Source organism: Actinia tenebrosa, unplaced genomic scaffold, assembly GCF_029948245.1.
Source record: "Actinia tenebrosa isolate PJP-AT-01 unplaced genomic scaffold, QUT_ActTen_1.0 PGA_scaffold6__47_contigs__length_16458017, whole genome shotgun sequence".
Lineage (NCBI taxonomy): Eukaryota > Metazoa > Cnidaria > Anthozoa > Actiniaria > Actiniidae > Actinia > Actinia tenebrosa.
Window position 1 is genome coordinate 5,486,351 of NW_028292583.1, and position 129,304 is coordinate 5,615,654.

Here is a 129,304-nt window from a genome sequence, read left to right on the forward strand (position 1 = left end):
AAAGGAATAGGAAACGCGCGCGCGTGTGTGATTGATTAGAGTTGCGGCGTAATTTATCCTTGACCAAAAATGGGCATGACAGACAGACAGTATTTTTCTGTGACAGACAGACAGTATTTTTCTGTATACTGCCTTAAAAAGGCATGGAATCTCAAGAAGGTACTGCTCTAAAACAAACAGAAGTTGGTTCTAAAGACCACCTCACCTGACTTATTAGAAAAATACCATTACGAATGGCTTCCTACAGCTACGTACATGCGGTGACATTTCACCAACTACACAGCGTTAGGTCACTAAGCACTCAATCAGGATCAGAATACCCCTTTGGTGCCTCGACATTGATCCAGGACACAAGAAATGAATGCAATGTTGTTTCGTTTTTGTTTTTTTACCAGGTTGCTGAAGTAATAGCGTCATTTCTCCTACGATACAAACTTACAGAAGCCAAGGGGAATTTTGAAAGGTATCGGTCTCTCTTCCCCTCTTAATTCATCTCTTCCCAGTTTTTCTTCTTATCTCTCTCTTTCTCTCTTGATAGAGGTATGACCAATAACCGCTAAAACAATGCGTACGATATTGCTCAATTGCCGACGTTGCTATCGTTCTCTCCAGCTCAATCAAGCTGCTGCGGTTTTATTCAAAAATAGGGCGTGGACGCGGTATCATACGCGATTCGAGTTAGTTGGTCCTCTCTCGTGCTTCAAGAGTTTTCTCCGGTTTCTCTGGATTTTAAATAAGTTGTCTTTCCTACTAGTTTATACAGTATTTCATTACAGTGGCAGAACTTTGCAATTGTTTTATTTCATTTCAATGACCCTGCGACGCCCCCTCTCCTATAAAACTAAAATTAAAGGTCCTTCGTTCAAGATAAATTATGGGCCAAATTTTCTAAAGTTTTTTCCTATTTTTAAAACTTTATTAAACCTTGTGTTTTGTAGGCATTTCCCCGCATGCTGAGAGGTGAAATAGTGGCATTTTAACTGAAAGATCTAGAGCTTCATTATATCAAGCAAAGGTTACATTAACCTCACGTAACAATCTTCGATATGTCGTAAACAGTATACTTAGTTTCTTTCTTTGTATGTATACGAAAAATATTACAAAGTATTTTAAAGTTGTATCTATTTATACACCTAATTCAAAAAACCTTGTCATCGCCAAAGGCGATAGGCAATAGGTGAAAAGCGATAGGATATATGTCATTCCAAGATCCAAGAATAGCTGGAATGACTTGTGTTTCTTCTTCTTCTTCTCGTCAAGAGTATGGACCTTAGTGTTGAGACTGATTCGATGTTCTTTGTATTCAACAAAACCATTTCCATGTCGGAATGAACTATCGCCAATCGCCTTTGGTGATGACAACGTTTTTTGAATTAGGTGTATATCTATGCAAACGTTAGAAGAGAAGCTTGGTCGTTATTCGAATCATTTCTACCCAGTTATTTTACGTCAAACGTGTAAAAGAAGGGAAATAAAGATCAAGAAAAGTCTTTGTTGTCGTAATGTGGTGGACATTATTTGTAAGTGATTTTAGTCTTGCAAGAGACATAATCCAACGCGCGCAAATCGAATGAACCTTAAGCTCCGCCCGCACCTCGGATGTTTTTGAAGACGGATTCTCATTTTCTTTGCGGATTGACCTTCCGTCCACATGGATTTGGTGAATAAGCTACTTGAAAAGGGCAACTTTTCGATAACGGATCATAACTTGTGGAAGGACGAAAAAGATTCGAAAACGTTGCAAAAAAATATTTTTTCAAAAATATTTGGATACGTGTGGACAGGGCCAGCATAGCCAGAGAATAGCAAGAGGTACCCACATCTGTGAAAATAGATGGAAGCTCAAGAGATGAACGATAAAATAGAGCTCTCTTCTACTGGGCATGATTCTTTTGTTGAAGAATGAACGCCTAACGTAATCCTCCCCCTAAATCAGATGTAAAAATTTAAGAATCTGCTTTTTTGAAGCGCGATTACGCGGAGCAGTTTTCTCTGCAACTTGTCTCGCAACGAGAGTAGTGTTCACATTGTGCAACGGAGACGCAATCGTTGCCGAAAGTAGAAACGAGTTCTACTTTTGGCAACGATTACTGCAACTTGTCTCGCAACATTTTTTCAAATTGCGCTGTAGGTTAAACGCTGCAATGCTCCATGCATTTTGTGTCTGTTTGCAAGACAAGTTGCAGAGAAAATTGCTCCGTGTAGTCGCGCATTTAAAGAGCGTAGTGGACAAACCAATTGGGGGAGGTGTACCTCCCCTTACATTGATTTTCTCCACCACCAGGAGCTGAGTGGTTCGAAGCCAGATTATTTACTATCAATCTTATAAGACGATATTCTCTTCCAAACAGCAAGAGAAGCTTCCTACCCTCTCATCTCCCTCCTTCTCCCTTGTAATTGCAACCAAATTAGGGATCACAAAAATTTATAGTAAGTTTGTATTTACTGAATAAGTTAGTTTAAACTTTCGGTATTAATTTGGATCCACGACAAGCCAAGCAAATAGTACCCGAACATTTTTTCAATACTGAATATTACACTTGGGACTCATGATCAGGTTTTGCTAGCAGTCCTTTTAGTTCTTGAACTATCAAAGAAAAAGTAATGTAGGATTTGAAATCATACCGTCAAAACATCAGTGATTCAATTTTACATTCTCTTATGTACTTGTATCCAAGATTTTACATGGCGTAGGTTGTGTTGACCTTCGTATCAAGGACTGTTCTTAACGATGACTGACAGTTGGTCCTTTTTAGTGGCACTTACTGCAGGTTGACATACTTCGCTTCCTAAAGCTGCAGTCGCTCCGTACCTTGCTTCGTGTAGCTCATTCTCAGCCAGCTCAAGAATTGGTATAGCTTCTTGGTCGTTCTTGTATCGATTCGTGCAGTTACCGAAGAATTGAGCAACGCGAGCCTTTTGGTTGCCAATCTTCTGACGCGAACCCCTGTGTAAGTCTTGAAAGAAGATTTTGAGTCTCCCTGGTGACATTCTTGGGCTGCTTGGCGAACTTGGCGAAGACGGCGGCGTTTGAGGAGTCTTTGGAGTTTTAGGCGACGTCATGTTGAAGTTCTCGAGAATCAGCAGAGAAAGAAATAGTTCGACATCAAAAAACTCGTGGGCTGAGTAGCAGCAGTAAGGGGGACTCGCGATCGATGCCGTATATTTGCGGGTTTAACCCGCGGAATTAAGCACGCGGGTACAGCAGATTTACGGGATTTCCCGCGGTGTGTCCTTACTGCTGCTAGTTGTCGAACCGCAAACGGAGGTTAAAATATTTGTTGGATATACGATGCACGAATGTAAAAGTTCGTTAACGACTTTTGCATAATTTGTCTAAGACCTAAAGTTATCGTACCCAAGCCAGAACCCTTTTGGTGTTGTGGTAAAAAAATGCAGATAGAAGATGACACGTCAGCACAGTGTTACGAGTGTGGTAAGAATATTCGTAATGCCGTACCAAATGCTACCAGAGAGCAGTATTACGCCAATGGAGGTCGTAAGAAAACGCCATATAAGAGATTAAAATACTTCAGGGACTGGATGAGTCATATCCAAGGTTTACATCCGATATATTTAAGCGACGAAGTAAGGAAAAAAATCATAGACCACTTAGAAGAGTCAACCCCGCAAAGTCTACGAAAGACATTGAAAAAATTAAAACTAGGGAAATATTACAAAGCTATTCCCTATCTTTTGTCTGAAATTACCGGTAGGCGTATTCCTCATGTCCCAGATATGCAAAGGGCCGAGTGGATGTTTTGTCGGCTGGATAAGGATATTCCTTATTACCCTGACGTAATTTACGAAATATTTTACAAAATAGACCCCAACCACCCCCTATTAGAATGGATTCCGAGAAGATGAAATGTGCAGTCGAAATCCCCCTACGTTCTTTTCAAAGCAGATGTCTACTGAGCGAGTTTTCTTTGGAGCTCCTCTTTTGCCTCCTGGTAGATCTTTTTGCGAGATTCCTCGGAAAGATCTTTCACGATGGTTTTTTTATTACCCGACTTTAATTCGCCGTATTTCTTTTCCTCCGCGAGGATCAAAGAGAACTCCGTGTCGTCTATGCGGCGGTCCTGCAGAGCCTGAGACACCAAGTCGGCAATGGTGTTAGCCTTTGCTCTTGCCAGGGCTATATGAGTGTCGTGCTTGGATATCTTACCGGACAATTGCTTTATAATGCCTGTCGTAACAGCGGAAACAATGCCGCAGACAGCTCCAACGCTGGCTAAAGGAACGCCAACGACTATTCCAGGTCCAGTAAGCGAAGTAGCAACGCCAGTGCCTGTTAACGCCACGGACATGGAGCCGGAAGTTATCGCAATCTTATGTAGTATGCTTCGGGCTCTGGCGTACTTTTTCCTGACCTCTTCGTAGTGTTTCGCTTGCCCTTCCAAGTAAGCCAAGATTAAGTTCGCTTTATTCAAGCGGAAGTTCTCGGCGTTTAATTCTGTAGGACCTATGGTGGGAACATCTGGGTACAACTGAGGTGCTGAAGGTATAACATCCATTATATATACTAATGTACGACGCTTTTGGGAATGATATTGAGGAGCAGCCACATCACGACAACCGGGATTATGCCAACTGGAGGGCCTTTAGGAAGATGTTTCCGCATGCAGACCCTAGTAAGTTCGAAAGAAGACCCGATGGGATTTACTTCAACGGCGAAAGAATGTACAGCAATGCGGACTTGGAGCCAAAGGCGACCGTTAAGCATAAAGAAAGGCAGCCTAATTTTCCAGAGAATTTATTACCGGCAACGGAGGATTACCCATTTTACGATAACAAAGGCGGCGCAAATGACTTTGCTAAGATGGTTACCTCCTTAGAAATCCCCGTGGGTTCTACGACTTTCAAAATAAAAGTCAGAGACATCTTTAGAGAAACTGCCATGAAACATACCTCAGGGAAAGAATCCAGAGAATGGTTATCAGGTCCCAACATGCGGTATTGGCCGCAGCAGTTAAACTTTGCTGTCTGGGCTGCTACTAAAGGATGCGGTATAGCCGCGGACATGTTCCATATTCCTTTCCTGCGATTTCATGTTGCTTTTACTATTCGTAGGATATTGTTTGAGTTAGGAGCACCGCTTCCTAGTGACACTATCTTTAAGCCGAAGGATAACAAATATGACAAAGTCGCATGGGAGCGATTAAGGAATGAGTTTAAGCTTACCAACCCTGATTTTCGCAACAAAGAGGGTGCCGCCCATGGTTTAGGAGAGACTTACACCTATGCTTCGTATGTTGGCGCCAGCATAGAAACTCCGGGTATGGGGTATCCTAGCAGATGGGAATTCTCCGACTTAGGGGGTAAAGCGTCAAAAGGTGACTTGATTTACTTCATAGAAAGCAAAGAGAAATATCCTTGGGCGCCTTTCTTTGCCGCAAAGGGCATTGGACTGAAAAACCTAGCAAGGATTAACCGCAGCATTGAAGCCTTTGTTTACTGCATTCTAGGGGCCCAGGTTAGCACTCGCAGCCCCATCGTAGATGCCTCCGGTGCGTCGCAGGAAACGCAACAAGTATTCCTTGTCCTCTTCGAAAGCGCTGTTATCGAGAATGAGATTTCTAAGTCAGTTCAAAGATATCAACTTGCGGTGCAGCAATCAAAGGTTAGACTGGATTATGCCTTGAGTCCTGGTTGTTGGTTAATGCCAAGTAATTTGGTCATCAACGCCGATTCCGTCGTGGGTTACAACAACAAACTTCGACGAGCTACTAAGGATATGAAGTTTGGGGTGAATGACGTGAACTCTGACACTCTTAGGAACATTCCCCATTTCGTGGAGAAGCCAAAGAAGGAGCACGTAGAAAAACCATCAAAGAAGGCGCATGTAGAAAAGCCACCAAAGAAACCAGCAAAGAAGGTTACCGAGGAATATGACCATAACTTACTAAAAGCCGGCCTAGCAGCTGCAAGCATTGGTTTGAGCTATTATATATGGCGATGAACAACCCCTACGTAGCTGGAGTGGATTGTGTCTATACGACTTACACAGGCGAGAAAAAATATACCCAGGCATCTTGGGTTGATGTCACGGGCATGTCCGTGAATTTGAACTACTCAGGAAAGAAGTTAATCCTTTGTAGTATTTGCATTGGTACGAGCAGCCATGCCAACGTCGGCTTTAGGTTCCTGGATGAGAATGGCGTACTGCAGCCTATGCGCGCGAAGACAAACAACAGGGAGCCTGTACATTTCTCCGTAGAACCGCCGACGAATAGCGCTGAGAATCTTACGACTTGGACTTTTCATATGGTTACCGACTGTCATGGAAAGGTAAAGCTACAAATACGCGTAGACGATACGGGGAGCGTTTGCGTAAATAGCATACATGACCAAAGAGATCGGCCTTATAACCATTTAACCATCAGCACTCTTACGGTGCTTAGCCTTTAAATATATGAATCCACATTGGAAGGAAACCCATTACGTTTATCACTTGAAGGATGAAACTTACGATGATCGCGCCTGGTGCGACGTCGGAATGTGGGTTGAAGTTGGTGGTCTTGCATTGATTATTTGTAGCATTAACGCTGTCCAAGCGTATGCCTGTATTATAGGATTTAGGCTGATTGACGAGAATAATGAACCTTTAACGCCCCTTAGAACGTTAACTAATGTTCGGAGGCCTACTCATTTTACGGTGCAACCATATCCATTTAGCGGCGAGTCGTTTCACGCGGTCACGTTTCAAATGGTGGTTAATTGTAAGTATGCTAAGTTACAGATTTACCCCGACGGTAAAGGTAGTAATGGTGTGGCCTACGTAAATAGCATAGACGGGCGCGCCAATAACCCTAATGATGCTTACAATCATAGAACCATTAGCACCATGACTGCCATACCGCTAGTTCCGCATTATCAAGGCGGCGCGAATACTATCTTTACTTATCCCAAGTCGAGAACACCTCGGGCGACCGACGACGATAAGCCCCCAGTAATACACGAGGATAAGATTAACCCTTCATCTTCTTCAGGAGTACCACTCCAATAGCGACGACCAAGATCCAAATGTTGTTACCCACGAACTTCAACAGTTCGCCGCCGGCCCTAAGTGCCAAGGAAACAACCGAACCCAGCAGCCCAGGAAGACCGGCTGCCATCTTTTTTCCCAAGTCCGTCAGCCCATTGCCTAATTTCTTTACGCCCGCGCCCGTAGCCTTAAGCGTGCTAAGGATGACTCCTACTACGCTCGAAATAGCGACCGCAAATGCCAGCGGAACGCCATATTTCAAAAGGGCTCTTTTTATCTTTTCCTTGGTGGTAAGCCCCAGCTCCTTTTCCTTACCTTCTATTTGCGTTTGTAATTCCGCCAGTCTTTCCTGAAGGGTTTCTATTTCCTTTTGGGCTGCCTCCCTTTCTTCTTCAGGGCGAGTTTGATCTTCGATTATTACTCGCTGTCGATCTATTTCGTACTCCAAGTCTTCGACGGCCTGTCGAAGTTGCCGTATTTGTTCCTCCGCCACTGCCTTGTCCACCATCAATTGCCTTTCTCTGTCAACAGACTCCATTAATTCTTGTCCTAAGCGCTGTAGTTCCGTGTCTTTTCCCGCCGCTTCATTCAAAGCAGCCCTTAGCTGATTCCTTGCGTCGCTTTTTTCGTCCAACGCCTTAGAAAGTCTATTCCTAAAGTCTACGATTTCGTTGGCATGGCTTTTAGTAGTTAGTTCATTTTGTTTAATGAATTCGTCTTCCAATTCTTCTATGCGCTCATGTAATGCTTGGTTTTCCTCTTGGACGGCTTCGAAGCGACTGACGATACCGCCTTCTTTCTTGGTTACGTAGTCGAGTTGTCGCGTAAGGTCATCGATGGTCACGTTATTTTCCTGTATTTCCTTCTTAAGTGCTTCCTTTTCAGCAGTCTCGTCGCTCCCCAATTGGCTAAGTCTTTCTTGACGCTCCTCTTGCAGTCTGATTGCGGATCTGAGGGCATCTTCGCTACCCGGCAGTGAAAGGCGACTAACAAAGGCCTCCCTGGCAACTTCTGTATCCCTTTGAGTCGAAGTGCTTAGCATCGTCAAGTTGGGCGCTCCCAGCGCATTTGTGACTCCTTTTGGAAGCTGGTTATTAAGCAGGCTGGAATTCTTCCTTTGATACAGGTTGTGCCATTTTTCCCTACCCGATTCTCTAACTTGAACCTGCCCTTTGTCTCCTATTTGGATGTCTAAGAGAGCCAGGTTTATGTTTGGGTATCGCTCTCTTAGGTCCTCGATGAGGTCCGCCATTAAGTCCGACCGCACGCCAAGGGATTCCATTTGTAAGTATTCTGGAATGGGCGTGTGGGGGTTCTTAGACTTGAATTTATCTCTCAAAGAACGCATAGCATCGCGGGCCCTGCTGCCATACTTACTCCTTAATTTCTCAAAAAGGCCTCGGGGGTCTACGTTGTCATTAGGAAGTAAAGACTCATATTCTTCATCGTTAATGTCGACTTGGCCTTCTTCGGTAAGGGGGTCAAAATCCGTTCCTTCTACTTCCATTATATATGATAAGCTCAAAGTTAAATCCCAACGTATTACCTAAGCAGGTTGGCGGACTGAAAGCAGAACGCACCTTTCATCGGGTCACATTCACGCCATCCAGCGCAAAGCCTGGAGAAACGCTGTATGTGGGCGTTCCCCGCCTAACGGATGACCTAGTGTTGGTTCCTGGCACCCTGGCGTTAAGGTTTGACCTAGCAATACAACCAAGCACCAAGGACAAGCGCTATACCGTCAATAACGTGGGTAGGAACCTCGTCTCTAAGATGAGAATCAAGTTTGCCGGGGAATCCCTCTTAGACTTAAATAGGTACGACCTGTACACCACGTATAAGGATCTGTGGCTAACAGCCTTTGACCGTGCACAAAAGATAGAGCAGGGAATAGGAAGCGTTATCCTTCGTAAGCTTCGCAGCGATACTAACCCCGCGCCTACGGACTCCAGTGGAGCAACCGCAGTAGCAGACGCAACAAGGGTAAAGACCGCCTATGGTAGCAAGTACGTTATCCCTTTGGATTTCGAAGTAATTACGAACCATGGCGTGTATTACCCCAGACAGTTATCCGAGTTACAGTTTGAAGTAACCTTGGCGGACACTACGAACGTCATTGGAGGCATGGACAGCGCAATTAGCGGGGCTGTTGATCCCTATTCTATCACCAACTTAGAGCTACAGTACGAAACCGTGTACAGCGAAGAGCTGGCCCGTAGCGCTGGCATGGAATACAGCTCCGGGAAGGCATTCTTATACGACCACGTAGTGATGTATAAGACGTTCAGCTTCCTGGATAAGACGGATGAGGTTATTAACCAAAGTATTAACCTCCCCCGAAGAAGTCTCACGGGGCTGATGTTGGTGTTTGCCAAACCCTACGAGGCTGGTAAGCGCGACTCCGAGGCCTTTCACAACCCCAACATTACTAACGTGGGGGTCAACATAAACGGCGTTCCAAACAAGGTTTACTCCCAGGGAATAAAGCCCGCAGACGTGTACAGGGAGGCAATGCGCAAGTTTGGCGACCAAATTAGCCCCGCAGAATTCTTTAATGATAAATATGCGCTGTGGATTGACATGCGCACCATTAACGACGAAGACCTACATGGTCAAGGCCTCCGTCTAGTAAATACGCAGGATGGCATAACATTGGAAATCAAACGCACCAAGAATGCCTCCGCGGGCGACGGTGATAAAATAAACTGCTACGTCTTCGTCGTGTCTGACGCGCAACTGAGCGTAGAAATGAATCAGCTAAAGAGCGTTGCCTACTAGGCTCGCGTTCCTTGAGCCAAGCGAAAGGATAAAAAATATCCCTTACGTATAATATGCTTCGCGTATTTGAAAACAACGAAACCAAACTGCAATGCATAGTGCAAGGCGAAACTTTGTACTTCAAAGCAAAGGAGGTGGCTTTGGCGTTGGGCTATGAGCGCCCTAGAGATGCGATTAGAGCACATGTATCTGAGAAATACCAGAAAAAATGGGTTGATCTACAAGGGGCTGCGAATCACCGCTCCTTTACTACGCAACCAAATGCCGTGTTTATATCCGAACTTGGTTTGTACGAACTGATATTTAGCTCCAAACTACCCAAAGCTGTGGAGTTTCGTGATTGGGTCTTTGAGGAAGTCCTGCCCACGTTAAGAAAGACAGGTAAGTATGCAATAGAAAGGCGGTTTGGCGGCCCAAACAAGTTAGTATTCAAGATAGAAAACGAAGCTGACCTGCATGCGAAGGTAGTCGACTACATACGTAGGTTTTACCCGGAGTTCATCATAGCGCCGGGTCTTGGCGAACTTCAAGATTCAGACAGCAAGCGAATAACCTGCTGGCGAAAAGGCTACCAAGCCGGTCAACCCGACCTTTTAATCCTAAATGCGCATAAGAAATACCGCGGGTTGTGCATTGAGTTAAAGACCCCAAAGGGAAACGGCGTATTGTCCGCAAAGCAATCCAAAAAAATTGCGCAGCTTGACGTAAATGGTTACCTAACTATGGTTAGCAACGATTACGACGTCATCTGTCGTGCCCTCATGGATTACGCGGACGGCATACGTATCCCTTGTAAAGACTGCATAAAGCGATTTAAATCTTACGACACTTTAAAAACGCACTTAAAAATATTTCATAGATATAATGAAGCTCAACTTGATTCATTGGCGTGATCTGACGCACGGCAAAGCATACGAAATAAAAAACTACGTCGTCTTCGAAGACATCAACCGTTTACGGTTGGTCCTCAAAGACTCCGAGGGCACAGAATATTCCCTTTGGGCGCCGGATTGCGTGCGGTACGTCATCCAAGGCGAGGAATTCACCCACCTGCGCAGCTATGGTAAGGTAAATGGCCGATGGAAGTTTGACATTGAAAGAAGAGTCACTCCATCTCCTCTTTGTAGTTAAGCGCCCGCTGCTCCGCGGAGCACCAATGCCCCACAAAGGATCCTTCGGAGAATACCCTGTCGCAATGAAGGCAGGTGTATTTTTTACGCGGTGCAGGAGTGGGCGTAATGCAGTCGGCAGGTAGTTCGCAAGTAATACAGTCCATATATTGAAAGGGTAATTAGAATGCCTCCCAGAAAGGCAGCTGCGTAGGCTAGCATATATCCTACAACCTTCCTTAAAAGGGGTTCCTATTATTCTTGTTGTTTTGTTAAATGTTGATGATACTTAACAAACAACAAGAAAAATAAGATTAGGATTTGAGACTCTTTGCGCAAACCCTGCTTTACTATTAAAGGCCCCAAGAAATGCTATTGCGTATCATATATTTCAAAAGTGTCTCAGAATGTTGACAATAAGGTTAAATCTTTGTTAAGACACCCCGGAAACTATTTCAAAAGTGTCTCAGAATGTTGACAATAAGGTTAAATCTTTGTTAAGACACCCCGGAAACTATTTCAAAAGTGTCTCAGAATGTTGACAATAAGGTTAAATCTTTGTTAAGGCAGTTGAAGATATGTTCCTCTTCTCTAACACGACCACAACGATCGCACTCCTGCCTCCAATACTCCCTTTTAGTCCACGGAACGCCTTCGGCGCGTTCAAAAGAGGGGAAAGTACGGACTATCTTCTTATGGTAATCTATGCGATTCCTTAAGTAATCCTCTTTATGCGGGCAGCGACACATCAAATCCGCACATTGGTAGCAATCCACGCCTTCCAAGTCGTAAGCGCGGGAGAGAAATCGATAATTCACTTCATGCGTTCTCCGGTGCGTCTGTAAACGTTGACGACTACTAAGTATCTTATTACAGAAACTACACTGTCTGGTTCGATTACAGACGCCCCTTTTCAGATGCTGCTGCATTTCAAAGGGGTTGTGGAATTCCTTATTACAGTCCTTACAAAGCCCACAAATGCGTTTATCCTGATGTCGTTGCATCTTTTGAACGGTGCTGAATTCCTTACCGCAATCCTTACAAACCTTACTAATTGGCTTCTTTGTGCAAACTCCATGCCGAACATGGTATTGCAGTCTTTGTTTGGTGCTGAACACCTTTTTACACATCAAACAGTCCATATATACTTAACAGTATCTTAGCCTCCATTTAACATCCTTAACAAAGATTTAACCTTATTGTCAACATTCTGAGACACTTTTTAAATAGTTTCCACATATACTTAACAAAGATTTAACCTTATTGTCAACATTCTGAGGCATTTTTTGGAATAGCTTATGGGCGACTTAACAAAGATTTAACCTTATTGTCAACATTCTAAGACACCTTTTAAATAGTTTCCAGGCATCCTTAACAATGTTAACATTCTACAGGGGATATCGCATGAAGTCTTTAACGGACTCCTTAGCCCACGTTGCCATCGTCAAAAGCGCACCAAACCTTTCCGCGCGCTTCAGACCACACATTTCATCGTACAATTCCTGCACGCGCTCTTTTAACCGGTCTATCTCCTCCCTTTGCATTTCTATGGTGTCTCTTTTATCTTTTGCGTCGGCGACAATTCTTCTTACTGCGTCCACTGGGTCCATCGTATATATAATGGATCCGAACCATATTCCCTGCAATGCTCTGATAGTAGGACCCACCGGCTGCGGAAAGACCCAATTTGTCGTGGAGCAGCTATTAGGACCCTTTAGATACCGCTTCGACTACATAGTGCTACTTTGTCCCACCTACGTGAATAACCGCACCTGGTCGGGCATAGGAGTGAAAGATGACGACTTCTTTGTGGATATCTTAGACCCTAACGAGTTATCCAGCCATTTGAAGTTCTGGCACAAGCAATTCCCTAAAGATACGCAAACCTTGCTCATACTGGATGACATCGCCTGCGGGGACGACGTAAAAAGACGCACCTCCGAGCTCGTTAAACTCGCCTTCAGCGGTAGGCATGACAATATCAGCGTTTGGTTGCTTTCCCAGCAGCTTACCAGTGTCTCTAAACCCTTCAGGGAAAACATAGGCTCTCTCGTAGTATTTTATACTCCGAGCAAGTCAGACCTGGAAACCATCTTAAGCGACTACGGCGGTGAGATATCCAAGGAACAGTTACACGAATACATGCGGCATTTAAAAACGCACCAACATTCCAAGATGATCTTCTCTTTGAGGTTTCCCTACACGGTTGGAATCTATGATTCCTAATGTATATGGACATTGAGCAGCTCTTAGATGAAGTCCCCACGCAGTTAGACGAAAGTAACCTCAAGGAACAACTTAACATCCTTGTGTCTTCTGGGAAGTGTAAAGAAATGATAGGCAAGGAACTTACCCATGAGCAGGTTAATAAGTTGTCAGAAGAGGAGGTTAAGAAGTTCCATAAGAGGTACGAGGCTGCCCTTGCAAGTAAGACCACGGACGCCGTAGCAGACTCCGCTATCCGACTTGCGACTAAATTGCTTGGACTTGCGCTGCCCATAGACGACGTGGAGCAACTACGGAAGGACATAAGCGAGGACTATGTCATATCCCAAGAACTTAAGATAACCTGCGGGTGGTTGTCTTTGAAGTGCGGTAAGTTAATGGCAGTCGCCTCTGCGGCACTTCACGTAGCTCAGCATGTCGACTTGAAGGAACTTGCGGACACCTTTGGGGCCTCTTGGAAGGACTTCAAAAAGGACAGAGAAGTCGAAAAGGTCTTCCAGGCGGCACTTGCTGAGGTACCTGATCAAGTCGCCTCAAGTACTTAGTCAAGTCGTCCTTAAGTACTTAGTCAGTCGCCCCAAGTACTTACTTAAGTCGTTGTCAAGTACTTAGTCAAGTCGTCCTTAAGTCGTTGTCAAGTCGTCCTTAAGTCATTGTCAAGTACTTATCAAGTCCTTCAAGTCCTTAGATATAAATGAGTGAACCAGAGTCGAAGGTAGAGCAGCCCGAGCAAAAGATTACCAAGGTTAAATCTCCGGGCAGAGTTGCCGCGGGAAAGAAGCTCGCGGAGATGAACAGGAAGAACAAAGCCAAAAAAGAAGAAAAGGTGGAAGAGAAAGAAGAAGAATCCTTTTGGAATCCTGGGTACGTCATTGGCGCGTTAGGAGTTGCTATAGCAGCAGGCAGCCTCTACTTACAATGGCGGGCTACGAAAAAGGTAGAACCGCCAACATATCACGCGCCCGTGCAGGAACCGGCTGTTAGAAAAAGTAAGATCCCTGAAATGGAGTAGATTTATCACCCGTGGCGACCTAGATTTTCCTTCTCGCTCTGTAATATAATGTCAACCGCGTTATTGAAAACTGTTGAAGAAGCAGCTATCATTACTTCCATCGTTGCGGGTATTGGTTGGGTAGGTAAGAAAGTGCTCAAAGAAGACTTTACTGAAGACCCAAGCAAGAGCTTCGCTAATTTTGCTAAAATGACCGCTGCCGTAGGCGGGGCTATCATGGCAAAGAATTACCTACAGAAGGAAAAGTACATTCCTCAGTAAGCGTAGCTTACTTCTAGAAGGGGACTTGTCCCCTGTAATATAAATGGCTAGCGTGGTCGCAGGTGGAGTTATTGCAGCTTTAGCATTCACTGGAGCTAATTATGGTGGTCAGTATTTGGATAGATTAGTCAGAGGCGACAAAAGCGGAGATTTAGCCGCCGAAAGGAAGAGACACGACTTAGCGTTGGAGAAATATCAGCGGGACGTGGCAGCTTGGAATGAAAAAAGACAAGCTTACAGGGATTGGTTGGACAAGAACTACCAAGACAAAATGCAGGCGGATAAGAACTTCGAAAATACAGACTACGCCTTTAAACTTTATGCGCAAGCACACCCCGCGGCATTGACGGGGTTAAGAAAGCCTCAGTTCAAGAATTACTACCAGCCTTCTAAGAAACAAAAAGATAGTGAGTTGGTCTTCGTGGGAGTCGCAGGGCTGGCGGGAGGCGTAGCTTTGGCGTATCTGCTCTAACGAAGGGAACTGTGTTTCCTGAAATATATGATCGTCTTTTTGGAAAGCGACAAGAATAACTTTACCACTTATCTGAATCCCCCCATCAAAGCCCATAAGGTTCGGCTGGTTAGTTGTTCTTTGTACAATTCTTGGTATAATCTAGTCAATGGTATGGTCACCGTGCATAAGGGGTCTAACAATTACCAAGGCGTAATGCTGCCCGATGGACATTACACGCCAATCACCCTTGCTAAGGAGCTCGCCAAGCGCGGTTATACTCTCACCACGGGATTGCCGCACGAAATGACCCTCAAACATAATCTTCCTAACAATTTCTCGGTAACCCTAGGAAAAGCTGATGCATTAGGATCTTTACTAGGTGTCTCAGGCAAGACAATTACCAACACAGCCATACCTGTGAAATGGAAAGTCGCATCCTCTTACGAAGTCTATTGCGACTTGGTCCATAGTTACAACAATGGAGAAAAGTCTTCTCTTATGTCCAAGTTTCTGCCCAAAGGTAATCCATTTGACCCAGTAGAATACACCCCCATTTCTTTGAGCTATGACTTGTCTAATTTGGTAGAAAACATAAACATCACCATTAAAGTGGACGGAAAGACGGTGGATTTCAACGGACGTAAGATCAATCTTGTCCTATCCTTCGCTTGAATCAAATTCATATAATGGGCCGCGTAGAGGACAAACTCAAAAGGATTTACTATGGACCCGAAGGCTATTGGAAAGGAGCGTCAGCTATCAAGAAACTCGCGACCGCGGCCAGGGTATCAGAAGAAACGGCTAAGAACTGGTTAAAAAAACAAACCCTCTGGCAGGTTTATCTTCCCGTGCCGAAGTACATTCCCAGGCCCAGCTTTACCGTAAATACCCCTAATGAAGTTCATCAGGCGGATTTGCTTTTCTTACCGCACGATAAGGTGAGAAAAAAGACCTATAGGTACGCTTTGACCGTAGTTGATATCGCAAGCAGATACAAGGACGCCGAACCCATAACCAGCAAGGATTCTGGGGAAGTCGCAGAAGCCCTAGGTAGGATTTATAAGCGCGTCTTGAAATGGCCCAAGCTGCTGCAAGTGGATGCGGGGACAGAGTTCATGGGCGTGGTTACCAAAACCCTGAAAGACCACGACACCAAGATTAGGAGAGCCGAAGCAGAGTACCACAGGGGTCAGAGCATCGTCGAAAGATTCAATAAGACCTTGGCTGAGCGTCTCTTTGGGTACCAGTATTGGAAAGAGCTGGAAGATCCGTCCAAACGCAACAGGGAATGGACTCAGCGGCTCCCCCAGGTCGTCGCGGCTTTGAACAACGAGGCGGCCAGGGCTACGGGAATGAAACCCAGGGATGCCATAAAAAAGAAACACGTGGAACACAAGTCCTACGTCAGAAGTTCGAGGGCGGTCGGACTGAAGGAAAAAAAGCTACCCCGCGACATAGTGGTCAGATACCTCTATCAGCCGGGGGAACTCGAAGGTGGCAGTAAGAGAGCCACGGATCCTAACTGGTCTTTGGAAACGTATGAGATTTCGAAGTCCGTCACCAAGGAAGGGCAACCCGTGTTGTATTACCTAAATGGCCCAAGTCGTGGATTTGTCAAGGAAGAGCTGCTCATAGTCCCCAAAGACTCAGAGTAGTGCAGCTCCACGCGCCCGATTACACTCTAGGCATGTCAGTCTTACGTTGCCTCTGCAATGCCCGCGTTTATTATTTATGCGATCCACGGAGAACTGCTGATCATCATTCGGGTCAAACCTCCATAGTAGAGGTATGTTACATTTGGCACACCTTGCCCCTTTCTTATAGACGTCGTCCACGCATAGGTCGAACTTTATCCCCGCATAGCGGGGATCTTTGCTCTTTTCTTCGTCGTGCCGCTTGTAGCGAAGGAGTTTCTTAGCAATGTTCTCTTTGGCTACGTCCTCTGGGGTGCGGTCGTAACGCAATTGCGGACCCCAGGCTCTCTTTAACTGTTTGGCATACTCCACACGGCTTACGGCGGTGTAAATAAGGTTGCTCCAACACAGCCGCTGGTCTATGACCCATAAGGTTTCTTTTATGGTAAGTCCCTGCGCGCTATGGACTGTCATACAATACCCCAAGCGCCAGTCTGGATGGGAGGTTATTTTTTCCACCTTTTCTATGGGCACCCAGGCTTTATCGTGAGTTACGGCATTCTGCAGTTGGATGTCGGTGCCTGGCACCCATACGTCTCTTTTTTGCATTCGGGTGTCGTGGGGTTTATAGCAGACGGGCACGGGATATGTAGGGAATCGCTCGCGGTGTATATTCAGCAGGTCTTTCTGTATGCGTGATTGTGCTGCGCGCTTGCTGCTCAACACCAAATCCTTTGGATGCCACGCGTGAAGGAATTCCTCGTATTTCTTTGCTCGTACACGTTTGCGAAGTATCTTGTTTTGTTCCGCGTCACTGAGGCCCCGAAGTTCCGCCTTTAGGTTTCTTACTTGATCCTTACTGCGGTAGTCGGTGTTAATTTCTTCTGCATAGTCGACCATTTCTTTCAACCATTCGTGGGGCATCTCTCCGCAAATAGGCGGTGGCTGGCAGGGGTCGCCGGCGAATATCACTTGACATTTCCCGCGTAGGAAGTCTACGAACTCCTGCAGGATTTCTAATGGCACGGTGCATATCTCATCCCATAGTATTACCGGCGGTATGTCGTGGCTTGCTTCCGGCACCCACTTTTGACCATTCCAGCGGAAGAAGCTGTGGTACGTCTGCGCATCGTAACCCATCTCCGTTAATTCTCGCTCCAGACGATGCGTTGGTGTTAACACCTTTATCTTTGGAAATAGTTTCAAGACACGCGTAGTTTTACCACTGCCACCGGTTCCGTAGAGGTAAGAGAAGCGTTTGTAAGATATTGGATTGGCAACCGACGGTAAAGGCTCCACAGTGGGCGTTATTGAACCATGTGTGTGTTCCCCGTGGTATTCTACGCGTTCTCTCCAGGCCTTTATTTCTTCGTCTTTGACGCGCCATTGACCGCTCTCTGCAAGTTCGTCCTCTGTATAGAATTCCTGCATCTTTTCTAACACTTCTGGCTTTACATACAAAGAATCCGTGGCTACGCGTGGGATATCCTCTTTGTCAAACCGCAACAGCATTGACAATAGATTAATGTGCGCATATGCTAACATGCTGGCCCGAAGATGGTAATATTGCGGGCGATGATCTTGGTAATAACACAGCGCATTCCATTGCCGTTCCCCTTGGCCTTCTATGAAATAATTCCACTTCTCTACGGACACCATGGTTCCTTGCTCATGCGCGCGTTTTATTAAGAAGCTCAACTCACCGTCGTCTGTTATCAAACGCCGTTGCATGTGTTTTTCTCCTTCCTTAGCGCCCTGTGTGAACTTTCCTATGACAACCCGCGCTGTGGGGTTGTGCTCTGGGAGCCATTGTGTGAAGGCGCTATGGCAAAGTATGGCTTCATGCGCTGTGTATGTGAGGAGTTTAAGCTCTTCGAGAAACTTCAGCAGGGGCACAGGGATCCATTCTTTCTCCTGTAGATGTTTCCCGTACCACGCGTAAATTATTGGATGTAAGTCTTCTGCTAACTCCCATGTGGTTAGTCTGACGAATCCTGTTGCTGGTGCGTCGTATTTACAGTCTAACGCGACACGAAAGAATTGTGAGTCGGGATGCCCGTATCTATCGTAATACTCCTTACAATCCCCAAGGCCTTTAAAACTGGCAGGGTAGCAATGTTTCATATCCAGGGATACGTATTGATCTTCGTCGTACTCCATGTTCCACAGACCTCCATGGCCGTGTTCTACACAGGCTTTGGCTATGTCTCCAAATTCTTTTGGGGTGGGTTTCCAGCCGTTTCTTTTCTTTGCGGCCAGGAAGTCCAAACTGCGGGAGCTAAGGACCTCATCTGAAAAGTCCTCACCAAGGGTTTCGCAGGCGCTTTGGATGCGCTGGTGTTCGCTCTCGGGCCGGTAAAGAGTGCCGTCTTGCGTCATGAATTGATTTCCTTCCGAATCCATTAGCCATATGGAATTCTCGTGGATCAAATCTATGAGTGGTGACCCCTTGTAGACCTTTGTCTCCTTCTTTCTTGGAAACCTAAGTTCTCTCCATGCGTGCGCGTTGTGTTGATAGATAACAATAGGCGCTCCCCGGCCTCCATACTTTTTCGTCCCTTCGTAAATGAAACCGTCGGTGATGTCCTTCACGTGTATGCGGCGTTCTAAGGCAGTTTCTAACTTTTTGATGTTTTCGATGGAGCCTCCAGTTTTACGTGTAGAATGCTCCCATTCCCTGATGGCTTCTCTTCTTTTTGGCGTAAGCTTACCGCCCCTAGAGGAATCTTCGAAAAACTCCCTAACCAGCTTCCCGACACAGTTACCAGGATGTCGCATTGGTCGCAACTTCTTAACATCCGGCTTCTTAATCTCGTATGCACCGTAAATGACCACGGTAACCGGGTAAGCGACCTCGTAGAAGAGCATGTCTATTCCCTCAAGTGCTCCCGGTCGTGTGTGCTTATTCAAAACGAACAGGTTCTGCTTACCAGACGCTCTGATAGGATTACGACCCTTTTCTATTATCCACTCACCGTCTAAGTACTTTACGAATGTCAACTCCAAACGGTAGTCACCGGCCGGCATTCTGTTGATTATCTTTTCAGCCATTTTGTGATTCATAGTTTTGTCTGTCTTTCCCTCCATAAATGTAGCGAAGACAAAGTCAGCGTCTGAGTTATCCATCACCTGATTTCCGAGCCTGCGCACAGTTTTGTTTTGAATGTCGTTGATGGTGGCCATGTATATCTAAGGAATATTTTAACCTCCGTTTGCGGTTCGACAACTAGCAGCAGTAAGGACACACCGCGGGAAATCCCGTAAATCTGCTGTACCCGCGTGCTTAATTCCGCGGGTTAAACCCGCAAATATACGGCATCGATCGCGAGTCCCCCTTACTGCTGCTTGAGTGATACTCGGACTGAAAGGTTCTAGCAGCTCGTTTTGGTGTGAGACATATTCACGTGCGTTCGACATGACTGCCTCTGATCTCACTTCTCAAGGCCCATCACGCGTGCGTGTACTATCGCTTTCAAACCGCGACAGAAGCGTGGGGAAGTAAGAATTTTTACGCCGAAGACCATCGTCTTAGAAAATGCAACTTTAAGTGACAGTCGAGTTTCGGAAAAGATGATCAGAAACTGAAATTTAAATCGGAACACGAGTTTTCGTAACCGTCACGCCCGTCGATCTCTGCCACACGGAAACTCAGTGCGCTAGTGTTTAAATGATCTGGAAATTTTGGCAAAGTACTTGTGAAGCACTGGCAATAAGGTTGAGAAAAAGAAAAATCAGAGCCATAATAAGTATTTATCGTAGGTCGATGCAATCAATTTATTTTTTTTAAGGAGGATAAAGGGTCATTTATAAAAGTCATGTACCGTTACATACATTTAAAATTTCGTTCTAAATTTTAATACATTTTTTTCAATCACACCCAACAGCAAAATTCTTATTTTCCCATAAGCTACCATGTTCTTATTCAGTACAACAAAATGAAAAACGTCTATCATGTTGTAGCTAACAAACACTGGCTATCCTACAAGAGGATGTTTTCCTTCCCTTCCATAAAAACAGAAGACAAAAAAGGCCACTTAAAGCATAATTGAAATATATTTTGATATAAGATAATAGGCAGATAGAGGTCTAGTAATGAGTATTGAAGAAACAGAAAATGCGCGCATGTACTTTGTGCAGTTATAAAGCACGCGAGGGTTGGCAGAACACGAGAGAAGTGTAGCGGAGTGCTTCTCGACACTTCTTGAGTGTTCTGCCAATCCCCAAGTGCTTTACGACTGCACACAGCACAGCAAGCAGATTTTCTATTTCCTTTTATAAAATACGAATTACAATAACCGTTGTTTTAGATAGGAATGACACAACTGAAAGTGCGCGAACGTGCTGGGTGCTCTTATAAGGCACGCGCTTCCAACCAATCAGAACGGGAGATTAATAACAGTTATATTATAATGTCATGCATTGATACTAGATGGCGTCCTTCCATTCAATAAAGCTGGGCATTATCGATTCATAGTTATTCATCCAATGAATGCAAGTGCTCAACATTCAAAGAGTATCCAACTATGTATACTTTGCTAAAGAGAATGATTGCAATAAACAAGTATGCTACTATAGAGTGCAAGAAGATATAACTAGCTAAAAACTAGTGTGAGCTGCGTCGGTGTTTCTAATGAAACAGTAATGATAAAAAGGTAAATTATACACCGTGAAAGGATGAAAAAATTTACTGACGTTTCGGACGCTAGTCCTTCGTCGAAGTATAGAGTGCAAACAATTTATCCGTGAAACACTAATTACTAAATTGTTCAAAATAGTGCTAGTTAAACAAAAGAAAAGACAACAGAATTAGGATAAAATAGAGTATAGTAAGTTAGTATTACTAATATTTCACGGATATAGAGTACAAACACTATAAGTGTGTAACATAAATACCACTAAATACTGCTAAATTATGCTAATCCTATAGTTTTCTATTGTTTAATTAGCACTATTTACTACTAAATAATGCAAAGTGTTGCACACTTTTAGTGTTTGTACTCTATTGTTTGCACTCTACTAACTATACTATTATAAGATTCAGTGTACTTCACACTTTTTGTTTATTCTAAGCTTTCTAATGTCATTTTTGTTCATGTTTCATTTCCTTGAGTAGCATTTCTTTGTTTTCTAGAAATGCCTTTCAAAAAGTTAAGGAAGTTTAATGAATGTTTATTGGAACCCAGGAAGTGTTATCATATGTATGTATTGTAATCATCCTACATTATTAATGCCAAGGTTAGTCTCCAAGCAGCATATTTTATGTCGGTCACCGGCGTTGAGACTCTTGATTATTTTAATTATTCCTAATGATGTGATAGATGAGCTATGTTGATCCAAAGGTTACAACAAGAGGTTCTTTGTGTTCAACATGGAATCCTGACAAGGCAACCTCGGCTCCTTTGGACGCAGATATTACCTGGAAAAATAAAACGAAATAAGCCAATGACCAGGTATCATTCTCTTCAGAAGATACAGGTCTTGCATGATCACATGATGGTGGCCGTATTGGGTACTGTAGCAGGATGAATATGACAAGCTAATATGAGAAAAAATTCAATTTCCCTGAGTAATTTAGGGATTCTATAGTTGTGCTATAGATCTAACATGTGCTGATAAGTCAGATATGCAAAACATCTATTCTTTGACTTGATCGGACCGAGTTGATCATTATCTTCTGTAGTCAGTATTATTGGTAAACAAAAGTACAGTAATTAATACTCAAGGCATTGATGTGATATAAAATGGGGAAAAACGTATTACTGTATATGTTTACCTGCCAACATGGGCAGAAAACCCAGGTTTTACTAGTACATAAAATTGTGAGAGGATGTTGATACACATTACTGCAACATGAGCATAAATATTTAAACTAACTACTTAAACTCAATTTAGAAATCAGTTATTTTGCCTCAGCTATTTCCATCAACAACAACAACAAAAATTCCTGGTTGCCTACAAATCAAAATATTTTTACTAGTCTTGAGCATCAAGTAATATTGTTTGATATTTACCATATTTATGTCTGCTACAGAAACTGGGTCAGCCGAAAGAACAGCATTTGGAACACTGACACCTTGAGGAAACGGCTTTCCCCTTGGAATGCTACTTGTATTAACATTAGACAACTTTGATCTGAAATGAGAGTTGGAAATAAAGCATAATTATTATAAAGAAATCCTTCACTCACAATGCTTTGGCCGGTCACAAAAGAAAAGAAATATTGTTAGCCCGGGGAGGTACGGAGTAAGCCAGGAGTCAGCCGGAGACCCTAAAAGGTATGCGAGGTCTCATTTTCTACCCTAAAAGGTCTCTTTTCAAGAGAGTCCTCCCCAGGAAAGGTAGTGAGAGTGTTCACCTCTTACTAAATCAGTCCAGGTTTAATTGACCTATTTCACTTTCTATTGTCACATGAAAACAATCTTTTGGTTTTGGTTATAATGCTAAGAATCATGGCTATGGATGGAGAATGTGGGGTAAGATTAGTCCAAATTCTTATTTTTCTTCACCATTCTTCCCCCCCCTTATGAACAAATTGTAATGTCATAGTGAAATAGGGAAATTCTGAGCCAATATATGTGGAACCACAACCACAACCCATTATCAGTAGGTTGCAATTTCCTCTAGATTGCTTTCTCAATCTACTGTATCCAGTTGGAATTTAGGATCATTGTTGATTCTACGGGTAAGAAAACTGGGGAAGTTGGAGTAATATACATATATGTGAGCTTAGAGTGCAACAATGTACAGCGTACACATAGAGTTTTCGTATCACTGTGAAAAGCTCTTAGCACGAACACGGACGTGACATAGCAAGTGATAAGCCAGACCAATCACATTGCTCGAGAATTTACTCTCAATCCAATCAAATACCCAGAATACACCATAAATATGGCACAGACACGGTCACACCAAGGTCATGGTACTGTCAGACCAATCAATTTGCACTAAAAAAATCAGCCAATTAAAATCCTAAAAAACATCACGGTCAAGGCACGGCACACTTACAGCACTGAGCTTTTCAAAGCCATGAGAAAATTGCTCTAATAAAATTGAGACAAGCTTACAAATATAATCTCGATCTTTCCATATATTCTGTCCGTTCTAAACTGTGAGGTTCTGTTGATGAAACATCTATCACTTTGCTGCAAGTAAAGATGAAAAACAGTATTAAACATGAGAGCATCATGAATCATTACCATTTGATAATAATAATTTATTATTTATATAGTGCAAAATACATATAATAATGAGTCAATGCTCTTAGCTTACTGCATGCAGACTTGCAAACTATATTTTTACTTGTATTTAAAACTATTTCCTTACTTTGCGGTTTGATGTAATATTCTGCTAAGCATAGATTGTTCATCAGTCTTTGAAAGTGGTGTTGATGCACCATGTACACCATCATCTCTAAAGGAACAACAATGATATTAATAATGTTAACCTACTACTGTAACTGGGACATGACACAGAGTGCATGTCATGGTGAACTTCTTGATATCTGCTAGGATAAACATTCAAATTTTATCAAACCTGGAAACAACCTCTGTGCTGATCTAAGTCAGTAATGTAGAAAGGTGAGGAAGAGAGCAGAGAGATCTAACAAACTCAATTCACAAGTAATGCCAAGTTCAGGATTCAAATTCAAGACCCCACAGGTTAAAATTGAGTGCATTATGTATACCTCTACAGGGTTCCTCTACAGCACCCTTGATTTTCATATCATCAGCAGTATACACCCAATTCAAAAAACGTTGTCATCGCCAAAGGTGATAGGCAATAGGAGATAGGTGGAAAGCGATAGGATATATGTCATTCCAAGATCCAAGAATAGCTGGAAGGACTTGTGTTTCTTCTTCTTCTTCTCGTCAAGAGTATGGACCTTCGTGCTGAGACTGATGCGATGTTCTTTGTATTCAACGAGACCATTTCCAAGTCAGAATGAACTAATGCCTATCGCCTTTGACAATGACAACGTTTTTTGAATTAGGTGTATACCAAATGAGAAAAGGGATTATTGGGCTAGAATCTTACGACTCCAGTTGCCTTTTATAGTGGTTTACTTACCCTGCTCGTTGACTGTTAGGTATCGGGGCTGTTTGGTCACCTGCCAAAAGTGGTGATCTTTCATTCGCCTGCCCCTAAACATCACAGTAAACAGTCAGAAAAATGAAAGAGATTTTGAGAATTCATACAAAATGCCATTATTTCTGCCCGGTACAATTTCGCCTCTCTCAGCCCAAAGATAAACAACCACTTTTACTTGACAATAAAGAAAATAAGACTAATATATAGAAAGATTCAGGAAATATCTTTTAGAAATTAGCATAGTTCATCATTGTTGGCAGAAAATAGTTTGTTTTTACAAGAGATAATAGAAAATACTTGAAATTCTTTGCTGTGGTACACAATACATTGCACATCGAGATTCCAAAAAAATATCCTACTTTCTACTTGTACTTGTATTTTCTATTGATGAAATATCAATAAACTAAACTAAACTTGTGTCAGAAGACCAATTTCACATCAAAATTCTTCACAAGCTCTATCAAACCTAAAAAAATTACGTGTAGCAAATAATGTCAAATAAATGGATCCAAATAATGTTGAATGTGAAATTACGTTGACACAGATTTATCACATTTTTTTCTTCATCGTTTTGGTTTTCAAAACCGGCACTTTTTGCTTCAATAGTCTAGTAGCTCAGCCAATCAGAGTGCAGGAATTGTGATAGACCATGGCCAGTAGTAGGTTACGTATCAAGAAACTATTACGCAATGTAGTTTCACTGTGCAACAAGTTCGTAACTCAACTACAAACAAAGAAATAAATTATTCTTTCAATCGTATAATTATAATAATAATTGAGTTTAACTTTATGGACTTTTTCAGTATCCATATATACTGTAAGGGTAAGTTGCAAAAAAAGCTGCGAAGATGCGACAATGTTTTTCAGGGTTCCAAAAATACTATTGTTTTGTGAGATAGCTAATATAGTAAGCTCAATAATGCAACAACAGAAATTATTGAAACTTGTGCGGTACGAAAAAAGAAAGAATGCAATAGAGTGCTCACACTAAATCCGTGAAACAAATACTAATTTTTAGCACTAAACACACTTTTTATTGATAATTAAACAATAGAAAACAAAGGATTCTGTATCAAATAGTACTAATTAGTACTATTTAATGTTCACGGTTTTAGTGCGTGCACTCTACAAAATAAAATTTTATGATTTCAATGTCCACAAATTGATCCATAATCTCTTAGCTTTTTCATTCAAGAAAATAAAAACAAACCACTTTCAAACATTTTATGAGCATTCAATGCATAAACGATCACAACGAATGATGAATTTGAAATTCCCAGAAGAAAATAATGGAATTTTAAGGTAAACTAGAGAAAGAAAAATTCTTAGGTCTTTGAACAGACGTGACCGTCACATGACAACTTTCTACTCTTGGACTGAACTACAAACCTGATTTGCATCATCATCGCTCCCACTAAAACAACAGCCCATTGAACCACTTTACTCTTAGATCCCTTAAATACGATCGGTGGCTTCTTTTTCTTGATTTTTGGGGCTGTTTTGACTAAAATAATCAAAGAGTTGAGCAACTTTTGGCCTCTTGGATTTCTTCACAGGAAACGGCACAGGAGTGGATACCAAGTACATTAGCATATTACACAGGGATCCCAAGGGTGCTGAAAATATTGTTATAATATAATATGATAGTTTTTTTTAAATCACTTTAGGGTTTAATATAACTAAAGTTTAACATCATGAATTGTTATTAAATATTTTAAAATACATAATTCCGAAATTACGCAAACCTTAATCTTTTGCCATCAGGTATAACACAGGAATCCCAAGAGTAGTTTTTTTTTTTTTACTTTCTAAAGTACTTTATATTTAAAACTTAATCTTAAGAACAAAATTTAAATCCACTTTTTTACTATAAAAATCTTTTAAATGTAATGTATTTGCTTTTCTAAGCTTTTCTAAAGTCCAAAACGACAGACTGTGTTTGGGTTGCCTGTGTAGTGGTAACGACTTATCGCAAAGGTTCATGGGTAATTAAAAAATAACCGCCAACTTCAAAATAATCTCGGTTTGGATTTCGTTCTTTTTCGAAAAAAAGGCGCCCAAACACTCGACCTATTTTCTTTTTCTCTTCGACTTATTTTGCTGGGTGTTCATTGATTTACATTCTTCGTAAATCGGAGAGTCTTTTCTTGGGATTTCACTGGAGAATTTAGAATATATTTTTCGAATGTAGTCGTTGGACTGTTGATTGTGCGTCTGTCCTGTGTCTTGTCAGTTGTAGGTTAATTTATTTATATTCCATCGTGTTTACAGTAAAAAAGAATGAACCGAGAAAGAGCTGATGCACTTCTTCAGTGGGTAAGTAGTTTAATTAAAATATGTACTCTGCAATTTCAATACGACGTCTCCTACATGTAAATAGCCTACTCTTATATCTGTCTCATATTTTTGTCTTGATTTTCCTTTATCAGGTCAATTCTGTGTCTGGTACGACAGTAAAATCAATCAAAGACTTTTCGAACCAAGAAAATACAAAAATCCTTCTAGATGTTCTGCACCTAATGTAAGTACCTGTTACTAGTCTAGAGGGGCTTAATTGCATTTATTTTCCATACCCCCGTAGGTCCTCAATGGGGGGGAGTGTGGATAAAAAATGCAATAGCCCAATGATAAGCAGCGTAACAAATTCAAATCTCTATTAAATTAATTTGTATCATGCATAAGAATTTATTACTGGACTAAAGGCTTTCCAAGAAAGAAACGATTCTTAGATTTGATGCAATTTTTTATATTTTGGGTGAAATTTCATACCCCCCACTCCCATATTCCATCGGGGGAGGGGGTTTGATGCTCTGCAAACTCACTAGTTGCAAGCTGCGTGCTGAAATATTGCTTTTCACTGCCGTCAATCAACAAAAAATCAGTCGGTACCTTTTATGTTCTTGAATGATGGTTGCAGTAAAAAACCAATTTTACAATGAGCTGTTGAAATGTTAGCCTCCTTCGCAGCCATCCTTGGGGTCGTCACTCAACGTTTTCCTACCCGTTGCGTGACAACCCTAAGAATGGCTGCGAAGGAGGCTGTTGAAATGAGAGAGTTCACAGAATGTCGAAAACTGCAGTAAGGATCTTAGTAAGATAGCTGTTATCTTGTCATTACAGTGATAAGGATAATAGGAATGAAGGTACCAAGGCACAAGATAGCACTGTTCAGGAAATGGTGTCCTGCATTATAACTTATCTTGGAGGTAACTTGATACTAGAGTACTTTTTAGGCTTCAATGGCATTAAGTTTGAAATCAAGATCAGTTTTTTGACTTTTTACAGTACACCAAATTGAAAACCAAAATTATCAGGTTGAAAAGTTTCTAAGACCAAAGGGAATGCATTTTTCTCAGACATTGTTTCTAGTAACCAAAGCATGTTGTCACTCCTCATGTATACAAACATTCTCCAACAAATGCCCAGGACATCAAGTGCCCAGAATACTACCCCTCGTTCTTAAATAGATGAATGTTTTTCTTCTCCAATTTGATTCCAAGATACCTATAAAATTTAATTACACATGAAATGCAAGATTCTGTTGAAGGAGAATCTACTACTTACAACCACTTTCCTTGTCTTGCAGGAATTTATGATAACTTGGACGGGATTGTTTCTAACAATCTCATTGTGTCAAGAGGAGATGAGCTGGAAATTGGAAAGGTAATTTTTGGCTAATGTCAATTTTGAAGGAAATACAATTAATGTTAAATCTCATGAGTGAGTGTAAAATTTTATTATAGAAACATTTATTAGCACCAATGAAATAAGACATTTCAAAATATACAAAAATTTTATTGTGTTGTCCTCCACATCGAGGACCACTCTCCTAAGACTTACTCTTTCCCTCAAGTTTTCACTCCTGCATTGAGTAAAAACTTGAAAATAAAGAATCTTAATTTGACTTTTTTTCCAGCTTATAATTTTGCTGCTGTGTGGAGCAGTCCAGGGTAACAATGTCTCCCATTTCATTGAGAAGATACACAAACTCGACAACGAGGTTCAGTTTCATTTGAAGGTTATAATAGAGAACATCCTACAACAAGTAGAGAGTGGGCAGCTATGTTCAAGGTCATTAGCAGATCTACTTCATGAACAAGGTACGGGACAGTGGGAAGATTTCTAAATGGGTAATGCTTAATAATTATTATTATTGCATTATTGCATTTTGCAACTGCGGAGAACCTGGAGAAAAACCCTCTTGGCAAGAGAGAAAACAGCACATCAAGCTAACATATACTCAACTGACATATGTAGTGAAACAGCAGTGACATGAAACAGCTCTGTAACAGTGTATGATAACTACAGCACCAATGCTATTCATATAGGATTGCAATGGTAACTCAATGTATTAATGATAGTAGTCTCCCACACAGCTGTTATTAGTATTATCATGCAACGTTCATTTCCCTAAAGTGAGTGTTGCTTGGACACTTACAGCAGCTGCATGAGACTATAATGGCTGATGTGATTTAAATAACATTTTTTTGATGCAGTGGTCTTTAAGGACAAGCAAGAATGTAGCAGTATACAAGATTGCGTATTCTCTCCCTCATTAACCAACTCACCAGTTAAAGAGACAGTCTTCTCTAATTCTCCTCTCATGTCTCTCATGTTGTCACCACAAATGAAAACTAAACAACAACAGGTAAAAGAGTCAAGGTTACAATACTGTAGTTGCATGGCTTAAAATAAAATTTGGTCATCTGATAATAACTGGCCAGAATCTGAACTTGTCCAGTTAGATCTTTGCCTTGCCAGTCAATTTGGCAGTAACATTGAGCCAGAAATGAGGTATGGCCCAGCTAAAACTAATTTGGCTGGCGATGGTTAGTCATAATTTTAAGCCCTGCAGCACTTTTCATTTTTCTCCCCTATAACTTCCACAACTTTTAGATGTCTGCTGGGGTTTTTGCTTTCTATCAATCAAAAATTACTAACTTATAGTATCAGAAATTTAGATAGCAGCCATAAATTAAGAAAATATACCATCCCTGGAGTTGTTTGAGTTGAAGAAGAATGAAAAGCTAGTTTATTCTATATTGATTTCTGCATAATATGCAAGGCCACTGAAAAATTATCTAGACACATGTTATTTAATAGACACTGCACTAAAACTAAACTGATTCGTGTACCCTTGTACCTTTCAATCTTGATCATGACTAGCAGTTTCTAGTTGAAACTGTGTTGTTGTTTTGAATACTAAAACGAGTGAATAAATTAATACTATTAACATTTCGGAAGTAAGTTCTTCGTCAGAGCAAAAGATGACATAGATAAGGTATTTATAATTGTATTTTTTTGTGTCTACACAGTTTACTGCAAATAAGCTACACCAGAAAGTGAAGAAGCTACAGATGGACCTTGATACTCAGAATCATTTGCAATGCACTTTAGAAGATGATCTTGCAGAGAAGAACCAAGAGCTTGACAAAAAAAGTATACAGCTTAAAAAGCTCTATTTTACTGACTTCGTTTATTTAACCCTAAAAGCAAAATTCTGACATGCTCTTGTAACATGAAAGAGTAAAATTACTCTTGCACATATTGTAATAACGAAAGTAATGGTAAATTTGTTACGATATCTTGAGTGGACTATATGTTAATCCTGTACTGAATGTGAACATTTCTTTAGATGCAAAAATCAGAGAATTGCAGAAGGAACTTGTGCAGATGAGGATGGTGGTTGATGAACTGGAATCCTTAAAACATTTCAAAAACGACTATGAGAGGGCAGAAAAAGAAAATAACAAGTATGATTATACTAAATTGCTGAGAATATATGTCAATAATACATAAAGAAAGTCAACTTTGATAAAAATCAACCTTAAGGATCAAATCCCATCTGGGCTCCGATTTTTTCATTTCTATCAATTTTGGCTTTCTTCATATAATTCTCTATAAGGTTGATTTTTTTCTATAACATTGGATTGCATAATACATTCGTGCGTGCTCTTCTGCCTATCTATGAGGCAACTGAAGCAAAAATACATGCACAAACAACTTTTGTTCTTACTATGTGCGCGTAAGAGAGAGGCAGCAAGTAGCCAAACATTATACACTTGAGACATTTGTGTGCTTTCATTTTTTCGGCGTATTCCTTTATTAGACAAGTATAGGAAAAATACATGAAGAAGCACAGCAGCTAGGCAACTGCTCTACTACGTAAGTGCGCGTAAGAGAGAGAGAGACAAGTCTAAGATAAGAGAGGATCCTTTTTCATCCTTGTGGTTAGTTCTACTGTATGTTAGCGCGAAGTTGATTGTTGCAAAATGTTTGCCTAGTTCAATTATCGCTTTCCCATTCAACTCCTCTCATTTGTTTTGTAGTTGAAAATGAATTGATAATTGTGTTTTTAGATTAAAACAGCGAATCGCCGAGCTTGAAGACTTCAAAGTGCAGAACTCGAATCTCGAGGAAAGAACTACACGTTTTCTGAAGGAAAAAGACTTGTTCGAGAAACAGGTACAGTACTCGTAACGAGTAGAGCTTTCTATTTTGAGACTTCTTACTGCCTTGTTCAAGCGACTTTGATATCAAAGAAAGGAAAAGAGAAAGGAAGGAAGGAAAAGAAAGAAAGAAAGTAAGAAAGAAAGAAAATCATAATTTATTCATCTGAGTACGAAAAGACACTACCCAATATAAATCCAGCAGGCCCTAAAACATGCAATCCTAATACCTTGTAATTTTGCGCGCCTCCTAGATGTCTCCAGAAACCCAGGTCTAATAAATAAAGTCTAATTGTAATATCATACATCAGGTAGAGGAGATAAAGGTAACTCAAGCAAGATGTGAACGTTACAAGCAACAAGCTCATCAGTGGGAATTCCAAGCCAGTGAACTGCAAGCAGCATTGAACAGGCGAGAAGAAGAGATTGGAAAAGTGATCAAAGAAAGAGACGAAGTAAGCTTGCTCTTTTAAATGCACGCTGCAGTCGTATTCTTCTAGTGTGAATCATTCCTCGTACTAACATAATAATGTCTTGTAGCAAGAAAATTGTTGTGGAAGGTTCAAATGTTTCTGTGCATCATATTTGGAAGTTGCGCACGGAAGCACGAATCGCGCGCGCTGTCGACGCATAGTTTCTCTCCGCACTTGGCACCTAAAAGAAGAGCCTAATTGTCATGGTTTGTTCTCTGGTAGGCATTACATGCAGCAACAGAGTCAGCAGAGATTTGGAAGGCTCGTCAAGTCCCGGATCCAGATGCTGAAGACGATCTAATGCAAGGTAGGACAATTATTTAAACGTGCTTTACTTGTAATATAAACCCTTCAGTTCAACATTAACTTTTACTCGCCTTGTTTCAATGTTACCAGTTCCTCCAAGCCCCGTGAATTTGAAGGCACCAAATCTCGAGTCTCGGCTGATTGAATTGGAGTTTGAAAACGAGCGGATAAAGAAGCAACTGGCTTCCACCGTAGAACCACAGGAACTCCAACGTATCAAAGACGCACTGGAAGACATGGAGCAATCGAAGAAATCTTATGAAGTGAGTAAATATGTGGAGACGTCTAACTTTTGGTAGCATCTCTGGGACCATATTCTTAAGCATCATCGTTGGTATATTTTCTTGTATCATTATCATTATTTTCATCATTCTCATCAACATGTATCATCATCATTGTGATATATCATCGTGATCATCATGTATCATTATGTATCATCATCATATATCATCATCATGTATCATCATCATCATGTATCATCATCACGTATCATCGTCATCATAATGTATCATCATCATGTATCATCATCATGTATCATCATCATGTATCATCATCACGTATCATCGTCATCATAATGTATCATCATCATCATGTATCATCATCATGTATCATAGTCATCATCATGTATCATCATCATGTATCATAGTCATCATCATGTATCATCATCATGTATCATCATCATCATGTATCATCATGTATCATCATCATGTATTATCATCATGTATCATAGTCATCATGTATCATCATCATGTATCATAGTCATCATCATGTATCATCATCATGTATCATAGTCATCATGTATCATCATCATGTATCATCATCATGTATCATCATCATGTATCATCATCATGTATCATCATCATGTATCATCATCATGTATCATAGTCATCATGTATCATCATCATGTATCATCATCATGTATCATAGTCATCATCATGTATCATCATCATGTATCATCATCATGTATCATCACCATGTATCATAGTCATCATGTATCATCACCATGTATCATCATCACGTATCATCATCATGTATCATAGTCATCATGTATCATCATCATGTATCATCATCATGTATCATCATCATGTATCATCATCATGTATCATAGTCATCATGTATCATCATCATGTATCATCATCATGTATCATCACCATGTATCATAGTCATCATGTATCATCATCATGTATCATCATCACGTATCATCATCATGTATCATAGTCATCATGTATCATCATCATGTATCATCATCATGTATCATCATCATGTATCATCATCACCATGTATCATCATCATGTATCATCATCATGTATCATCATGTATCATCATCATGTATTATCATCATGTATCATCATCATGTATCATCATCATGTATCATCATCATGTATCATTATCATGTATCATAGTCATCATCATGTATCATCATCATGTATCATAGTCATCATCATGTATCATCATCATGTATCATCACCATCACATGAACTTCAGTTTCATTGATGCAAGTTTTATTTTTTTTCTTACAAGGAAAATTATGTTGAAGCGAAATGCAAAATTTTGGAACTGGAAGATAGACTGGCTCAGGTTCAAGACCAGTCTAGAATAAGGTAAGCCACGATTTCTCCAGAAAGAAAATTATTTTCATACCAAGTTGCATTCTCTTGAGTATGATATCTTTATTTACCACTAACTTTTGCATGTGCTGATAAAGAATCCCAACCCTTTTAAATTGTATTTTCACTATACAATTTTAGAGAAGAAGCATTACAAAGAAAACTCGAAGATTCCGAAAAAACATCGAATTCCACTAATGAAAAACTAGAAAACTCGCGTAAGGAGTTGAACCGCGTTCAGTCAGAGCTGATGGTATCTCGTCGAGAGGTCGAAGCACATGTGATTGCTATGGAAAAACAACGACTGACGACAAGCAAAGCTATGGACGACATGGCAGCTGAAAGGAAGACGGTGGAGGAGATGGCGGAGAAAAAGCTGAGTGAACTTCGTGGAGAATTGGAAGCTAATCAGAAGCAAGCCTTGGAATCTTGTGTACAAATGAGAAAAGATTATGAATCTAAGATCAGGTTTGTTAACCAGAGAATCATCTTCCCAAAGTTGCACCATGTTGGATGACTTTCACTAAAGGTGGTTGCTGGTTTCCTTTTTGTGTCCTCCAACATGGTGGCCATTGATCTTTCGCTCTTGTTCCACCCTTAATGCTTACATGCCAAAAAGAACTCAGTGTCCATTCGTACAAGGAAAATTCCCCTACTGAGACTGTTGCCTTTTCGATGAAGATTTTTCACATTTTGCATGCATTTATTTCTACTGACTTTCTATTTAGGATTTAAGCGTTCAATGACTTTTTGTTTTTAGGAATGTTACAGAAGAGCTCAACTCTATCCACAAGCAAGACAGAGAAGAATTGCTTCAAAGACTCGATGAGGCTGCCAAGCAAAAAGACACCATACTTGCTGAGTTCTCCCTTGAACGAGAAGACTTAAGACAACTCGTCAAGAAAGCTGAATACGAAGGGATCCAAGTGAGAGACATGTATGAAAACATGGCGGCAGATGTCAAGAATGAGCTCGGTAAGACAACAAATTAATGGTATTCATATTTAGTTGTATGATAACTAAGTGGTTCAACTATGACTTCTTGTTTCAGAAAACGAGATCAAGAAATACGAAGAACTGAACATTGCCTTCCAACAAGCAAATCTCTCATTTGATCAAAAGGCAACCAATTTCCAGCAAGAGAAAGATCGATTGTCTGCTGAACTAGCTCAGTCGAAGGAAAACGAAAAGCAGTTCATGGAGGATGCCGGTCGCTTGAAGGAAGAGATTGAATGTCTGCTCCAAAGCGAGAAGAACCTGAAGGAGAAAGAAATCAGCTCGATAAAAGAAATACAAGACTTACGAACGTCAGATCAAGATTTGAGAGAAGAGATTAATAAACTAAACGTAGAAATAATCACTTTGAAAGAGAAGGAATCAAAGCTTATAGAAAAAAAGAGCTCGTGTGAGGCAGTCATTGCGTCACTGAAGGAGAAGGAAGATATGATGTTGGAGGAGAAGGCACAAGTTAGTCTAGAGGTTGCTTCGCTTAAAAAAGATTTCACGACAGAGTTGAGGTCTATTACTGAAACCCTTGAGAAAGAAAATGAGGCAAACATGTCAAGAATGAAGAAAATAAACGAAGATTTGAATAAGAAAATTCAAGAAGCAAATAAAGAGATAGCAGAGCGTGGTCAAAGTCTAGAAGAACTTACTCAAACTTTCAGTAAGTTGAAACAAGATATGGATGCGACAGAGGCAAAGCTGCTGGATGTGACTCGCGAAAGGAATGATCTAGAAAAAGCACTAGACAAAGAGATTCAACTCGGAAGAGAGAAGGTGCAAACGTTGTCGTTTCAAATGGAGCAGCTGAAAACTGAGCATACCAATGCTGTACAAGAGATGATAAGCACATTGCAAGACGAAAGAAAGAATCATAAGAAAGAGAAAAAAGATATGGATGACGAACTACAGAAGGCATGCCATGGGTTAAAGGTGAGTTTCTGATACTGTTGTTTTCATGCTTCTGGTTTTCCTTCAAGAAACGAGAAAATATGTCTCGTCGTCTGAATTTGTCAGGGTTACAGAACTGTCGATTCAGTTCTATATTGTTCTTATCCAGAAATCCTGGCGTTCACTCGGGCTATTTGCAACAACGGCCACAATAGAATACGACACAATATAATTATGATTATACTGCAAAAAAACTCTTTGTGACTGACAGCTGCAGAATTGCTTGTGTCATAGTGACGGCTAAGTTAAATGATACTTGATATCTTACTTTTTAGGCTGCAGCAGACAATATTGAGGAACTCAGACAAACGATTCAAGAAAATGAAGAGAAAATGGCACAAGAAAAAGATAAAATGAAGAGATTGGAAGAGCAAATTGAAACCCTAAAGGATGACTCAAAAGAGAAGCAGAAAAAGATATTCGAAGAGGCGTCCAAGAAGAATGGCCAATTAGAAGAAGCTTATGTGAGCGAAAGAAACAACTGGAAGAGAAAACTAGACACAGCGACGGAGGAAGCAGTTGCCCTGAGAAAAGAAATGTTTGAAAGTTCACAAAAACATTCTGCTGAAATGATGGAATTAAGAAGGCTTTTACAGGAGAAAGAGGAAAACTACGGCAACGAGGAAAAGAAACTACGTGAGGAGATTCGTGGGTTTATTGCAAGTCTTGCAAATGAGAGAGTGACGAACAATGAACTACAGGAAAAAATCAAACAATCTGAAAAACAGAAAGATAAGATTGCCAAGGCTTTGGAAATCAGCGAAAAGGTGGTTAAAGAGAAAATTGAGAAGTTACAAGCCTCAGAGAAAGCGAAGATGGAAGAGTTAGATGCTATGAAGAATAGCTTTGAATCTGAGAAGAAGCTACTGGCGGAAGAAAAAGAACAACAGCTGCAAGAAAAGGTTCAAGAAGTCGAGAAGAGCGTCCTTGACAACGAAAAATTAACGAATGAATTGGAGCAAATGAAGAAAGAATTTCAAGAAGAAAAGGAGAATATAAACACTAAACACCAAGAAGAGATGGAGAAGCAGAAAAATAACCAGGCTGAAAATATGAAAATAGTTGAAGAGTTGAATAAAAATATTAAATTGATTGAAGAAGTAAGGCATAAAGAAGCTCAGGAATCGCAGGCAAAGATGGAAGAAATGAAAAAAGCAATGGAGTTAGAAATAAGTGAATTACAGATGAAGGTTAAAGAGAATGCCATTCCTTTGGAAGAGATGAAACTTTCGTTGGAGACTTTGAAAGAAGAGAAGGAAAAAATTACACCCGAATATGACAAATCGAAGGAAAAATGGAGCGAAAAAGAAAACGAATGGAATGGAAGAGTTAATGAGCTCGAGGAAGAATGCAATAAGCTCAAAGACAAAGAAGAAGAAACTATCAAAGATGAAGAAGAGATAGCCATGATGACAGAACATATGGAGAAGTTAGAACAAGAATATACAGAACTTGAAGAGCTTTTGCAAGAGGAACGACAAGTCAGTCGGCGCCTTGGCTCTCAGGTGAATTCTCTCGAAGCACAGCTCAAACATGCAGACTTGACTTTGAGAGAACAGAAACAAACTATCCAGAATATTCAGAACCAGTCTGAAAACATCAAGAAGAAGAAACAGATGCTTATTGAAGTGGATAAAGTCATTCCTGTGCAGAATGTCCAAGAATTCCTTGACGATAGTTCTTCTACTGATGATGATCCTGATATGAAAGTAGATCTGAACATACCAAACAGAGCAAGTACAACATCTCTTGCCTCTACGATGCCAGATTCCAGAAGATCTACGACTTCATTCAACAGTTTGTCAAGATCAAGTCTACGAAGTACGTCTAGTACTTACGGACGAGCTGTCGCAAACCGCCGACAGAGTGCAGTATACCTCAAAGGTAATACCCCACCAACACGACGAACAACCTCCAGTGCTGCCTTCTTTATTGTTGGTGATGAGTTCGCCAGGGACATGGAGGAGGAGCCTCTGGATCATGGGTACGACTGGGGAAGACTGGCAGAACTCGAGAGAAGAAACACTATTTGTCCTCCTCACCTGAAGACCTCTTACCCCATCGAGACTCAAACGCGTCCCAAATTGGAAAATGGAAAGAGGGACACTATGTTGAGCAGCATGTCTGATACAGGATTCAGAACAAGAAAGAGGAAGTCGCTTGAGGAACTCTCTGCTGCAACTGACTCTAAGCTTCGCAAAGACCAACCAAGTTCCAAGTCGGAAGGCCATTTAAAGCGTAGCAAGTCCAAAAAGTTGACGGAGAAGGTGACCTCCAAAATCAACTCCCTTCGCTCGAGGTCCAGCGAGAATCTAAACAAAGAAACGGAGAAGAAAAACAGTGGTGAAGGAAACATAGCATTCAGTATCGATATCACACCACCGTCGAACAAAACCTCAAAGAGCAATGTGAGCCTCAGATCTCTCAGATCAAGAAAAGGGTCCGAAGCGGCGGCAGATGAAGCAGTAGAAAAAGAACCAGTACACTGTGCGAACGCCGCCTTTACCATAGAAAACTCTCCACCTAAAACGAAAACCAACAGCTTGAAACCAAAGAGACGCCGCACTATAAACAGATCAACTGCATCTACCCGGCTTGTTGCGGAAAAAGACAGAGAAATCTGTAAGACGGAGAAGAAGAAAGAATACCTCAAAAAGAAGCCGCTGCGACAGACTAACATCAACTGAAAAGTTGCTTTGAATGACACAGAGATTAGGTAGTTATTCTTGAAGGTGATTATATTGTATAGTTTTATTAGTAGTTTTAGTGTGATTTTATAGTTTAAGCACTAGTACTCTGGGTGGGAAATCTCAAGTTTGCAGCCTTTTTACCATGGCACTCTAACTAGCAAGGTACTCCTTAGTGCAAACGTTGGCCCCCTCCTTTGATCGCTCCGTTTATTTGAGCCACAATGCAGCCCAAAAAAAACAGAATGATCAAAGGAGCCAACGTCTGGACTAGGTGCTCCTCAAGTTTCACATCATCGACAGCCTAAAACTCTTTAAAGGCGCGATTTCACTTGTCTTGCAACTGTTGCGACACAAATTGCAAGAATGCTTGAAACGGTGCACGGGGACTCAATCTTTGCATCAGTAGAAATGAATTTTACTTTTTGCAACGATTGGGTGCTGCAACTTGTCTCGCAACATTGTTTTCAAATTGCGATGTAGGTTACACGCTGCAATGCTCAATGCAACTTATCCCAGCGCCGTTGCGGGACAAGTTGCAATGAAAACGTCTCCGTGTAATCGCGCCTTAACTATGGCAAACGAATGTCCTTGCATTGTGCGGCTTGTTATAAATCAGGTAGTTTAAAGACGTAATCATATTGATTAGATATGCAATAGCGTTTTAAAAGCAGACAAGCACAAGTTCATTACGACTCTCGCAGGAATTTTAATATCAATAATTATTTGTCAACCAAATTATGCCTTCGTCAAGACACAGTGAAGGCCAATAGGAATGGGAAGTATAATTTACAGAATGGAATTCGTGACTTGGATTTTCCCAGATAAAATAAGATGGGAAATTTCTCCTTTAAACTAATGTCTATCAATAACAAGGACATTTCTTAGGGTGAAAAAAAGGATTTTTTGCCTTTCAGCCCTCTTCCATTTAGCCTCCCCTGCAGCCAGTCATCACGCAAGTGGGAAGGAGCGTTGCGTGACAATACTAAGAACGGCTGCAGAAGAGACTATCTTCCATTATCTATAACGAAAATATAATAGGTTGAACATATACACCTGTAAATACAATGATAACGAATATTACGCAGTGTTACTTAGTAATTTAGCTATTTTAGTAAAACGAGTAAGAACAATTAGCATTTGTTAACATGAAATTAAGATTATCCTAGTGCCAAGGCTATATCTAGCTTGTTTTGGGTTTCCTTGAGAGATAGGGGATAGGACTTGTCCATAGCTATTGTAGTCACCCCCATCTTCACAAAAGTGGATTAGCTCATCGTTACCTTGTGTGCAGCATATAGAATCCTGGTGTAAATACTAGCATCAAATAAAAAGTTTGGTAGACTAAGGTGTTTTATATTGTTCATTAGTAGACTAGCCTGTTTTGCATACTAGAACTCGAGTTGAAGAAGTTTGCAAAGCAGGCTAGTACTACAGTTTGCCTAGCATACGTTTCTACTAGGAGTATCATTCTTCCCCCGCCCCACCCTAGATGAGATGTCAGACCCATTGAAGGGAACACCTCCAGTATATTGTCATCAGTTGCCTCAAAAAAATTGTTAGAGACAACAAACAAAGAATTAGCATACATTACACTAGCAGTATTCTCCACCCTCACCCTGGATAGGATGGCAATCCCATCAGAGGGATCGGAACACCTCCAGTATTTTGTTAGGGAGACAGCCCAATCTAATGACATAAAATGAGACTGTGAAATTCATTGTTTTTGATGAGTACCGTCAATGTAAAGTTTAACTTTATCTAAGAAGCACGAGTGGAACTAAATGTATATGCAAAGGATAGATATGGAAATCGCATCGATAAAAAGCAACTACCTCATCTTAACATCCTATGTGCTGTTTATTATTGTCTTGTCTTGGGGATTTCTGTAAGAGTCAGTCGACTAGTCTTTTTGGTACTAAAATGATAAATGTTTACAAGCTCTCGTTTCAAAGCCAGAAAAGAAAAAAAATCATTTCATGACCGGAAGTGAGCAAGATAAAAATATAATTATTCACCAATTTTAAGGCTCAATTCCCAGGTAGTTCGTGAAAACTCAACCAGGAAAGAAAATCAATTTACCAGAGAATGACCGTTACAAAATATCTAATACATGGATTAACAAACCAAGAGTTAGACCTACAATGTGCAAAGCAAAATTTTTAAAAACTAGCATTAATAATTTTTGTCTTTAGAATCGTTTTCCTTCTAGGTGATTTTGGTTTTAATGTTCACATGATTGTACCCACCGTACAACCACAGGACGTGCGAGAAGCACACGAAATTAAACTAGCTGTTCACCAAGTTCATCACATTTCCAAGGACTGGGAATGTTGGTTCTAAACACTGGCAGTCATTTCATGGAAGATCTTTCAAAAAGGACAATGCAGTCAGAATTCAATGGCCTTTTCAAAGTCATCGTTTGAAGATGAGATACAAAGTGCACTCCTGTGCTTAAACATTTTGAAATATCCCAATTGAATTCGTACATTCCTACGCTTCTCCATCGCATACAGGATCTTCTTCTGCCATGGGTTTTTCGTCGAGTCCATTTACTTTAGGGGAGTTGTCGTCTCCAGAGAAAAGATTAGAATACCTAAAGAGCTCGTGACATCCATTCTTGTATTTCTGGGTTGCTTCATTACATTCGCCAAAATCACCTTCCTTTAGCGAGTTGAAAACCATTGTGCAATTCTAAAACAAAAGATATTAAAGTTTAATGTTGGCACTCCCCAAAATACTCAAAGATATCGTATATTTTGTTAGATGCCTGTGGTATGCCACAGCTCGGTTTTTGGTCCCCTTACCGTTCGATTTCTATCTATCAAAGTATCTGATAAATCTGTTGCCAAACTTAGTGCCTCTTCCTTTCGAGATGGGTCAAGACAATACATCATCTTGGCACCTGCGATTCAAACCAACAATATATTTATATGTCAAGTTCATTCATTCCCTTTGCATTATTACGTTATGGTATTGATGATATCCGAGTGACATTATTGCTTAGCCAATGAAAAAGCTTTGCTATAGCAGCGTCACGGCACGGTACGCTCGTACCAAACTTTTTTGGTCTGCATTTGTTTGTGCTACACAAATGAATCATTGCGCATAGAATACAACCAACGTTCTACTCATAGTGCCTTTTTTCACTTCTCTTGCATTAAGCCATTAGACCTCAAGCATGATGAGCTTCATACCTACACTTCCAGAATCCCTTTTTAGGGCTTTTTTCGTTATGCTTATTTTCACTATTGTCTTGGTATTCTCAAAGGAGTTTTAATATTGAATATGAAAAGATATTTTTGAAAAGGCCCGATTGTGGTAGTGGGGACTGGAAAGAGGATAGAAGGAACATGAGTTTTCTTTTTTGAAGACAAACCTGCTAATCTTTTGGTAACAGATTCCTGTCCCTTCTCGATAAATTTCTTGTTGTACTGCATCATGTCTTCATCACCAACGATAGCCTTCAGTTCACGTTTAATCAACACAGCTACTGGTTCTCTTATACTAGTGGATTCAGCCACTAGATAGAAAAAACAGAAAGAAAAAATCCAATTAAGAGCTCTCTCATTGCAATGCATCAAGGGATACTTTGGTTTCAGTGGACCACTGTTTACCCTAGCCCTATCCACCACAGGGAATCCTTTGCAATGCACCGTGGAATACCTTTGGTTCGACAGCAAGATTTTGTGACATTGTAAAATCTATTGGAATTTTTTAAAGCTATCTTAGAAAACTCATTAATAATTCATGAAGGAAACACAATAGAAATCATGACCATGAAGGAGGTTTTTTATCTGATATAGATTAGTCTTCATTTGCATAAACTTTAACTTGGATTTTTTCTATCAAACTTGGTTCATTTCGTAAAGAATAGACCTATCCCAAGTTCGCTGGACTGACCACGAAACAATGGTTTCAAGTCGAGGTTGAACTTGATGAGTAAAAGAATCAAGTTCAGTCTCGATTTCAAACCATTGTTTCATGGTCAGTCAAGCGAATTCGGGATAGGTCTATTCGGTACAATATGAGAACATACATCATGAGTTTTCTAAGCCGTTTAATAAACTCGCAGATCGTGTTTCATCAGGTCTAAAACTTGGTTTGCTCTTTCTTTTAGGAAGTTAGGGATCTTTTGGATAAAATTCTTAAAGAACTCTTTGCATTATGAACAATCCATTACATATTTTTTACTTATAAAATGCAAAAATTATAAAACATTTATAGTGCTGGAGTTAGAGACAATAACTTCAAACATTGAACCATTCGCAGAGTGGCCATGCAATCTTACTCTTTTGCTAATCACATGGGCGAGATTCTTTGAGAACCACAATGAACCCTGGCCTATTTCTTATTTTATCAGAAGCGTGTTTCTTACCTTTTCTAGAAAATCTAATGATACACTCATGTAGTTTGGCATTCTCAGGATCAATACGAAAAGCTCGCTTTATTGCTTGTAACATCAATAAAAGCTTGCCTAGAAGAGTAAAAACATTTTCAACTGATATTACAGTGCTTCTCAATAGTCACATGGAACCGTTGACATGACAAAGTAGGTTTTGGTAAATGTCAATCATGGTGTTTTCGTGACGTTAGTTGTCCTTAAAAACTTTTTCTTTTTCTGAAAATGTCATGGACACAATTTGTAAGCATAACCTACAAGGGCAACATTCAAGCATATTTCTCATACTCATTAATGATTCATGAGGAAACCAGCCAATCAATGGGCTATTTTAGGTCACGTGATGTTACCTGTAACCTTGTAAAGTAATGTGAAAGGAATTAATTTTGTTCCAGTTACTCCAAGTCGAATAATAATGAGCATGAGAAGTCATTTCAAGGCTCCAATATTGGACTGGACAGGATTTCAAGTCCACACAATTAGTTTCAGTCTGAGGCGAAGCCAAGGACTGGAACTAATTGCTTGGACTTGAAATCCCATCCAGTCCTCATTGTCGGCTTTGAAATATTACTTAAAGGTGTATGACGTTTAGGAGTGTGCTATCCTGTAGAGTTAATGGCCTAGACAAAGTAATGAAGTTAGATTGTACCTTTTCTGTAATAAATTTCATAAGCCATCAAGTGGGTTTCAATACGATGGGAAGCTAAACTCTGCAAAGGCTTCACAAACTTCAAGGCTTGATCCAATGGGTCTGACACCTAAAAAACATTATAAATCATAAAGTCTTATCACAAGGCATAAACCTTTTTTTTCCAGAATACCTGACAAAAATGGAACTTTAAACAAGCTAAGACAACACAGACAACTGTAACTGAATAATCTTTCTGCATCAAGTCCCATCTGAAGTCAGTTTTCAAGATCATTACTACTATCTACTCATGTAGGTTTCTAAAAATCCCATGGAGTGATCATCCCCACCCCGAACGCCCCCACACCTCCTCCCCAAGGCCTACAAACCTCACACTGCGTGCTCCCCAACAGTGAATTGGTAAGTATCTTAACACGTCCAACTTGGCAAAGTCAATTACTACTTATAAAACTGAAATAGGTTGTGTATAGGGTAGAGAAGAAGGTGAAGTTTTGTGTGTCTGCATGAAGGGAAACAATGGTTTAAATGGGTTGTAAGATTATGATTATGTGGGTATTTTTAGTTGTCATTTCTTACCCTCGCTAAAGCGTCTGGGTCAAGAGAAGAATCTTTTGTTGCTTCAGTTTTCTTCTCTGCATCCTTTGATTCTTTGACCTCATTTGCTTTTAATAATTAGAGACAATCAATATAGTGATGATACAGCAAGAAATTGTGGATAAATTGAATCACTGTAAAAAGCTTTGTGAAACTGACGTTTCGGACGTTAGTCCTTCCTTGGAGTAAGTGATGATACAGTTCATTTTGATGACCTTTGATTGTAAGTAACTAAAATTAACATGACTTCATGTCACTAGGATGTGACTCCTTTTGGGCAAATGCATTTAGCGAGTGGTGAGCACCCCAAAAAGTTTTACTGAACAATTGGACAGGAAACTGGGAGTACAAGAGAAAGAGCCCACATTACGTACACATGTACCAGGGTACAAAAATTAACGCTCACAAACTTACAAAATGCAGGTGAAACTTTGTATTTAGCAAGTGACCAAAAACTTAATTAGCTAAGTTTTGTGAGTATGACCACAGTCCCACATCAACCCGCATCAAGTAAGAGGCTAGTGACTTTGAAATTTTTGCTAATGCGAACAAAACTTAGCAAGGTTTTGCTAGTGGGTTTAAAAGGTAATTTCGTGCCCTGTGCTTTGTGTGTGATGTGGGTCAGTGCAGGAAAAATAATGGTAAATTTCCCCTGCCCCCTATAACAGAGGCCTCGCTATATGCCCCTGCATTGCAACAGTCTACCCTGCAGATATAATACTATGCTGTATAAAGATGGTTTTGGTAAGGCTACACAAGCATATGCTTAACTTAATTACACCTTTTTCCTTTCCAATCATTTCCATTCATTGAGCATCATTTCCAATGTACTATGAATCTTACCTTTCATATTCTCCTGGTGCTGAGCTTTTTTCTCTGCACGTCTCTGTTTGCTGCGTAGCTTTTTCAGCTCCTTGGCAGACAGATGGCTGTTGCTCAGATCATCATCCTCATCACTCGATGTCAGAGGCTTGTCGTGCAATCGTAAATAGCACTAAAGTAAAAAAGTGCATTTTGTCAGTTAGCAGCATTATCTTTATCATTAACATCACCGAAAATTGACCTCAGCAAGAATTTCAGGTTTTGCCTCGCATAAAATTTCGTTGTATTACCTGTTGTATTACCTGCAACACTTTATATATTGTTCATTATCATTATTTCATTAAATTACAGTCTTGATAATCATAATGATAAAAAAACCTCACCTCTACTGCTATTTGTGCAGCTTTAAAGTAAAACTTGTGACTCCTTAAGACATCTTCCAGGCGTAACAACCTAATAGTATACAAAAGATGGTCAAAAGTGAAGGCTGTTCTGAGATTATTTTCTTTGAAACAAAAGCATGCTTCCTTACTTTACATAAGCACAGAGAGTCATCTTTCTCATACAATATGTATGGAAGTCGAACTGGTCTTCTGTTATCTCCTCAAAGTGTTTATCTAGCTCATGGGCCTTCTTTAGTGCTTCCCCTAGCTTCCCTAGCCGTAGATAAGCATAACCACATTCTGTCTGATACCACATACACTGCATCTCATTCAGGTTATCTGCTGCTTGGAAACCATCCTGAAGTGAAAATCAATCATTAAATCTTTGTTCTTAGGCTTCCTAAATAGTGTTTTGACTTCTTTCACACCAAACCAGTGATGTCCAAATATCCACATCAACCATGATTGATCATTGTACCTTACAGCCAATCTCAATCACACGCACCGTGCTAGCGGTTGTTTCTGTTGCAACGAAAAAGCTTTTGGTGGACGTCAATCAAGGCGTTTCCATGACATCCTATAGGCACGTGCCCTTATAACTTTGTGTTTTCCGACAATGTCATGGAAACGCCTTGCGATTGATGTCCACCAAAATCTTCTTCGTCGCAACAGAAACAATCGCTAGAGGGCGATTGATTGAGAATGGCTGTAAACGAAACTACAAGACAACCTGAGGGAATCAAAGATCGTGCAGCAGTAGTACACGTATCCTCTTCTCTTGCTTCTTCAAGGTCTCAGGTTTGATTCCCCAACTTGGCATGACATACATGTACAAGAAAAGTTTGTCGGATCTCTTCCTTCATTTAATGGTTTTACTTTTAATTCTCTGGTTTATCCTCCACATAACCAAACAAACTATATTCATTTAGATTATTTGATAAACAAGTTAGCCACCCCTGATTTGGATCTGCCCAAAGGTTGTGTCAGTGTTTTATCTGGGAGTTAGCTGTGCCCCGGCAGTAGATCATCCCAGTGGTTGTTTCAGGGTTCCATCAAATTGGCACTTGTTTTGGCTAGATAATCCAGATAAAGTTATTGAGTGTTAAGACTTACTCTGGTAAACATAGCACAAGTTTCTTCAGCTTTCTGTACTTGATTTGCTTTAAGCTGATACTTAGCACATTTACAGTTCACATAACGGTCTGCAGTATCAAGAGCTCTGGCTTCATCGACTATGTCTGCTGCCTTATCAATATCACCAGCATGCTGTGAAATGAATTTCATTTTTTTTCCTTCAAATTTTGCATTTTTTACTAGAGACAAGACATGTTTACATTACATTATAAATTGAAGTCTTGTTTTCCCCAGATATCGTGATTCTCTTATCTCAGTAAAGGCCAGGTCATGTGGAATTCCATCACTATAACAAATTTTTACCCTGGATATCTCAAACCCCCTCTATTATTTTGAACCTCGTCCCTGTCCCAGGGCTTAAATAACTGACGGACATCGGACAATGTCTGTCCAGAACTGGGATTGGTCCAGTCAAATCTTTGCCTTGCTGGTCATTTTGACCAGTAACGTTTAGCCAGAAATGAGGTATGACTAAGCTTAAACTTAATTTGGCCTGTGATCATGAATGGTGACTGATCGGCTATTACTTTGAGCTCTGAGTCCTGAGGAAGTTTGAGGTAACAAGACTCCCATGTATGTCAAAATTGTTTTATATTTTCTAAGACATTCCCATGACAGTCGTTACTAAATGTCATGCTTTACCTTATATATCATTGCCTTGATCATATAGGCTTCAATGAGAGTCGGTGTATGGTCAATAGCACGATTTATATATTCCAAAGCTTTTTCTGTGTTTTCTAAGTAATCATAATGTTGAGCAATGAAATACAATGTCCAAAGTGTTGCTGTGGGTGGTTCCAAATCTCCACCTAAAAAAGAAAAAAGAAATGAAAATGGTAAGGGATGGTGCAGAATTATGAGGGACATTATGCTTGGGATGGTTTAATTCACCTTGCGGCACTAGCTGTCACATGGTATGAATTATTTTGGATTGTGTTACAATCACATTGTTCTCGGATTTCCATACAAATGTACTGACTTTAAATGAACTATTTACTTGGTTTGTTTAGTTAGTTCTCTAAATACAAGTAAATAATCATTTTTCTAGCTTGATTGAAGCTTTTCTCACTGCTGTTAAGAGAGCTAACTAAAGAAATGTACCTAAATTTTTTCTTTAAAGTCAGTGAATTTGTATGGAAATCCGAGAACGATGTCCGAACTTTTTGGTGACCTTAACACAATCCAAGCTAGCGCTAAAAAGGTGAATTAAAATTACTTGATGCTGATTGGCTAATAAAGAAGGCCTTTTTTCTTAAATTCAATTAGGGCCAAGTTACTAGAAAGACACGGAATTTTGTTGTTGAATTTTGTCCTGTATATGATAAAAAGTAATTTCCCTGACCCGGGCAGTTTCAAAACTTTGAAAAGACAAGTGAAATGAATCGTTAATTCTAATCATTCCCTATGATTACGTACACTAATAGACCTTCTAAAATTGGCTTGAGCAACCCTCAAACAATGATTGCAACTCAAGGCTGGACTTGATAAAATACAGTAAATATATGAATCCATCAAGTCAAACCTCAACTTGTAGCCATTGTTTAATGACCTATGAAGCTAATTAGAGAAAGGAAAAATGGTTGGTCTCTGGGAATCAATTATGACATCAAATAATTACTGCAGATAATAAATTATTATTGTGTAACCCCCATTTTTCATTGGTAATGAGTTTCACATACAGTTGAATAGGGAAGTGTCGTCAGGGACGTTTTTCCCCCCCAGAGCTATAATCTAAACATACCTCTTCCACCTAGTGTACTATATTTTTCAAGGTTTTCCAGATACCTAAATGCAGTATCACCAATGATCTTACCCTAAAGACATTCAATAAAAATATCAATCTAAACAAGATCATATTTCTTGCAGATTTAAAGCCTGTTTATTAATCTTCCTAATGGATTCATTTGCACAGGGAGTATTGTCAGAGGTAGAAGCATGCATAAGAAAATAATAAGGATAAAGAAGTCTGTGTATGAAATGCGATTTCATCGTTTGAATACTACCAGTACTTGTTGGTTCAGAATCCATGATAAATGAAGATGAGAGATATCAGAGGAAGAGGGGAAGGAAGAGGGGAGGGAGGAGAAGGAAGGTATAGACACCCCCATATTTAGCCTCGACCAATGGAGTACCAAAGTGTGACGTCATCAAAATCTTACTTTTGCAATTCGGTTTTGAAATGTTCATATTAATTGAAGAGAACACAACATAATGCCTACATTTCTGCCAACTTTAAGGCTGTTAAGAGGATATTTTTGGATGAAATTGCCTATATCTCAGGCATTTTTCACTCTATTGGTAGGCTGAAATTCTACAATATAACATATTTGTACATGCTGCTTCTGATAATGTCACCAAAATCTTAAAGTTCTTTAAAAGATGTTTGTGATGTCATTACTTTGGTACTCTAAATCAAAGCTTTTTGCAATCTATGTGATTTGATTGATGATCCCTGATAGCTGGTTATTATGGTAACCAGTCATTTCGCCCACGGACCATTTCGCCCACGCATAAAATCATCGATCACGCGTTTGCCAATTCGCCCATGTGTAGAATCACTTTAATCAACAAGCTTTTCCTAGTTGTTTACTGACACTTTCTTTTCTTGAAATCCATTAGACTTTATTATTTGCATTAAAAACCTAAGACGAAATGATCTAGTGACTTTATCTGGAATAAATTTGAGGCCATTTAATATCTGATGTGAACGCCAAAAACTTAACGATTGAGTGGAACGATCGAGCTCAGTTTACGGTGTTTCATACGAGTCTTTTCGCTACCAATAAGTTTTTAGTCTCTGTAGAGTAGTTTGTTGAAAACATTACAATATCCTTCTTCTTCATCGAAAAATCGAATGTTTAGGACATATTTAATATTATTGCTTCTGACTTGCCAAGGTTAGAAGGAGAAAAACCAAAATACCTTCCGCGAAACATCGATCGACAAACGACGCCATATTGTTTTCGTGAGCTTGTCTAAAAGCTTGTCTAACATTTTTTGTAGATGTCAGATTCAACAACACACGACATCTCCCATCTCAAAGCACCATATCTTTTCCTTTAACTTTATTAGTGAAAAGAATAAAGTCTAATGGATTCTAGGTATAGAAAGCGTCAGTAAACAACTAGGAAGCTTGTTGATTACACGAAAACAATATGGCGTCGCTTGTCGATCGATGTTTAATAGGCGTAAAGGTATTTTGGCTTTTCTAGCTCGAACCTTGGCAAGTCAGAAGCAATAAATATGTCCTAAACATTCGATTTTTCAATGAAGAAAAAAGATATTGTAATGTTTTCAACAAACTACTCTTCGGAGACTAAAAAACTTATTGGTAGCGAAAAGACTCCGGCCTATGAAACACCGTAAACTGAGCTCGATTGTTCCACTCAATCGTTAAGTTTGGCGTTTACATCAGATATTAAATGGCCTCAAATTTATTCCAGATAAAGTCGCTAGGTCATTTCATCTTAGTTTTTTAGTGCAAATAATAAAGTCTAATGGATTTCAAGAAAAGAAAGCGTCAGTAAACGACTAAGGAAAAGCTTGTTGATTACACGAAAACAATATGGCGTCGCTTGTCAATCAATGTTTCGTGCATAAGGTATTTTGTATTTTTCTCGAACTTTGGCAAGTTAAAAAATGATAAAGAATGATAAAGCTACCCAAAGCACACAGTTCATAGATTAGAGTATGGGGAAATAAAGTCATCCGAGTCATAAGTTGGTAGAAACGGACTCGATATGGTAGCTAAGTGAACGCTGTCCTTGGTCGCGTTTAGATCTCCACTTTCACTGATCGTATCATGAAATGATCGCTCCAAATATGCTTCAAAATCATATACAAATGTCTTTCAAGTGACTATGTTTCTTTTTAACAAGTCTCATCGAAGCTCTATTTTGGTAATTTCCAATGGTAGCGATGCTTTTATGCGTGGGCGAATTGGCGTGGACGAAATGGTCCGTGGGCGAAATGACTGTAAACCGTTATTATCATGAGCACTAATCTTTAAGGCCTATACCACCTAACTTAATATTTTCAGTATTGATTCTACATAAAGTGAATCTTTGAATGGTAATATTTGACACTTATTACCATATTAGAAATATAAACCTTGATATCTTTAAGATGCATTACTCAATTCTTATGAAATTTTTTTACCATTCCAATATTCACTTTATGTGGAATCAATACTGAAAACATTAAGTTAGGAGGTAATGACACTTTAATGGAGAATAACAAGAATTCAAACCTTTTCTTTATCAGCATACAAGGATTTGAGATCATTAAACAGGGGAGGAACTCCCTTGTGGATGGCTGGTCTCATGTACTTGTCTACAAGGCCAGCAAATGTTTCACCTGGATGGGAGGAAAGTAAATGACATAAAACAGCAGCAGTACATGCCAATACAGCATCAAATATTGTCAGAATGCTTCAAGGGCACACAACTTTTTAATTTTCATTTACTGAAGTTTTCAATATACTGCAAACTTGGTAGTTATAAGCTACACCTTGAAATGGTTTTTCACTGCTGTCAATCAAAAATAATGAATCGGTATACCTTTTTGTGTTCTTGACTGGTGGCAGTAAAAGGCCAATTTCACAACAAGCTATTGAAATGTCTGAGTTCGCAGCAAAACTGCAGTAAATGTATATAGCATTGTAATGCACATCAATGAATCACTTCACAGTAAAGTAATATATTCGTCCCAAAGTGTAAAAAGTCAACTAGTTCCTGAGGCACTGCCCAATGGGATATTTGAACCATTGCTAATGTGGTTGAGAGACCTCTCTTGTTTACTTATTACCAAACCAAACTAAAAATAGTTTGTCATAATTTTTAAATAGTCCATTATTAAATTTCACTAAATTCTGCGATTTTAAAAGTTTGTTGCATTACTTTTAACATCACAAAGAGTTGACTTACCAGTTGTGAAGTTTAGAGGCAATCTCTTGGGAGTTGTTGCCTTAGGGTAAAGTGACGAGTATTCAAGATACGTGTTAAGTTTGTCTTCAGCATTATCTGAATATAAAACAACCATCTTACATGAAGTTAAGATATTGACCATTCTAGTTGAGGGGAGAAATGTGTCTATTTGGCATTACATTGCACTTTTTGATGGTTTTCCAAGATGGCATCTATTTTGTCGCTATAAAACCCCAGAATGCACTATAATAATACCAATAAAACCCAGTTTTTTCCTCAAAAAAATCAGAACAGCTAATTCAACACATTACACTCTTGCAGCTATTTCCACATTTCTGAGACCTTTGAAACTTCCAAAACAGTCTGGAAGTCGTATTAAGCTAAATATATAGTAAAGATTTCAAACATAACTTCTTACCTAATTGGAGGGCTAATTCTAGCTGTTTATAATAATAATGGTTTTCTGGATTTCTCTTGATAAGATCTCTGTAAATTTCCTCAGCTTGCTTGAATTCCTTCAATTCCATAAGAATCTCACCTGAAAGTAAAAGTTAACATTGTTTTTTTGTCTCATCTCGTCTCTTTTCTTCCCTTCTTTTCTCTTTCGTACTTTTTTCTTCTTTCTCTCTCCTCTTCTTTCTCTCTCCTCTTCTTTCTCATTTCCTTCCCTTCCCTTCCCTTCTCTTCACTCATATCCTCTCTTCAATAATAGTTCAAAGTTAACCAGCTTAAGAGGTTGGCTTAAATGTATCTAATGTTTTAAAAAGTGATATCTTTCCTTCAGTTGGTGACAGGATATGAGTATTAATGCATGGTTTTAATTGACAGCTCAATTCTATAGTGTGTTGAACTCAAGTCCCATTGGATAGTGTCATATAGGAACAACTGATAACAGCTATCACCACCTTAAAATTACCTTTAATTTCCTTCACTGTCAGCTTGTCACAAATCAACTGATCATTATCATCTAGATATTTCAAAGATTCTCTTAACTGTCCAGACTCCTTCAACACCATATTTTGATAAAGAAGAAGCTCACTATGTTCAATATCCATCTTGGACAGAGACATCTGTAAGAGAAAAAGATGAAAAATGAGGGGAAGACCCCAGACTACTACTCATGCGGTCGACGGCTTGATGGATATAGTCTGCCAATAGCCCATTTTAAAAATAATTTAAGTGACCACTAACAAAGCATGCAGAATAGAAGGTTTGGGAAATAAAAGAATAAACACCACCAGCCCCTGTCACAATCATCTTAGGCTAATATGAAAATACAAACAAAATTGACCACGCTTTCTCTTGATGGAATCAGGGCTTTCGGAATAAAACAGCAGCTGCTGGAGCTCCAGCGGTTGCTTTGAAGTTAACCACCAACTACTTTTTCTTTTCTATAAAATGTCTTCTATTCCGTTTATCAAATCACAGCCAGCTACTTCAAACTATGACCATCTACTCCAAAACATTCTGAAAGCCCTAGGGAATTTCTTTTGTATTTTCATGTAAGCCTTGCATCAATGCTAATTGTAAGAGCGTCCATTCCTTTATATATTCACTGGGCTCTCCATTTCCTTTGTTTTGTGCATGATCACACATATTAAAGATGAACTCTTACATTAAGGGTCTTTCTATATTCTTCCAGGATTTTATATGCCATATCGTAATCCTTTAGAAGATGATAGGAAATGGCATAGCCAATCCAGGATGCTCTTTGACCTGGTCGCAGTACGAGGAGTTGGTATCTCGTTTCCTAGGAGAAAAAACACACCCAATTCATGAGAGCTGTTAGGTTGGTGAACTACATATATACTTAGGAGAAAAAAGGTGGCATAGGGAGTATGGAGTCAATATTCTATAAATGAATCTTGAGAACAAAGGGTATTATATCTTTAAGGTTTATCAATACGTATACAGTTCTACTTACCCTATATCCATCAAGATCTCTCATCTGGATTTGCAGCAGTGACAAGTCCCTTAGGATTTGAATATTTTCCTATAAAATTACAAAACATAATTAATTTTTTCCTTAGTCCCTATCTGAGACAGCAAGCAGGACTAATTGTAGTGTATCTTGAGTACAAGTGAAAGTGTTCAACATGGTTTTATGTGGTGTCCTTGTAAAAGCCTCGTATTCATTTCCTAGAAGAATAATATTGCTCTGAGGGACAAAACAGTAGGCCACCTTTTTTATGCACAAAAAATTCATGTTTTGTCTAGAACAATTCCAGAACAATTCTTCTCGGGACCCAGTGCGAGGGGTCTATAATGGCAGTCCAAAATGCACCTGCTTTAGCAAAATGATGATTCAATACCAAAAATACTACAAATGCTTAGTTGCCTTGCTTTTCTTTTAAGAACTATTTTTATTTATTGTTATTCACAAGGAAAAATTCCTTTACTTTCAGTAGGGAATACAAAGGTAAAGCCAAAAATAATATCAGAAAAAAATATCTGTCAAGAACTGCAAAGCATCATAATGCTGTATTGCAGTAAAGCTAAATAAAACTTCTGCATAGTACCATGCCTTTAAAGTTATCAACATATAATATATAAAATGAATTAAAACCATTGAATAGCCAGGGTTTTCATTTATGGTCTGAAGTCAGAGAATGCTCTGTCTGGTAAATCCTCTGGCTCAGACTTCCATTAATAGTTTAGTAATTCATATAATGTTCACTTGGTCCCAAGGACTCTCCAGCAGTTAAAGATCTTCTATTATTTCAAAACTTAATGAAAACCCTGAGGGCATAGTATGTGTGAAATCAATCTTAGCTTTGTTGTAGGTATCATTCTAAATGACTGACAGTAACTTGCCTTGTCCCATTTAAGTGCATTCCTATAGCACTTAATGGCTTCATCGTACTTTCTATCAGACCTTTGCAACAGGCCAAAAACATGCCAACCTATATTTCATGTCAAGGAACGGGAACATGCAACATGTCTGCCAACATAATTATCCCAAATGTCAAGAAAATGACTTTGTCCCAATCCCAGACTAAACTTTGGCAATATCAGAAAGAAAATTTAGATAAATCCCAGCAAATAGCAAATTTATTTTTCATTCCTAGTGACCTAAATCCCATTCCGCATTGTAAACAAAACTAATCCCAGCTCTATTCTTCGCCTGTATTTATTAGGATTACATGCCCTGCATTTTCTAACAGAGATGCCAATAATATATAATTAATACATTAGGTAATGGTTGGAAGGATTGTAGTTCCAATGAATACAAAAAGGATACACACATGGCTTTTGAGGTCATTTTTCAGACCCTTCCTGACGTGCTCATAGGCCTCATCTTTACGTCCAAGACAGTTCAAAGTCAGCCCTTTCATAGCAAGCGTTTCTGGGTGGATTAATAACAAACTAGCATTAACCAACAGAAGCCAGACATCTAGTCTAAAAGTGACCAAACTTGCACGTGATCGTGAATTTCAAGCCAGATAGCAAGCTTAGCAATGAGTTTGGATGAACATTTTGTACAACAAACTCACCTCCATGATCGGAGAATTTTGGATTCGTAAGGATCTGTTTGGCATACTTGAGGCCATTTTTGTACTGCTTTTGCTCGTAGCATCTCTGCAACAGGAAACAAAGCCGTCATATTTCTGTCTACTAGTAAAACTAAAGCATTTTATACGGATGGTTGGACGGTCTTCATCCCAGGTCGCGCTACCCGGTTATTTGGGCAAGGCAAGCAGCATTTATTTTAAACAACTAACCAATATCCTTTTGAAGAGAGCATTCTCTTTAGGTGGTAGTGGTTGTGAAGTGGGCATAGCTTCGTATACCCACTATAGCAGGTTGTTGAAGTAATTTTTCCTGTTCGTTCCCGGCCTCGTGGAATGCCCCAAGATGGCTGCCGAGAGCTTAGATCCCACAAGCCTTTGCCCTCGCTCAACCTAGGCCCGGCCGACCGGAAGCCATCCGGAAGGCAGTCGAAATCACTAGCATGGATTATAAAATTACCAAAATATTATCTCTTAAATAGTTTTTAAAGAAGCCCGATAATAAAAACGAAACACTGAAGGAGAAAGAATGATAATTTATTAACAAAAAGAACGAATTTTAGGAAATAATTATTTCGAAACTGTCATAGAGTTTATATAATTTAGGCTTATTTGACCATCCTTCTCTCCTTCCTTTCACATTGGATAACACTTTAGTTTATCTATTACAAAGAGGTAACCAAATTAGTCTCTGGAATTTTGAGAATATGTTTTTTTTCGCTAGCCATGATAGATTTGTTGATTCTAAACTGAATACCGTACTTATTAATTAACATTACGTCTGGACGAAAAAAGGTAAGTGACAGAGTAGGACTCTCTTTTGGTGCAAGACAATTCCTGTATGGGATTTAGTTGTCTGGAAGGCGCTCGTGGAACAACGACTTACCCCAGCAAACAGCCCACTATCACTGTTTGGACACGCCCTACTGACATATAATAGTGGAAAGCGCAGTTTCGGTACTAAGAAAGGAAAATAGTCTTCTCGAACTAAAATTTAAAATATGTTTTTATGATCGTTGTATCTAGCTTGTATTCAGATTTCTTAAACTGTCAGAGCCTGGATCGATTAAAAATTGAAGGTCGAAAAAGAAACTTGGCGATAATTTTTAAATCTTTTTAAATACTAGAGGGTAAAACTATAATTGATAGCACAACGAAAATACTATGATTTTATCTTCGATGATAGGTCTCGTTTACTATCTATGGTAATCCATGGCCATTGGAAGACGAGTCCGACCAATTCGTCCTACCACGATCCGACCACCAACCTTGATTCGACCTCCCGTCCTTGTCACCAGTACTTCTCGAAACCAGTTTTTAAATCTTTCAAGATGGCGGACGAACAAGGGAATGTGGTCAGTGTTTCATTCGAGAATTTTTCTTCGAAATCTCTAATCCTCCGACGTTGGAATCTAACAAGATGATCATTAGACTTTAAATTTTCCTTTCATTGCGTTAATTACCCGGCTTGTCTATGACGAGGTCCTTTCATTAGATGTAGTTTAGATGTCTTGAATGGTTTTCCCGACAAGAACTAGCCATTTTCATACCGGCTTTCTGAAAAATTTGGATTCGATATCTTGTTTTTAACCATTCCAATGATGCTAAAACCAGATATAAAACTTATTTTGGTAACCCAGAGTCTTAGGAATCATACTCTCGTCTTCATTTTTTTGATAGCGTCATTCAATAATTCCCTTCAGGACTCAGAAGAAATATTTTGTACACGTAGTCAAGATTCACGTAACTGATATCTATCTTGCTTTAAATATTGTTTTGTTCGTGTTTCAGGTCATCATATCGAATGATACAATCGCTATCACTAGGAAGCTCAGCAAGGAAGAGTTGTGGAGGTAAATTAGTGTTTTTATGTGTATGATCAGCCGGGTTTTGGGGTAATTTATTCTCATTTATTATATGTTTTAAAAATAAACATCAAGATCACGACTAGATTTTAACTGAAAGCTTTGATTTGACTGTCATTCCGTCAGTTGATCAGTCAGTCAATCAGTCTGTCAGTCAATCAGTCAGTCCAAGTCAGTCAGTCAGTCAGTCAGTCAGTCAGTCAGTCAGTCAGTCAGTCAGTCAGTCAGTCAAACAGTCAGTCAGTCAATTATTTATTCATAGTTGATTATTTCTTCATTTATTTAATTAATTAATTAATTTGATCGTTTGTTCGTTCATTTTTGTTTGTTTATTTATTTATATAATTTTTGTTTGTGTGTTTGTTTGTTTATTTATTTAATTAATTATTTATTTTTGCACGATGTAAATACATATTCATAATCTATTCTATTTTTAGAATTGAGCATGAAAAGCTACATGCAAAGCATAAAGGGCACGAAGCAATGCACATGGAAATGGTGCTGATATTATTTGCTACTCTTATTGTGGCTCAGATTGTACTTGTCAAATGGAAGAAACTTCATTACAAATCATACCAGGTAAATAGTTTGTAGCTCTCTCTTTCAACTATACTTTTCAGGATCATTGCTATACAATGTTCTTTGGTTCTCTTCAACCCCAAATATCTCAAACGATACCTTTATTTCTTGAGGCAGCTTTTTGAGGACTTACATTACCAGGGGCAGATTCAGGATTTTTAAAAGGGGGTTGACTGTTACAGGATCTGCCCCTAATTGCTACTTTTCCTGGTCACCAGGAGAGTTGAAATAACAGGAACCTACCTATACAGTAGTTTGGTAAATTTCTTGCCTGGAAGCGATGGCACAAGAAAGAAAAGAGTTTTTAGAGTTGCAGAAACAAGAAGAGCATCCTTAACTAACTTGATTTTTCCTTCCACAGACAGTTTCTTTAATTGGCATGTGGTTAATTCCTGTGTACTTCAATATCAAGCTTTTCTACTGGAGAATGATGATTGTTTGGGTCCTGTTCTCATTAGCAACTGGGTTTATAGTTTACAAGGCTACAAGAACTCCTATCTCCAATACAACACCTAGGTTTGTTTATAGCATTATTTGTGCATGTCTGAGAAAATTATGACTAAGATTGAGCTTCTACTTTGAAATTAAAATTGGATTTGAGAAATTAATTAAAACTATAATTAATCAAAATTATTTTTAATGATCATTGATAATTCTCTTGGACCTAATCCTTGATCATTAATATCATAATATCAAAGCAGATTTCAAATTAATTTTCAAAACTGCAAGAAGTGAGAAATATCACATAAACAAAGCCAAACCTACCCTATCCCACTGGACCTAATTAACACAATCAGTTGAATGATATGTGTATATTATAAGGCCCTGATGAAACCTTTATCTCTAGTCCTCTCCTAGCCGTGCAACCTTCCAATAATACTCAAGGGATTGACACATGGTCCAAACTTGAAAACACAGCAGAATACAGTAGATCTAATGGTATTGCTTGATTTACAGGCTGGTATACAAGTGGTTTTACACTGTGCACAAGGTGACCTATTTTCTAGGCGTGGCTGGTTATTTCGTCATCATGTTGACGTTACTGGGAGTTAATCTAATGTTTTTAATCAGACCTGAAGTTTCAATGGAATATGGCATAGTAATCATGTTCTATGGTCTCTACTATGGGGTGCTTGGGAGAGACTTTGCTGAAATCTGCTCAGAAAAAATAGCTTCAAAAATAGGGGTAAGTACTATGTGTTGGGACTAGCGACAGAGCCTTCAGCTTTTAAGGATATCAAACCCTGGAAAAAAACCCCTTGGCTGATCTAATCGAGTCAGGGCATGGCTAACTCACAGATAACATTGGGAATTAGTGTGTTGGGTTTTATGCAGGGAGGAAAACTCGAGGACCACTATGAAGAGAAACCATCAAATCAAAAAGTTTTTTGAAATTGGTGTATAGAATGCAAACCACATATCTTATGCTCATTAATTATTCATGAGCTTATCGACCAACCAGGGTTTCTTATTTGTACCACATGCAGTAGTTTGAAACCTCCATCAAATACGACCGCACCCATTTCAAAGATGTCATGTCAAATACTCATCACTGTATTCTATTGGGGTTTCAAAATCTGAGTGGAATTTCAAATGCCGTAAATTCCATGATTCCATGGGATTTTGAAACCCCAATAGGATACAGCAACTTGTATTTGAAACATTACATCCGTGAAATAGCACAACTAAATAGCACTAAACACATCTATTTCTTTTGTTTTCAATTAATTCATCATTATTTTGTACTAATTAGTTAATACTTTTGCACTCTATCTCACTCTGTAGCCTTTTCCTATAATATTATTAATTTTATCAATTTTTAACACAGTATTACAGTAAGTCAGGATTACCCAACAGAAGCCTAGAAACGAATATATGTGCAGTCTGTGGCCAGCAACTCATAATAAGTGATGTAGATGAAGATGAAATGCCTGAGAAAACATACAAGCTTACCTGTGGGCATGTGTATCCTTTGTAACATTACTATAATGGAAATACTTGCATGTATCTTGTACTAGGATCTTCCTTGCAGGCAAATCAACCTACCAGCTATATATACGGTTAGATATTTCTTAAAGTGATTTTAACGTGGGCAAGTTGGCATGGGCGAGTTGGCAAACGCGTGATCGATGATTTTATACGTGGGCAAATTGGTGTTGGCGAGTTGGTCCGTGGGCAAATTGACAGGCTTCTTTCAGGTACTAGGATATTCCAAGCAGTAGGATCTTCCTGTCTCGCAGAATGGAAGATCCTAGCACCAGAGATAAGGTTCACACCTCTTTTCTCATGTAAACTGAACGCATGGTTGATTCACCTGCGGGGATGATCCTAGTTCTAGGATCCTCCTCAGTCCCATGTAAACAGGGCCTGAGATGGGAAGTATATTGGATGTGGTCACTCCCCTCATCTAATAAGAGTTGGTTTTTTTGTTTGTTTAAGTTGTCGAGGACCTTGCATTTTATCAAACTTGATTACTTTGTTTGTATCTCCATTTTTTGAATGAAACATGCAAACCACCCCATTCAAAAATACAGCTCACAGGGCTTGGTCTGGTTGTACGAAGGGTGGATAGCACTATCCAATGGATAAATCCTTATCCAGTAGATAAGGTGATGCTGTTTTCCAATACATTTTTCCACTGGATAAGAATTATCTGTTGGATAGTGCTTTATTACACCCTTCGTACAACTGGGCCCAGCCCTGTATAATATCAGTGAGTGCGTCACCCCTTCATCAATGCACCCATTCCTCATTTGCTATGAAATTTGTATTTCGTTTTTTTTTTTTTTGCTGACTTAACTGTGACCAGCTTTCATGAATTCTGTATCCGTGGATGGTGTATAGTTGGCAAGAAACAAACATGTCCCTACTGCAAGGAAAAGGTGGATCTGAAGAGAATGTTCTGCAACCCGTATCCTTTTACAATGAAATGGAAACCATTAGATGTGACATAAATGAATGTTGTTATTATAACATCAGAGGAATAACAGTGTAGAGGAATGTTACCAATCAGGTGTCTTTTGTGATCAAAAAATAAATGGTATCAACAAGCTCTCGAGAGAGAATGGTAGGAAGGAGGAAAGGGAAAAAGAGGAGTGAGGAATTGATAAGAAAGGCAAGAGTAAGGCTTAAGATTATAACGTATGGTCAGTCCAGACGCCAGTCATGATGACCAGCCAAATTGGCTTTAGCTCATACCATTTAATGATCTTCTCAATTCTATCAAATCAAGTCAGAAGCATTTATCCTTGATTCACATTTAGTTGGGAGCGTCCACATGTACTGTTTGGTCAACTGCTGGACTGGTTACGATATCTGGTAGTATGGCAGCCAGTTATCATAGTTATAGTACAGTGTATAATATACATGTTAGGATTAGAATAATTTCCAATCCATAATCATGATGATCAATTGCAAGAATGTGCAAACCAAAATGAAGTCTCCAGGGGAACAATGAAGAATCATTCTTGTGACTCCTCAGAGGGTTTCCCTCAGAGCGTCATTTCTGTGCATTCCACTAGGAATGACTAAAACCTGATCATCACTAGCGACATAAGCATAGCATAAGCAAAAGGATCAAAACGTTCTGTTCTTCTTATGCTTGTGATTATGCTTACTGTACATCACTGAATTTCCCAGTAAAGACTTGTACTCTTATATTTATGCTTGTACGTATATTCTAGTGAGGACCAGGCTTTTACAAAATACCATAAAATATAATAGGAATTACCAAAATATCAAAATTGGGCTAGCATTGCATGCAAATTTTTTCCATTACCTGTACTACTAGATAAATAATGTTGAATATTCAAAAATCAAGTATAGGCTAAGACAATCACAAAGACCATTTTACAGCAAAGTTTTGGATTTTTTGGAATTAAGCAATGAATAAGGGTACAAACAATGAAAAAAAAGAATTTTTAATTCAGAAGTGTTAGAAGTATATATTATTATAATTATGATCATCGTACAAAATGTATTTCAGACTTGTGAGTGTCAGCCAAAATCCACATAGCTTTAATGCTATCCATATATTCAATTACAGGAAAAAATTGGGAAATACCATTAAATTATAAATTTTTGACCACTAATAATTTTAGAATTTTTTGGGCTACAACCACTGAAGAATCTTAAAATGAACAAATTAACTTATGGATACTTTATGGGAATGGAACCGAGTTTCTCAAAATTGATTTCTTTCAAAACAGACCAATTGTACAGATTCCATCATAAGAAAGATAACATACAAAATTTTAAGAAGAGTTTTAATTTGATCAAGTTTGAGCAAATTAAAATGAGCTAATAAATGATATCTTAAAAATATCTTAAAATATAGGGAGTGTAGAGAATGTATGGTAAGCATGAGGTTTTGAAGGGACAGAAATGATACTGCTATGCTACAGCAATGATAAGGTCAAACATCCTGTAGCTTGGTCAGTGAGCTTGGTGTTTGTTGCTCTTAGATGTGATGGGGTACACTGTATACACAAGCTTGGACTAGTCCCTTGCTTATTTTGAAACCCGAAAATTCATTCATTATAACGTATATCACCATGTGACTGTAAGCTGCAAAAGGCCTTTTATTTAAGTGTCCTAGCTATAAAATAAATAATTATATAGGGTTTATTACATTGCTAGTTGTTTATTACAGCCAGATTTATAATTTTAGGAGTGAAAGCATATATATTAACTCTAATGAAATGAATTCATTTTAGAATCATATAATTGTTGGTTTATGTCAACACCACTTACTATGAATAAACACGTGATGTTCATACAGATATGTGGTAATAAACTGCGGGAAATCTCTGGCAAGTATCAGCTCCTCTAATATCTGGGCAGAGATAGTCAGTTGTTGTTCATCAGATGGTGACTTGGCTTGAGTCTTTATCAGTTGGCCTGTAACCATTGCTATTTCGTTCTTCACTAATGCCCTTGTGATTTTACGGCCATCATTCTCTAAGATACATTGATGACGAACAGCTTGCCAAATCTGATAATACACGAAAATGAAAAAATTTGGTGGGTTGAAAAGGTTCAATCAGTAAAGGACCTAATACCAACAAGTGTTCTGGGTAAACAGTTAATGAGGCTAATATTACTAATAGTTCTTCAGCTTTTAAACAATTTGATTCCATGGTTACCAAATAAAGCATTTAGTCACTCTTCTACATGTGTGTCCGTATGCTAACACTTTTAAAATGCCCAATATATCGACTACCCAGAAAATCCCTAAGTCTTAGCTTTGAGTACTGAAATAAGTAGAATCATATCTAAGAGATATAATGTTATATTTCTTAGATGTTCATTGATATATTCCTACTCAATAAATTTGTAGTATTGAAGAGAAACTTGTTTACCTGTGACCTTGAAATTTCAGCCGTAGCAGAGTCTTCAACTGCACCATTCAAAATAAAACTGCCAACACCTTCAAAAATATTTGTGGCTTAGTTTACATGACTTAAAATAAATGTATTTATTATATTTAATACCAGTGGGTTTTTTAATCAACCAATCAATGGAAAGCAAGCACTGAAATTAAATGAATGAAATTCCACCAAATTTCCCAGGATCACTCAGGAATAAGCAGGGATGTAGATCAGAGAGGATGGGGGAAAGGATGAATATTGGGAGGCACAGGTGGTGCAACAGTGAGAGCACTCAACTCTCACCAATGTGACCAGAGAGTAGAATTGTTCATTGGTTCTCTCCTGTGCTTCAAGGGTCTTAGAGTTCCCTGGATTTCCTCCCTCCACAAAAATGGACTTATAAATTCTAATTCAATCATGAAACGAAGGCCACAGATTTGTTAGCCGACTGGCTATAAGTGCTAACCTCATGAAAACAAGGACAGTATTTTTTTTTAATGCAACCTTCCCTTCCATTCCCTCACTACTAGTGTCATATGCTGACCACAACCACCAGAAACTATCACCAGATTAGGGGGGTTTCAATTATTAGCACATGGGGGGGGGGATTGGCAAAATGACAGCTTTACAACAACCCAACCCCCTCCATGGTAGAGGCAACAATTGCATCAAACCTCCCCCTTTCATCAACTTGCAATAGTTCTCAACAACCTCAATATCGGATAAACCCCCCTAACCACTTACTGAAAATAATGTAAACCCGCTACAATTTTTGCCAACCCCCCCCCCCCCCCCCCATGTGCTAATAAATGAAAGCCACCTTAAAGCTCACACCTACCTCTAAGCCAGGCTTGAATAAACAAGACACCCACTGTGATATTATTTCTTAAGCCATCTAGTGTGAAGCCACCCTAATAAAATAATCAAACATTAAGTACACTTTAATGATGGCAGTCCCTTTCTCAAATTTTTCAGGAGGATTCATTTTCTTTGTTTTTCTTTTGAGGGAAACTTTATACTCAAATGCACTGAAATGTGCACATGCATACATAAACAAGAGGGCAGTGAATGACAATTTTGCTTTATGGGCTATGAGCAGTATTTTAGGTACATATTTCACCTGTGGGAGTGTCAAGAGGTCAACGGCATTAACTTGTACATCTTGCCTAAGCACATGAAGCTGGTTCTCTGTTGGAACATTCTGTCTCCAGACCTTAAAGCAGAAACTTTGGTGTCAATTATAAATCAGAATATTAAATTCAGCAAATAGAATCAAGCAGAAGGCAGAATGCACCGTCTGTATGCCACAAGGGGGACTCTAAATTATAATTTGCGGTAGTTGGTAAGCAAGTTACAGGGCTAAAAATAATGCCAGATCAATGGGCAATGGCGAGTTACAGGGCTAAAAATAATGCCAGATCAATGGACAAATTATTGATCCAAACTTGGCACTTGTCCAGCCAAATGTCTTTTATGCTGGTCATCATGTCCAGCCATTGAGCAGCTGCCTTAAGTTATGTGGCATGTCTTGATGCGGAATTACCTGGAGTAATGGTTTAATCAGGTCAGGATCAAACACCAAAAATCCATCAGCTCCTGCTTGGATTTCTTTTAATTTGGCTCTGAAAAGAAAAATAATTCAGTAAAGACAGAGTTATTTTTAAAGAACAATCCATACAAATCTTTAAGGAAGCTTGAATTAATTCTCACAAAACTATTTTTGACCCCTTCCTAATATTCTGTTTAAGCAGAAAAACGAAATGCTGATAGAAGAATGGGATAGGGGGCAAACCATCAATCCCCCTTAAAAAGCCACCATGTTACTATAGTCTCAAGTGCCTTGAAAAGTTAATATAATACTCCTTTACACACTAAACTGCAAAATTAATCACCCATAAGAATGGATTTATGCCTAATAGACCCTTTTCGAGTTCCAATTTACTGCTGTGTTTCTTGATTACAGAGTCATTTACTCAGGGTCAGCCTCATATCAGTGTCTAAATATTCACAAATACCAACATTAAAGTAAAGGATGCACAACTTCAACAATACGAACACTTTGAAACCTGACGGACCTTGACTGGAACATGTGAATATTCTTCACAAAATCGAGGCTAAGCCTGAGTAAATGAGTCTGTAATCAAGAAACACAGCGGTAATTTGGAATTCAAAAATGGTCTATTACTTACCTGCAAACATTTTGCACAATCTGATGGGATTTTGCATTGTTATCTTTGGGTAGTATAGAAGGTACCATACCTCCAGTGGCATGACAGCCATGAGCATGACAAGTCTGCAATACATCATGATGTCATTAGAACAAACTAATATTAATTCACTCAATGAGGATACGATTCTCAGGGGAGAAGCATTGGTATCATTTTAAAAGGAGCCCACAGAAATGCCTTCTCTGTCAATACTGATAATTTATCCTCGTAATCATAAAATATCTGGAAAAAATGGTCCATTCAATTCTAGTCTTTAATTTTGCATGACTGAAGAAAATTATAATGTTGGCGCAAATTTGCTTCTACAAGACTTTTTGCTGTTGCATCACAGCGTGGGACAATCACAACAGAGCCTAGGCTCCAAATTAAGTGAAAGCCCAAAGATCGAATTAGAATTTAGAAGTTGATTTTTGCGGAGGGAGGAAAACCAGAGAACCCAGAGAAAAACACTCAAAGCACAGGAGAGGACCAATAAACAACTCTATTCACATACGACATGAAGATTGGCAGGACTCAAACTCTGGCCGCATTGGTGAGAGGCTGTGCAATAGCAGCGCACTCCACCGGTGCTTCCCATATTCCATATTCCATATTATTTTCATGAGTGCAAAAGTAAAATCTAATACCTATTTACCTTGATGACAAGTTCCAAATAACTCTTGAGGTACTGTTTATCCATCGAGACATACTTCTTACGATCAGCAAGAATAAAATCTTTACGATGACCTATACTTAGAAAAATATGTTAATGATGAAAGATATGGAAATGCTATTTGTGGTAACCAACTGCCCAAAAGTCCCCCAATAGCCTACATCAACCTTCCATCAAACCACCAACACCCAAGTAACACCCTACCAACACCCTACTGACACCCTACTAACACCCTACTGACTCCCTACTAACACCCTACTGACACCCTCCCTACACCCTTCTGACTCCCTACTAACACCCTACTGACACCCTCCCTACACCCTACTGACACCCTACCAACACCCTACCAACACCCTACTGACATCCTACTAACACACTACTGACAACCTACTAACACACTACTGACATCCTACTAACACCCTACTGACACCCTACCAACCCCTACCAACACCCTACTGACATCCTACTAACACACTACTGACATCCTACTAACACACTACTGACATCCTACTAACACCCTACTGACACCCTACCAACACCCTGCTGACTACATACCAACACCCAAGTGACAACCTACCAACACCCTACTGACACCCTACCAACACCCTAATAACAATCTACTAACACCCTACTAACACCCTGCTGACACCCTACCAACACCCTACCAACACCCTGCTGACTACATACCAACACCCAAGTGACAACCTACCAACACCCAAGTGACAACCTACCAACACCCTACTGACAATCTACCAACACCCTACTGACAATCTGCCAACACCCTATTGAACATCCTACCAAGACATATTTCACTGGTAACTGATGCAGCATTGCTTTAATCACATATAAACATACAAAACATGACTAACCAAAGGTGCTGACAAAGGAGGCTGAATAGTCCCACATTCCACAATTAAGACCAGCACAATGATCCCTGAGCTCAAAGAGAACCTGCTCCAGCTCAAAAGAAGTGAGAATGCTCTCAATCAGGACACAGGCTTTGATGCTCCCCAGTGGCAGGCCAAGCTGATGTTATTTAAATAATGTAAAAAGAGATACCATAAGTATGTCAAACCATCAAACCATACAGTACACTGTATCGAAATGTGGAGAGCCATTTGAATAATTATTCTTCTGGATTGATTAGACTAAAACTACATGTGAAAAGTTACATTTTTCTGTTTTCACGTGAGCACAAGGTTAGTTAGTCCAGAATTATAATAGTTATTCAACTTGGTAGCCATATTATGATTGGATGTCTATCCCGTTTCATCTTTGCTACAAAAGCCATAAGGTTTTTCCTACTTACATGGCTTTCAGCCCAGGAAAATATGTTGTTCCATAATCTTACTTCAAGGTGGCTTTCAAGCTGTTTCACAAAATGTAAAAAAACCCAATCACATATTCACTAAATTAATTGAGTTTTTAAAAGACAGTCCATGATGAGGTATCATGTATCATGTATCATCATCATCATATATCACCATCATATCACCATCATATCATCATCATGTATCATCATGTATCATCATCATCATATATCACCATCATGTATCACCATCATGTATCATCTTCATGTATCATCATGTATCATCATCATGTATCATCACTATCATCATGTATCATCATCATGTACCATCACTATCATCATGTATCATCATCATGTATCATCATCATGTATCATCCTCATGTATCATCATCATGTATCATCATCATGTATCATCCTCATGTATCATCATCATTTATCATCATCATGTATCATCATCATGTATCATCATCATGTATCATCCTCATGTATCATCATCATTTATCATCATCATGTATCATCATCATGTATCAACATGTATCATAATGTATCATCATCATGTATCATCATCATGTATCATCATCATGTGTCATCCTCATGTATCATCATCATGTATCATCATCATGTATCATCATCATGTATCATAGTCATCATGTATCATCATCATGTATCATCATCATGTATCATCATTCATCATCATTATCATCATCATTCATCATCATCATCATCATCATTCTTCATCATCATCATCATCATCATCATCATCATCATCATCATCATCATTCCCCTCACAATATATAGCTCACCTTGGGAAGATAAAAGAATGGTCCATCTCCATGCTCAAACATTTTCTTTCCATTATGGAAGATATGCAAACCAAAATCAAAAAAAGCACCTGGAATAACCTTGCCTTCAACCTGTAGAGTTGTTAATCACAAGTGGGAATGAAAAAACCTGAAACATCTTAAAACACCCATTGTTATTCAGAAAGTGTTCAAAGCTAAGAAACCATCATATGTACCATCATGTTATGTTCCAACATGTTCCATGCTCGAGGTCTTAGTATGACAAGAGGAGCATGCGACATTGGCGGCACATCTGAAAATATGAAATGTAATATATTATTAGATGGATGTAGCACTTATAATATGAATAAATCACATACTTTGGTTCTAACCTGAAATAATATCTCATAATATCTCATGGGAAAACAAATATAGCATTCTTGGGACTATATTCCTTGGTCCAGAATTCACTATCAATTGAAGGAATTGACCTAAATGTATTACTACATCATCCTTAGACAGCTATCACTATCTGCTGGTAAATGAGGGGGTAAATTTATATGAAATCCAATGGAAAGTCCAAGAAAATAGAAGCGTTATTATTAAGAACATTTCATGCTATTAAGTCCTGCCCCATCCCAATTGTACCTGTCATGCTCCCATTTACAAACTGGTAGACATTAAAAAGTCCTTTTAGCTGATTGGCCCATGTAGGACAATGCCCATCGTCAAAATCTGTCTATTAGTATAACATAAAAATATATTAATAGCAATGATATAATTATTATATAATCAGCATTTGCTTTCATAATTTTAACCTGCTTGATCAAATAAAGAATGTATGTATGTATTACTCTTACTCCAATACAACAAAGTTTTCCAGCCTCCCCTCCCCCTCTCCTAGCTAAACACGATCACCTGACCCCCAGCCTCCCCTCCCTTCATGCACACTATAATGTAGACAAAATCTTTTAGGCCCCCGTTAATTATTCTACATGAAAATTGCTTATTGCGTTACCATTGACTCAAAATTAACTTTTGAGGAACATTTAAATGTCCAGCTTAATAAGGCTTATGCTAAGACAAACGCTTTACGTAGAATAAGACGTTTAGTTCCAGCGCATGTTATGATTCAATTATATAGGGCTTTTATTTTGCCTCATCTTGAGTATTGTAGCCCTGTGCTGGTGGGAATATCTAAGTCACTCTCAAAAAAATTAGAAGAAGCCAATTATTATATTCTTAGAACTTTATTAGGCCTATCTAAATCTAATTCTTATGACAGCATTCTTAAATCAATTAATATGCGTACCGTAGAACATAGGAGATATTTCCAAGTTTTAGTCTTACTTTTTAAATGCATCAAAGGGAATGGCCCTAGATATATTAATGACTTTTTCAAATTTCGTACAGTTAAGTATAATTTAAGAGGCTCTGGTACTAAACTTGAGCAATATTCATTTAACAGTAAATGGCGTCTTAATTCTTTTGTATCCATAGCTAGTCATCTTTGGAACAATTTACCATCTAATGCGAGAAATGCTGTTAACGTAAATAGCTTTAAGAATATCATACGTAAATTAGACTTCATACCTTTTATATATCGTTAGATAAATTTTTATTTATCATATATTGGATTTTTTTTTTTTTTCTTTTTCTTATTTCCTTTATTAACTTCCCATTGTAAATAGATATTTATCATTTCATATTTTATATTTATTGCATATATACATATATATATTATATTTTATATCACTTTAATTTAGGTTATTTCTTAATAGATTAGTGCACGTGCGCATTTTAAACGAGTATGTGAAATGCTCCTAGGCGTTATGTGGATAAATAAACTATTATTATTATTATTATTATTATCCCTCCAATGTAGTTAGCCCCAGCTGCCCTGCCCTGCCCTCCCCTTTCCTCCCCTCCCCTCCCCCCGATGAACTATGGACAGTACTTACATTGAGTAATATACTGTCGATAATCAACTTTTAATGCTCGATCTAGACACAAACCTGTATTCCACAAGCAGACGAATTAAGTGCTCGCTTAAAAAGTCCTGTATTCGCAGGAGTGATATCACCAAGATCAATACGCCTGTCTTGTAGACGTTTAGGAATTTCTCTTATCCTCCAGAACTGATGGGCACTACTCGTCTTTACAAAATCTGGCAAGAAGTTGGTCTGCTGGAAGTGAAGCTTGTTGAGCTGACGCTTACTAAGAATCTGAAATGATATGACACTCTTCTCAAAACCAGACCCAGTGCCGCTAGTCCCCAACCCCCATATGCAACCCTAGAAACGTAACCATATTAAATTTGATTTTAATGTCCTAAATTAATGGTATTTTATGGGTGACATAAATAGGCAGCTTGTGCTGCTATGGCACTATCTCCCAATGCTGTATAGTTTCCAGACCATTCCTTTTTTGAACGACATATGGAAAAAGGGAGGGGGGGGGGTGGGATTTTGTGACTCGTAAGTAAAATAAACTGTATGACCCCTTCCCAATATGAATATTTTTAACGTGTCCCCTTATTAAAAGACAGGACAATTTTTTACATAAATTTTCTATTTAGCTAATTATATTTTAGGGGACCCCCTTAAATGTCATATTTTTTTACAAGACCCCCCAAAATCCCACCAGCCCCCATGCCTATAAAAACTGAATATTCCCTAAAGCCTGTGGTCTTTGCTTAGATTCTTGACTGAATCGCAGTTTGTTTGATGTGTTGCTCATGTTCTCTCTAGCTCCCTTGTTACTAGAGTTCTCTGTACAGGGTCTCCAGCTTTTATAATCTCTGTAAAAATCAACAATTGAGTTGAGTGTTGTGTGTTATAAATAGTACAGTTTCGTATGACTGTGAAAATCTCAGTGCCATAAGCATGCCTTGATGTGAACGTGATGTTTCTAGGATTTTAGTGGACTGAATCTTTTCATGGCAATGCCATGTCATTTGCAGGATGGTGTCTGCACCGTGATCGTGCCATGTTTCGGGCATTTGATTGGATGGAGAGTAAGTTCTGGTGCGATGTGATTGAGCTGGTGTAATGTCTTGCCGTGTCATCACTGTGTTCGTTCTGTGAACTTTTCACAGTCATGCGAAAACTGTTCTAGTGAATATAGTGGAAGTGCATGTGGAGTGAACTTCACAGAAGAGCCCCATAACTGTTGTAAAATATAAGTTCACACAAGTTTATGTTTTTCGGAGTTATATCAATACAGTACCTCTGAAACTTGGGGATCAAATTTTTTTACCATCTCTGCCACAAACTGGATTGCCTGTGGGGTAAGAAGTGCCTGATACTCCTTGTGCATGTTGGGTGGTGCTTCAGAGAGCTCTACCACCCCCTGTTAAAAATAACCAAGAGAAAAAAGAAAGGAATAATAAAAAAAAATGGAATAATTAATAGAAATGAAAAAGCCTGAATTTCTTATTATTCATTTTGATTTAGCCTTAAAAACAAGAGAAGATTCCAGATAATGTGGAGTATCAGTTAGACTTGCACCAAGTAGACCTCAGCTCTCTTGTGTCCCGCTAGCAACAATATTATTCAAGCAAATCCAGAATTCATTGAGCTCAGCGAGTGGTGCGGCGAGGGCAGTGGAAGTCTAAGAATCATGCGAAAGTCTAAGAATCAGTATGTATATGGATCGAAATTTTTTGCATCAATATTGATATCGATCTCAGCAAGTTTAGGCTAATAGCCTAAACTTGATGGGATCGTACCAACCTGTTGGTACATGTTGGGATCCCTGTGTTGAAAATTAAAATTATATTTCAAAGAAAGTAATTTATATTTAGTGCTGTAGACACACTTTAGCAGGGGGGAAAACGAAAGAAAAGGCTATAAAAAATACGATAATGCAATACAATATTTTAATTTTGTTAAAAATTTATTAAATTATGAACATCATTTTAAGCTTACGTGTACCACGTGCACTAAGCTTTAATATATAAGCTTATCGTAAGGCTTGAAGCACATGTACGAGTTGGATTTGCAAAATAGAACTTTAAGAATGAGAATAAGAAGAGAATAAGAAGAGAACTAAAAAAGCTAACTTAATTAAATATAAAGAAAGTTTTGAGGAGTCTTGGACTGTCGTAAGGAAGAAAGCCAAACCGTGTACAAGACTTGGTCAACACAGCTTAAATATTATCACTTGAAAAATACTGTTAAAACTATTTTTTACGTTTAAAAGACAAAGTTCATGTAGCTGTACCTTATTTAAGACCTCTTGTAGTCCAGTGTCATGATTTTCTGGTGCAATTCTTAGTAAATGAGAAGAAATGTTGCGTATTCTTTTTGTATGTCGGTCGTCCATCTTGATTTTCTTTTTTTGTCTTGGACTTGATAATTGGGATTCCTGTGGAACTCTGAATGAGGTTTATACCACTCTTCAATCACACGCTTCAAAAGGACGGCCGATTAATATGCATTTTGTCAAATGATTAGTAAAATAGAACGCACACTCTAAATAAATGTTTTTGAACAAACATAAAAAACATACACTACTCACCTTTTCTGTTTTCACTTGAATAGCATTGACTTTCTTTTTACCGTTTGCGGTATCCATGGTAACTGTAGGCCGCTTTTTTTCTGTTTTAGCTTGTTATAGTGGCAAGAACACAAGCGATGAGTTTTCCAACGTCTTTTTCGATTCCTTGTTTGATAAAAAAAAGAGAAAAAAAGGGATGATAAGTGGAATAAATTCACAGATTCTCACAGGGTACCTCTTAAAGTATCAATCTCATAAAAGCCATACTTTTTGAGTAATTTTTCAAAATAACTGCGTCAAAGTACTTTTTCTAGTAATGTTAGACTTTTCACTATGGTTTCAATTCGAAGTACTAAAGTAAAAATTTTCCTTGTTCCGACACTCCACTTAGAAAAAGTCCGATCCAAAGAGTGAATCCAGATTGGGATTTTCCACAATTTTAGATTTTGAGACAAAAAGTAACAAATTCTAAAAGAGCAAGAGAAATGGGGATCAATGGTGTAATTTGTTTTGTTTTGGTCGTGAAGGTAATAGATTTACGAGCATCTAAAGTTTGGACCCGCAACCACTTGTACGCCTATAAATACAACACACCCACCTCCCCAAGGTACTAAGGTACTACAATTGGCCTTCCTGGAGCCAAAATTTAGCGCTTACTACCTTTACTATGCAGATTAAAAGGGAATCCTTTCTCCCCTAAATCAGACCAAACATACTAAAATCCAATGCAATGTTTGTTTTAGCCGCGCTGTGACTTTGATTCGCACGAGTATCGATAAAACACTAAGGATAATCCAAACGCGGTTTCTATATGTGGTATATGAATCAATCGTAACATTTTGTTACATGTTATTGGCGGCGCGCAATCGCAGAATCATACGATATCCCGTTAAACCAGGCTATTCTAGCACCTTTAAGATAACTAAACAGCACGTCCGTATCTAGGGTAAAAACAAGACTTACATTCTATCCGTTCAGACAAGCTGAGAAGTGGAGCCCGGAAAAAAGAATTTGGCAGCCTGTTGTATCGAATAAAAAGGATGTCCACTACTGGATCAGTCCGTACCATTACTATTTTAACATTCATACAGGATCTACTCTTTATGCTTATTGTATCCTTTAAATGCATGATAAGATAAAAAGAGAACATGACTTCCAAATGGCTTTAATAGTAAAGTATTCAAGGAACGCGGGTAAAGACTACGGTATATCACGGGCGATGAATGACCACATAAAATACAGTAAATGTATGTAATTTGCGCTGTGAGGGGCCCCTGAAATGCACTCTACGCCCGGGATGTAGTCTTTTTCTCAAAACACATCATTCATTCACAAGCTAATCCTAATATTCCTTATTCTGGCAGTTGGTTGTATCATGAAGGAATCGTACACGAAACCGAGACTCAAAAAATGATGGATTTCATTTAGTGTTTTCTATATAGGAATGTCTAAATGAGCGGCAGCCGGCTTTGGTTTTTTGGTTTTATCACGCAGCAATCGTACACTAAACCAAGATAAATAAGGATGGATTTCTAGCCCGCGCCAAACTCATCATAGACGAAGCGACGAGCATCAAGTTTAAGACGAAGTTGGAAACATCTTATCTTGATCATAAACATTCAACTTTCCTTCGAAAATCATAAGTGTCCATTTGAGCACATTCAGGTTATTTTCGCAAGCTTAGATATCTCGTACTCCTTCACACTCTTCGGGCTTCACTACAAAGATGCCCTCTCCTGTCAATGAAATCCTGTTGAAGTATAATGTAATAAAGCAATTTCTAATAGGCTTACTTTGGTGTCCTTTTGAGTGTTGTGATCTTTGTAAAACTAGCTACTCCGCACTCCTTCACACGCTTCAGAGGTTCGCCTTCTGTTGATGTAATGAAATATTTGGTGGTGAATATGAGAGTTATAAGTTACAAGTTTTGAACTACTACCATTAGAACTGGATTAGTCTATACCTTGAGTTTTTCAGTCACACAAAATGTACTCTTTATGATCTTTTCATATTCTTTGATTTTGGGGAATTTGAAAAGTGTCTTTAAATAGTTTTTCATAGTGAAAGATTCAGGATACGGATGAGGACTACATCACGGGCGGAGAGAGATAGAGATAAAATACAGTAAATGTATGTAAATTGGGCTGTTGGGGGCCCGTGAAATGCACTCGACGCCCGTGTTATAGTTTTTTTTTCAAAACACACCATTTAAACGCAAGCCAAGCTCTGTTATTATTTATCCTTCCAGTTCGTTGTATCACAAAGCAATCGTACACTAAATCGAGGCTAATGAGGATGGGTTTCTAACCACCAAACTCATCATTACAAAGCGACGTACAATACGTTTACAACAAAGTTAGCAGACATTTTCCCTCGATAATAGACATTTATGTCTGAAGTTAAATCGATGATAAAAGCTTAGAAATATATCCGCATTTTGTAAAATAGGTTGTAACCACAGAAAAACTAAATAGAGTTTGTTTGGTGCTCATTTTTGATTGAACGTATGAAGCGTAAAAACTAGTTCTAACCGTCCTTTTGAGGCGTGTGAACTAGATCTAACCGTCCTTTTGAGGCGTGTGAACTAGATCTAACCGTCCTTTTGAGGCGTGTGAACTAGTTCTAACCGTCCTTTTGAAGCGTATGAACTAGTTCTAACCGTCCTTTTGAGGCGTGTGAACTAGATCTAACCGTCCTTTTGAGGCGTGTGAACTAGTTCTAACCGTCCTTTTGAGGCGTGTGAACTAGTTCTAACCGTCCTTTTGAAGCGTGTGAACTAGTTCTAACCGTCCTTTTGAAGCGTGTGAACTAGTTCTAACCGTCCTTTTGAGGCGTGTGAACTAGATCTAACCGTCCTTTTGAAGCGTATGAACTAGTTCTAACCGTCCTTTTGAGGCGTGTGAACTAGATCTAACCGTCCTTTTGAAGCGTATGAACTAGTTCTAACCGTCCTTTTGAGGCGTGTGAACTAGTTCTAACCGTCCTTTTGAGGCGTGTGAACTAGTTCTAACCGCCCTTTTGAAGCTTGTGAACTAGTTCTAACCGTCCTTTTGAGGCGTGTGAACTAGATCTAACCGTCCTTTTGAGCGCGTGTGAACTAGATCTAATCGTCCTTTTGAGCGCGTGTGAACTAGTTCCAACCGTCCTTTTGAGTCGTTTGAACTAGTTCTAACCGTCCTTTTGAGGCGTGTGAACTATTACTAATCGTCCCTTTGAAACGTTTGAACTAGTACTAACCGTCCTTTTGAGGCGTGTGAACTATTACTAATCGTCCTTTTGAAGCGTGTGAACTAGTTCTAACCGTCCTTTTGAAGCGTGTGAACTAGTTCTAACCGTCCTTTTGAAGCGTGTGGACTAGTTCTACCTATCCTTTTGAAGAGTGTGAACCAAGTTCTACCCGTCCTTTTGAAGCTCATGAACTAGTTCTAACCGTTCTTTTGAGACGTGTGAACTAGTAATAAATGTTCTTCTGATGCGTGTGAACTAGTTCTAACCGTCCTTTTGAAGTGTGTGAACTAGTTCTAACCGTCCATTTGAGGCGTGTGAACTTGTTTTGTTTTGGTCGTGAAAGAAATAGACTTACGAGCATCTAAATTTTGGACCCGACACACCAACCTACCCAAGGTACTAGGTACTACAATTGGCCTTTCTGGGGCCAAAATGTAGCGGTTACTAGCTTTACTATGCAGATTAAAAGGGAATCCTTTCTCCCCTAAATCAGACCAAACAAACTAAAATCCAATGCGATGTTTGTTTTAGCCGCGCTGTGACTTTGATTCGCACGAGTATCGATAAAACACTAAGGATAATCCAAACGCGGTTTCTATATGTGGTATATGAATCAATCGTAACATTTTGTTACATGTTATTGGCGGCGCGCAATCGCAGAATCATTCGATATCCCTTTAAAACAGGCTATGGATTCTTGCACCTTTAAGATAACTAAACAGCACGTCCGTATCTAGAGTAAATCCAGACTTCTAAATAGCATTAATAGTGATGTTTTCAAGTAACGGGTAAAGACTACGGTATATCACGGGCGATGAGTGACCACATAAAATACAGTAAATGTATGTAATTTGGGCTGTGAGGGGCTCGTGAAATGCACTCTACGCCCGGGATGTAGTCTTTTTCTCAAAACACATCATTCATTCACAAGCTAATCCTAATATTCCTTATTCTTGCAGTTGGTTGTATCATGAAGGAGTCGTACACGAAACCGAGGCTCAAGATGATGGATTCCATTTAGTGTTTTCTATATAGGAATGTCTAAACGACCGGCAGCCGGCTTTGGATTTTTGTTTTTATCACGCAGCAATCGTACACTAAACCAAGATAAACGAGGTAGGAGTTCAACAAGTTTAAGACGAAGTTGGAAACATTTTATCTTGATCATATACATTTAATTTTCCTTCGAAAATCATACTTTCCATTTGAGCATTCAGCGTATTTTCGCAGGCTTAGCTATCTCGTACTCCTTCACACTCTTCGAGCTTCAATAAGAAGATGCCCTTTCCTGTCAATGAAATCCTGTTGAAATATAATGTAATAAGGCAATTTCTAATAGGCTTACTTTGGTGTCCTTTTGAGTGTTGTGATCTTTGTAAAACTAGCTACTCCGCACTACTTCACACGCTTCAGAGGTTCGCTTTCTGTTGATGTAATGAAATATTTGGTGGTGAATATGAGAGTTATAAGTTACAAGTTTTAAACTACTAACATTAGAACTGGATTAGTCTATACCTAGAGTTTTTCAGTCACACAGAATATACTCTTTATGATCTTTTCATATTCTTTGAGTTTTGGGAATTTGAAAAGTGCCTTTAAATAGTTTTTCATAGTGAAAGATTCAGGATACGGATGAGGACTACATCACGGGCGGAGAGACATAGAGGTAAAATACAGTAAATGTATGTAATTTCGGTTGTGAGGGGGCTGTGAAATGCACTCTACGCCCGCGTTTTAGCTTTTTTTCAAAACACACCTTTTAAACACAAGCTAAGCTTTGTTATTATTTATCCTTCCAGTTTGTTGTATCACAAAGCAATCGTACACTAAATCGAGGCTAATGAGGATGGATTTCTATCCACCAAACTCATCATTACGTAGTGACGAACACCAAGTTTAAGACAAAGTTGGCAATCATTTTTCCTCGATAAAATACCTTCATGTCTGAAATGAAATCTATCATAAAAACTTAGAAATATATCCGCATTTTGTAAAATAGGTTGTAACCACAGAAAAACTAAATAGAGTTTGTTTGGTGCTCATTTTTGATTGAACGCCTTCTTCAAATGACCATATTTAACGGAATCCTTGACCATATTTAAGAGTATCCTTTTTTCAAAGGACCACTGATAATTATCCGGAATTATAAATGTCGTATTTTAAAATTGATTACTTAAATTGACCCTGTTTAAGTTATTTTGATGGTAATGTTAGACTCTCTACCATGTTTTGGAGCTTAAATACTACTTGTCGTAAAGGAAATGATCAAACGTGTCAACCCACAAGCCACTTAGACGATATCAGCATTTTGTAAAAAAGGTTTGTAACAACAAAAAGACTAAGTTGAGTTTGTTTGGTGCTCATTCTTGATTGGACGCCTTTAACAATGATCTTTTCATATGCTTTAAGTTTTGGGAATTAAAAAAGTGGCTTTAAGTAGCTTTTCATAGTCAAAGATTCAGGATACGGATGAGGACTACATCACGGGCGGAGAGACATAGAGGTAAAGTACAGTAAATGTATGTAAAATGGGCTGTGAGGGGTCTGTGAAATGCCCTCTACGCCCGTGATATAGCTTTTTTTTCGAATCACACTATTCAATCACAAGCCAAGCCCTGTTACTCTTTAACCTTCCAGTTTGTTGTATCACGAAGCAATCGTAGACGAACCCGAAGCTAATGAGGATGGATTTCTAACCACCAAACTCATAGTGGACAAAACGACGAACAACACTGAAGTTTAAGACAAATTCAGGGACATTTTATCTCAATAATAGACATTCATGTCTGAAGTTAAATCATGATAAAAGCCTAACAGTGTATCCGGATTTCGTAAAATAGGTGTGCTAAGACGAAAAGACTATAAATTGAGTGTGTTTGGTGCTCATTCTTGATTTAATGCCTTTACTGACAATCAAACATAAGCAGAGCGGAATGGAACGTTAAATCAATAGCCAAGAATACAGTTGAAGATCCCGTTAGTAAATTTATATTTTCAGTTAAAATATTCATTCGCCGTATACATTAATTAAACTTATCTTTTTTGGTGGGGATTTTATGGAGTATAACGAAGCGACAGTCGGCCAATTATTGTAAAAAATATCATGATCTTATGATTATGATTATGATATATAAGCCCATCGCTGTTCGTCCTCATCCACTTCTATTATGGGACGCATGAAATGTGGCTTTTACGACAGTGACGAAACTAAAGTCACGACGGAAAAAATGTGCGCGTTATTTCGATCGCTATGAAAATCAAAAGTACGACACATTATCTCAGGATTAAACTGCAAATTACTCTAAGCGTACGGTTCAGATGAGGTATATTCCTTGTTCAGTGAAGGATACTCCTTATAAATCAGGTAAAGGGATACTTCTAGTTCAAGTAAGGGATCAGTCCTAGTTCTATATCAAAATATTTGATTCCCTTCTCTTCTTTGCTGTGCTATAATCGAATCTACACCAAGTAGTATAGGGAATGGGGGTTCCAGCGCAATCTCAACACGGGCAAGACCCACGTCAAAAATCCACCTACGGAAACAACCCACTCCAAGTGTGGTTGGGGGCAACAGCGCAAATATGTTAGTCTATATATGGAGTGCGAAGAATGTAAGAGAACTTTTAAGAAAGAAGCGGATTTGAAAAAGCATTTGAAAATGAAGACGAAGTGTATGAGCAGTTATGATTGTGGATGTGGTAAGAAGTTTGAGACTAAGGTTAAATTGTTTTGGCATTGTCAGGACTGTGAGTACGACTACGACGACTTAAAAAGTGCTTGGTATTAGGTATAAAATATTTCCTATTATATAGATGGAATCCCAAAGCAACTTCAGCACGGTGTCAATACCCGGTAACGGTGAGATTGACGTTAGACAGTTTTGGCGTCAGTCAGAAAGGAAGGTTAAAAGGACTCTCCGAAAAGGTATAGAAGAATTAGGAGCCCTGAAAGCGAGCATAATGGTAGAAGTAAGTTTGTCAAAAGACGAGGTAATGACGACAGCAATGTTGCGATCAAAGTCGTTAGTGATATTAGAATCCACGAATCTGGATAGGTCACTCAGTGAAGCCTTAGAAGCAATAATGGAGTCGCTGTCTAACTACACGAAAGAAGGATCGGGTTGGACAGTAGAGGAGGTTGAAGGAATAGAGATAAGTATGGCCAGGTACGTACCCATACGAGGGGGGAGTTACGTACCGCTACCAACGTGGGTAGAAAGGAAGAAGGCTATTGTAAACGTGAAGAATGAAGACAATCGATGCTTTATGTGGGCAATCAGGTCTGCACTGTATCCAGCAGAGAAGGATCCCTGTAGGACAAGTAAGTATCCCACAGATGATTTAGAGTGGGATGGTGTGGAATTTCCCATGCAGTTGATAGACATCCCCATATTTGAGGAAATAAACGATCTAGCAATTAACGTTTACGGAGTCAGAGAGCAGACGATAGTACCGTTAGTTCTGTCAAAAAGTAAAGGAGAGCGCGTACATTTATTCTACCACGGCGGACACTACTCATGGGTTAAACACATTAGCAGACTATTCTACAGACATACTAAGCACAAAGGCAAAAAGTACTTCTGCGACTGCTGCTTGCTGTCATTTACATCCTTAAATACCCTAAAGAAACACGATGAGATCTGCCGCGGAGTCGAAGAAGTGGCGCAACGGATCCAGATGCCCACCAACAAAGAGCTTTCATACGCAGACCATCAAAAGCAGATGCAGGTGCCTTACGTGATATATGCAGACTTCGAAGCGTTGATAACTAAGGAAGAGCAGAAACGTGGCGCCACGAATAAGGTAGGATTACACGAGATCTGCTCCTTTGGTTACATAGTAGTCAGATCAGACGGTAAAGCAAACCCTCCTGTGATTTACCGAGGTAAGAACGCAGCTAATGAGTTTCTAGAAGCATTGCGAGAAGAGGAGGGGGAGATTAGAGAACAATTAAGACGTCCAAAGAAGATGGAATTTACCAAAGAGAACCAGGAGGCTTTTAACAAGGCAAAAAAATGCCACATTTGTCAACATACGCTTCTTCAGTTTGGAAGACGAGCCAAGAAAGCGTGGGATGAAGATGGAAAGTATCTAGGAGAAGCTCATTTTAAATGCGGGAAGTATGCTAAGAAAGGTGAGAAGCCGGGAAAGCCCTCCACGCACTGCATTCACTGCCACAGAGCATTTGTTGAGGATTTCTATGTGGATAAGGTTAGGGATCACTGCCACATCACGGGTAAATACAGAGGAGCGGCTCATTGGAAATGCAATATAAACTTCAAAGTAAATCCAGACATGGAGATTCCGGTGTTCTTTCACAACCTCCGCGGTTACGACTCCCATTTGCTACTACAAGGAACAGACGGCTCCGACGTCAAATGCATACCCAACAACAAAGAGCGCTACATGTCCGTAACTGTGGGTAAGCTAAAGTTCTTAGATTCGCAGCAGTTTATGGCGGACTCCTTAGCAAACCTCGTAAAGTATAACACCAACTTTCCCATTTCCAGTCAATACGGCGCGGAAAGGAAAGGAGTCTACCCATACGAATACATGGACTCCTGGGATCGATTCAAAGAACCCCTACCACCTAAAGATCGCTTCTACAGCACCCTAAACGAGTCTGGTATAAAGGATGAGGAGTACCAGCATGCGTTAGACGTGTGGGAAAAGTACTCCTGTGAGAACATGGGCGACTACCACGACATCTACCTAAGGTCTGACGTAGTGCTGCTTGCAGATGTTTTCCAAAGCTTCAGAAAGATGGCTATGGAATATTACGGATTGGATCCCGCTAATTTCTACACGGCTCCTGGGCTCAGCTGGAGTGCTTTGTTAAAGAAGACAAATGCGCAGTTGGATCTCCTAACGGAGTACGACATGTATCGGTTTATGGAAGACGGTATTCGTGGCGGCGTATGCGGACCCAGCCGACGTTACGCCCGCGCAAACAACCCCTTAGTAGAGCACGACCCAGAGAAACCAACCACATACATTTACTACCTGGATGCGAATAACCTTTATGGTTGGGCAATGTCACAGTACCTACCTGTGAGAGACTTCGAATGGGATCCAGTGAAGCCGATAGACTTCTACATGCAGGTAGGAAAGGAGGAAGACAAGGGTTACGTCTTAGAAGTGGATCTGGAGTACCCAGAGCGCCTGCACGACGAACACAATGAGTTCCCCTTAGCACCAGAAGCGATAGAGATACCATTTAAGCAGCTAAGTCCGCTGCAAAAGCAAATGTGCCCTGGTTACAAACCGTACAGGAAACTAACTATGAACCTGATGGATAAGAAGAAGTATGTGGTACATTACCGCAACCTGCAGTTCTACGTGCGACACGGAATGCGCGTAGAGAAGATCCACAGAGTCCTAAAATTCACGCAGGAACCCTGGATGCGCCCCTACATTGACTTTAACACGCAAAAGCGTACCGCAGCGAAAAATGACTTCGAGAAAAATCTCTTCAAACTGATGAACAACAGCGTGTTCGGAAAGACAATGGAGAACATCCGCAAGCGCGTAAGCGTAAAAATAGTCAGCACCAAAGAGGAAGCAGAAGCATACGTGTCACAGCCAGGCTTCGTTAGATACGTAGAAATGCTGAACTTCTACGTGATTCACATGAAAAAGGCAAACCTCTTACTAAACAAGCCCGTTTACACAGGCTTTACGGTGCTGGATCTATCGAAGCTGCTTATGTACGAGTTCTACTACGATAAGCTTAAGCCAAAGTACGGAGACCGCTGTCGCCTCCTGTACACAGACACCGACTCCCTAATTCTAGAAGTGCAAACGGAAGACGTTTACAAAGACTGCCTCCCCGACATAGACGAGTACGACACCAGCGGTTACCCGAAGGAGCACTTCCTTTACTCTGCGAAGAATAAGAAGGTAATTGGGAAGATGAAAGACGAAATGTTAGGAAAACCCATAGTAGAGTACGTGGGTCTGAAACCAAAGATGTACAGCGTGCTAAAGTTAGACGGCGTAGAAAAGAAAGCTAAAGGCGTAAAAAAATACGTGGTTAAGAAGGACATTACGCACGAGTCCTACCTCAACGTATTACGAACACGCAAGGAACAGCGGCATAAGATGAACAGCCTGCGCAGCTACGGACATCAAATACACAACGTTACACAGGAGAAGGTGTCACTGTCTGCATTTGACGGTAAGAGGTGGATGTGTGATGATGGTATCCATACGATAGCATTCGGACATCACACGATAAGCAGTTCTTCTTTGACGAACCCACGCGTGGGACCATCATGAAGATAATACAAGATGGGCTGGCCCTTCTTAGCTATCGCACTTCGGATCTGGTAAGTTTCCAAAGACCAATTAGGATCCGTAGCTCTTTTGGATCCTCCTTCTAATTCACCCGGCTCATAGAGATATCGAACCGTGACATCGCCTAATCTTTTTTCCTGGGGGAAGACCGCCCTCGAACTTCTGACGAAGGACTTGTGTTCCACGTGTTTCTTTTTTATGGCATCCTTGGGTTTCATTCCCGTAGCCCTGGCCGCCTCGTTGTTCAAAGCTGCGACGACCTGGGGGAGCCTCTGAGTCCATTCCCTGTTGCGTTTGGAGGGATCTTCCAGCTCTTTCCAATACTGGTACCCAAAGAGACGCTCGGCCAAGGTCTTATTGAATCTTTCGACGATGCTCTGACCCCTGTGGTACTCTGCTTTAGCTCTTCTAATCTTAGTGTCGTGGTCTTTCAGGGTCTTGGTAACCACGCCCATAAACTCCGTCCCCGCATCCACTTGCAGCAGCTTAGGCCATTTCAAGACGCGCTTATAAACCCTACCTAGGGCTTCTGCGACTTCCCCAGAATCCTTGCTGGTTATAGGTTCGGCGTCCTTGTATCTGCTTGCGATATCGACTACGGTCAAAGCGTACCTATAGGTCTTCTTTCTCACCTTATCGTGCGGCAAGAAAAGCAAATCCGCCTGATGAACTTCATTGGGGGTATTTACGGTGAAGCTGGGCCTGGGAATGTACTTAGGCACGGGAAGATAAACCTGCCAGAGGGTTTGTTTTTTCAACCAGTTCTTAGCCGTTTCTTCTGATACCCTGGCCGCGGTCGCGAGTTTCTTGATAGCTGACGCTCCTTTCCAATAGCCTTCAGGCCCATAGTAAATCCTCTTAAGTTTGTCCTCTACGCGGCCCATTATATGAATTCCAGGACGAGATTGATCTTACGTCCGTTAAAATCCACCGTCTTTCCGTCCACTTTAATGGTGATGTTTATGCTTTCTACCAAATTAGACAAGTCATAGCTTAAAGAAATGGGAGTGTATTCTACTGGGTCAAATGGATTACCTTTGGGTAGAAACTTGGATATAAGAGAAGACTTTTCTCCATTGTTGTAACTATAAGCCAAATCGCAATAGACTTCGTAAGAGGATGCGACTTTCCATTTTACGTCATATGTACTGCCGCTATTTATCGTGGTACTAGTAAGGCCCAGGAGTTCTACCAATGAACTGCCCTTTAAATTAGCGCTTCCACTATTTTTCTTGAATTTCATTTCATGGGGTAATCCTGTGGTAAGAGTATATCCATGCTTTGCTAGCTCCTTAGCCAGTGTTATAGGGGTGTAATGGGAATCTGGTAACTTTGGTTTGGTGCCGGAAGTCACGACGACAAAGCCATTAATTAAATTATACCAAGAATTGTACAAAGAGCAACTAACCAACCGAACCCTTTCCGCGCGGATGGGAGGATTCAGACAAGTGGTAAAGTTATTCTCGTCGCTTTCCAAAAAGACAATCATATATTTCAGGAAACACAGTTTCCTTCGTTAGAGCAGATACGCCAAAGCTACGCCTCCTGCCAGCCCTGCGAATCCTACGAAGACCAGCTCACTATCTTTTTGTTTCTTAGAAGGCTGGTAGTAATTCTTGAACTGAGGCTTTTTTAACGCCACTGTGGGATGCGCTTGCGCATAAAGTTTAAAGGCGTAGTCTGTGTTTTCGAAGTTCTTGTCCGCCTGCATTTTGTCTTGGTAGTTCTTATCCAACCAATCCTTGTAAGCTTGTCTTTTTTCATTCCAAGCCGCCACGTCCCTTTGATATTTCTCCAGCGCCAAGTCGTGTCTCTTCCTCTCAGCGGCACCGCTTTTGTCGCCTCTAACTAATCTATCCAAATACTGACCACCATAATTAGCCCCTGTAAATGCTAAAGCTGCAATAACTCCGCCTACGACCACGCTAGCCATTTATATGTTAGGTAGGTACTTTTCCTTCCGTAGGTAATCCTTTACCATGATAGCCCCACCCACGGCAGCGGTCATTTTAGCAAAATTAGCGAAGCTCTTGCTTGGGTCTTCAGTAAAGTCTTCTTTGAGCACTTTCTTACCTACCCAACCAATACCCGCAACGATGGAAGTAATGATAGCTGCTTCTTCAACAGTTTTCAACAACGCGGTCGACATTATATTACAAAGCGAGAAGGAAAATCTAGGTTGCCGCGGGTGATAAATCTACTCCATTTCAGGGATCTTACTTTTTCTAACGGGCGGCTCCGTAGGCGTGTAATGCGCTGGCTCCAACTTTACTTTTGGCTTTGCTGCCTGCCATTGTAAGTAAAGACTGCCTGCTGCTATAGCAACTCCTAACGCGCCAATGACGTACCCAGGATTAATGAGGGATTCCTCTTCTTTTTCCTCCACCTTTTCTTCTTTTTTGGCTTTGTTCTTCCTGTTCATCTCTGCGAGCTTCTTTCCTGCGGCGACTCTGCCTGGAGATTTAGCCTTGGTAATCTTCTGCTCCTCTTGGGGCTGCTCTACCTTCGACTCTGGTTCCATTTATATCTAAGGACTTGAAGGACTTGATAAGTACTTGAGAAGGACTTAAGGACGACTTGGAAATAACCTAGGCGCGACCTGACCAAGTACTTAAGGACGACTTGACTAAGTACTTGAGGCGACTTGATCATCAGCAAGTGCCGCCTGGAAGACCTTTTCGACTTCTCTGTCCTTCTTGAAGTCCTTCCACGATGTCGTAAGTTCCTTCAAGTCGACGTGCTGAGCTACGTGAAGTGCCGCAGAGGCGACTGCCATTAACTTACCGCACTTCAAAGACAACCAGCCGCAGGTTATCTTAAGTTCTTGGGCGATAACATAGTCCTCGCTTATGTCCTTCCGCAGTTGCTCCACGTCGTCTATGGGCAGTGCAAGTCCAAGCAATTTAGTCGCAAGTCGGATAGCGGAGTCTGCGACGGCGTCCGTGGTCTTACTTGCAAGGGCGGCCTCGTACCTCTTATGGAACTTCTTAACTTCCTCTTCGGACAACTTATTAACCTGTTCATGGGTAAGTTCCTTGCCTATCATTTCTTTACACTTCCCAGAAGACACAAGGATGTTAAGTTGTTCCTTAAGGTTACTTTCATCTAACTGCGTGGGGACTTCATCTATCAACTGCTCAATGTCCATATATGTTAACGTCATACGGAAACCTCAAAGAGAAGATCATTTTGGAATGTTGGTGCGTTTTTAAATGCCGCATGTATTCGTGCAGCTGTTCCTTGCTTATCTCACCGCCGTAGTCGCTTAAAATGGTTTCCAGGTCACTCCGGCTCGGAGTATAAAATACTACGAGAGAGCCTATGTTTTCCCTGAAGGGCTTAGAGACGCTGGTAAGCTGCTGCGAGAGCAACCAAACGCTGATATTGTCGTGTCTACCGCTGAAAGCGAGCTTCACTAATTCGGAGGTGCGCTTTTTTACGTCGTCCCCACAGGCAATGTCATCCAGTATGAGTAAAGTCTGTGTATCTTTAGGGAATTGCTTGTGCCAGAACTTCAAATGGCTGGATAACTCATTAGGGTCTAAGATATCTACGAAGAAGTCGTCGTCTTTCACTCCTATGCCCGTCCAGGTGCGGTTATTCACGTAGGTGGGACAAAGTAGCACGATATAGTCGAAGCGGTATCTAAAGGGTCCTAATAGCTGCTCTACCACGAACTGGGTCTTTCCGCAGCCGGTGGGTCCTACTATCAGAGCGTTACAAGGCATGTGATCTGGGTTCATTTATATAGATGGAGCCAGTGGAAGCAGTAAGAAGGATCGCCGCCGGCGTAAAGGATAAGAGAGATACCATAGAAATGCAAAGGGAGGAGATCGACCGGTTAAAAGAGTGCGTACAGGAATTGTACGATGAGATGTGCAGTCTGAAGCGCACAGAGAGGCTTGCTGCGCTCTGGACGATGGCGGGCTGGGCTAAGGAGTCCGTTAAGGACTTTATGCGATATCCTCCATAGAACCTCATCGCCGTTGCTTCTGTAGCAGCGCGTCTTTCATACGCATTTCGGCGTAGCGACCGAAAGTACGTGCTTGCGATGGATCGTATAAGCACTGCCACAAGTGTTGTTCCTTCCTGACGCAGCCACACTTATCGCAAGTGTCGTTCCAGTAGTTTACGTTCTCCCAGGCGACCTTTTCAAATGTGACGTCGAAGTTCACAAAGAGGTTGTCTATTTCTTTTTTCTGGTTGTTTAATTGCCTTACCGTGTCGACTGGACAACAACGTTCTGCTACGTCGCCGTGCTCTTCGCAGACGACTTCTGAAAGGTCGTATCGTTTACATCTGTATTTGTGCCAGGCATCTTCAAAGGATGCGTTGCAGCTTTTGCAAAGAGGTTTGAGGCAGACTCTGTGTTCCGCGTGGTATGCCAGTGCTTGAGAAGAGCTTAGTACCTTGCCGCATTCTTCGCAAGTATGGTTGCGCGCGTTGTTTCGGCGACAGACTTTGTTTTTGACGTGGTAGGAACAAGCTTGCGCGGTAGCAAAGGTCTTATCGCAATGTTCGCATGTCGTTTCTGTCGCGCGTTGCTTGAAGCAGACCTCGTTTTGGACGTGGTAGGAACGGGCTTGGCTGGTCGTAAAGGTCCTATTGCAATGTTCGCATGTCGTTGCTGCGCGTTGCTTAAAGCAGACCTTGTTTTCGGTGTGATAGTTAAGTCGCTGTAAGGAACTGAATCGTTTGTTGCAATCGTTGCATGTCATTATAGCAGGGCGTTCTTTATGCCTTATTAATGATCCTACTGTGTTGTTGCTGATGGGGTAGGGTCTCTTAGGGCCCTTAGTTTTAATGGCGGGGTATTCTTTCTTAATGTTTTGGATGTTATTAGGCTCATATTCTTAGGGCCTTTAGTCTTAATGATGCCTTATTATTCTTTAATGATGCCTTATTAACATTACTTATTATAATGAATAAGAAGAGGATAATACGAAGGACCCTCAAATAAGTCTTTGCGTAACGTATCCTAAGAAAGAATAATAAGATGTCATCGAAGCCAAGGCGCCTGGAAGGAACTCTAGTCGCCCTTTCAATATATGGACTGCATTACATGTGAAATACCTACTGACTGCATTTTCCCCCCTAAGGAGCCTGTCGCAACGCCGCGTGAAGAATACGCCTGCCGTCATTGCAACAAGGTATTCGCCGAAGAATCCTTCGTTGGACATTGGTGCTACGCGGACCCCAAGGCTCAGAGGACCTTTGCCGATGACGCCCTTAGAGGCCTGCCGGGGGCTCCAAATGTTGACGAAGTATAATATATGGACTGTCAAAGTACTCGCGTCATCTGCGAGAATTGTGGTGGGTCGTTTCCGCGGGGGTTACAGGAACACTTAAAGAGGGGCGTGTGCATTAATGACCGCCAATGTAGTTTCTGCGAGAAAGTATTCAGCAGCCTACAACGCCTTCAGACGCATAAAAGAAGGCATGAAATATCTTACAGGCTCCTTTCGAGGGAATATAGGCTGGGAGACATCGAATGTTGGAATTGCAGTGGTCCCTTAGACGAATGTAAACATAAAGAAGAATACCTAAAGAAATGCATAGATAGGTATAAAGCATTGTTACGGCTGTTTCCTTCCTTCGAAAGGACTGAAGGAGTTCCATGGACCAACAGAGAATATTGGACCGACGTTTGTTATGGCTGTAAGTGCGTCAGGGAGTCAGAAGGACATATTTCGTACTGTATTTGAGACCCCCTGTTTGGGAGAGCCTTGCAATATTCAACTCATATACCATGCTACCTTACATCGCCGCATTCACAGGTGGAGCCCTGATATACACCTTTGCCGCTCGAATGATTGAAAAAAAGAAGGCAGACATAGCAACTGAGTACTTGTCCGCCTATGAAGAGGATTAATCGCACAGTGGATTCACCTCCGTTTGACGTTCGATGTCGAACTTCCATCGGCCGTTTACCTTACCATGGCTGCGTAGGTGTGTGTATTCTTCACCTTGCAGTATGTATCTAACGCAGTCAGGCGCCCAAAGACTGTATTCCTGACCCTCGCGTTCCAAGACTAACCTTAAACGGTCGATGTCTTCGAACACGACGTAATTTTTTATTCGGTATGCAACGCCTTGCAGCAAATCGCGCCAGTGTGTTTGTTCAAGAATCATTATACCTATGGAATATTTTAAGATGCGTGCTTAAGGTGTTGGGGTCTTTGAAAGCCTTTACACACCAAGGGCAAGGGATACGTACGTCAGCCATGTACTCGGCTATTTCCCTGGTCAGCATATCGTAATCGTTGCTTACGATGGTCAGGTAGCCATTCTCTTCGAATCTTTCCAACATTACCTTTTGTTTGTCGGATAAGACTCCGTTGCCTTTAGGTGTCTTCAGTTCGATGCACAACCCATTGTATTTTTTGTGACTGTTGAGAATCAGCAGGTCAGGTTGCCCTGCCTGGTAGCCCTTCTGCCAGCATTTAATGCGCTTATTTGAGGTGTCTTGCAGTTCTCCTAAGCCAGGGACTATGATTGCATATGGGTAGAACCTGCGAACGTTGTATACGACCCGATTATGTAGGTCAGACTCGGTCTCTATTTTAAACTTCATCTTATTTGGGCTATTGAAGCGCTTCTCCAGCTCGTAGTTACCATTCTTTCTAAGCGCAGGTAGGACTTCCTCGAAGACCCAGCTACGCAGCTCCACTGCTTTAGGTAGCTTGGAGCTAAATATCAACTCATACAGCCCAGGTTCCGAAATGAACACGGATTGTGGGTGGATAGTAGAAGGGGAACGGTTTGGGACCCCTTGCATGTCAACCCATCTTTTCTGGTACTTTTCAGAGACATGATCCCTGATGGCCTTCTTGGTGTTCTCATAATCTAACGCCGCAGCCACCTCCTTTGCTTTGAAATACAATTGGTCGCCTTGCACTAGGCATTGCAGTTTAGTTTCGTTGTTTTCAAATACGCGAAGCATTATATACCAACGATATTTTTTATCAAAAGGATGAGTCATCAATATGCAACGCTCTTTAGCTGATTCATTTCTACACTCAGTTGCGCGTCTGAGACTACGAAGATATATGCGTTGATCTTAGTAGCGTCGCTGGCGTCTTTGGTGCGCTTGATCTCCAACGTAATACCGTCCTGGGTATTTACCAGCCGCAATCCCTGTCCATGTAGGTCTTCGTCGTTCGTCGTGCGCATGTCGATCCACAGCGCATACTTATCCTTAAAGAATTCCTCGGGGCTAATTTGGTCGCCAAACTTACGTGCGACTTCCCGGTACATATCCGCGGGCTTTATCCCTTGTGAGTAAACCTTATTAGGCACTCCGTTAATGCTAACGCCTACGTTAGTGATGTTAGGATTAAAGAAAGCCTCGGAGTCACGCAATCCTGCCGTGTATGTCTTTGCGAACAGCAACATTATCCCTGTAAGGCTGCGCCTGGGAAGGTTAATGCTTTGGTTGATGACCTCTTCGACGTTGTTCGTAAAGCTGAACGTCTTGTACATCACGACGTGATCGTAAAGGAAAGCCTTCCCGGAGCTGTATTCCATACCGGCGCTACGTGCTAAGTCTTCGCTGTATACCGTTTCATACTGCAGCTCTAAGTTAGTAACGGAGTATGGGTGGACGGCTGCTGAACTTACGTCCTTTCCCTGTAGGATGTTCGTAGTGTCTGCTAGGGTTACTTCGAACTGTAGTTCGCTTAGCTGCCTTGGGTAGTATGCACCGTGGTTCGTGATAACTTCGAAATCTAATGGAACTACATGCTTAGTACCATAAGCCGTCTTTATTTCGTCTTCTCCTGAGGCGCCAGAGGTTGCGCTTCTTACCTTGCGTATGGCATCACTGGCGATTCCCTGCTCTATCCTTTGCGCGCGGTCAAATGCAGTCAACCATAAGTCTTTGTACGTGGTATACAAATCATACCTGTTCAAGTCCAGCAAGGATTCCCCGGCGAACTTTACGCGTATTTTGGAAACGAGGTTTCTACCCACGTTATTGACGACGTAACGCACGTCCGCAGTGTTTGGTTGTATTGCTAGGTCAAACCTTAGCGCCAGGGTGCCAGGAACCAACACTAGGTTATCCGTTAGGCGGGGCACGCCTACGTACAGCGTTTCCCCTGGCTTTGCGCTAGAAGGCGTGAATGTGACCCGGTGAAAGGTGCGTTCTGCTTTCAGCCCGCCAACCTGCTTAGGTAATACGTTGGGGTTTAACTTTGAGCTTATCATATATAATGGAAGTAGAAGGAACGGATTTTGACCCCACCACCGAAGAAGGCCAAGTCGATATTAACGACGAAGAATACGATACGTTAATCCCAAATGACAACGTGTCCCGCGAGTATATTTGGGATAGGCTTCGAAATAGGTTCGGAAGTAGGGCCCGCGAGGCCTGGCGTTCCTTAGAGGATAAGTGGCAATCAAGGAACCCAGGGAGATCTATTCCAGAATATTTAGAATTGCAAAACTTGGATTCCACGGACCTAAGAACTGAAATGCTAAGGGGGCTTTTAGACGACGTAAGGGAGAAATTTCCAAATGTGGACTTGACCCGCCTTAATTTCCAAACCGGAGATAAGGGGCAAATTCAAATCCAGTATCAAGGAAGGGATAAGTGGTATAATCTCTACCAAAGGAGAGACTCCGACAGGCTCACCAGTAATCTCCCAAAAGAAATCAAAGACGCATTAGGAAGACCTAATTTGGTGGAAAGACTAAGAGAAAACGATGAAAACACCAGCGAAGCCTTTGAAAAGTTCAAGACCCTAATGCAGCGGCAACAAAAAGGTCTTGGGGCGATAAGGGAAGTAGAAGAGCTAAAGCAAGCGATGGAGGAAAGGGAAGCAGATTACATGCGGCAAAACCGACTACTCCTTGATGCTCAAAAGAGAGAACTCGACGACAAGGATCAACGCATATTAGAACTTAGAGAACAAAGAGACATTTCTCTTCGCGAAAAAGACAGCGTCCAAAGGGCATTCAATCTCGCCCTGCAAGACCTGGATACTAGTAATGAGGAAGCTAAGAACTTACGAACCACCATAGCTGGTTCTTTGGAGGAACGGCGGCAGTTGATTGCCGAAATCAACACTAAAGAGGAGCAAATCCGGCAAAGAGATCAGGCCATCGAAGACCTGGAGGGGCAAATAGAGCGGCAGCAGGAAATAATTAATGACCAAACTCGTCCCGAAGAGGAAAGGGAGGCAGCACAAAGGGAATTAGAAGCCCTTCAGGAAAGAGTCGCGGAATTACAAGCGCAAAAGGACAACCTGGAAAGAGAATTGGGGCTTACCACCAAGGAAAAGGTAAAAAGAGCCCTTTTGAAGTATGGCGTTCCGCTGGCGTTTGCGGTCGCTATTTCAAGCGTAGTAGGAGTTATCCTATCCGCGCTTAAGGCTACAGGTGCAGGCGTAAAGAAATTAGGCAATGGACTAACGGACTTGGGAAAAAAGATGGCAGCCGGTCTTCCTGGGCTGCTGGGTTCAGTTGTTTCCTTGGCACTTAGGGCCGGCGGCGAACTGTTGAAGTTTGTAGGGAATAACATCTGGATCTTGGTCGTCGCTATTGGGGTGGTCCTCCTGAAGAAGATGAAGGCTTGATCTTATCCTTCTCATCGGACGGTGTCCTGCTTTGAGGATAATGAAAGACGGTATTAGCACCGCCCTGGTAATTTGGAACCAACGGCAACACACTCATGGTAGAAATGGGCTTATGACTCCAGGCTGCATTAGCGGGCCTGCGACCTATGCGATTTATCCCAAACTTGCCGTCATCAGAAGTGACTTGCAACTTAGCATATTTACAATTGGCTAGCATATGAAAAGTTACTGGCGTTAGGTCTTCAGAGGACCTAGTGTAGGGCTCCATCGAAAAATGGGTAACTTTCCTGGTGTTCGTTGAAGTTCGATAAGGAAGCAGGGGCTTATTATTCTCATCGATAAGCCTAAACCCCACATTCGCATGCGTATTTGCATTAATGCTAATAGTGCAAATGACCAATGCAGTTCCCCCAACTTCAACCCACAGTCCAACGTCATGCCAAGCGCCGTTGTCATATCCCTCTTCGTCTAAGCGGTGGGTATAACGCGTTTCCCTCACGTATGGATTCATATATTACAGGGAACAAGTTCCCTTCTAGAGGCTCATTACCGTCAAAGTGCTGATGGTCATGTGGTTATAGACAGTATTCCTTTGATTTTCTATGCTATTTATGCAAACACTCCCGGTGTCATCTACTCTTATCTGCAGCTTTACCTTTCCGTGGCAATCAGCAACCATGTGGAAAGTCCAAACGGAAAGATTCTCGGCGCTATTCGTTGGCGGCTCTACTGAGAAATGCGTGGGCTCTCTGTTGTTCGTCTTCGCGCGCATGGGCTGTAATACTCCATTGTCGTCACAGAAACGAAATCCTACATTCGCACTGCTAACGGCCCCCAAAGAAATGCTGCATAATATCAATTTCTTTCCTGAGTAATTCAAATTCACGGACATGCCCGTGACATCAACCCAAGATGCCTGGATGTATTTTTTCTCGCCTGTGTAAGTCGTATAAACACAATCTACTCCAGTTACGTAGGGGTTGTTCATCGCCATATATAATAGCTTAGACCAACGCTTGCAGCTGCTACGCCGGCCTTTAGTAAGTTATGGTCATATTCCTCGGGTATCGTAGGCAGGACCTTCTTTTGGGGCTTCTTCTTTGGTTCGGGTTTTTCTGCGTGTTCCTTTTTTGGCTTCTCCACGAAGTGAGGAATGTTCCTAAGAGTGTCAGAGTTCACGTCATTCGCCCCAAACTTCATATCCTTAGTAGCTCGTTGAAGTTTGTTGTTGTATCCTACTACAGAACCAGTATTTATAGATAAATTACTAGGCATTAACCAACAACCCGGGGCTACTGCATAGTCCAACCTCGCCTTAGAATTTTGTATAGCTAGTTGGTAACGCTGTACGCCCTTGCTAATGTCGCCCTCCAAGATTGAACTTTCAAATAAGATCAAGGCTTCGGCTCGCGTCTCTTCTGCGGCGCCGGTATTTCCGATTATACTTGATCGGGTGTTTACCTGAGCTCCAAGGATAGAATACACGTAAGCTTCTATGCTGCGGTTTAAACGGGCAAGGCCGGCTTTGGTTAGTCCTTTACCTTCTGGGGGTATGAAATTAAGATATTGCTTTGTTTGCTCGTCGTTGGTAATTTTGATAATCAGTGGATTAGCCCCTGCATACTTACCGCCCTCGTCTTTGAACAAAGGTCCGTCTCTAACTTCCTTAGTGGTCTTAGCGTTTGGTTCAAAGAAGGTGCTACTGTCGTGAGTTTCTTTGTGATACCCAGTGTTCCATCGTAGATTCAACGCATGAACTTCCTTATCACTTAGCTCGTGTCCACCAATCCCCCAATAAGCCCAAATATGCCCCAGACCATTGTTAGCGCCGGCAGTGCATCGGAAATCCTTCCCTACAACGTCAAACTCCTTACAAAGTCTGTTATAGGCTGGAACGTCGTATTTGTTATCTCTAGGATAAAACGCAGCATCTCCCGGCAATGCAGTAACGCCCATCTCATGTAGTATTCTCCTAACCGTGAAGTGAAAATGAAACATAAATATTGAATTCTTCATCAAGTTTGCGCTTACCCCACAGCCGCTAGTGGCACACCAAACTGCAAAGTTTAGTTGCTGCGGCCAATAACGCATGTTAGGACCACTTAACCATTCATGAGATTCCTTAGCGGTGGTATGAACAATGGGCACGTTTTTGAAGATATCTCGCACCTTTAACAGAAAGGAACGATCGTTAGAGACCCGCATGTTCAACATTAGGTCCAAACTTGGGTGTTCATCAAATGACATCGCGGGTATTGGATAAGTACTGGTACCCAGCAATAATTCCTTTGACCAACCTTGCACGGGCTTATGTTCAACATATGTTGGCTTAGGCTTATGTTCAACATAACCAGAATTCTTCAGTTGATCGTCTATCTGATTAACCAGCGTAGGTTTCAAATCCTCATTACTGTACATTCTGGAGCCGTTATAGTAAATACCATCGGGCCTTCTTTCGAACTTACTAGCATCCGCGTGCGGAAACATCTTCCTGAAGGCCCTCCAATTCCAGTAATCCCTATTGTCGTGATGTGGCTGCTCCTGTATATCATTCCCAAAAGCGTCGTACATTAGTATATATAATGGATGTTATACCATCAGCGCCTCCACTCTATCCTGATTTACCTACAAAACCCAATGAATTGAATGCCGAGAACTTCCGCTTGAATAAGGCAAATCTAATCCTCGCTTACTTAGAGGGTCAAACGAAGCACTATGAGGAGGTCAGGAAAAAGTATGCTAGAGCCCGAAGCATATTACATAAAATCGCGATAACTTCCGGCTCCATGTCCGTGGCGTTAACAGGCTCTGGCGTTGCTGCTTCGCTTACTGGACCGGGAATAATCGTTGGAGTTCCTTTGGCTAGCGTCGGCGCCGTCTGCGGTATTATTTCGGCTGTTACAACAGGCGTTATGAAACAGTTGTCAAGCAAAATATCCAAGCATGACACGACAATAGCTCTGTCAAGGGCTAAAGTAAATACGATCATTGACCTTGTCTCAAAGGCTTTGCGTGACAGAAAGATAGACAACGCAGAATTCTCGCTTATCTTAGCTGAAGAAGACAAATACGAGAAACTAAAGTCGGACATAAGGAATAAAAAAACCATCGTGAAAGATCTTTCCGAGGAATCTCGCAAAAAGATCTACCAAGAAGCGAAAGAAGAGCTTCAAAGAAAGCTTGCTCAGTAAACATCTGCTTTGAAAAGAGCGTGACAGGATTTCGTTTACATATCGAACGACAGTCTGGAAATTACGCGTAATCTTATGGCATAAGATTTATACCATAATACACGGCATGACCTTATTTAGTAAATTATTACGCGTAATATAAATTATTTAGCGAATTATTACGCGTAATATAAATTATTTGCATGACCTTATTTGGCGAATTATTACGCGTAATTTCTCATCTTATGCCATAAGATTCACTATCTTCTTGGAATCCATCCTAACAGGGGGTGGTTGGGGTCTATTTTGTAAAATATTTCGTAAATTACATCAGGATAATAAGGAATATCCTTATCCAGCCGACAAAACATCCACTCGGCTCTGCTCATATCAGAAACCTCGGGAATAGACTTACCGGTAATTTCAGACAAAAGATAGGGAATAGCTTTGTAATATTTCCCTAGCTTTAATTTTTTCAACGTTTTCCGTAGACTTTGTGGGGTTGGCTCTTCTAAATGGTCTATGATTTTCTTCCTTACTTCGTCGCTTAAATATATCGGATGTAAACCTTGGATATGACTCATCCAGTCTCGGAAGTATTTTATTCTTTTGTATGGGGTCTTCTTACGACCTCCATTGGCGTAATATTGCTCTTTGGTAGCATTTGGTACGGCATTACGAATATTCTTACCACATTCGTAACACTGTGCTGACGTGTCGTCTTCTATTTGCATTTTCTTGTCACAACAAATATACTTATTTGGTTTAGTAGGTACAAACTTGGGTTTCAAGCACTTTACACAGAAATCATAAACAAACTCTTTACATTCTTCGCACTCCATATATAGACTAACATATTTGCGCTGTTGCCCCCAACCACACTTGGAGTGGGTTGTTTCCGTAGGTGGATTTTTGACACGGGTCTTGCCCGTGTTGAGATTGCGCTGGAACCCCCATTCCCTATACTACTACACCAGGATATTGTCCACACACCCTTAAGAATACGGCACGATACAACTGTACCTAGTTTAGTACGGACTTAATTAGTTTTATCCGCTCAAACAAGCTCAAAAGTTGCGCGTGGAAAAAATATATTTCAGCTTTTTGTATCTGAGCGAAATCGAGTCCAGGACTGGATGAATCTGTCCCTTGAGTTTTTCACATTCACACAGAATGTCCTTTTTATCATTTTTTCAAACTACAAGTGTTAGGAATTGAGAAAATGGAAACTAGATGGGTTTCAAAGCGAAGGCTAAGATACATACGGATGAGTACTACATCCCGGGCGGAGAGAGCGAGAGGTAAAATGCAGTAAATGTATGTAAATTGGGCTGTGAGGGGCCCGTGAAAAGCACTCTACGCCCGTGTTATAGTTTTTACCACAAAACACACCAATCTATCACAAGCAAAGCCCTGTTATTCTTCATCGTTCCAGTTTGTTGAATCAGGAAGCAATCTTACATTAAACCAAGACAAATGTTGATGGATTTCTAACCGCTAAACTCATCAAGGACAAAGCGACGAACGACAAATTGAAGACGAAGTTGGAGGCATTTTATCACGATAATAGACATTCATGTCTGAAGTGAAATCGATGATAAAAGCTTAAAAATATATCCGCATTTTGTACAATAGGTGTGTAACCACATAAAGACAAAATTGAGTTTGTTTGGTGCTCATTCTTGAAAAAACGATACTCTTAAATGTGGTGATTTGAAGAAAGGATACCCTTAAATATGTTCAAGGATACCCTTTAATATGGTCATTTGAAAAAAGGACACCTGTAGCGAAAAATGTAATTTGTGCCAAGCGAGGCACGAGATTTGCACAAATGGTTATTTTGCGGGCACGGGAGCTTGTTAGCTCGTGCGTAGTTAGCGTCGGGTCCCTTGTGGGTAGGATTAGTATAAGAAGTGTCTAGAATGTGTGAGAGTTCATCTACGGTCAGCCTCGCCGGTTTCTATCGCCTTAGTTTCGACTTATGCTTATATTAGCTTGCATGTGACATTTATTCGTACAGTTTGCCTTAAAACCCCAAAGGTTGCATCTTAGCATGGTTGGGGGTACACGTTCCCCTTTTTTCCACACTGTGGTTTTGGGGTATTTCGTGACCGGCTTTGATGCTTAGGTTTATTTTCTATACTATTAATTGTAATTATTTCTGCTTTTACCTTTAGTGCATTGTGGACTTGATTAATACATTCATACTTATTGTGCGGTTGTAATTTACCTTGCCACGATTATAGTGCGTAGAGGGCCCGGATATGCACAATTTGTTTAGTTTACACATTGTATACTGGTCTTATTGCAATAAAACTCTACCGGCGTGGGCCCAGCTGACCTACCTGCCCATGTATAACAAAAGTGTGTGTGTTGTATTTCTAGCGTAGTGGATTCAAAATAACCACTTGTCATTCCCTAGAGTATCCCTTTTTTGTTTAACGACCGTGCTCGAAAGCACCCTAAAAAATTGATATCTCATTGAAGTCATGACATAGTATTAGTGTGGTATACTTCCAGTCCAGGTGTATGATATAACATGGTATTACTGTTGTATATTTTTAGTCCAGGTGTATAATATGACATAGTATTAGTGTGGTATACTTGCAGTCCAGGTGTATAATATGACATGGTATTAGTATGTTATACTTGCAGTCCAGGTGTTTCATAATACATGGTATTAGTGTGGTATACTTGTAGTCCAGGTGTATAATATGACATCGTATTAGTGTGTTATACGTGCAGCCCAGGTGTATGATATCACATGGTATTAGTGTGGTATACTTGTAGTCCAGCTGTATAATATGACATGGTATTAGTGTGGTATACTTGCAGTCCAGGTGTATAATATAACACGGTATTAGTGTGGTATACTTGCAATCCAGGTTTAGAATATCACATGGTATTAGTGTGGTACACTTGCACTCCGGGTGTATAATAATACATGGTATTAGTGTGGTATACTTGTAGTCCAGATGTATAATATGACTTGTTATTAGAGAGGTACACGTGCAGTCCAGGTGTATTATATGACATGGTATTAGTGTGGTATACTTGTAGTCCAGGTGTATCATATGACATGGTATTAGTGTGGTATACTTGCAGTCCAGGTGAATAATATTACAAGGTATTAGTGTGGTATACTTGCAGTCCAGGTGTATGATATGACATGGTATTAGGGTGGTATACTTGTAGTCCAGGTGTATAATGTCACATCGTATTAGTGAAGTATACTTGTAATCCTGGTGTATAATATGACATAGTATTAGTGTGGTATACTTGTAGTCCAGTTGTATAATATGACACGGTATTAGTGTGGTATACTTGTAGTCCAGGTGTATAATATGACATGAGTATTAGTGTGGTATACTTCCAGTCCAGGTGTAAGATATAACATGGTATTGCAGTCCAGGTGTATGATAGAACATGGTATTACTGTGGTATACTTGTAGTCCAGGTGTATAATATTACAAAGCATTAGTGTGGTATACTTGTAGTCCAGGTGTATAATATGACATGGTGTTAGTGTGATATACTTGTAGTCCAGGTGTATAATATGACACGGTATTAATGTGGCATACTTGTAATCCATGTGTACAATATGACATGGTATTATTGTGGTATACTTGCAGTCCAGGCGTATGATAACACATGGTATTAGTGTGGTATACTTGCAGCCCAGGTGTATGATATGACTTGGTATTAGTGTGGTATACTTGTAGTCCAGGTGTATAATATGATATGGTATTAAGGTGGTATACTCAGTGCAGGTGCATAATGTGACATGGTATTAGTGCGGTGTACTTGTAGTCCAGTTGTTTAATATGACATGGTATTAGTGTGGTATACTTGTAATCCAGGCGTATGATATCACATGTTATTAGTGTGGCATACTTGTAGTCCAGGTGCATAATATGAATTGGTATTAGTGTGGTATACGTGCAGCCCAGGTGTATAATATGACATGGTATTAGTGTGGTATACTTGTAGTCCAGGTGTATAATATGACATGGTATTAGTGCGGTATAATTGCAGTCCAGGTGTATAATATGACATGGTATTAGTGTGGCATACTTGTAGTCCAGCTGTACAATATGAGATGGTATTAGTGTGGTATACTTGCACTCCAGGTGTATGATAATACATGGTATTATTGTGATATACTTGTAGTCCAGGTGTATAATATGACATGGTGTTAGTGTGGCATACTTGTAGTCCAGGTGTATAATATGACATGGTATTAGTGTGGTATACTTGCACTCCTGGTGTATGATATGACATGGCATTAGTGTGGTGTACTTGTAGTCCAGGTGTATAATACGACTTCGTATTAGTGTGGTATACTTGCAGTCCAGGTGTATGATAATACATGGTATTAGTGTGCTATTCTTGTAGTCCAGGTGTATGATATGACATGGTATTAGGGTGGTATACTTGTAGTCCAGGTGTATAATGTCACATCGTATTAGTGAAGTATACTTGTAATCCAGGTGTACAATAAGACATGGTATTATTGTGGTATACTTGCAGTCCAGGTGTATGATATGACATGTTATTAGAATGGTAACTTGTAGTCCAGGTGTATGATATCACATGGTATTAGTGTGGTATACTTGCAGTCCAGGTGTTTGATATGACATGGTATTAGTGCGGTATACTTGTAGTCCAGGTGTATGATATGACATGGTATTAGTGTGGTATACTTGCAGTCCAGGTGTATGATATGACATGGTATTATTGTGATATACTTGTAGTCCAGGTGTATAATATGACACGGTATTAGTGTGGTATACTTGCAGTCCAGGTGTATAATAAGACATGGTATTATTGTGGTATACTTGAAGTCCAGGTGTATGATATGACATGTTATTAGAATGGTAACTTGTAGTCCAGGTGTATGATATGACATGTTATTATTGTGGTATACTTGCAGTCCAGGTGTATGATATGACATGTTATTAGTGCGGTATACTTGTAGTCCAGGTGTATAATATGACATGGTATTAGTGTGGCATATTTGTAGTCCAGGTGTATAATATGACATGGTATTAGTGTGGTATACTTGCACTCCAGGTGTATGATAATACATGGTATTAGTGTGATATTCTTGTAGTGCAGGTGTATAATATGACTTGATATTAGTGTGGTATACGTGCAGTCCAGGTGTATGATATGACATGGTATTAGAATGGTAACTTGTAGTCAAGGTGTATAATAAGACATGGTATTATTTGGTATACTTGCAGCCCAGGTGTATGATATGACATGGTATTATTGTGATATACTTGTAGTCCAGGTGTATGATATGACATGGTATTAGTGCGGTATAATTGCAGTCCAGGTGTATGATATGACATGGTATTATTGTGGTATACTTGTAGTCCAGGTTTATAATATGATACGGTATTAGTGTGGTATACTTGTAGTCCAGGTGTATGATATGACATAGTATTAGTGTAGTATACTTGAAGTCCAGGTGTATGATATGACATGTTATTAGTGTGGTATACTAGTAGGCCACGTGTATAATATGACATGGTATTAGTGTGGTATACTTGTAGTCCAGGTGTTTCATAATACATGGTATTAGTGTGGTATACTTGCACTCCAGGTGTATGATATGACATGGTATTAGTGTGCTATTCTTGTAGTGCGGGTGTATAATATGACTTGGTATTAGTGTGGTATACTTGCAGTCCAGGTGTATGATGTGACATGGTATTAGTGTGGTATACTTGTAGTCCAGGTGTATAATAAGACATGATATTATTGTGGTATACTTGCAGTCCAGGTGCATGATATGACATGGTATTAGTGTGGTATACTTGCAGTCCAGGTGTATGATATGACATGGTATTAGTGTGATATACTTGTAGTCCAGGTGTATAATATGACACGGTATTAGTGTTGTATACTTGCAGTCCAGGTGTATCATATGACATGGTATTAGTGTGGTATACTTGTAGTCCAGGTGTATAATATGACATGGTATTAATGTGGTATACTTGTAGTCCAGGTGTATAACATGACATGGTATTAGTGTGGTATACTTGCAGTCCAGGTGTATGATATGACATGGTATTAGTGTGGTATGCTTGCAGTCCAGGTGTATGAATTGATATGGTATTAATGTGGTATACTTGTAGTACAGGTGTATAATATGACATAGTATTAGTGTAGTTAACTTGCAGTCCAGGTGTATGATAGGACATGGTATTAGTGTGGTATACTTGTAGTCCAGGTGTATAATATGACATAGTATGACGTAGCTGACCCACCTGCCCAGGTATAACAAAAGTGTGTGTGTTGTATTTCTAGCGTAGTGGAGTAAAAATTGTCCTTTTTATACTGGATGTGAACAGTCGTAAAAGTAGTTTATGATATACCAAACCTACTTAACACTTAAGAGTGGCTGTCCGTAACGGTCGAGAATGGCGAGACAGCGAAGGAATTTTCAAAGTTCTCATATTTTGTCAGAAGATACCCTTTGGTAAGCTCTTTCAAAAAATCTAGTTTAAAATTTCGAGCGCTTTTTTATTTTGGCAAATTTTACGAAAATGTAAAAATCGACTTCCGGTCCGCTCTGGACCGGGGTGAACAGCCCAAAATATTATCCAAATTTAAGAAGGCCTCACTCGTTCAAAAATACTCGTATCGATCTGATACTTTTTTAACAATTTAACTAACTATCAGACTCCAAAAGCGATAAAAAATATGTTTGGAAAAATGATTTTTTTCTCGCTTTTTTGGCAATGTTTTTGATGGCATTTCAGGGAGCTACAACGCGAAACAAATTTTAGCCTTAGTTGAATGCCCTAAATCATCACCTGGTATATATTTTATTTTCACTAATACTATTTGATCTGAAAGCTTGTTTATTGAACTTCTTTTCCTGAAAGTATCAGCCTTGGAACGCAAATACTTCCCCGCAGTCAATCGACTCTTCTATGTAGCATACGGCGGTCTAATTTCGGCTTCAGAATCAAAGAGCCTGCTTCGTGAATGCTCAAAAACTTTCTTGGATCACCCAGAATGAGCATTTAGATTGTAAACAACATTAGTTTGATGTCTGTAAACTATTATCCAGCTATATATTATTGATTTATTTTTCGTACTGGAATTTTTTAGACCGTAAGGACTTAAGCGTACGAAATCTTTAAGTTAGAAAAAAACCTAGGTATCCCATCAAAGACAAGTTTTTTTTCTTATTCTTATTTCTTTATTTTTGTTGAATATACTTGCTCCAAATGCTCTCCAATTTCAATCAGTTCCACGTTATTTGTAGAAAAAACAAACCCCTTTCTGTATATTCTCAAAATTAATGGACCTAGTTACAGGACATTGTGATTGAATAAACAAACTGAATTTGAGAAGCGTTGCACGTGAACGTCGATCACTTGTACATTTCTTGAATTATATAAACTAATCTACGGACCATTAGATATTTGAGGGGGGGGGGGGGGGGGGGGAGTGCAGGAATTTTTTCTGCCACTTTTCTTATGCACATTTTTTTCAATCTTTAAAGCTGTGCTCTAATTTTTTTTTTTTTTTTGGTTTTTGCCCAACCCCCACCCCTTTCAAAAGTCTAATGGTCCGTCCCTAAACGAACAATTTTTATACGTTTCTGTACTTTTGTCAAAATTAATAATAACTAGTGGCTAAAGTGCTTGGCAGTTACTTTCCTACTACCCCATAGAATTATTTAATTAAAAACCCTTTTCAAAACATCACATATTTGATTCGCGTGAACACTTTTGTTTTTTGTTTGATTTTGTTTGTTTTTATATGGGGTTTCAGAACTGATTGGTTTAACTAAATTCTTAAATGAAAAAATCGAGAATCGTCCTTATTGTTTTAAGAGAAGCCAATGGCTAACAAACCGGTTTCCTTCCTATTCATTCGTCTAGAATAAACTGTTTGACAGGAACAATTGTATGGCTTCTATCAATTACAGCCGCAATCGTAAACGACATTCTTAATTAAATCAAGGTATGGTGCTTTGCGCCTTTTAGGAGGAACGGGAACATTTAACTCTAGAGCCTCGCAGATAATCTGCAGCATTGGTACCTTGAGAGTTCTTAGTCTGTTATTTTTGACCATGGAACATATATCGTATTGGTCGTAAGTGATAGGGTGCTGTAATTGGAGAGTCGACATAACTGTTTCTCTTGCACTGGAAAAATTCTTCTCTTCCTCTATTGCGTTTGGGTCGATAGCAAGGTCATCTGGGACGGTCTGGCGTACTTTGGCAGCAAGACGAGAAAAATAGGACAAAATTTGTTGTGGCTTTAGGAATTCTGAGACATTGAAAGACGCAAGCCGTCGGGACCTCGAGCACGTCTCATGTCCTTTGCTACAAATTCTGGGTTCAACTTTCTTCCTGAGGTTTGCCCAATGTTGAACTTGTTGACCAAGTAGGTTCTCTGTTTTTCGCTAAAGTGGTCAGACTTTTTATTTTCTTTGAGAGCCCAGCCTTCTTCAGCAGGTAAATCCGAGGTCCTCATGTTACTAGACGAGAATTTTAAGGACGGTAGAACCCCAACCCCCTCTTCCAAGTGGGCTTTGTATTTGACCTTAGCAAGATCAAATAGCGATTGTTTCTCAAGAGATTTCGAGCATCTCTCAAGAGACAAATGCTTTTCAAGGGCAGAGAATCTTTGAAAAACTCGCACGCAGCCGTCTTTTGGGCAGGAATATACATCAGACTGGGTGTGGTATCCGCGGGCTGCTCGGAGACATTCATCTGCGGCTCTTTTGTTGTACGTGTCGTCACAGAAGCTTTAGACTTGTCGTCTTTAAATGGTTTAAAGTCACCCGATGAAAAACTACACTGCAGCCAAGAGTGACAATTCTCTGCAAAGAAATGAATCAATACGTAAAATGAAAGTGAAGCAATGAGTGTGTAGTTCGATTTCCTGTACTAATCTGAATGGGGCGCCCTTTGATTTCATCCGGTAGAGGTATATCAGTTTCATGTTCAAAGTCGACTAGAATATTATCTAATTCACTTTACGGCGAGATTACCTGTAGATTGCTCTTCCAGTTGAATATCTTTTCCTTTCCCGATGTCGTAGGCGCGCCACGTTGTGATGGAGTTGGAGCTGAACTCGAAATTATTGAGCTTGCTTATGCCTGGAATCTTTTGGGCGTACTCAATTTTCGTAGGAGAGATGGTTTCAATAGCAACAGCTCGAACATCTTGTATTCCTCCGTTGGAGAGCAGTGCATCCTTTAGCTGTGTGGCTGTAGTAACGTCATTCCCTTCGTTGATGTGAATCCTAACATGTGACTTGCAGGTTGCTGCCAGCCTGTCTGCAGCACCCTTCCCACCTTGAGGGTCACTGAAATCTACCCTTACGATCTTGATACCAGTGGAAGCTGTGATTTCTGGACATGATAGGAGATTGTATGCCGCATGGTAGCAACCTGCATTATCCTGGCGAAGAAAAGCTTTCTTGATCTCGTTGTGCTCTTGCTTGACAGTTTTCAACACGTGCTGCACTATAGACACGACTGCAAGGCTATCCTGACTACAAGACTGGACCACGTGAATAAACCCTTGCCATTGGAGCACTCCTTCAACACGACGATATACCACAGATATATGCCACGATATACCTCTTTTGCCGAACCAGTTGGTCTGGGACTCGCGGTACTTTTGCGGCAAAAACTTCATTGCCCAGTCATTGACAACCAAAATAGACTCATGATCAAGTGCTTCTATGATGTTTACCCGGGCCTGATCTTGATGAGATGACCGAAGCAAATGACGTTTCCAAGACTGTATTGCCAGTTTTGATGAATTTAGAAGGAAGATGGTCTCATCTTTATCTTCCTCGCTAGCAAACGTGGCTTCCTCGACCCTACTTGTAATATCTAATAAGATGGACTTAAGCCCTTCGCATTGGCTGCACAACTCATCGTGTTGGTGGTATTTGCATTTTTGCTGGAAATCCTTGTCTGTGGGATCGCTGAGAGAGCGTATGATGCAGTGGTCAGCAACGGTTGATGTCTCACTGAGATGAGTCTGTTGAAACACAACCATAAATAGAAAAGACAATATAGTTAGAAAAGATTACAATAGAGGCTTAGAAAAGGCGTTTCTGTGTGTGCACAGTTAACTCGTGAAAGAAGATTAAAGCTGCATTTTGATGACGCAAAATCCTTTGTTTTCCGGGCTCTGCAATTAAATTAGTTAGCTATTTTTCAGGGCTTTATTGGCTGCCTTCATTACTTGATCATTGAGAGTATCCATCCAAATTTTATACTTAGAATATAATACCTTTCGTCCTGTTTGTGTGTGTCTTCAAACTCGGTCTATGTTACATACCTTGAAGTCGCCTTTCAGATAAATCTTGGATGCCTTGAGAGATTCTACCACCCGACTTTCCCATTCCTTCCCGGGACCAAGTTCGCAGATATGGTGAACTAGTGTGACTAGGTCATCGAAGGCTTGAGCACCTTCCGCGGCAAAGTAGTTTAACCCTTGAAGCGATGCTCGAACACTTGCACTGCATTCAGACAAAACTCTTAGCATCGTACGCTCACTGAAAGCTTTGAATCCAGTCTCCTGGCAATACTGTAAGTACTGACGTACTATTCTCTGGGGTATAAGGGTGCGAATCACGTTAGGTACTTCAACAACTTGTCCTGAAGATAACTTTAATCGCCTTTGGCCAAATGGGAGGTCCTGGATAATATGAGGACTGGTGATAAAACAAAGAAAATGATCAAGCTGTTTCAGGTCTATCCGTATTCTTGTTGTTGTTGTCTGATGTGGCACAGGTGCACCAACCCCGTACTGCTTTCCGTGTAGGTTGGCCAGAGTATAGCGGTACTTGGTGATCCCTGGCAAATACCTTGAAATGGTCTGAAAGTCAGCTACACCTGAAAATATCGAAAGTATCTGCCTACGAGTGTCCCATCTCTCAGCGTTATTATAAGCTTCCGCCAAGGCTTCTAAGTAGTTCTTGGTTGAATGGGGCACATCATCAATTGCCAGCGCCTTGTTCATGTCAGGAGAAGCGACTAATGCTAACCAGAGAGACGATGTATCATTCGGATAAAGAGTCTTCAACACCGAGGACACAACTTCGGTAGCCTTTTTGGTATATCGCTTTTTCGTTTTCTCGCTAACTTCGTTCCATTCACTCCACGCTTTCTCAACAGGCAAAATATTGCAAGAACAAAGAAATTCATTCAGTTTATCACGTGGGTCTTCCACCTTCAAGGCTTGGTCTGCATCACTTGACGAGGCCATACTACTTGATTCTGGAGAGAGAAATGTTTCGTCATGTTCCGCTCTCACTACAAGTTTCGAAAACTGTTCGGTCAAACCCTCTGAGACATCGCTATCTGTTGAGTCCTTGACCTAAAACAAATTAGATTCCTTGTTTTATCATCTTGAGCAGGACAAAAAATTCATTTCGTTAGGACTCCTTTCATTTCCTACCTGAGAGGGGAGGGGATGGGACGGTGGTATTTGCCTAGTACTGAACCCACAAGAACTGATCTGACCCCTTCAACAATGATGGTTATGAAAATGGTCCCTCCATTTATTTTCATTCTGCCATTCTGCCAAAGTACTGTGCGAATAGAATTCTTATTTTTTCAATGATCCCCCTCCCCCCCCCAAAAACCTTGTCCCCTCTCGATGGTAAAAACAAGCGGTCCCAAAAGTAGGTCTATTATTTTTCCCTGGTAAGGTAATTGGCAATCAAAAGGGAAGCAATTCTATGCTTTTATATATGACTTATTTATTTGAATGATAAATAAATAATTTCTTACTTCGGAAAGCGTTTCTGGTGGCTTAACAGTAACTGTTGGACATACTCCTTGCGGCGCATCCTCTACGAGACTTGTAATGTACTGATTACAGCGGCGACACATTGCTTATCACAAGGAAAATAAAATATGAATAAGCTATCAATTCTTATTGGAACATTATCAGCATAAATTTAAAGATTCATAGACGCTAATCAATTAATAACTTACGAGATCCCACAGCAATTAACTTCTTCGTTTTTCTCAAGATAAATGCAGAATGCCTGCTGTTGACTCTATCACTTCCCTTTGCTTTACCAAATTTGTGCAAAGCCAATTCTTCTTCAGGGACAGTGCAATTGATCTTGCAGCTTCTCCACCGAATACCATACTCGGCTCGATGCTTTGGGCAGATTGTCATATGCATGTGAGCCTCTTCCACTGAAAAAATGCCTTGGGCATGATAACATAGAGTTTATAAGTCGTAATTTGTTCGTCTTCCTTCGATCGAATATAATAAAGTGAAATTTACTGCTCTAGCCAGAAGTAATTTAATTTCGCAATCAATCTGATCCTCTGATCGTAACTTTAACCAACCCAAGTGACCAGACACATCTTCTGTGCATTCCTTCAGCGCTATACATTCTAAGTAACCAGGATTACAACGTAGAGCCATTGAAAGCAAGGTTTTGAAACTTCGTAAAAATCGCAATCATACACATGGAAGTGAAATGTACAAGTGATCGACGTTCACGTGCCACGCTTCTCAAATTCAATTTGTTTATTCAATCATAATGTCCTGTAATATAGGTCCATTAATTTTGAGAAAGTACAGAAAGGGGTTTGTTTTTTCTACAAATAACGTGGAACTGATTGAAATTGGAGAGCATTTGGAGCAAGTATATTCAACAAAAATAAAGAAATAAGAATAAGAAAAAAAACTTGTCTTTGATGGGATACCTAGGTTTTTTTCTAACTTAAAGATTTCGTACGCTTAAGTCCTTACGGTCTAAAAAATTCCGGTACGAAAATTAAATCAGTAATATATAGCTGGATAATAGCTTACAGACATCAAACTAATGTTGTTTACAATCTAAATGCTCATTCTGGGTGATCCAAGAAAGTTTTTGAGCATTCACGAAGCAGGCTCTTTGATTCTGAAGCCGAAATTAGACCGCCGTATGCTACATAGAAGAGTCGATTGACTGCGGGGAAGTATTTGCGTTCCAAGGCTGATACTTTCAGGAAAAGAAGTTCAATAAACAAGCTTTCAAATCAAATAGTTTTAGTGAAAATAAAAGATATACCAGGTGATGATTTAGGGCATTCAACTAAGGCTAAAATTTGTTTCGCGTTGTAGCTCCCTGAAATGCCATCAAAAACATTGCCAAAAAAGCGAGAAAAAAATCATTTTTCCAAACATATTTTTTATCGCTTTTGGAGTCTGATAGTTAGTTAAAATTTTAAAAAAGTATCAGATCGATACGAGTATTTTTGAACGAGTGAGGCCTTCTTAAATTTGGATAATATTTTGGGCTGTTCACCCCGGTCCAGAGCGGACCGGAAGTCGATTTTTACATTTTCGTAAAATTTGCCAAAATAAAAAAGCGCTCGAAGTTTTAAACTAGATTTTTTGAAAGAGCTTACCAAAGGGTATCTTCTGACAAAATATGAGAACTTTGAAAATTCCTTCGCTGTCCCGCCATTCTCGACCGTTACGGACAGCCACTCTTAAAGTCCCTATGACGCTTATTTTTTGTCATTTTTTTAACAGTTGTATTAAAAGTAGAAGGTCTTGGGAGACTATTCGTTTATAAAATTCTCGAGTATGAATTGTAAAAGTATCTTTTTAAGAGCTTTAAAAGTGGCAAAAAATTAAATTTTGGGCTTCCTGTGTTAAATTGACCGAGCAAAAGGAAGCCTATGGGAGCCTGTGCTGTGACGTCACCGGAGTAAGACACCGGAGTGAATCCAGAAAGTTGCCATTTAATTGCTCGTAGTTGAGTGAGTTCTGTTTTATTCTCTTGTTATAAATATGCCGTATCGGTGTGTAGTGGGAGGATGTTCGAACACTCCTGATCCAGAGAGGCAGATTTCACTGCATAAAATCCCCTTCGAGGGCAATGAAGCTCCTGAAGCAAGGAAAAGACGGCGACAGTGGCTTCGGTTTGTCAGGACCAAACGTGCGAAGTGGAGTCCGACCACGAATTCTCGTGTATGTTCCGAGCATTTTCGTCGTGGTACACGAATACTGACAGTAAATGCATTATAAATGTGATTGTACCATATAATTTAAGCGAAATATACGTACTTGCACATGTTCGCTGTAGTATTTTTTTCCATCTAACATATGAATTTATACTGATCTGTTAATGTGTTCATAATAACGACGTGGATGGAGCATTGCGTGACCTTTTATTGAGGTGTTATTTACATTTTCGTGAAGCGTGTTTTTAACTAACAGACACAAAGATTTACCTATCCCATTATTCAACAAGTGTGCTCATGATGACAACATTCAAGATAGAAAATGGCTTGAAGAAGGTTTGTTAACATTATCCAGAAAATCAAAACAAAATATCATACACTAAAAATTTACCACCATTTTTCATAGATACTGTGGCGTTCGAAAAACTAAAAGCAGGGCTAACAAAGAAATCTCTTGTAAATGGCATCAAGAAGATATCACCTTTAGAACAAACTAGTTCCTTGGAAGGTTTTCATTCTGTGCTCAACCACTACGCTCCCAAAATGATTGCCTACTCTTATTCAGGAAAGTTTTGTAGGCCTCTTTAATCTTTTTTTATTTACTTACTATTGGAGATGGTACATGTCCCCAATAAAAGATATTTTTTCTTTGAAATAATATTTTATACAGAAATTCACATTTTGCATTTGTATCTTTACCCTTCAAGACATATTATAGCTACCACACACTTCAACTACAATCTTCACCGAGAAACATTAAAAAGAGAAGATGGCACCGACCAGGTCAAGATAGTCTATCCAAAATTTAAGAATGGTGAGGCAACTGTCCAAAATGTTAGAGTCCAGCCAAACTATGGTATGTGCGTGAATGTTTTTGTTGTTGTTGTTTTTTTTAAAGTCAAAGAATAATTAATCATAACAAATCACCAAAACCAAACAAATAAATTTAAAATCAAAATTTTGAAATTGATATTGTTTCTTTTTCCAATCAAAGTCATGAAAGTCATGAATTAAGTATATTGTATACCTTTATTGCCAAAACTTGAAATTATTATGGATATTTGTTAATCTGATATTTTTTGATTAATCTATTCATTAAAAAAAAAAGATTATGTTGAAGAGATCTACAACACATTTCTTGTGGAACAACAAAACAGAACACTGGCAGTTGAAGAATTGGTGACCATGGCACCACAACCAATGAATACGATGCTGGAGAAACAGCCAAAAAATGAAGCCATAATGAAGAGAATTCAAAGAAAGTCTATGGTTGCCCAGGATGTTCCCCCAACAGCTGCAGGTATTTTATTTTTTATCAAAAAAAATGTAAAAAAAAGAAAAACTTATATGTGTTTATGTATTTATGTGTATTTATATGATTTTATTTTTTCATAGTACCTCAATTACAAGTTGCTGCAGCTGCACAACAAAGAATAGAACGGCAACAACCACACTGCCGGCTTTGCAACAAGCCAATGAAAGGACATAAAAATGTCGTAGAGTGTCCAAAAAATCAGAAGTGAAAAAAATGATGTAGTTATTATTATTTACTGTTGTGTATTGCCATTTCTGGTTGATTTCAATAATGAAATATTCCTTGTACTATTTTTGAGGTATATCTTGGCACCACAAGATATCCTTACATGTTTCAAATTGACAGATAGAGTGGTTTTTCCCCCCTACCCAAATCCAGGCAGAGTATCCCCCTGGGGGGGGGGGGGGGGATTAGGGCCTACTAATTAAATATGTATGACGTTAGTAACTGTTTCATGGGTGTATGAAAACCATTCTCTAATTTATTCATTATCATCTTCTTGAAATCCTATAAAGTCATCTTCACTTTTGAAGGTACTTCTGATTCTGTGGTAAGCACATGCAGGTAATGGCAACCTAGTTTTGCCAATTCGCCCATGGACAAGAAAGATATATTCCCTGTAGGCCACACTCCTTAAGAAGCTATAAAGAAAATCAGGAATTTTAAAAGTACAAATTAGAAAGAATTAAATATTGGACAGATGCATCATATTTCGACTCAGGCTATTAATAGTGTTAGCTGTATAAAGGAGAAAATGTAAATTTTGGCTGGCTGAACATGGGGAGGGTCATATATAGACAACAGTGTTTTTTTGTGCTGAAGGCAGGATGGGGGAGGATTTATTGTTGTTGTTTATGAGACTGGGAAGGTCTATTTTTTATAGAGTGTTAAGCAGTTGGTAAGTTCTGAATACAGCATATCAGCTGCATGCTGCCACCATGTGATAGGACCAAGTTAGCGAATTGGGCGGTATAAATATTTGCCAAACTCATTTAGAATTTCGTAACTTGAAACGCTCACTTACGAATTCTCCCGTTTGCTCATATGTCTTCTTATCAATGGTCCGATATTTTGCGGCAGCCATTCTCAATGACCATTTGTCTAGGCACACGGTTGTGAAACCTGGATGTAGAGTGATACATGGCGGCGGCTCTCGAACTTCATTCAGAACCCACAACGAGCTAAGAGCTTCGCTAGTCTTGTCCAAATCCATGCAGCAATAACATTCGTTTGGATTTTGTGAAAGGTCAGTGCAGCAATGACCACAAGAACACCTATGAAGACATGAAAGCTTATATTAGGAGTAAAACTCACGTGGATCGTGGATAAAATACGACACATTACGGACATAAACAAAGTACTGTGCGACCAGTTATAACTTTGTTAACCTACCAGTTAGCTTCAACTCCTGAAAACCGTCTTTCTAGGGATTTTGGCCTTTCTTCTTTTTCTTTTTGGCGCTTATTGCATTCAAGAAGCCAGTCTTGTTCTGCTAGAGGCTCGTCTGCATATGGGCCACTAAATTCTTCTTCATCAAAGCAAATGTCCGCAGCCGCCGTCTGATTTTCCGATTCTATGTTATAAACTCCTGGGATATAATTCCACTCCGAGTCGTCTGAATATTCGCTTGAGTCTGAAGAGTGGCTTTCGGAGGACATTTTACAGAAAACAAGGCAAAACTTTCACTTATAACCTGGAACACGCTTCAGGATACTGTAGTTATGGTGAAAAGACGCAAACAACTTACTCCTGTGACGTCACTAGGTACCAGGTTCCCAATAGCTCGTCCAAACTTTTATGGAGTCAAAATAAAAGCGCTCAAAATCAAAAAATTATATCGTTGAGAGTAAAAAAATTAAACGAATAGTCTCCCAAGACCTTCTACTTTTAATACAACTGTTAAAAAAATGACAAAAAATAAGCGTCATAGGGACTTTAAGCTCTGGAACTCACAGCGTGTTCGAGGTAGGAAGTTCATGTGTGATTAAATTACCGTACGAATAGCTCAGTAGTGACTTATTCGTACAAAAGTGCTGTTTTTCACTTAGGCATCAAGGAATGCCGTGACTCTTGAAGTTTGGAGACATTTTATACTATACAGTGTCAATATAACACAATCGTTTAGCATTTCTTAATTGTGATAGCATTGTTTGGTTCATGGTAATGCAGAACATATCAGTCCTTTCAATGGATGTGATAGGTCTCAACCTCGTAGTCTCACGCTTAGTTCACATCCAGCAAAAGGGCCTGTGAACCAACTTACCATCTGTTAAACCATATTCTTCCATTAGTTTTCTCGTGAACTATTTTATTTTACAGCATTTTGGTCTGCGTTTAATGTTAATTAAATATTTCCTTTTGTTCTCTATGTAGTTGGTATAGTAAAATATAACGCACACTCTAAATATATGTTTTTGAACAAACATAAAAATCACTACTCACGTTTTTCTGTTTTTACTTGAATAGCATTGATGTGCGGATACTGTACAGAATATACGTTTCTTTGGCTAAAAGACCGGCTTTCTTTTTGCCGTTTCCGGTATCCATAGTAATTGTAGGCCGCTATTTTTTCTGTTTTAGCTTGTTATAGTGGCAAGAACACAAGCGAGGAGTTCTCCAACGTCTTTTTCGATTCCTTGTTTGATAGAAAAGAGAAGAAAAAGGGATGATAAGTGAAATAAATTCACAGATTCTCACAGAGAACCTCTTAAAGTATCAATCTTATAAAAGCCATAATTTTTCAATAATCTTTCGAAATAATTGCGTCAAAGTACTTTTTCTAGTAATGTTAGACTTTTCGCTGTGGTTTTAATTCAAAATACTAAAGTAAAATGTTTCCTTGTTCCGACACTCCACCTAGAAAAAGTCCGATCCAAAGTGTGAATCCAGATTGGGATTTTCCACAATTTTAGATTTTGAGGCAAAAAGTAACAAATTCTAAAAGAGCAAGAGAAATGGAGATCAATGGTGTAATTTGTTTTGTTTTGGTCGTGAAGGTAATAGATTTACGAGCATCTAAAGTTTGGACCCGCAAGCCACTTCTACGCCTATAATACAACACACCCACCTCCCCAAGGTACTAGGTACTACAATTGGCCTTTCTGGGACCAAAGTTTAGCGCTTACTAGCTTTACTATGCAGATTAAAAGGGAATCCTTTCTCCGCTAAATAAGACCAAACATACTAAAATCCAATGCGATGTTTGTTTTAGCCGCGCTTTACACTTTGATTCGCAAGAGTATCGATAAAACGCTAAGGGTAATCCAAACGCGGTTTCTATATATGGTATATAAATCATTGGTAACATTTTGTTACATGTTATTGGCGGCGCGCAATCGCAGAATCATTTGATATCCCGTTAAACCAGGCTATTCTAGCACCTTTAAGATAACTAAACAGCACGTCCGTATCTAGGGTAAAAACAAGACTTACATTCTATCCGTTCAGACAAGCTGAGAAGTGGAGCCCGGAAAAAAGAATTTGGCAGCCTGTTGTGTGGAATAAAAAGGATGTCCACTACTGGATCAGTCTGTACTATTACTATTTTAACATTCATACAGGATCTACTCTTTATGCTTTTTGTATTCTTTAGTGGTATGATGAATAGAAAACATGACTTCCAAATGGCTTTAATAGTAAAGTATTCAAGGAACGCGGGTAAAGACTACGGTATATCACGGGCTATGAGTGACCACATAAAATACAGTAAATGTATGTAATTTGGGCTGTGAGGGGCCTCTGAAATGCACTCTACGCCCGGGATGTAGTCTTTTTCTCAAAACACATCATTCATTCACAAGCTAATCCTAATATTCCTTATTCTTGCAGTTGGTTGTATCATGAAGAAATCGTAAACCAAACCGAGGCCCAAGAAATGATGCATTTCATTTAGTGTTTTCTATATAGGGATATCTAAACGAGCGCCAGCCGGCTTTGGTTTTTGGTTTTATCACGCCGCAATCGTACACTAAACCAAGATAAATGAGGATGGATTTCTAGCCCGCGCCAAACTCATCATAGACGAAGCGACGAGCATGCAACAAGTTTAAGACGTAGTTGGAAACATTTTATCTTGATCATAAACATTCAACTTTCCTTCGAAAATCATAAGTGTCCATTTGAGCATTCAGGTTGTTTTCGCAAGCTTAGCTATCTCGTACTCCTTCACACTCTTCGAGCTTCACTACAAAGATGCCCTCTCCTGTCAATGAAATCCTGTTGAAATATAATGTAATAAGGCAATTTCTAATAGGCTTACTTTGGTGTCCTTTTGAGTGTTGTGATCTTTGTAAAACTAGCTACTCCGCACTCCTTCACACGCTTCAGAGGTTCGCCTTGTGTTCATGTAATGTAATATTTGGAAGTGAATATGAGAGTTATAAGTTACAAGTTTTTAAGTACTACCATTAGAACTAGTTTAGACTATACCTTGAGTTTTTCAGTCACATAGAATGTACTCTTTATGATCTTTTCATATTCTTTGAGTTTTGGGAATTTGAAAAGTGCCTTTAAATAGTTTTTCAAAGTGAAAGATTCAGGATACGGATGAGGACTACATCACGGGCGGAGAGAGATAGAGATAAAATACAGTAAATGTATGTAAAATGGGCTGTGAGGGGGCTGTGAAATGCACTCTACGCCCGCGTTTTAGCTTTTTTTTCAAAACACGCCATTTAAACGCAAGCCAAGCTCTGCTATTCTTTATCCTTCCAGTTTGTTGTATCACAAAGCAATTGAGACTAAATCGAGGCTAATGAGGATGGATTTCTAACCACCAAACTCATCATTACGAAGCGACGAACAACAAGTTTAAGACAAAGTTGGCAGACATTTTCCCTCGATGATAGACACTCATGTCTAAAGTTAAATCGATGATAAAAGGTTAAAAGTATATCCACATTTTATAAAATAGGTTGTAACCACAGAAAGACTAAATTGAGTTTGTTTGGTGCTCATTTTTGATTGAACGCCATCTTCAAAGGACTAGTTCTACCCGTCCTTTTGAAGCGAGTGAACTAGTACTAACCGTCCTTTTGAGGCGTGTGAACTAGTTCTAACCGTCCTTTTGAAGCGTATGAACTAGTTCTAACAGTCTTTTTGAAGCGTGTGAACTAGTTCTAACCGTCCTTTTGAAGCGTGTGAACTAGTTCTAACCGTCCTTTTGAAGCGTGTGAACTAGTTCTAACCGTCCTTTTGACGCGTGTGAACTAGTTCTAACCGTCCTTTTGACGCGTGTGAAGTAGTGGTAACCGTCATTTTGAAGCGTGTGAACTAGTTTTAACTGTCCTTTTGAAGCGTGTGAACTGGTTCTAACCTTCCTTTTGAAGCGTGTGAACTAGTTCTAACCGTCCTTTGGACGCGTGTGAAGTAGTGCTAACCGTCATTTTGAAGCGTTTGAACTAGTTCTAACCGTCCTTTTGAAGCGTGTGAACTAGTTCTAACGGTCCTTTTGAAGCGTGTGAACTAGTTCTAACCGTACTTTTGAAGCGTGTGAACTGGTTCTAACCGTCCTTTTGAAGCGTGTGAACTAGTTCTAACCGTCCTTTTGAAGCGTGTGAACTAGTTCTAACCGCCCTTTTGAGGCGTGTGAACTAGTTCTAACCGTCCTTTTGAAGCGTGTGAACTAGTTCTAACCGTCCGTTTGTGGCGTGTGAACTAGTTCTAACGGTCCTTTTGAAGCATGTGAACTAGTTCTAACCGTTCTTTTGAAGCGTATAAACTAGTTCTAATCGTCCTTTTGAAGCGTATGAACTCGGGAGTCTCGTTTCAGCGAATATTTACCAACATTCTTCACTCCCGTACATGATAATTCGCGATTGTTATTCGTACGGGAGTCGCGGTTACGCGAATATTTACTCCTAAATCAGGTAAAGGGATACTCCTAAATCAGGTGAAGGGATACTCCTAAATCAGGTGAAGGGATACTCCTAAATCAGGTGAAGGGATACTCCTAAATCAGGTGAAGGGATACTCTTAAATCAGGTGAAGGGATACTCTTAAATCAGGTGAAGGGATACTCCTAAATCAGGTGAAGGGATACTCCTAAATCAGGTGAAGGGATACTCCTAAATCAGGTGAAGGGATACTCCTAAATCAGATGAATGGATACTCTTAAATCAGGTGAAGGGATACTCCTAAATCAGGTGAAGGGATACTCCTAAATCAGGTGAAGGGATACTCCTAAATCAGGTGAAGGGGTACACACCTAAATCAGGTGAAGGGATACTCCTAAATCAGGTGAACGGATACTCTTAAATCAGGCGAAGAGATACTCCTAAATCAGGTGAATGGATACTCCTAAATCAGGTTAAGTGATAGGTAGGAGATATTTTTTAGTTCGGGTTAAATAATACTCCTAGTGGAATATGTGGTATTGGTTTTGTATCATTATGTTAAGACTCAGATGATCCATCCAAAACGCGCCCAATATCTTTACTACCAATCATGTCTAAAGTCTGTGAAAGAGCCGCACACTCACAACTCACCGAGTTCTTAGAAGAAAACCAAATAATATCCCATCTTCAGAGTGGCAACAGAAAACACCATTCCACTGAAACTGCCCTCCTCTACTTTACAGATGAAATTTTAAAAAACATGGATGATAAAAAGGTGTCAATCATTGCACTACTAGACATGTCAAAAGCCTTTGATAGTATTCGACACGACATTCTCCTGTCAAAGCTTCAAAGTATGGGAACTTCTAACACTGCTATGGCATGGTTTGAGAGCTACTTGTCCCATCGGAAACAAGTGGTGAGGATAGACAATACTTTATCTGACGCTCGCTCTCTTATCTTTGGCGTACCTCAAGGGACAATTCTCTCACCAGTTCTGTTTACTCTATATGTCAATGAGCTTCTATCTATCCCAAAGCATTGTCAAGTAATGAGTTATGTCGACGATACGAAGCTTTTTCTTGCCTTACCCTCGAAAGAAATCGACAAAGCTATCCCTGCTCTAAATGAAGATCTGAAAGAAATTGCAAAGTGGTGCTGCATGAACTCGCTTCTCATCGACCCAGATAAGACAAAAATACTAACTATTGGTGTACCGCAGCTCACAAAAACTTTACCATCACTCAAAGCAACACTGTTAGGAAAAGAGATCGAAGTCGTTCCTGTCGCTAAAGACTTGGGAGTTATTATCGATAGTTGCCTAAGTTACAACGAACATACAACAAAAACTGTTTCAAACTGTTTTTTTAAACTAAATAGAATCAATAGAATTAAACACTTATTAGACAGAAAGACAATATTATTACTCATGAACTCATTTATATTTACTAAATTATTCTATTGCTCTACGATATGGAGCAATACCACTAGGGCAAATAAAGCCAAACTGCAACTGGTGCAAAATTACGCGGCAAGGATAGTCCTTGGCCTCAGGAAATATGATCACATATCCAAAGGGATTAAGTCTCTTAAGTGGCTTAATATAGAAGATAAGTTATTTTTCAATGATTGTGTAATGGTACATAAATGCCTTCACAATCAAACACCTAATTACCTCACTCAGAAGTTTATATATAGATCTCAAATCCACACTAGATCGACCAGATTCAATGGGGATCTGAATCTGCCCAAATGTAGACTAGCTACGGGCCAACGTTCTTTCGCGTTCCGCGGAGCTAAAATTTGGAACGGTCTCCAGAAAGACTTAAAATGTATAAATGACTCTAAAATTTTTAGAAAACGACTTTTTAATTATTTAGTTTCAATAAAGTAGTTTAATTTACATATTGATTATAATTGTATATACTTATATTTATATTCTTATATTTTATATTCTTATAATAGTATCATTTATATTAGTGTTATATTATATTTATCTATATTGTTGCTGAAAAGCCTTGTAAAAAGGAGCCTCAATAAATGTATGTATGTATGTATGTTCACCTCGCATTGAAGATAATTTTGAGAAAACAGTGTAATTAATTGCTTAATTACTGATGGGGGGCGGGGTGGGGGCGGAGGGTTTTGGGACGGAGGGGGGTTAATCGATCGATAATGGATTTATGAATTAACCAGATATAACTCAGTAGGTGCATCATACGTCAGGGTTGGAGGCCAAACCGAAAATCTTATCTTAAAAAGGACGACCTGAATGACGTATCTGAAATGAGAAAATATTACGCTCAAAGTAATAAGGCCAATTGCATTTTAAACGCGGCTATGAGCCTCAAACTGTGAATTGAAATAACTCGTTTTGTAGGTAAGCTTTTAAGTCTATTCATGTCCGGCCAGTTTAGGATTTCTTATGAACCAAACAGCAGGGATTTGATTATGGCTGTTTCTTTCCGTTCCAAATTAAGAACGATTTCCGTTATTTGATTTAATCCTAAATTTCACTGATTTTTTTAGTGTCGCTGTGATGATAAGTTAGAAAAACATTTGAATTTTCTTTCGTGATTAAAATTTACCAATGATTGTATATTTGGTCACTGGGATTGAATATTTAATATTGCGTGATATTGAAGTAGGATTTTCCTGTTTATTCTTATAATAATTGCTAAGTGAAAGCTTTCAATACCTGTAGCAAGCAAATCGGCCCACGCGAACATTTTACAGATTCGAAGCGGCCACTGAGAAAACTGGCAGCCATCATTTTAATAGACCGTGTGCTCGGCTGAAGACGTCTGATGGGACAACTGGAAGTGAGGGATCTGGAAAGATTCGTCATTAATTCTGAGAAATACTTTGAAATCTTTTATGGTAGTGATAAACGCAGGGAAAAAGGGGACAAAATGGGAGCAAAAACAACAGATTTAATTTCTAAACAATGTTTACATTGGAATAAAAAGATTTAAAAACATAAGAAAACAAAAAAAGCTTGAGTAGGTATAATGTTTAGGTCACCCATCCAGGTACTAACATGCTCGACCAGGCTTGACCCAATTTCTTTAAAGTCCAAGTTTTTTCCAGTGGGCCACGGTTGCATAAAATTAGCACAACAATAGCACTGGAAACAATGCACCGGATAGACTTGACTTTTTAATATTAGTTTTTCAACCGATTCCGTGCGTGGCAGAGATGCAAGGGATTAGCCGATATGGTCTGGGGGGCCGGCTGGTCTCTCCCCTGATGCTTCGGCTAGAACATTTTCTTGCGTAATTCGTACACCCAAGGGCAGAAGGATTTAATCGCCGTCAGGTCCGAAGTCCATACGACGCCTCAGCTCTGCGGATGTCTCGGGGGTATGGCAAAGTGGAGTCGATTTTTTGAATTTTGGTAAACTTAGGTTCGAACCCCACAGTATCCAGATAATCTTTTTTAGTATTTGTTTTATATCCAATTTTTTATCTTTCAAGTAACAAATCTACTTCAACCCGAAAATTATCGCGCTCGTTGTTTCTCAGTAATACCTCTCTATATTTCTCTATGTTTTCTTTTCATATGTTACTGGAGCTACTGACTGTCTTCCCAAAAGCATTGCCCAGTTCCCGTGGGCGGGCAAAAAATACTTGCTGAAAAAAAAGAAAAAAAGATAGTTTCTGCAGATACAATAGACCGTTTTCTCAAGGTTGCGTACGCATCCAACTTGACGGGCCACAAAACTGAAAAACGCAAATTCAGTGAAATTGAGAAGCCAGTTTTATATTTAAAGAGGAGAATAGTCAATTTTATGAATTCTTATCAAAAACAAATTCATAGCAATGCTCGTGTTCTGGTATCGTGGTCCGTCAAGTTCCTTAAATTTGGATGCGCACGTAACCTTGAGAAAACGGTCTATACGGTTACAATACTTGACCTACCATGATCCAGGTTAGAGAATTACCACTCCTACATAGGGGGAAAAAACAACATTTATTTAATTTTTATTTTCAAATTCAAGCTTTCAAAACCTATCATAATATTTTCTTTAATCTAAAAGAACATATTATTGAATGTAAACGGTACAATCTGATCAACACATCACTCCCTTGCGCAGAATCTTTTACAGCACTGAGTCGAGCGCCACTATGCGAGGGGTTCGTAATAATCCTCATTTCTCTGAATATAAACACCATTGTAGTATATCTCTTTATGTTTTTGTTCTTCGTGTCCGGAGTTAAGCTTCATCTGTTTTCTACAAGACGAGATTCTCCTTTCTTTCAATAGCCACTAGTTGGTGGTAGGTATATTTACGTACATGTACGTAATTAGCCTTTTTAAACACGAACAATTGCTATATTAAATGTTTTATTCTAACGATAGTGTTAGTGAATCCCTAGGAACATATCATTTCCGTTAAAGAAAGACGCACTACAATATTTAATATCTGATGAGAAAACTCATTGACAGAGTATAGACTTACGGGCGATGTGATATTAGCTCACCTGGCAGTTGAGTGAACTCTACGAGTTTAGCTCATTATTTTCAATTGCCCTTGAAACTGAAGAGAAGAGATTTATTTTCCACCAACTAAGGAAAAGTTAGTATAAAAGCTTTTCTAATTTCTGCAGCTAAAATTCACAAAAATTTCACGACTCTGGAATTAGAGCAGCTTTTGCGTAAAAAAAAGACAACACATTTTTCTTCACGGAACATTCTCAATCAATAGTTTCAATTCGCAAAACTCAAATACGTCTTTCATTTCTCTCTCACATAGAATATTTCTGTATACATAGTTTTTTATTCTTGCAATTGGCGGAGCAATCTTTTAAGTTCTATGTAAAAGTATTCGCTTGTCAGACTCAATGTTTCTGTAAATAAAATGAAACCATTTCACACTAAGTATTTCTTGTTTCAGATGCTTCTGCTAAACAGATACCAGGTGTTAATCTTGTTAATATCGTTGAACAGCCAATCTTTACCTATACATGCAACGAAGGTGGGTAAAAAAAGGGGAAAAATCACTTTTGTTTCTAGTGTTTGAGATTGATTCAATGTTGTTTGTAGTCGATGAAATCATCTCCGTATCGGAATGACTTATGGCGCCTTTCGCCTTTGGCGATGACAACTTTTTTTTGAAATAGGTGTATTCAGACCGGACCGCGAATGGAAGACACCAGTTTATTATATCAAAATATTCATATGAAAACCATTTTTGTATTGTATTGTTTTGAAGTCTAATATATTGTTCTTTTGGGAGTCTAGATGAAGAAGCACTCGTCCCTACAAAACCTTATTTATAAATTAGTTGTTTTTCAATTAGGTATTTCTTTTCCTAGCTCACGCTTCAATCCATCTTTGATCTGCCTACAAATAAAAATGGTCAAGCGTATGAAAGACGAACGGTGAAGATAGACTCTGCGAAGCATATCGAGTACTTCTTTGGGTCCCCTTACGCTAATGCCGCTGACTTCATATTCGACTTCAAAAAGGTTGGTAATACAATTCTAGTGATTTCATGAGTGGGATTCGCTGTAACTGTAACTACGCGTTGTGATTGGATGAATTACTGGAAGACAATGGGAAGCCATTTCAATGTTACGGCATGTTGTACGGTATAAGTGCTGTATGAGGGTAACGTAGAGTGTTTTCTTCGTTATAAGCTAAAAGAAAACCATTCTTATAGGAAAGCCATTTCAATGTTACGGCATGTTGTACGGTACAAGTGCAGTATGAGAGTAACGTAGTGTTTCTTCGTTATAAGCTAAAAGAAAACCATTCTTATAGGAAAGCCATTTCAATGTTACGGCATGTTGTACGGTACAAGTGCTGTATGAGGGTAACGTAGAGTGTTTCTTCGTTATAAGCTAAAAGAAAACCATTCTTATAGGAAAGCCATTTCAATGTTACGGCATGTTGTACGGTACAAGTGCAGTATGAGAGTAACGTATGTTTCTTAGTCGTTATAAGCTAAAAGAAAACCATTCTTATAGGAAAGCCATTTCAATGTTACGGCATGTCCTCGTACAATTTACGTACTGTAAGTCTGTATTGTATGCTTGCCACTCATAAGAAAACCATTCTTATGACATGGAAAGCCACTTCAATGTTCAATGTTTAATTTTCATATTACTATAGAATTTAACATTGATAAGAGTACCAACGCAAAAGGATTTGTTACGTATGGAGAGCTATTGATGAACTTCCTAACTCGAAAAATCTCAGAGGTAATTAGTTATCAGAGTTTATTGCATTATTGCAAGAAAAAATTACAGATTTTGTTTTTCATTTCCGCTCGTAACTCGTCTAAACTTATTGTATGCCCTCTTGTGGGCCACAACAACAACAACAACAACAACAACAACAGTTCATTTGTACCAGCTTTTAGAACTACGAAATTAATAATGGAATAATAAAGAAAGAAAAAAATCAAAACTATCAACTGTCCGAACGTATGGATATTTTGTGCTATGAAGAGCATTGCAGAATAATAGTCAACTAACATCATACCTTTTGATTTTCACCTGCTTCAGCCTTTTCAAACCAAACGAGGATGTCAAAACTAAAACTTTGGCATGGCGTGTGTCTGGTACCATCAGAAACAAACGTATCCTGATAGCAAGATGAAACAGATGTGTAAGGGCATGGCTGTTTTTCTCATTACCCCAGCAGATAACGAAAAACCAGCTGAAGGACAAAGCAAAGGTTTGTTTCCAATGTTTGATTCAAACTTTATCGATGCCCTGAACAGTCTCTGGGCTGATCAAAGTCGAAGAGAGGACGGTGGAGACTTTACAATGATAGAGTCCTTTTAACACCTTGGGCAATTGTTCACGTCTCTATCATTGCAAAGTCACCATCGTTCCCGCTTCAAGGCTCAGGCACGGTTACCTTTCAAGATGGCGCAGGGAACTGTGAAGGGGACTTTGAAGTGTATTAGGTCTTGTAGAGGAAGGGAAACCGAAGAACGCAAGGAAAGACTTAACAAACTCTGCCCACATCTGATACTGAGTCTAGCAATCTAACTGGAGCCCAGACCCCAGATTTGAAAGGGGGTGTGCACTTGATTCCCAATAAACAGAATTATAAGGCTGAGTTACGTCACCCATCCAGATACTACTTTGCTTACCGGGCTTGACTCGTAGGCTCCACAGTGGCTCTTGTTCCACCGAATCCATTGGAGTTGATTTGGCAGAAGCAAATTAAAAAGCATACAGAATTCCAGGAATTAATACACTAGAAACATTACCTTGTTTTTTTTTGTTCCTATGCTCGCGCAGAAACTTCTCATGTGATCATAAATCATATATATTTTTAATTATTTCAGGGAGCGCAAAGCGATCAGGCGTGGGTGGACGTCTTTGCTACCGGGTTCAGCAATGCCTACATACCCTGTTATAAAGTAAACAATTGTGTATACCCAGGCAAATTTTGTGCCGAAATTACTTGTTAAGAGGACCTTTGGTTAGCGTTGACATGCCGTGTCCTTGCCGGTGCCGTGACCGAGACGCCTATCTGCAAACTGTCGTGTCCCTGTCTGTGACATGCCGTGTCCATGCCGTGAGAATGTCATGTCCGGCCGTGCCGTGTCCGAGATCCTATCTGTAACTGCGTGTCTCTGCCCATGACATGCCGTGTCCATGCCGTGACATGCGTGTCCATGCCGTGACATGCCGTGACATGCCGTGTCCTTGCCGTGCCGTGTCCGTGACCCTATCTGTAACGGCCGTGTCCCTGTCCGTTGACATGCCCGTGTCCAATACCGTGACATGCCTTGTCCTTCCGTTGCCTTGTCCTTGACCCTATCTGTAACGGCCGTGTCCATGCGTGACATGCCGTGTCCTTGTCCGTGCCGTGTCCGTGACCCCATCTGCAACGGTCGTGCCCCTGTCCGTGACAAGCCGTGTCCTTGAGATGCCATGTCCGTGATGCTATCTGTAACGGCCGTTTCCGTGCCGTAACATGCTGTGTCCGTGCCGTGCCATGCTGCGTCCGTGCCGTGCCGTGATAGTGATGTGAATGGTGACGCACCTGTCTCCAGCAGGTCACCGGTGGCTGAACAGTAACCTCACGCAGTAATCGAATGACGGACCGTTCCGTTCAGTTGGAGTTTTCAATGATATATCGTGATTCTAATCATTTCTTTCACAAATGATACATTTATGAATACTGTTAAGATGTAAGATACACTTCCTAGAGTTTATTCGACCAACTTAATTCAAATGGATATTTTTCAATGATTGTGACCAAAAGACATGACTTAGAACGTTAGTAAAAAACAATTACATTTGTGAGAATCATGATCATAAGGGAGTGAAGAACGATCTTTCATTGACATTATTTCATACTTCATCTATTCTTTCTGCAGTGTAAACAAACCCAAATGTAATAAAGAACCAAGATTTTAAATCAAGATTTTCTCTTCTTACTGAGCTGTTTACAAAAGCTTCACAAATACTATATTAATTTTGTTCAAAAAGTTTTATTCTTTCGTGGTGTGATTACTTTAAAAATCTTAAAAATAAATTATGAAACGAAAAGAAAGGCACCCTAAAGCGCACAGAGAAAAAGAAATCACAAATAAATGAAAATCGTAGATTTTCTAATTCCCAAATTTTTTTATACAATTGACTCCAACCATGATCTCATCCAGTAAAATATGTGTTTCAAAAGTTATTAAAAAAAATAAGAATTCAATTGGGCGGGAAGCTGTGACACGATTCTGGCGTGGGAGTGCCAGAGTAGAAAGAGAAAGACGATTTGCTGATTACAAACGATCGCGTTTTCAAATCGGAAAATTAATAATTGTTTGTACAAGGGGACCCCCATACTATGCCGGCTGAGATATCGCTTTAATATGCAGTAGATTTTGATACGAAAGAGGCAAACGCTTCTTCGTTGTTTTGGCTTTCTACAAAAGGAAAAACTGAACCGTCTTCCTGGATAAAAGTTCCAAATTTAACATGAGCTGAAAGCTTTGGCGTCTAAAGTTTTTATTTATAAATTCTACGTAAATTAATGTTATTTTCACGTTCTCAAAACAGCAGGAGTTATAAGCACACAATACTTGATTCAATGACGGTAGTTTTTTCGGTTTTTCGGTGATTTTTTTGCGTTTTCGGTGCTATTTCGTAAAGAGGAAGAGGAAGAAGAAGAAGAAGATATAATATAATAGTGCCATACAATCGTTGTCTATCGTGAGAAACCATACGCAGGCGTAATAAAACAATTCCATGAATAAACTAGAGAAGAAAAAAAAGCTAATTAGCAAATCTCAAGTCGACTTCACAACACCATACATGTACAACCCTTGGTGGGAGCAGTGAATAATTGTGAATTGATGGGTTGCAAGCGTTCCCAGAGAGTAAAAATACAAAAATATGGCGGCCATTGTGGTGCCCTTAACGATGGATGCTAATGACAAATCTTTTGTTAAATGGCACCAACGCTCCCCCCGAAGGGGCGCAATGACGTAGCGTGCAATCGAAGAATAGTCAATGATAGTAAAGAATTTAACACGAATAAAGATGAAAAAACTGTGAATCGCTGAGAAATTGAGAAATGATTGAGTGACAAGGCGAGTAAAAAATGGCAAGAAAGAAAAATAATAAAAGGCGCCAAGGGGATGTGTTCGGTATATTTCAAGTTATTATTATTATAACTTATTAAAAAACAGGTTTTATGAGGGATGACCACAAGCTGCTCTATCGTAGCCGGACGCCATTCTCTGAGCATAAAGATTGTCTAAATTAATGTTTGTATGAATGACATAGATCTTACCATGACTAGAAAGATCTGCATGGATTTTCATCAAAAAATTTATATTATTCAGTTTTCACTGGTAGGTAAATCGAGCGTTGGCATGTATTGGGCTGTAGCGTGCTTTCTGACGTGATTACAAGTCTGCTAAACATGAGCAGAAGAGAGAGTTAAAAAATGGATTTTAAAGCTTGCTTAGTGCATTGTTTTTGTTTTGTCTTCAATGGCGAGGTTGAATTTAGCAGCGGAAAAGCATTGATATAGCATCGAAAGTTTGGCAAGATAACCGAAGGCTATGTACTTGACTTAGTGCCGTCCTCGTTCACTGTATACAAACGGATTGTTCGAGTGCGCCATCACATGCCACAAGCGTTTCCCCTGTTACGTACTTCAACTATCAAAGTGCTTTAGAGAGCTCAGGGATATGTGAAGTGTTTCGGGAATACCTGTCTACGAAGGACATACAATCGTTTGCTTCTGCCAAAGCCAGGATTTGTGTTCGTACAAACTGAATTATTGCTGTAAGTTCAAAATTATAAAACATAGTTAATTTAGAATTTACATTCTATCCTTTCTTTTCTTGTCCTTTCTCTTCTACTACTTTATATTTTAAAACTTTTTTGTTTTGTTTGTTTCCAAAGAGATCTTTGCTTGGGTGGGGATTTCCGATCAGGCTCAAGTAAGTCTGGCACATACCATATCTTGATGAAAAAAGTAAACTATTTATGAAGTCTATTGCGATTTTACAAACAGAGCCTGGAATGGTTTTGGGACTCTCGTCTCTTCGCGACGAAGCAACCACTTCTTTCCATTCCATTTTTTACCACTATGCGATAGATGAAGAAAAAAACCCTAACTGGTTAACTACCGCCTTTCTCTCGGCCGCATGGAAGCTCTACAAAAACTCTCGACTCACTGCGTGTCACATGCAACTTGCCCACAGATGGGGTCGATTATAGAGACTATGTTCGGGCAAAGTTCTCTGAGGTGGATATCGTTCACCTTAATGGTAAGGGCTTATGCAAGCAGGTGGAGTATTTCAATATTCGTGGCTACAACTGAGCTTATGCCTGACTCCTTGGTGGGCAGATCAGCTCGCATTTATTTCATACCGACAGTTGGAATTTTAAAATATGTGGTTGCCATGTCTATCTCTGGATCTGTAAACAGTGAAGATAACTTCGGATACTATGGCCAAAAAAATGCTGCTTCTTTTCGCTGTACTAAGGATCCCGATTTCGACGACAAACTGGTGGTTTTGGAGGCCATGCTTGATGCAAGGCAAGGCAAGGCAAGGCAAGGCAAGGCAAACCCATTTTTAAAACTTTGGGGAAAGAAAATATGTAGAAAATAGACTATAAGCATCTACGTCCATTGTTTGTGCCAAATTACGGGGTATTGATATTTTAACCTATAGCTTTACCTTATTATCTAGATCTTCTTTCTATGTCGATAAAAAGTTCAGAGTTTGGCGTGTTTTTCTTAGGTCATCAATAACAATTTGAATATCCCATTCTTGAGTGATGAAGAAGATGTCTACTTATTAGAATAGGTTGCACTTACTTAGTAATAATGCATTTTGCTTGATATATAATTTCAACATAATATAAAATTATTAAAACTTCAATCATAGCATCGATATAGAACCAAAACAGACGAAAATGTTATCACAGCTATTTCAAAAGAGGTTGTTGACATATATACTTGTGTTTGTATGTAAACAATATAAATACAGATTGTTTTGGGCTAGCCTAGATAGATAGTTATAAACGAATTCATGTCACATCACAAACCTCGCCCGGATGTGTTGAAGGTTTTGGTGCATGTTGATTCCAAGACCAAATGTACTGCGGAACATGTAGCAATATTGTATTTGGGACAAAAGTTCGAGTGTCTATACACAGTTTTGTAACTTTTCGAATCCTTTATTGCATTCAACATCGCCCATTATTCAGTTTGACCGTGGTACTTCAACAGACAAACTTGCAGCACGGCAACTTGCACATGCAATCAAAATCTTCGCCATTGCAAATATCTCTACATAGACGAGGTCTACTTTAGATATTCTTTTGCTATAGATTGTAATATTCTAAGGAATCGAGTAATACATTAGTCTTCTTGTCTGATGGCGTCCATAACAGATTTTCAGCGATTCCCCCTAGCCACCTTTGTTATGCTCAAAGTGAATGCAAAATGGGGTTAATATTGTCCTTGGAATTTTGTAAAGAGCTATGTTTTATGAAGAGAGTTGACAGCCAACTCTATCACAGTCGCCTACCGTCATTCTAGTTTCCTTCATTTCAAAGTTCAAAGCGTAAAAACTTTTAATTTTTGTCCGCCTCAGATTTATTCCCAAGTTCATTGAAGGCCAAATCTCTTTTTAGAAAGTATTTTCAAGTTAAATGTGGATAAATTAGTGTCAAGAAAAGAAAGATCGTTCATAAATCCATTTTGATTTCTAAAAATTCTGTATATGAATTTGTGGTCTTTATAAACTAAACGAATGAGTGATCTTCCCACTTTCCGCACATTTTACAAATGGTTGCATCATCATCTTTCTCATAGTTTTGTCGGACATAAAATTTTGCAGCAAACCTTTGAGCCGTGTCTGAAGGTAAAACATTATTGAGGAAAATATCTCATATATGGTTTTTAGTAAAGCGCAAAAGCAACTCTTTCTACTTAATTTGACGACAAAACATGCAAGAAAGCCATCACTTTTTTCTCTCGAGCTCAGTCACCCGGCGGTGACATTCTTCTTAATGGGAGACCACGCTGCCATTGTGATGGCTCCATGTGGGATCTTGTACACGACTTGGACTTTGCTCAGGTATGCAGCATTGCCTCCTGTGTAATACCGTACTGTCCAATGTCCTTTTAAGGGGAGGGGTTTTTGCCTCAACGTAGTGAATTAGACCAGGTTGTCCCCTGCCTTGGCTAGCTTTGACCTATTCTGATCCCACTCATGAGCTTCAAAAACTTTGGACCGAAAGTTCCTTTATTTTCATTTTTTACCTCCATTGCTCTTTTCTGGGCTGTAAATAAGACAAGAAGACTTGTGAGGGGGCAAAGGGGGAGGTACCGGGCGATCTTTGGTGGCATGATGTTTCCTCTCGGCTCCCTTGTTTGCCCACCACGTTGGCTCTCGGTAGTGGCGTATTCCGTAAACAACCCATACCTAGCTGTGAACTTGGAGGAGCCTTTCCACGACTACGTCTAGATTTCTTCTTTCTTTCGGCGACGAATCCGAACTCTCTTCCTCATGGGACCAGTCGAGATGCGCTTGTACGCTGTTTCCTAATCTCGACATTTTGTCTTCACGTTCCTTGCGTAATAGCCGCCACGTCCATCAACTCGGTGTAATCCAAACAGTCCACTTGCGATATGGTGGTAAACTTCACAGACCACAAATTCGGTGGGCATATCTACAGATTTCTGAATCTTCCAG

General features: G+C 39.8%; 9 protein-coding genes, 1 long non-coding RNA gene and 1 pseudogene across 10 annotated transcripts in view; 5 read left to right on the forward strand and 6 right to left on the reverse strand.

Moving 5' to 3' along the window:
- The window catches only part of LOC148905902 (protein phosphatase methylesterase 1-like), a 7,153-nt gene extending 5,663 nt beyond the window's left edge, over positions 1–1,490 (forward strand). Inside the window, exons 14-15 of the mRNA XM_089038925.1 lie at positions 396–463; positions 939–1,490. Coding sequence (XP_088895051.1) covers positions 396–463; positions 939–957 — 87 coding nt within the window. The 3' untranslated portion in view covers positions 958–1,490. The remainder of the gene's footprint in view (positions 1–395; positions 464–938) is intronic.
- A 19,006-nt stretch (positions 1,491–20,496) lies between these two features.
- On the reverse strand, positions 20,497–26,107 carry LOC148905903 (ragulator complex protein LAMTOR1-like). The gene is made up of 6 exons (XM_089039346.1): positions 25,940–26,107; positions 24,530–24,603; positions 23,786–23,872; positions 23,527–23,604; positions 22,474–22,594; positions 20,497–21,878 (listed from the first exon to the last, which is right to left on the reverse strand). Exons 1-6 carry the CDS (start codon positions 25,979–25,981, stop codon positions 21,786–21,788), a joined length of 495 nt encoding a protein of 164 aa, XP_088895472.1. The 5' UTR covers positions 25,982–26,107; the 3' UTR covers positions 20,497–21,785.
- A 456-nt stretch (positions 26,108–26,563) lies between these two features.
- On the forward strand, positions 26,564–39,373 carry LOC116303570 (uncharacterized). Its single transcript, XM_089039329.1, has 17 exons — positions 26,564–26,866; positions 26,980–27,071; positions 27,671–27,756; positions 28,137–28,213; positions 28,467–28,650; positions 29,047–29,198; positions 29,866–29,989; positions 30,186–30,303; positions 30,910–31,015; positions 31,311–31,454; positions 31,695–31,779; positions 31,869–32,041; positions 33,300–33,379; positions 33,527–33,853; positions 34,146–34,360; positions 34,437–35,320; positions 35,614–39,373. The coding sequence occupies exons 1-17, from the start codon at positions 26,831–26,833 to the stop codon at positions 38,023–38,025; spliced, it is 5,295 nt and encodes a 1,764-aa protein (XP_088895455.1). The 5' UTR covers positions 26,564–26,830; the 3' UTR covers positions 38,026–39,373.
- Positions 39,374–39,866: 493 nt separating this feature from the next.
- LOC116303571 (N-alpha-acetyltransferase 15, NatA auxiliary subunit) lies at positions 39,867–54,797 on the reverse strand. The gene is made up of 22 exons (XM_031713138.2): positions 54,657–54,797; positions 54,429–54,513; positions 54,176–54,280; positions 53,749–53,837; positions 52,859–52,927; positions 52,550–52,684; positions 51,851–52,004; positions 51,353–51,472; positions 50,935–51,030; positions 50,259–50,365; positions 47,751–47,823; positions 46,652–46,818; positions 45,989–46,141; positions 45,025–45,233; positions 44,876–44,945; positions 44,514–44,664; positions 43,653–43,738; positions 43,077–43,185; positions 42,404–42,502; positions 41,405–41,548; positions 40,833–40,930; positions 39,867–40,719 (listed from the first exon to the last, which is right to left on the reverse strand). Exons 1-22 carry the CDS (start codon positions 54,711–54,713, stop codon positions 40,519–40,521), a joined length of 2,577 nt encoding a protein of 858 aa, XP_031568998.2. The 5' UTR covers positions 54,714–54,797; the 3' UTR covers positions 39,867–40,518.
- Positions 54,798–55,768: 971 nt separating this feature from the next.
- Positions 55,769–62,056, forward strand: LOC116303575 (E3 ubiquitin ligase Rnf121). Its single transcript, XM_031713140.2, has 8 exons — positions 55,769–55,798; positions 56,235–56,296; positions 56,746–56,887; positions 57,249–57,403; positions 57,845–58,073; positions 58,716–58,852; positions 59,697–59,798; positions 60,151–62,056. Exons 1-8 carry the CDS (start codon positions 55,775–55,777, stop codon positions 60,269–60,271), a joined length of 972 nt encoding a protein of 323 aa, XP_031569000.1. The 5' UTR covers positions 55,769–55,774; the 3' UTR covers positions 60,272–62,056.
- Positions 61,626–73,595, reverse strand: LOC116303574 (ureidoglycolate lyase). The gene is made up of 17 exons (XM_089038920.1): positions 73,521–73,595; positions 71,749–71,892; positions 71,452–71,605; positions 70,456–70,578; positions 69,243–69,452; positions 67,876–67,966; positions 67,464–67,540; positions 67,249–67,359; positions 66,446–66,505; positions 66,006–66,162; positions 65,119–65,210; positions 64,446–64,549; positions 63,800–63,878; positions 63,377–63,469; positions 63,095–63,167; positions 62,248–62,315; positions 61,626–61,880 (listed from the first exon to the last, which is right to left on the reverse strand). The coding sequence occupies exons 3-17, from the start codon at positions 71,551–71,553 to the stop codon at positions 61,626–61,628; spliced, it is 1,695 nt and encodes a 564-aa protein (XP_088895046.1). The 5' UTR covers positions 71,554–71,605; positions 71,749–71,892; positions 73,521–73,595.
- Positions 73,596–76,305: 2,710 nt separating this feature from the next.
- On the reverse strand, positions 76,306–95,299 carry LOC148905904 (uncharacterized). The gene is made up of 2 exons (XM_089038921.1): positions 93,457–95,299; positions 76,306–76,379 (listed from the first exon to the last, which is right to left on the reverse strand). Exons 1-2 carry the CDS (start codon positions 94,397–94,399, stop codon positions 76,351–76,353), a joined length of 972 nt encoding a protein of 323 aa, XP_088895047.1. The 5' UTR covers positions 94,400–95,299; the 3' UTR covers positions 76,306–76,350.
- A 7,265-nt stretch (positions 95,300–102,564) lies between these two features.
- On the reverse strand, positions 102,565–106,062 carry LOC148905905 (uncharacterized; annotated as a pseudogene).
- A 3,522-nt stretch (positions 106,063–109,584) lies between these two features.
- On the forward strand, positions 109,585–110,994 carry LOC148905906 (uncharacterized). Its single transcript, XM_089039223.1, has 3 exons — positions 109,585–109,825; positions 110,078–110,269; positions 110,365–110,994. The coding sequence occupies exons 1-3, from the start codon at positions 109,585–109,587 to the stop codon at positions 110,490–110,492; spliced, it is 561 nt and encodes a 186-aa protein (XP_088895349.1). The 3' UTR covers positions 110,493–110,994.
- On the reverse strand, positions 110,322–112,060 carry LOC148905907 (uncharacterized). The gene is made up of 3 exons (XM_089039222.1): positions 111,677–112,060; positions 111,309–111,558; positions 110,322–110,925 (listed from the first exon to the last, which is right to left on the reverse strand). The coding sequence occupies exons 1-3, from the start codon at positions 111,940–111,942 to the stop codon at positions 110,860–110,862; spliced, it is 582 nt and encodes a 193-aa protein (XP_088895348.1). The 5' UTR covers positions 111,943–112,060; the 3' UTR covers positions 110,322–110,859.
- An 8,533-nt stretch (positions 112,061–120,593) lies between these two features.
- Positions 120,594–121,574, forward strand: LOC148905908 (uncharacterized). Its single transcript, XR_016121523.1, has 3 exons — positions 120,594–120,697; positions 121,016–121,096; positions 121,437–121,574. It is a non-coding gene; the product is annotated as an uncharacterized LOC148905908 (long non-coding RNA).
- The last annotated feature ends 7,730 nt before the right edge of the window (positions 121,575–129,304 follow it).

Excerpts from the sequence above, each read along its gene's own strand:
- LOC148905907 (XM_089039222.1), bottom strand. The coding sequence starts at position 111,942 with ATGTCCTCCGAAAGCCACTCTTCAGACTCAAGCGAATATTCAGACGAC. Across the intron at positions 111,559-111,676 it reads TCAGGAGTTGAAGCTAACTG|GTGTTCTTGTGGTCATTGCT; the intron begins GTAGGTTAACAA and ends ATGTCTTCATAG. Across the intron at positions 110,926-111,308 it reads ATGAGCAAACGGGAGAATTC|CTTCTTAAGGAGTGTGGCCT; the intron begins GTAAGTGAGCGT and ends TTTTCTTTATAG.
- LOC148905904 (XM_089038921.1), bottom strand. The coding sequence starts at position 94,399 with ATGTACGACGCTTTTGGGAATGATATACAGGAGCAGCCACATCACGAC. Across the intron at positions 76,380-93,456 it reads TTTGTTCAAAGACGAGGGCG|AAAGCGAACCTCTGAAGCGT; the intron begins GTAAGTATGCAG and ends TTACATCAACAG.
- LOC148905903 (XM_089039346.1), bottom strand. The coding sequence starts at position 25,981 with ATGGGCTGTTGTTTTAGTGGGAGCGATGATGATGCAAATCAG. Across the intron at positions 23,873-24,529 it reads CCTAACAGTCAACGAGCAGG|AGATGATGGTGTACATGGTG; the intron begins GTAAGTAAACCA and ends TTGTTCCTTTAG. Across the intron at positions 21,879-22,473 it reads CTGTAGCAGACATAAATATG|GTAATATCTGCGTCCAAAGG; the intron begins GTAAATATCAAA and ends TTATTTTTCCAG.
- LOC148905906 (XM_089039223.1), top strand. The coding sequence starts at position 109,585 with ATGGTACATGTCCCCAATAAAAGATATTTTTTCTTTGAAATAATATTT. Across the intron at positions 109,826-110,077 it reads TAGAGTCCAGCCAAACTATG|ATTATGTTGAAGAGATCTAC; the intron begins GTATGTGCGTGA and ends TAAAAAAAAAAG. Across the intron at positions 110,270-110,364 it reads TGTTCCCCCAACAGCTGCAG|TACCTCAATTACAAGTTGCT; the intron begins GTATTTTATTTT and ends ATTTTTTCATAG.
- LOC116303574 (XM_089038920.1), bottom strand. The coding sequence starts at position 71,553 with ATGGACGACCGACATACAAAAAGAATACGCAACATTTCTTCTCATTTA. Across the intron at positions 70,579-71,451 it reads TACAAGAGGTCTTAAATAAG|GGGGTGGTAGAGCTCTCTGA; the intron begins GTACAGCTACAT and ends TATTTTTAACAG. Across the intron at positions 61,881-62,247 it reads CTGAAATTTCAAGGTCACAG|ATTTGGCAAGCTGTTCGTCA; the intron begins GTAAACAAGTTT and ends GTGTATTATCAG.
- LOC116303575 (XM_031713140.2), top strand. The coding sequence starts at position 55,775 with ATGGCGGACGAACAAGGGAATGTG. Across the intron at positions 56,297-56,745 it reads AGCAAGGAAGAGTTGTGGAG|AATTGAGCATGAAAAGCTAC; the intron begins GTAAATTAGTGT and ends TTCTATTTTTAG. Across the intron at positions 56,888-57,248 it reads TTCATTACAAATCATACCAG|ACAGTTTCTTTAATTGGCAT; the intron begins GTAAATAGTTTG and ends TTCCTTCCACAG.
- LOC116303570 (XM_089039329.1), top strand. The coding sequence starts at position 26,831 with ATGAACCGAGAAAGAGCTGATGCACTTCTTCAGTGG. Across the intron at positions 26,867-26,979 it reads CTGATGCACTTCTTCAGTGG|GTCAATTCTGTGTCTGGTAC; the intron begins GTAAGTAGTTTA and ends TTCCTTTATCAG. Across the intron at positions 32,042-33,299 it reads AATCGAAGAAATCTTATGAA|GAAAATTATGTTGAAGCGAA; the intron begins GTGAGTAAATAT and ends TTTTCTTACAAG.
- LOC116303571 (XM_031713138.2), bottom strand. The coding sequence starts at position 54,713 with ATGCCCACTTCACAACCACTACCACCTAAAGAGAATGCTCTCTTCAAA. Across the intron at positions 44,665-44,875 it reads CTGCACAAATAGCAGTAGAG|TGCTATTTACGATTGCACGA; the intron begins GTGAGGTTTTTT and ends TTTTTACTTTAG. Across the intron at positions 41,549-42,403 it reads CATTAGATTTTCTAGAAAAG|TGGCTGAATCCACTAGTATA; the intron begins GTAAGAAACACG and ends TTTTCTATCTAG.